Genomic DNA, 128,347 nt, shown 5'->3' with positions numbered 1-128,347 from the left:
GAAATCAATCCCACTATCTAGTAGCGTAATGGAGGGAACTAAGAAGTCTGTACTCGGATGACTCTAGGGATATAACTCAATATCGTTCCATCTATCCACACACACACATTTCCTGCTCGTCATCTGGACTTTCTCTTCTCCTTTTTTCTAGCGGCTCAAAAATATCATTTATTCTGGAATATGCGTCTCATTAAAACACTATTGTTGCAACGTTATTCTCCTGCCGTGATTAATGTCGACAAATAATAATTGTCCTGATTTCCCGATAAACCCACACTGTTGCGCCAGTTTATATGTCTATTATTTGGGCTTATGTTATTCTATTTTATCTGAAGTTGACAATTGATATTCGTATGCTCCGTTCTGCTTTTGGTTAGTCTGACTCACCGGATGTACGTATGTAGGCGGTATAAAACCTGCCACTGGGCGACTATTTCAGTCGGCATTCTCCTCCCCTTCCGCTATCTGCAAGTAATAAGGGTGCTTCGATACCGCAGAATTCGATTTTGATCCGATCCCAAGTAATACCAGGGCAGAATCACAGATATTGATATCGATACTGAGGGGTTTACGTTTCCATGCGGGACGCGGCACTCGTGAGTCGGATCATTTAGCTCAGCTCAGCAATAATTTCAGCAATAATATCATCAGCAATAATCAGCAATAATATCATCGCCCCCCGAAGTACCACTTCGGGGGGCGACCGCCGCAACATACACAAGTCACACCATGCTTGGTTCTCAACGTTTTTACCAAAGTGAGGCATTTCTGGGTTGTATTTAACAAATATGTCATCGGATCTTCCTGTTATTCTGTCTTGTATTCATTTACAAAAAAAAACTGACTCTCAGAAGTAAGCCGACTCACAGAGCCGACACGTCACACAGCGTGCGGGAAGGATCTCCCGTTCTGCAGGTGAACAGTGACGGGCACCAAGTAAGCGAAAGTGAGGGAAGTTATAGCTAGGATAAGAAAGAAAAAAAAAAAAGATTACTTATTTTGGAGGGAGAAACTGATCCCCCTTTTGGTATCAATCCTATTCACACGAGAATCGATCGTCAAAACGAGACGTAGTATCGGTAGTATCGGTAGTATCGGTAGTATCGGTGGATTGGTTGGTATCCATCCGCTCACCCCTAGTGTGTTACCGTTTTCAAAGTCCGGGTTGCTACGTGAAACAACAACTCCAGCGGTGGCACAGCGCTAAAACAAGGTGTGGATTTAGGTCTGGCTATACAAGACAAGGTCACCGATGATCAAGTTATGTTTGTGTTAAGTGGCGTCAGACCAGTTCAGGTGAAACAGTGGTGTAATTTTTGATGCGAGTGAATCAATCTCAACATCTTCCCTAAATGGGCAGCACATAAATGTAGCCTTGGGTTAGAGTAAAGCAAAGTCTTGAAACCGTTTGTCAAAGTGAAGTAGCCTTTTACAAATATAACCCGCTTCTTTCGTAATGGAAAAATATTCATGAAAAGGAACAAAATCTGTAGTTCTGCATGTGATGCTCAAAGTCAATGCTGGAACCAGGGACTACCAGTATTCATGATGCATTACAATAATAATAGAAACTGGCTCTTGTGTTGCAAGATCAAAATTGCAGCATGCAAAAACAATAGGGATGGGAATCTTTGGGAATCTCACAATTTCATTTTGATTCTTGGGGTCAGAATTCAATTAGAAATCGATTCTCAATTCGTCAGGATTTTCGATTCGACAATTTTCCCATTTGACTACAGTAGATTTTCGTTTTCTGGTATTTTAGCTACAATATTGTGGTAATTTGTATTTTGAACCTATATCAATATTTTTTAGAGAGAATTAAGTCATTATTAAAGGAAAAACAAAATTTTTTTTCCACTCAGTTACTAATAATGTTGTTATTCAATGTAGAAAGATTTTCAAAAAACAATTTTGTTAGTATTCATATGATCTAAGAAATATTACAGTTATGCATTTTACAACTGAGAACATTAAACGACTTTATCACAATTTTAAAAATCGATTGAGTCTTACAAGACAGAATCGCACTTCTTTAGTGAATAGATTTTTTCCTGCAGTTAACAGCGGCTAACGTGACATGTTTTCTCCTATGCTTCAAATTTGGGAAGCAGCAAAATTTGATGACCAACTTTACCAGATTGGCATTGAGAGGGCGGTCAGTATCAAAGGCCCTTGTCCAGAGGACACTATTGAAACTAGGGATTGCTCAATACAACTCATTCATGTCCGATACTGATACTGCAACCTTAAGTATCTGTGGATACTTATTCTGCAGTCTGCTTCAGTCGTAAGTAGTAGGTAAAACAGCAAAAAACTTGATAAACAACAAAGGTTGATGCAGCAACACAGATAAAAAGGATCTCATACAATCAATAGTCATAATGCACGGATGGTCAATTATACTTGTGTGTCTGCCCATGTATTAGTTGTCGTTCTAAAAAAGAATGGGGATCAATAGATACTAATAATATACTTCAAATTTGTATTTCCATAGAGTAGCAGTAATAAGTAATAATAACTTATAAGGTGCGCACACGGCACACTGTGGGACAAAAAAAACCCCCGCTACAATTCTCAGTCAGGTTTACCTCTCATACAATGAGTTGAAGACAACAAAGTGTTGAGGATAGCAATAATATATTCATGAATTTATTAATTTACAGTAAAGCAGCAGAAATGTACATTATGCTTAACTGGCATACTGTATACACATGCTGTGTAACAGGCATCAGTAGTTCATCCTTGGATTTCCCCCTAACCCTGATCTTAATCTGAGGGAGGGCTTAAGCCTTTATTTGTTTGTTTTGACCACACCCCCAGCATTTATTAGAGGCCCACTATTTAATTGAGTAACTGTTTATATTTGAATAAATATGATAACTCAAATATATAAATTACCTTATCTTCTAAACCTTACACTTCTATTATGTACATTAACACCTCAATGCTGACCCTGCAATTAGTTGTTGTTCTTATGTCATTCATTGTCTTAAGGTCATTCAATCGTCACAGAGAACACAGAGGAATGTTTGTTTTAATCGTTCTGTTTAGTATGGAAGTATGGAACCAGATGGGAATGGCACACTGTTATTTTATTTATATATATTTATTTAATATATACTGTTTATATATATATATATATATATATATATAAATATGTGACCCACTGCACCAAAACCCGCTGTCGCATTTCTAAAATTGCCAAACTGAGTTTGATTCATAAATAGTTGAAAAATGTTGAACCGTGGAGTTAAATATTCCCATTAGATGACATGGGGAAATGCAGATCACTTACCAAGACGCTGAACAACGCCGATCGATCGTTTACTTTAAAGCGGCCGTCCAGGTGAAGATCATTCATCCATATTCCATGTGATGTGAAGTCACAATGTGAAACCGCTTTAATAGAGTTCAACCTTTAAATCATACTACTTTTACACATACACGGAAACATCGTTGTGGAGGGGGCGTGTACCAATGTGTACCATCGAGGAAGAAATCCTGACGTCACTTCCGTAAACAAGACGAGGATCCAGTTTCACTTGTCTGTGAAAACTTTCATTTCCCTGTGTTGTTATGGATTACGAGAAGCAGGTGGAGGACGATCTAAATCATTTCGCGGACCTTAATCTGACAAGTGCAACACATCCAAGTGAGCAGCGCGTACTGGACTTCATTTTCCGCGATGATAGTCAGTTCTCCGACAGCAACGCTGAGTACGACAGCGCAGCTGAATTTGATATTATCCTGGACTTGGAGATCATTTCAAACAGCAGATTTCAACCTGAATGTGTCGATGAAATGGAATATTTTCAAGAACCATCGGAGGAGACATACGATACGGCCGTTGTTGTTACAACAGAAGAAGTTGATGATGTGATGAAGTCCGTTGAGGTTAGTAATTGGCAGATTTTCAGATTTTGGATTTCAGATTTTCAAAGACTCATATTATTGATAGACTCTACGTTTTGTTGTGTTGTCCGTACTTTTAAACTCTAAAATAATTCCACTTTCAGAAAACATGTATATTCTTACTGTTCAATAAAAGCTTTAAAAAAAATAGTTGTGTGTTGATGACGCTGTTTAACATTCCCTCAAAACACAAGAACAAAGCAGTGATTGGCCAATTCAGCATTATGTTACACAGCCATGTGGCTTTGTTTGTTTGTCAACCCCATTTGCATTCTGGGAGCTGGCTGAATGAACCAAGACTGGGGGAAACTTTGAAGGAGATTATTACATTTACATTTACATTAAGTCATTTGGCAGACGCTTTTATCCAAAGCGACTTACAAGGGAGAATAACATTCAGCTACATTGCGACAGAGATTAGTGTAACAACAACATTGGTGTAACAATAAATACTGCAAGGTGGTGCTAAGTAATTGTAGATTAGGACAGGAGGTACTCACTGAAGAGCTGGGTCTTCAGGTGCTTCTTAAAGACAGAGAGGGTGGTCCCCGCTCTGGTCATTTTTGGCAGCTTGTTCCACCAACGTGGAACTACAAATGAGAATAGCCTGGATTGCCGTGGCTGTATGGCCGGCAGAGCCAGGCGACGCTCATTTGACGAGCGCAGCATCCGGGGGGCAACATGTGCTCTTACAAGAGCATTTAAGTAGGCGGGAGCATTCCCAACAATCACTCTGTAGGCCAGCATAAGAGACTTGAACTTGATGCGGGCAGCTACAGGTCAACAGTGGAGCTCGACATGTGACCTCTTTGGCTGGTTGAACACCAGTTGCGCCGCCGCATTCTGTATCATCTGAAGTGGCTTCACCGCACAGGCCGGCAAGCCTGTTAAGAGGGCATTGCAGTAGTCGAGACGGGACATCACCAAGGTTTGTACCAGCAGTTGAGTGGCATATTGGGTCAGGTACGGCCTGACTTTTCGGATGTTGAGTTTTTATCTCATTATTATTTAGATTATCTCAGAAACATAGCTTTAGAAATATTTGGTTGATTGGTGGGTCACATATGTTTTTTATTGTTGCTAGCCATTACATTATGTCCAATATGGACAAGATTACAAATACATGTAATCAATCCAACCAAGCTCCAGGTGTTATGGTTGTTATTACAGTCCCTATTACATCCGTTTTACTCGACATCCAAATTACTGTTGAAACTTACAAGATATTCCTTGATCATGTCATCTGCATCTACTCCCAGGAAGATGCTGAGGGCTTCTGGACACACTCCCTCCAAAGATTAATGTCCTCAGTCTAGTTTCATGCCTGCCAGTAGTAATGACGATCACATGATGTGACCGGAACGTCCCAGCATTAAGTGCTGACAGGGAGACCAATGCAATTAGATCTGTCTCCCTCTGGCAAAGGCCACACATGAGTTACATCATGTAAACCAGTTATAATCAGAATGTCCAGTTAGGATTTTTCACTCTTAGATGTTACTCATTTCAACATAATTAATGGATTGTATGGACGGGATTATGTTTAGGCAACATGCGAGAAATGTGTTCTTGGAAAATTTGAAAAAACCTGCACGATTTACACACTGTTGGTTATTTTGTAGTCCAATTGATATTCTATGATCATTATCCCCTACATATTAGACATTGTGATAGTACTATTCTGTTCCACGAGGGTGCATGCATTTATATTTGGTGCTGAGACTGTAGTTGTCTATTCAACTTAACTGTTTGGGAATCACCAATTTATTCCACGTACCGCACTTTAACATCAGTGGACATAGACCAAACAATGTTGTCATAATGTATGTCTCTCACCCAAGTGTTTAAGTGCCCAGGTCAAAGTTGCCCTACCCACCCCACTCGAAGGACTACTGCATGACCCCCGAACAGGTAACTTGGTGGTGTTCAATGACTTCCAGAGAAAGAGCTGGAACTCTGCCAGATTCCTGGGAACATTCCAGATCATCCTCACCACTTCAGCAGCAAGAAAGTCTCGTCCTTCCAGAAGAGAAGACACTGTAATTCCCCCGGCGACTACAACCACAAGTGCAACTTTTAGGGTAGCTACTAGCTCTCTTTTTTTTTACTATCCATGTGTTTGCATGGCATGACACCCAGAAGGTGTCATGCCATGCAAAGGTTTCATTTAAAATTTATACTAAAATATGATCAAATATACTTATTAAAAATAATTTGATATAAAAGCCTGCCTCTGATATAAGCCTGCTTCTAATAAAGGTGTTGTACCTTCTTCGGTTGAGGTAAAATATATTTTTACATGTGTGAAGCATCCGTGACACCGATCGCAGAGAGCTGTGCCCCTTTCCTCCAAATAAAATAACTAAAAACAGTGTGGGGACGAGGCACGGAGGAACGGGGTACCAGTAGGGATGGGTATGATCACGATTTTAACGGTGCTGCTACTCTTACTGTGCTACTTATCAATCCAGTACTTAACTTTGCGGTCACCAACACTTTTGGACCAACACATTATGCATTCAATGCATTCAATTTATCATTGATGTCCTTTTATCTATAACAAATTTGCAAAAGATGCATAACAGTTATTAGGACCACAAATGTATTTTGCTTACATGCAGATTTAACAGTGCAAAGCAGTGCAACAAAGTATTATGCAAATATACATAATATGCATAACAGCGTAAACACGTAATGTTATCACATCGGTACAAAAAATTGCACAAGAGTTGGGCAAAATTCTTCCAATACATAAACCCCTTTAACCAGCTATAGCCAGTGACTATTATGAGATTGAACGGTGTAATTGAACACTGTTAACTGTACACATTCAGACATTACAAAATCAGTGTAAAAGCATTTCACATTGTGGTTTTAGGAATTAAGGAGTATTTGTTGTCCCTTTATTACCTCTTGAATCATACAAAGTCCCAACATCCAAAAGAGGCTCAGTTTTTACACATCTAAACCCCATTGTGCTTCCACAAAATGGCACTTTTGGCCTCCTCTGGGCATTTTTTTGGCCCAGAGGAGTACATCATGGAGGAATACATCATAGTGTGTCGTTACTGCAAGCTTTGAAATCTGTCATTTAGATTTTGGACTTTGGGGCTGTCTGCTGAAGCTGCATGATGACTTTCTGGAGGACTTCAAAAATGAAATGAAGAGGTTTTGGATAAGGTAATTTGAGAACATATATCACACCTAGAAGCAGGGCACAAGCCGAGGTGACTGAAATCAGTTCATGCAACACCTCCACGCCCTCAATGATAATGCCAATGTCCCTTCGAATGACAAACACTGCCATGGTGAGCTGCTCCAGGTAACTCTGAAAGTCATACAGAAGGGTACATGACACATAAACACAAAACATCACCGGCATCATTTTGTACTGTTATGCAGTAACTACTGCATGAACAAGGTATAGGACAAAAATATCACTGGCCTGACTCCTACTCTGTGATAACTTGCTGATTATTCTGGTGCCTCATCTTGATTAGAACACAAAAATAATATGCAATGACCCTTCGTTGTTCCTTCTCCTGATCTCTGTCAGACAGTGGGGAAAGCATCAGTAGTAGCTTTGGATTTCAGGGAGATTACGACAACTCTGGACACCCCTGCAATTTGAGCTGAGTCCTTCAGCTCCCTAGCCTGGCATCGCCAGATCAATCCGCAAATGCATAGTAGTCTGGAATCTCTCCGTTCATTTTTGATTTCCAAGGGGCCTGACCAATGGACGAAGACCAAAATGTCTCTGGATGCTATTGTATAGACCTGAAGACCTACAACCAATCAGAGCAACGAAACATGTGACGTAGCACTGAGCGAGTGAGTTGGTAAATTAAACTTTTACCAAATCCTGTCGGATGTATGGCAAACACATCTTTCTGACAGAGTTTACGTTAGAACAAATTGGTGCCGGTGGCGTACCAAAAAAGGATTGTCCGCCAAAAAGTGATTGCAGCATCTACCAAATTATTTGGTTTCATTCATTAGAGTTATATTTTAAAGATTATAGCCCACCCAGTAATTTTTACCTGTTGAAATGCCTTTAAAGGGCCAAAACCAGTAACATGTCGTTTTCCACTTGGCAAAAAGGGATTGCAGCTCCTCCCTTGTGACTTGAAGTTTGTTGCTGCCTCAAAATGACTTAATTTCACTCTTGATAGTTATATTTGACAGATTATGGACACCCGCTTTTAACCTAATCTAAAAATGCAGTTTTGCACTTTCAAACCATTAAATTCAGTTTTGCACTTGTCAAAAAGTAATTGTAAATCCTACCTTGTGACCGAAAGGTTGTTTATGAATCAAAATTACAATATTTCATTCATATGGGTTATCTGTGACAGATAATAGCCGATCCAGTGGACAGCAATCACTTTCACAACACCAAATGGGAGAGATTCCGGTCAAATATTATATGTGTTTATTGAGCTTGAAAACAATTGAAAGGCAGGCTATATAAAGAATGAATTCATGAAGGCATGTAGATTAATGATTATTAAATATTTAAAATAAAAGAAATCCGGTCAGTTAATGCCGTTTTAAAAATAAATTAAAAAAATATTAAGCATAGTACTACTTGAAATCAAATAATTTCTGTTCATGAACAATAAGTAACACATGCAGATGCTTTAAATTAACATTACAATCAGATACAATTAAAAACGAAATATATATGGAAAGTAGCTCTAATAATAAAGAGCTTTATGATAATCATTTATGTTATTTACTATAATAAATAATTAATAAACTTTGTGGTGCTCTATGACTCGTCGACATATTTTACAACACAATGGATATTTACCGTCTGCTTTGGGTCGGAACTTAAATATCCCAAAAGAAACCAAACTATGGATGTATGTGTCCCAACGACACATCATCTTTCTGCTTGTTCTCAGGGTTCTCGACTCTGCGGCTCTGTCTCCGCTCTGTGTGCACTGTGTTGACAAGTGCAAATTGATCATGAGGAAGGGGGCGGGGCTTATTTTATATTGACAAACGTGATTGGTTTGAGGTGAAAGGTCAGCTTTGAATCGTCCAAACTGATTGGCTTTCCGTTGCAACTTGCCAAACGTGGAAATGAGCAGATCTGCAGAATTTTTGATCGAAATGATCGAGCCTATTTTATTTTGACATCCAGTGAAAAAATATGGTGATAATTGTCGTACTTGTTTTATTGGCAAGCACGAATTCAAATCGTACTGCGTGGAAATTATTTTTTACCAGACATTATGACCAGAGAGATTTAAATATGTCAAACTTCACCAGATTTTCCTGCTCAAAAAACGGTAAGTGCCACGTCAGTGGCAGCCATCTTGGTAAGGTGCATCAACGGCTCTCCTCTGCATCATCATCGTATCAACCCCGCCCCATATTAGATAAACGATTTTGATTGGCCCGACCCTGGCAAAGTTGGGTGGAAAACTGTTTGAACGGGAGGGTGGCTAGACGTATTGTGCAGAGCAAATGAAGCATGACCTGCAGATTCGTCTGGTTCCCAGGGTAGTAGCTTCCCATCTTGTACTTCAGCCATAAATTAATCTGCATGAATGTCTTTTGTTCTCAAAGTAGAGACTCCATCTCTAACTTGTTTAGTCTGGAACTCTGATCTTTCCACAGTGCAAAATCCACATACGTATGACCCTGAGAAATTTTCAACAAATCCAGCAGCACTGTTTGCACCAAGGTTGTCAGCGACACATTTTCAGAAATATCCCACTCTGTTTCAAAGTTACAAGATCATAATTTACAGGTTCTACCCATAGCACTTCAGATCATTACTTTTGACTAAAGCAGTCAAACTGATGGAGGACAAAGCAGAGTTACAGCCTGGTGGAAAATTACCCAGAATCCAATACAAACCACAATATTTTATGCTTCCTCTTGGATGTACCAAGGGGATTACATATTTCACATTCATCAACGTATAATATCAATGAAATGCTTTCCTGCTTAGACAACCGTCCATTTTCGTTGAAGAAGGCACCATCAAAGATTTGTATATATGCATACAATTTCTCTGTGGTCGTTCGTCTGGCAGTCAAGAATTTGCTGCCAAGACTTTTTTGGAATTGAAATATATTGAAATGACTGACTATTATTTCGGTCAAGTATATAATCCACTGGTTCCACTACAGTAAAGTGGCTCTTATAGTAAGCCTTTCGCCTCCAAGCACTGCAAAGTGGACCTTTATCTCCATTTCTTTTTTAACTGGAGTTTTTATTAACAACTGACTGGTCAAACTAGCATCAATTATGTTGTAATACTTGGCTCATAGACTCTGGTGTAATCGTCAGAGTAAGAGAACCAATCAAATAGTTTAACTCCTGCAAAAGCTCTTCCAACAGCTGCGTTAGACACAAGAAATATGTTTTCTAACTTAAGGAGGACTGAATCAACTCCTTGGTGTCTAGTGCTCTGGTTTGTTAATGTTTTGGGTTTTTTCAGTTTTCTGCACGTCATACTCCTGTGACCTCATACTGCTCTGATGTCACACCCATGCCTGTGATTAATTGGATGTGTTTCTTGGTCACCTGACCCGAGGCAAGGCGACCAAGTACAGCGGTCGCTTCGCTAAAGTGAATGGATGTTTTTTGTTCCACCTGCAGTTCTTACGAGGGCCCCTGGGAGGGGCCCTTGTATTGTGGGAACCCTTGGTCGTAATTCGCTCATTCCCAGCAGAGCGTGCTGTTGAGGTCATTTGAGGGGGAGGAACCGGGTGGAAGAGCTCAGCGCGTCAGGCTCTGCAGCCAGGATTGTGCTCAGAACGACAGAAACCTCCTCTTGCTTCGGAGTGAACATAGAGGGTCTGAAGGACATCAGAAGCTGGATCTGCAGAACATCAGAAGCTGGATCTGCAGAACATCAGAAGCTGGATCTGCAGAACATCAGAAGCTGGATCTGCAGAACATCAGAACCTGGATCTGCAGAACATCCGAACCTGGATCTGCAGAACATCAGAACCTGGATCTGCAGAACATCAGAACCTGGATCTGCAGAACATCAGAACCTGGATCTGCAGAACATCAGAACCTGGATCTGCAGAACATCAGACCCAGTTTGAGGATCTGCTCAACATCTGGCACCTGCACTGGAATACATAGAAGTAAGTGGAGTAAGAGGAGGAAGTTGGACATCTAAATACTTTTGATTAAATTCTTTACATTTATATTCCAGACCTAGCACTACAACAGCAGAAATATAAGACAGCAAATATAAGACAAAGACTTAAAAACATTTGAATCAAGTTTTCAGAAGGTTAAATGTTTTTTGTTTGTTTGTTTTAAATCAAAGTTCAATGAAGAATATTTTTGCGGACTTGCAGGTTTTGGTTTGTTTCGGTTTCTTTTAACGGATCGATGATAAGTCATATTAGTTACTGGTTGTTTGTTGAAAGTTGAAACGAACAGTTTGAAAGGTTGGATGCAATTCGGATAAAAGTTGGAAATATGGTAAAAGTCTGGACAAAAGTTGGATATAACTTTTGAAAAGTTTAATACATTTTGGATAACATTAATAAAAAAGGATAAAAGTTTTGAAAAAAGTTGCGTATTTGGATAAAACTTGAATGGATTAATGAAACAGGGATCATAACATTAAGTAAAATGTGACCTTAAAAACAGTGTTAATGCTTTTCAAGTTGATAATAATAATTTGATATATATTTGATATATATAATATTTTTTTAATTCAAAGTTCAGGATTCAATGTGGGATTTGTGATTTACTGATCTAAAGTGATGCTCCCACTTCACCTGGATTCTCTGCTTTGTGTTTACCACCTGTAACCATGGTAACAGGACAGCCGCCACTTTACGTCCAGCGGCTGCTTCAAGGTGGCCCCCTGTTGGGTTTCACGTGGAAAGGCGGGCAGCACATGTTCGCTGTCGTAAAAGATCAAATGGAAAAACTCCCACAATGCTCTGGGGGTGAGACCTGCTGGTGGGCTCTGGTCCCAAAGCTTACAGCTACTGGTACTGGTACTGGTACTGGTACTGTTAAAAAAAGTGTGTCTGGGGGGGGGGGGGGGGGGGTCGTCGTTCGTAAATTAAAAAAGCAAATCTAAAATTTAAAAAAAACAACACAATTTTTATCTCTTTTGTTGGAAAAATGGGGAACGCACAGGGAGAAAATATGCTCTGGTAGGTGCTGAGGGGTGACAGATGCAATCAAATTGGTGCCGGCTCCAATTAAACCTAAAACTCACTGAGACTGACACTGGTACTGATACTTGTGCTGCTACCTCTACTGGTACTTCTGCTGCTACCTCTACTGGTACTTCAGCTGCTACCTCTACTGGTACTTCTGCTGCTACCTCTACTGGTACTTCAGCTGCTACCTCTACTGGTTCTTTTACTGCTACCTCTACTGGTACTTCAGCTGCTACCTCTATCGGTACTTCTGCTGCTACCACTACTGGTACTTCAGCTGCTACCTCTATCAGTACTTCTGCTGCTACCTCTACTGGTACTTCTGCTGCTACCTCTACTGGTACTTCTGCTGCTACCTCTATCAGTACTTCTGCTGCTACCTCTACTGGTACTTCTGCTGCTACCTCTACTGGTACTTCTGCTGCTACCACTACTGGTGCTTCTGCTGCTACCTCTATCGGTACTTCTGCTGCTACCTCTACCAGTACTTCTGCTGCTACCTTTACTGGTACTTCTCCTCCTACCACTACTGGTACTTTTGTTGCTACCTCTACCGGTACTTCAGCTGCTACCTCTACTGGTACTTCTGCTACTACCTCTATTGGTACTTCTGCTGCTACCTCTATCGGAACTTCTGCTGCTACCACTACTGGTACTTCTAATACTACCTCTACTGGTAATTCTGCTGCTACCACTACTGGTACTTCAGCTGCTACCTCTATCAGTACTTCTGCTGCTACCTCTACTGGTACTTCTGCTGCTACCTGTACGGTACTTCTCCTCCTACCACTACTGGTACTTTTGCTGCTACCTCTACCGGTACTTCAGCTGCTACCTCTACTGGTACTTCTGCTGCTACCTCTACTAGTGCTTCTGCTACTACCTCTATTGGTACTTCAGCTGCTACCTCTATCGGTACTTCTGCTGCCTGCTTCCGCAGCCTCAGGTATACACACACGCACACACGCACCCACCCACGCACATACACACACACACACACACACACACACACACACACACACACAGTACAATCCAATAATTGCAGCTTATGACACATGTGTTAACTGCAATTTCTGGGAGGTCTGATTTTGAGATCTTGTGGCTCATCTTGTCTAGACGTTGGATAATTAGAGCGTTTAGCCGGGCACGGCTCGACGTGCCGTGCCCGGCCAGGCACGCAGTGTACCTGTTGTTGTAGTTGTGGATTATGACATTGAGTGGATAAGTTACCATGGTGACCTATTTAAGGTAAATTAATAATAAGTGTGGCCCAAAATGTTTTTATAAATCGTTTGAGTACTTCATGTGGTCTGGATTGCTTTTTTGAAGAGTTCTGTGCGAGCTCTTTTGAGCCAAAACAACAGGGAAAATGTCACCGCAGCTGTCGTCTCATGTCTCGTTTATTTTTACATTTATTCTTGAATATCACCAATTTATTTTCTCTATTTTTTCTCTATTGCCATTTTTTTCTCTATTACTTTTTTTCATTATTAATATTAATGCTGATTTTTTTTTAATGTGAGCTGCTCTGGGCTGATCTATCGATATCGTTCTATTGTTATATTTCTTGTTCTATCTACATCTTTATCACTCTATTGTACTTGTCTTATATTCCAATCTATCGATCTTCTCAAATCCTCCTGTGGCCCAGGGCCGTATCTTGGACACCTCAGCTTTTCAAGCTTAGGTTTGAGGGTTTTTTTGCAATCATTGCCACAGTCTTGCGTTATTCAATTCGATATTTCACATTTCGATAGTTAGATATTTCCCCACACCATCTACAATAAGCCCTGCCCCTTCTGCGCTGCCTCTATGTGCGTTTGAGGATCTGGGATGTGATCACATTTCATTTTTCATTCGTTCAAGTTTTTTTTTTAATTGAAATTGGGCGAAGTAAAACGAAGTAAATAAGTCACATATTTCAAAATAACAACATTATTAACGTTATGTCGGATGTCACCATAGTCACTATCAATAAATCTCTTTCATGCAGGTGCAGTTCATTTGACTGCCACTAGGGGGAGGGGATCCGACTGTCGGATTCGGTGTGAATCGATCTTTATTCTGAGGGAGTCTCGGAGAGGTCAGCTGCTGCTGCTGCCATGTTCCACCATATTATGTCGCTTTGCATTGTGGGAATGATTCTCCCCATAACCCAAGGTACTGTTCACACACACACACACACACACACACACACACACACACACACACACACACACACACACACACACACACACGCACACACACGTAACCTGTGCAATTCTACATTTAAAAGTACATGGAATACTTTAAACAGCTTCAAGTTTATGACAATGTACATACAGGACTGGAAAGTACTAGAAAGATGGATGTCATGAAAAGCATTTTGACTTTGGAATATTTCCGTGCATTCAGTTTAAAGTTTAAACCTTTAATACTTGAGTAGAATTAATTTTTAGTGTATTTGAGTATTATCTTTGTGTACTATGTAAATGTACTAATAGGATATGAATGTCTTCCATCAGTATGTTCCTATTTGATTTTAATGAAATAAGAAAAGTACATTTGATGGAAAAAAAACAAACTAAAACTAAACGAATCATATTTGAACATCAATTTCTAACATAGTGACATCTGAATTACTATATATTTTTTTGTCATTAAAATGTTGTCAATTTTATTTTAATTCTTCTACCACTGCTGGTGATTCTTTGTATATTTTGGTGTATCTTAATTTTAGTTTACAAAACTGTTTCTTATAAATTTTGGTTAATGATAATCTGTGTGTGTTAACACATTAAAAAAACAGAGGAGATGGTGTTTGAGTGTTCAGGTAGAAAATGTCTGCAATAGCGTCCAACGGTGGCTACACTTCCTTTGTAGGCTGAGGGTCTTGCTGAGCGCATGCTGCAGTATGGCATCTTGTACGACGGGCAGTGTGCAATTTGTTGGTTGATGGCAGTCTGTGCAGTACTGTAGGTATTGTGTGTGTGCGTGTGATGGTGACAGTCTGAGTATGTAGTGTACTGTATGCATGGACTATGTTTTTTGTATTTATTTGGATTTTTGACAGCAGATACTACTGTACAGTATGTGTCCAAGACAAATTTCCTTCAGGACAATAAAGTCTATCTTACTGTAGTTTATCTTATCTGGTGTGTGTGTGTGTGTGTGTGTGTGCGTGTGTGTATGTGGCCGTTAGCTGAGGTCTCGGCCCCCGCCCACCTCAGCGCCGTCATCGGCCACGCGGTCACACTGAGCTGCACCGTCACAGTGGCGGCAGGCGCACGGATCCGCCAGGGGCGCTGGCTGGATGGGCGAGGCCTGGCGCTGATAGTGTACGAGCCCACCGTGGACGACCCCCGTGTGCCCGCCCGCATCATCAGTCGCCAGGGGCATGTGGAGCTTGCCAGAGACACGCACAGGGAAGCAATCACCCTTCCCCAGGTGGTGGGGGGCGACGAGGGATGCTACCGCTGCGTGTTCGATATCTTCCCCAGCGGGACACAAGAGAGCACCACCTGCCTGAGCGTCACGGGTCAGTATCAGGAGGGGGTCCTTCCAGGGGTTCCACAGGGTCCCTAGCAAAATGATTAGTATTTTAGTACTTCACCGTCATTGCATTTCCAAAACGTTAGCAGTGAGACGTTTTATTCCAAAGGTTCTCAACGTGGGGTGTGGGGACCCCTCGGGGTCCTTCATTGTGAACCAGGAAGTGAAAGGGTCTGACAACACAGAAAGAGCCCATCTAACATGCTTTGTTGCTTCCTGTTGTTAGCTGTAAACACACACACACACACACACGCACGCACACACACACACACACACACACACACACACACACACACACACACACACACACACACACACACACGCACACACATACACACACACACTCACACACACACACACTCTCTGATTGCTCCCAGATCCCTGCTTGTAAACCTGCAGGATCTCATAATAATTATTGTCTACTTAGCATCAAAGTCTAATGAAACTCCAGTAAACACAAGAGTTACAGTTTTCTACCGTTTGGGTTTTTCACTGTAGAACTTTGAATTTAAACTCAATATAAAAAAGCATTATTAAAAGTATGAATTCATATATCTTTTTTTTTTTCTTACGGAAATCCAAATGTATAATCATTATGGGTCCCGCCCCAAAGGCCCTATTGTTTTTCTTAATGAAAAACTGACGTCAGTAGTCTATGGATGTCATGGATCCGCTGCTCTCACAGACGAGATGAATAAAATCTGTATTCGCGACAGTCGCGACATGCCGTCCTCCAATTTTAATCCAGATCAGTGCATTATTGTGGAATAATTTAGTAAAAAAATATTTTTTGTCATCGGTGCAACGCATGCGCAAATGATGATGCGCTCAGTCACATGATAGCATTGCAGTTTACTGATTGGTCAGCAACCGGGTCCGCACCAAGCTGACGGCGCGTGTAGATGGGAGTGACGTCAGACTTTTCTGGATGTCATGGATTTGACAAACTCACAGACAATCTGCATAAGATGTGAATTTGGGGCAGTTCCAACATGGCGTTGTTCCAGTTTCATCCAGATCAGTTCAGTATTGGTGAAGAAGTTTGTGACGCCACCTCACCAAGATGGCGCCAAGCATGCTACAATGGAGAAATTGTTGCCCCCATGCGCGAGTTGACAGAGTACACAAATAACCTGAGTCAATAACTCAAACCGTAACAAAATATTCTCAAGCACAGATGTTATTGCGATGGGACTTTAACTAAAGGAATAAGATACAAACTCTTAACCAAACAAAGTTACAAAGTGACCGGTATTATTTTACCAGAAGAAAACTGGATTAAACAGAGCGCAGCGTATTTAACATCATAAATATCTACTTCTGAGGACAACTGACACACACCAGAGTAAGTTCTACAAAATAAAACCCAATAACATCGCTGTCAGAATTTACAGACGTTCCAGAGATATCAATGTATCAAAACTTCCTGATTTATAGTTATTTATTGAATAAATAATTATTAATTAATATAAATAATAATAAATAAAGTATTATTATTAAATTACCCCAAATTTTATTGTTTGGATTTTTATTATTTTCATTCTCCTTGGCATTTCTTGGGCTAAAAGTGTCGAACAGGACGACCGCTAAAGCTAGGAACACGGTTGAGGTGTTATTAGAACCGGGACGTCACGAGACATCTCGTGGTTCAAGTTTCATCCAAATCAATCCACATATGAAGCAGGAATAAATGAAAAACCAACAAAATTTGACCCGAAGTAGCCAAACGTCAGTACATCACCAACACAACAATGTTCGAAAACTTTGGGTGGTGGAGCGAGATGAGTTTGTGGAGTAAGATCTTTGTAGAGTAAGAGGCAAGAAAAACACAGGGTAAAGCCTCTGATGTGGGGCAGCACAGGAAGGTGCTTGTCGAGCCTTTTAAATTCACAGGAGAGGCAAAATAAGTGACATATATCAAAATCCAATTTAGTTGAAGTTGAAGATGTAAACTTTAATTCACCTCAACTTATGTTGCCGCCGCACAGTAGCAGACGGCCAAATGCTGGAATAATCCATCCTATGAGTAATTTCCCGAAGCCCCGTTTGTTTACACTCGCTTCCATGTGCGCGCAAGTAACATAAAGCACCGTGTCGTAAAACATTGGCGTAGAGCAGTTCTGCTGCTGCCGCTGAAAACGAGGATGGTGCAACGTGTCTGCTAAGTTGAGGGTGGATTAAAGTTTACATCTTCGATTTTGCCGCAGAAATCTATACCGAGGGCACCGTATTACAGGGAAAGGCTTAGTTTAGAACCGTGGTTGCTTGATACCGCGGTATAACTTAAAACGGTATACAGTTCCAACCCTAGTGCGTGGTGTAGACTCATCGCCGCTGATGTTTTATGCTTCTGCCCTTTTTGTAAATAAGCCCCAGATCGGATGAAAATCACAGCACGCTCCCGTGAACGAGGAGTGCATGGAGTGAACGGCCCACAACACGATCCGACTGCTCGCCGACACCGGCGAGATATCAAGCAGGTTTAATATCTGGTTGCGTCAGGGTCAAGTTGGGAGGGGACACAACGCGCTACAGCCAATGAGAGCAGACACGGAGTGACGGAGGAAGGGGAGGAGTCGAGAAGGGGAGATGGGAGTGCGCGGAGCAGCAGCCAGTAACACACATACATATACCTATTTTACTTTTCTTCTCTAGGTTTTAAATATATTTATTTTTTGAATTCTGTTCTTATTCAGTTTTTTACAGTGATCAAGAATCTTATAAAAAATAAATGATCCTGTCCTGCACATGGTATCATGTCATTTCCGGTGTTTCCAGCGTGTTTTTGTGACATAAGTAGTTTGGTGATCCGACATACTCGTTGGGGATTCCTCCTGGTGAAAGATCTTGTAATGTGTGACCCCCCCCCGTCACCGATCAGTCATGTAGAGTGAAATCACAAGACTGCAAGATTGCTGATCACAAAACAGAAAGTTGTGTAGTGTGAACAGTACAGCGATCTGAAAACTTTGAAAATCGTGTAGTGTGCCCATGGCATAACCAAGTGCTGTGTACCTCCTGCAGCATTCAAGCCAGTTCAAAACATATTCCATGTTTGTGTCCTCCCACATGGAGTTGCTAGCAGCTCCAGAAAAAATGATCTGAATCTTGTTTTATTTTAGTCCTGTGAAAGTTTCAAAAGTTGATGGAATGTCTGAGGGATATGCAGTGCTCAATCTGTTTGAATGGAACTGTGTTGTTGGGAACTTCTTAGTGATTTCCTTCCACAGAGACACTGTGAGGTAGGACTCCGTGGACAATAGGCAGTAGACAGCCACCTTCTAATTTTTAGGATAAAGTCAAAACACGCAACAAGTGTATCAGCTTGTGGTTGTAATTCTGCGTGTCACCAGGACCCATCGCGTAATTATGTTAGCAGATGCTGCATTCAATGGAAAATCTGAAAATAGAACACGCTTTAGACATAATGCTGATGTAAAGACGTGATGCTACGTTCCATGGGAACTCGAAAATTTGTAATTGGTGTATTTGTATTGCTGCCTGCAGCTACAGTATATGCCTGTGTATTGCTTACTGCAGCCCTGCGGGCTGGATCCCTTATTGATATTGTTTGGAGAAAATTCTCAGAATTTTGAAATCGAAATCTATTTGAAATAGAAGAATGGCAGAAGCTACGAACACGATTATGTCTTGTTTGACCCGGTATGTCACAAACATGTCATGGTTTAAGTTTTACCCAAATCGATCTTCATATGGAATAGAAATTAGTGAACTGACCAATTTTAAACAAACGGACGCAGTCCAATGCATTCAACCCCAAATATGTCCAACCTGGCTCAAAGTATCTGGAATTCAACAGTGACATAAGCTACGAACACGGTTAAGGTGTCATTTGAACCGTTTTAAGTTTCATCCAAATCGATCCACATACAGAGCAGAAATTTGTGAAAAACTGATTAATTTAACCCTAAATATTCAGCTGGTTGTGCTTCACTCACATGCCACTATTCGTAGGCAAAATGAATGAGATGAGATCACAGTAAGAGGCTTAATGACTTCATCATACTATTTACTGTAAATGTGCAGGTTCTGTTTCAGAATGTACATTCGGACCATGTCCAGTGCGCGATGTAGGCTCTGTCGCTCTGTAGTGGATAGAGGTTACAAACTATGCGTTTACGTGTATATTTATGTACTTTCTTACCTGGTAGATGACTGTGGATCTGTTCGACTGATATTTTATCGCTTTAGTCCCCATAACTTTGCCGGATTAATGAAAAATACGAAAAAACAGTATTCCACAAAAACTCTTGACCATGTCGAGTCGAATCCACTCGAATATACGACCAAGTGATGAGTTCAAGATGCAGCGGGCTGTCACAAATAAAGAAGCCATGCAATGCTAATTACGCACAGAAATACAACAACGTTTTTATTATATTTTGTATGTTATTATTTTACAATTCTTGATAATAACAATTGGTTGCTCAATATATTGCTATAGCTATTATTAATTATTATGATTGTGTGTTCTAGCGCACGCCAGCACCGATGGCAACAAGACGGCCGTCAGTGGCAAGATGGCCACCTTGTCGTGCTCGTTTGGCCTCCCTGAACAGGTGAGACAGGTCCTGTGGAGGAAGACGGCGGAGCAGGGCGACGCCACCAACGTGGCGTCCTACTCCAGGCACGGGCCCCCCCTGGTGCTTGGGCCTTTCAGGGGCCGCGTGGCCCTGAACAGCTCCCTGGGAGACTCCCATCTGACCATCCAGCCCATCCAGACCAAGGATGAGGGGTGCTACACCTGCGAGTTCCACACCTTCCCAGAAGGCACCAAGAGCACCGCAACCTGCCTCTTGGTCTATGGTGAGCATGGGGGATGGAGGGTCTGACCGATGGATGGTCTGGAGGGTTTAAATGATGTAGGGTTCGGATTACGGAGGCTCTAAGGCTGGAGGGTTTGGATGATGGAGGGTCAGACAGATGGAGGTGTAGAGGTTTCTTCCCACAGTTACGGGTTCAGGGAGGGAGACAAGAGTCTTTCTGGCCGTGGTTCGCCAACATGGCTTGAATTGTATTGTCCGTTTTGGGTGTTTGGCACGCAGGCCACAGTTATATATATATATATATATATACTGTGTGTGTGTGTGTGTGTGTGTGTGTGTGTGTGTGTGTGTGTGTGTGTGTGTGTGTGTGTGTGTGTGTGTGTGTGTGTGTCCACCGGTACACACACCGGACAAGTCCTGTCCACCGGTGAGTGGACGGGACTTGTCCCAGTTGGCTCTGGTGTATAAGGTCAGTATTATATTGTAGTGCCTCCAAGCAGCGGAAAAGGCCCTGTGAAGCCACCCCTGAGGCAGCAGGAAAGCCCGAGCACCCTGCCCTGCAGCCACAGAAGAGCCCCCAGCCCCCCACACCCCCCAACCGGAAGCAAGCCCACAGAGCAACACCCACAGCCGGCTCCGAGGAGTATAACCCAGTCCCTGAGTGCGGGAGGAGACCCTGCACCCCTTAAGCGCACAACCTACGCCCATTTGCAGGCACACTACACAGGCGCAGAACTCGAGCCAGGTCTTGTGCCGTCAGACTGACACCGCGCCAGAACGGCTCGGCCCCACGCAAGGGCAAGGCCCGCCCCACCACAACTGACCAGATGCCCCATCCAGCCGTGAGCCTTGAGCGGCCATCAACATAGCCGAGTGTGCTCAGCGCACGACGCCTGGATGTCAGCCCCCCCCATGCCGACAACTGCAGGCCTCCAGATATGTGGGCCCGCCACCACCTAGGGCACCCGCCGCAGAGAAGCCATGCAGCGGGAGCTAAGGCTGACAGCCGACCCCCGCACCCCAACCCACACCCACACCCCTCTTAGGGGCCCTGGAAGGCACCCGACTGTGCTCTCTGCAGCCCCATCAGGTGGCAGCATGCCAAAAACCACCAGGTGCAAGCTGCCAGGAATCGAACTCAGCCGGCAGGGGGCCCACCCGTCCGCCCCCTGGCCAACCACACCTCCACACCAACCCACCAGTGACCTGCCACCCCAGAAAACCCCAGTGCTCAATGTGTGCTAAGCTAATATGAGCGGTATTAAAACTAACAAACCTAATGGGTGTCATTGAGGTTAGTTAGGGGGTGATGGATGTAGATTTATAGTTTTTCCATGCAGCAGCACAGTGCATCCAAGGCAATAGCTACACTACAATGCCCATGTTTTTCCATGGACAAGTCTTGAGTTTTTCTCCTTTACATTCCTTTTTACTGTCCTAGTATTACAGGAGGTTTGTAGGGATACATCTACACAAACAAATGACAAACAGACAAAGATAAACATAGAACATTGCAGAGTCAGACATACATATAGTGAGAGAATGGATACTGGGTGAGAGTGATGAGAAAAGTAGGGAGGGAGGGATTAGGAAGGTGAGATGATTCGTGGTTTAAGTTTCATCAAAATCTATCCGCATACGAAGCAGAAATTAGTGAAAAACCGACCAAATTTGACCCAAAGTATCCAGATGGTTATGCTTCACCAACACACAACATTGCGTTGATGTTTGAAACATGTTTTCAAACGTAACTGATTGGAAATTTGATCCAAGGACAGAAGTCACCACTAAAACTATGTACATTTGATTACCTTTATAAACCTCCCTAAATATGTCACTTGAAACATCTGACATGAACAGCCAATCATACAGAGTAGAGAAACAACCATGCGACACAAACAGCCAATCGTACAGCAGGAGCGCCAGTGGTTCCTTCACTCTCTTTCCGGCAGCACGCAGTGGGGATGAGGCCCCCCGGAGCTGACGCGGTCGGTCCGATTGTAACTCGAACTCCCTCTCCTCCCAACCAGAGCCCAGCGCGGCCCCCATCCCTGCAAAAGATGAGTGATTAAAGAAAGAATCAACAGTAGGAGAGAGTCCCTTGGCCCGCTCCAAACATCCCCACATATAATCAGAGTGCAGAACCTCAGAAAAACCTGACATGACTAATATGGACCCTGTGTATTGCTGCCTGCAGCTGAAGTTTAGGCGTCCAGCCTGCAAGGCTATTTAAAACAGAAGAAAGGCAGACGCTACGCACACAGTTTACGTCTCATTTGAACCGGTATGTCACAAACATTTTGTGGTTAAAAAAAAAGGACCAAATTAGACTGAAATCACAGACACAGTCTCATGCATTCAACGCCAAAATATGTCCAACCTGAGTAAAAATATCTGGAACACAACAATGACATAAGCTACAAACAGTATTGAGCTGTCGTTTAAACCGGTATGTCACAAGCATCTCTTGGTTTAAGTTTCATCCAAATCGATCCACATACGGAGCAGAAATTACCAACCAAAACCAACCAAATTTGACCACAGGTATTTGACATTCCACTATTCGTAAACAAAATGAACGAGATGAGATTGAGAGTAATACACTTTATGACGTCATCATACTATTTACTATAAATGTGCAGGTACTGATTCAGAATGTACATTCGCACCGTGTCCAGTGTACAATGACTCCGTTGCTCTGTATTGGATAGAGATTACAAACTAGGTGTGGGCTTGTGTGTATTTATGTACCTTCTTATCTGGTCAGATGTCTGTGGATCTGTTCGACTGATATTTTATCTCCGTGGTCCCCATTGCTTTGCTGGATTAATGAAAAATACGAAAAACAGTAGTCCGAGTTGAGTCCACTCAGCAGTGCAAGTAAGTGATGCGTTCAAGATTCAGTGAGGCGTCTGAAAAATAGAAGCCTTGATATGCTAAATACTCACAGAAATACCAATGTTTTTCGTATTTCATGGAAACATAACTTAATGAGGATAATTCTTAAAACAGTGTTCTTCAGGAAAATTTTAACTTGAACGCCCGAAGAGAAACATGCAGACACAAGTCCATGTTGATTGGTCCAGACATTAGTCCACAATGTTTGTAACATTTGTAACTTGTGATACATTTCACAGAAACCAAAAAACTGTAATACATACCTAAAACTGGACCCTGCGTATTGCTCCCCGCAGCTATATTTATTATTATTCTCCTTGGCATTTTCTGGGGCTAGAAGTGTCTGGAACACAACCACCGGTGGAGCTACGGACACGGTTGATGTGTCGTTAGAACCAGGTTGTCTCAGACATCTCGTAGTTCAAGCTTCATCCATATTGATCCACATTCTGAGCAGGTGAAAAACTGATGAAAGTTTACCAAGAAGTAGCCGAACGTTCGTGCTTCGCCTGCACCACAAGGTTCTAAAACTTCCAGTCGGATGGTGGGTGGTGGAGTGAGATGAGTTTGTGGAGTGAGACGCTTTGTGACATCATCCAATTGGTGTCGATAAAGGACCCTGTGTATTGCCTGCAGCTATATTTTTTTTATTAATATTTTTACTGTTATTATCAGGGTCCACGTCAGACGTCTGACGTCAGTAGTCTATGGATCTCATGGATCTGCAGCACTCACCGACAAGATTAATAAAATGTGTATTCAGGGAAGTCCGACATGTCGTTCAAGTTTGATCCAGATCGGTCCATTATTTTGGAATAATTGCCCCGGAGACAGCAAGCATTGAGGCCTTTCAGAATGAAGCAGAAGTGGAGGCTGCAAAAGCAGCAGCAGAAGTGATGGAAGCTGCTAGACGCCACCGCGCTGGGGAACGGCTCGTAGTATCGCACCGGGGAGGATGTCGACACTCATTTTGGGGACCAACATGAAGACACTCGCAAAGCCGATCCATCCCTGTCCAAGCCTGACAACCTACTACCCTCTGCCAGCTCCCAGAGCCCAGCAGTACGGAGGCCCCCAGGACGTGGGCTTGGCCATACCTCTAGGAGCCTGTCAGTACGGAGGCCCCCAGGATGTGGGCTTGGCTGTACCACCTCCAGGAGCTCGGCAGTATGGAAGCCCCCCCAGACGTGGGCTGCTCCTTACCACCCCCCAGAGCCCTTCATCATGGAGGACCCCAAGTCGCAGGCCCCCCTTATGTTGTCAACGACCCCCGCATGGAGCGGCACCCGCACCCGTCGTCCACTGCACAGAGTGCAGCAGCAATCACCGCATAGCAGCTCTTCATGCTGGTCCCTCGGCCATTAGCTGACTTTTAATTTTTCAAGTTTTATTAAAAATTTGGTGGCGCTCAACTAAACTATGAATATTATAGGTCTTAATCTTGCTACAATCGTGATTATAATTTTAGCCATAATCATGCAGCCCGACTTCAGAATAACCGCCCTTAGTTACCCATACTTACCCATCGGTCGCTGTTACCCACAGCCACAAACCCAATCATAGAATTACACTGTAACCGGGCCAGTCCAAATGAACCTCTCATACACACCGGAACAACGAGCCAAAGCACACTCTTCCATTGAACTTTAACAAAGGGCCGACTACCCTGGATCCCGCATATTGCTGCCTTTCCGACTTAAATTGTCTGGAACAGGAAGGCCATGCAGCTACGAACACGGATGAGGTGTCATTAGAACCGGGACGTCGCAAACATCTAGAGGTTCAAGTCTCATCCGATCCACATACGAAGCGGAAATTACTGAAAAACCGACAACATTTGACCGGAAGTCGCCGAACTTTTGTGTATCGCCGACATGCCCATGTCGAAAACTTCCGGTCAGGTAGTGAAGCCAGATCAGTTTGTGGAGTACGGCGCTTTGTGACGTTGTCAACCAATTCCTTATAAAGACTCAAAATTGCAGCGAAATCTCATGAAACCCGGTGATTACGCACAATAAAGCTCTAAAAATACAAAAAATACTAAAATGTGCGTAAATGTGCAGGTTGTGGTTCCGAACGTCCATTCACGTTGTGCGAGGTTGGTGATGTAGAGTCCATCGTGCTCTAGTGGTCAGAGGTTACAAACTCGGCGTGTGTGTGTGTCTCTGTACCGTCTTACCTGGTTGACACCGGCGGAGCTTCTCGATTGATATTTTATCTCTTTGGTCTTTTTGTAAATGAAGACATTTTATTCAGATCTAACCCCGTGTTAAATTCGGCATTGTGTTCCTCCTTCCTTTGCGCAATTGGAGGAAGTAGTAAGATACAAAATCTGCGGGGCCAAGATGAGTCTCTGAACAAAATTGGAAAAAATAGTACCCTGAAAATTGTAAATAATCATGTAAAAACGTCCTGGAATCGCGACCCATCTGAAAACTTGAACGCAAAAAAACATTACTTCACAGAAAGACGCCAACGCTTTTCAGATTTCATGCAACTGTAACCCATCTACAGAAAGGCGTCACCAATAAAGTTATGTAACTTTGCTTCGCTTCATAAGCTTCTGTAACTAGGTCATTGTGAGACCAAACGTCAAATTTCCATCATTGTGACGGCAGCACTATTTCCACACACAACACAGTCATTTATAATAATGACAAGGTTTGGTTTAGAGGCAAAAAAAGACGGTTGTTTTAAAAACTTCATGTACTGTACCTGCATGGTCATACGTGCAGTGAAATGTCATGTTTGTGAAATAAGATGTATTTATTGTTTTTGTTTTCTCAGATAATTACAAAGTTTATGTTAATTCTTGTTCCAGATGCAGAAAAATAGCCAAAAGTCTAAGGCAATAAAAAGCAATTGTCCAAACAGCCGGCCTTAGAGGTCAGTCACACTGTTTTGAAAGAAAATACTAGGAAGGAAAGGAAAAAGGAAGGAAAAAGACTGTGAAAAAAAACCTTTATCCTTTTTTTTGGAATTACTTGATTGCCATTTTTGACAATACACAATTATTACATGTCATATGATCTTTATAAATACTGTGTTTGATTATTTTGTCCAGATGTTTTGGACAACTGTATTATAAAAATTATCTGACCCGTCTTGTCTTCTCTTCTGCACTCTATTTTACAAATAATAAACAGTTTGACTTACATATGTTCAACTGGTCCGACATTTAGAATTTAAGAATTTGAAATTTGGTAATTCATGTCAATATAAAAAGATGTGTTTTACAGAACCTTGAGAACATCGAGAACTTGTAATAGCTATAATGTAAAAATAATTGCCGTTTTGTCACAGAGTTCATCGATTATGCCACACTACACAGGATAAAGATGACTATTATCGTCGGACAATTCAAATATTGTCCTATTTGACAAATTTGGGTCAGAATCAGGCTGAATTTGTGTAGTTTGATGCCAGATTACGAAAAATCTGCAAAATATAATACATACCTAACACGACTAAAATGGACCCTCTGTATTGTTGCCTATAGCTATATTTATTATTATTATTATTATAACTTGATTTATTATGCAGCTCCATTGGTTGTGATGGGTAAATCAGTGGTCAGTTATTTCTCAATAATGTATTCTTGTCTCAATGTATTCTCTTATTTACAAAGCGTGTAATAAGCAGGATAACGTCCAGTCAGATGGTCATTATCACTTATTTTGGCTATAACGACCCACTGGCTGTACATTCATGCTTACGTGTTCTCTTCAAATAAAACTGTAATAACAAACACAAGCCCTTCCAGTTTAAACACAGTTGTTATCTGACCTCAGCATTGTTTCCAGTATGCCTAGTGGGACACCACACACACACGCACACACACACACACACACACACACACACACACACACACACACACACCCCCCCACACCCCCCCACACACACAGCTATTTACAGTTCATAGGTGTCAGGATCGTGTTCCCGACGACTTTGACACACACTTGAGATTTACTGTTGGTTGGAAGGGAAATATTGCGATTCTATGTCTGTGTGTGTGTGTGTGTGTGTGTGTGTGTGTGTGTGTGTGTGTGTGTGTGTGTGTGTGTGTGTGTGTGTTTGTGTGAAGGGGGAGGGGGGGGGCAGGAAGCAGGATGTCCAGAATATACACAGCAGTCAGTTTGATTCAGCTCCTGTAGTTGGAACCTTCCATATGTTGGAGCTCAACGTGCCAGGAAAACCGTGTCTGTTACGCACATTTTAGTATTTTTAGCATTTTTAGAGCTTATTGTGCATAATCACCAGGTGTCATGAGATTTCACTGCATATATGTTTGACCGTATGTATATGTATGTGACAAATAATCTCTTGAACTTGAACTTGGATCTCCCAGGAATCCTGATAATTCCTTCTATTATACTGTTGATTGTCTCTTTATTTATGATTTTTATAGTCTGGGGAGTTTCTGAGTTAGAGTAGGAGGTCTGAGCATGCTCAGTAGTAGGACTTTTTCCTAGCTCCTGCACCGGCCCAAGACTGTCTTCCAGCCCCTAGACTAGTCCCCTAGCTCCTAGACTGTCTCCTAGCTCCTAGACCAGTCTCCTAGCTCATTTTAATCTGTAGCTCAGGAAGTTACAAACTGATAAAGGAGTTTCCTTCTCACAGTATCTTGTATCCGTCCCACAGTCCTTCCAAAACCTGAGGTGTCCTACATTACGACCTCGTCGGGCGTCGTGGAGGCCAACTGCACGGCGGCGTCCCGTCCGGCGGCGAACATCACGTGGAACGTGGAGGGGGACGAGCGGACGCTGGGACCCGCCTTCGCCTCGTCCAACCAGCAAGGGGACGGCACCACACTGGTGACCAGCACCCTGCTCCTCCAGCCGGAGCTCCTCAGGGAGCTCACCGTCCAGTGCCTGGTCCACCACCCGGGGCTGGACCAGCCGCTCGAGATGTCCCTCAAGACCGGTGGTGAGGGATGGAACAAACACCTGAACCACATCCTGTTTGTGGGATTAGAGTAGATTAGATTAACGTAACGTTAGTTTTGAATAAAGTAATTTAGATCTCGCCGTAGAACAGATGACATGAGTTTAGATTACATTAGATTCATAGATCAGATCAGACAGAACTAGAATTAAATGTATCTAATCTGTTATAGGTTCAGATCTAAATTAATCCACTGTGTGTGTGTGTGTGTGTGTGTGTGTGTGTGTGTGTGTGTGTGTGTGTGTGTGTGTGTGTGTGTGTGTGTGTGTGTGTGTGTGTGTGTGTGTGTGTGTGTGTGTGTGTGTGTGTGTGTGTGTGTGTGTGCGCGTGCGCACAGTGTCTCACACCATGCTGGCCCTCATTCTGGTGGGCGTGGTGGCCACTGTCCTGCTGCTCATTCTGTGCTTCATGATCGGTGAGTTCCTCACCTCCTCTTCCTCATTCCTTCACCCATCCTCACCTCTTCCTCCTCCTCCTCCTCCCCACCCATCCTCCCCCCTCTCCCGAGTGCCGTATCTGCAGGGACAGCGAGCTCCTCACTTAGTCCTCCTCACTCCTTTGGAGTCGGAGCCTTTTAGTTCGGGTTTCCTCTTCCACGCTGATCCGTCCTCACCCGTGTTTTATCTTGTGATAAGGAAGTCCGGAGGAGATTTAGCCAATTCGCTTTTGTCCTAAGATGGATCACCTTGTCAAGTCGGGCCACGTTTATTGTATCTGTGAAGCTCACAGCAGAAGTTTTGCAGTAAAATGAAAAATAAAATAATGGTGCTTTCACCCATGCACTGCAACCCTAAACATATCTAGACATTACCCGGAGGAGCTCCATGTGAGAACGCAAATGTCCAAATCAGTTGGACCGGACATTAAACAGACTTTACCCCGCAAGCACCCTAGTACAAAGTCTGTGTAATGTCCGATTGAGTCCAGGTGTGAATAGAGCAGGTGATTGTCTGGAGCATCGGCAGCAAGCGAGTTGGTGTGTTGATGATGTTTCTATCCCGCTACTGGTGCATGATAGAGACATCAACACCCGCTCGAGCGTCAACAATAGCAAATATTGTACATTGAAGGAAATTTATAAAAAAAATCAGACAGCTTTTTTCAGATTTCTGCACTGTACTTTTTGTGTCATTTCCACCCGTCACCTCAATCACACGGAGTATTTCTAGTAATTGAGAACTGACACAGACAATCTCCATTTGTCTGTTACATGTGTGAAACAGTTACTCCGGACCTGATTCTCCGGACATTGTCCGGAGTTCATATGATAAAAACGGCTTAAAACTGCTTTTGCAGCACCAGAGTTAGCCACGGTGGTTTACTATGACGATTAGCAGGTTGTGTTGGACTTGTGCTCCCTCTAGTGGTTGTAAATCACACACTGGGGCTTTAATCTCCTCAGTGATCCACTGTGTAAAGCCTGAGCAGAATAACAAATAGCTGTGTTCATTGTGTGGTTGCAAAAACAGAGGCGTGTCTGTCTGGTTGGCATCTGAGGATGTTGGAGACAGACAGGACACAGAGAAACAGACAGGTTGCAGAGAGACACACTGGACAGTGAGAGACAGACTGTCTCTCTGTGCCCTAAAAGCCAAAAAGGCAAGCGGGCTTGATGCTATCCTGACTAAGATGCTGAAAAACACAAGGCAGAAATTTCAGTTGGCCATCCTGAAATTATTCTATTTGATTCTGATGGTAGGTTACTTCCCTAAGATCTGTAATCAGGGGTCTCACCGATGTTCAAAGAATGGAGATAGATTTGACCCAAATAACTACTGAGGCATCTGTGTGAACAGTAAGGGGGGGAAGGTTTTTACGTAGCACCATCAGTTTGAGACTTCTAGACGTCCTTGCCCAGCACGTCTTGAGAAAAAGTCAAATTGGATTCATGCCAAATCCCCACACTTCAGATTTACATCCCACACACCCTAATTGACACGTTCACCAAAACAATACTAAAGTATTTGCCAGCTTTGCAGTTTCAAAAAGGAATTTGATTCTATTTGGCACGTGGGTTTATTCTACAAAGTTAATTCAGGTGGGTGGGGGGTAAAACGTGATGTCATCAAATCAACGTACACAAATATTAAGTGCAGTGTGAAAATTGGAGTGGAGTGAAACAGGGTTGCTGTTTGAGCCCCACCCTGTTCAACATTTGTAGAAACCAATTGGCCTCCAGCCTATAGAGGAGTCACTCTGTACCACTTGGAGGTCAAACTGCTGCTCTGTGCAGACCAACCTGGTCCTGCTTATCCCCCCTAGCAGAGCGTACAGCAGAGCCTGGACCTGCTGGAGCAGCACTGCCACACCTGGGCTCTGGCGCGACATAGAAAAAAGATCCAGATCTCAGGGAAATATAGATTCCCACTAGCAACATACAAATGACAAAACTGTTCAGATTACAACTATTTAGGATTAACAATAACTTCTGGAAGTTTTAATCCAGCAGTAAATGAACAGAGGGGAAGCACACAGGGCATTATATACAATAAAACAGCAAATTTACATTAAAATTCCAATTCCAATCCAGTTCAAATTAATTCAATCTGACATAGAACCCGTTCTCCTCTGTAGCCGTGATGTGTGATGCCAGTAAAACCAGTGGAACCAGTTTCACCCCGACTGGGGGCGTTCAGATTACTGTTTTGGTCTGTGGTTCTATGTGTCTGTGGCGTTGCTCTGAAACTCCACTGGGAAGTCACACCCAGACTGGGAGCGTTTCCAGTAAAAGGTTTACCAGTCTATTTGTAGATGTGGAAAGTAAGAGAAAACCACAAAAATACAGATTTGTTTTTTTAGTTGATAGAATAAATCATTTTTTTCCTGTGCAAGTGGATTTTGACAATGGAAATGTACTCTTACTTGAGTTTTTTTGTAAAGCAAGTATGTACTTTTTACTCTATTACATTTTGTCATACTGTTCTGACAAAAGTTTTAAATTATCGCATTTCTCTTTTACAGTAGTAATCCATCATATTCCTTTTTTCTTATTTTGTTAAGAAATTACATCACTTTATTCATCAGGCACTTTTATAATAACAACTGAATAGCATGATGCCTGTGCTCCTTTATAGGCTGTTTAACATTGTTGGTGGCAGGGTCCACCGCAGTTTGTGAAACTAGCAGTGATGGATCTGTATTTTTCCAGTCATTTTATTAAGAAGTGTTTTTTTCACACTCTAGCCTGCTGGTGCACAAAATAACCTTTTTTTTTTCAAGGGTAAATTTTAATCTTTGGCACCAGAGGAAGTGCAGGGAGTGACCACTTCCTGTCCGGCAAAAAACACGTCAAGCTTGAAACGTTGACATCCTCAGAAAGGGAAAGGAACCTTTAGAATAATAAATACATTTATCTTAGTCCATTCTCACTTTAGTTACTATGTTTATTTGATCATTATCACTTCCTAACCTCTGCTTGAAAGCCCCGTTTTTTCCCTTTGAAGGGGACCCGTATAGGTCCCCAAAACATGTTTTTGAAGTTTTTTTGCTGACAATACCACTCAGATTATGCATTAGAGCCATTCAAACATGCATCTATAACCTCCTGTTCTCAACGGGCTGTTTCTGTGTTTGTCGCATTAAACGTAAATGAGCTGCCAGGCCCCAAGTTCTGTGAGCCAATGGGGTTTGAGCACACGTTGCAGGTTTCGTTGTATTTACTCCGTAACCTTTACTGATGTCACCTTATCAGTCCAAACCTGTTTCTGAACCAATTCGAGGCGAGAAATAAGCAATGATGAATGAACCCTTCATTCATATTAGATCTACAAGGCCTCATTAAAAGTTGGTTCTGACTTTCGTTTCCATGCTTCAAGCTCGTGCGGGACACGGAAATCGCACTGTGACGCACCGGGACACTGCACGCAGGGTTTTTGTTTTTTCATGTGAATGCTAGAAAATAAAATAAATCAATACATACACATACTACACATTTTGTGTGGAGAAGCGCACAGTGGATCGTGCGCAGCAACCTAAAGTCTATTTACTGCATACTTAAAAAAAAAAAGAAACACAGCAGAATTATTACAAAAAAAAAAACGATTCCATCGTCTGCAGTTTCTTCACAGACAACTGGTACATTATTGATTCCCCTTTCTTTTGAAAGATTTGTGCTGGTCTCCACAGCCTACAGAGCAGTTCCCATGCTTAGCTCTTAGCTTCGATGATAGCCGGTGGCGCTCCAGCCGTGGGTCGAGTTACTCCGACGGAGGATGGGTCTCATGCTACTGAAGCCCTAAATGATATAGATAACGGCTGCAAATCTGAACAGCTTGTTTCTTTTGCTTCACATGTTTTCCGAAATGGACAGTTCACAAAGAACTGACTGAGTTGTCTCATTTCACAGTTTGTGTGTTCGTAGGTCCATCAGAAACCAAATGTCTGTGCACTGCAAATGTATGAAAATGACGTGAATCATTTTCATACTCATCAAACCCTTCAGTGACCCCTTGTGCCATATGGATGGGGGCACCAAATCTCAACCCAGTTGAACACCTATGGGAGATTTTGGACAGACGTATTAATCAGCGCTTTCCACAACCATCATCAAAACACCAAATGCGGGAATATCTTTTGAAAGAATGCTGTTCCATCCCTCCAGTAGAGTTCCAGAGACTTTTGGAATCAATGCCAAGGCGCTTTGAAGCTGTTCTGGCGGCACAAGGTGGCCCAACACCTTACTAAGACACTTTGTTGGTGTTTCCTTTAATTTGTAAAATGTCGTCTTTTTTTACAAAAGGATTTCTGTATTATTGTCACACGGCAATTTGTCAGAATGAGATGAGCAACATCTGCTGGTAGCTGACGGTTTTCAACAAAACAGGAACCTTTATGTTTAATAACATAAGACAATATTTTCAAAATCCAAAGTTGGGATATTCGGGAAATAGATTTGGGAGACATCTCAGTCATTTAAGTTTGTAATCATGTATTTCAGTGTTTGTAATCAGAGAGCACTGTGTTCCTCTGTTCAGGAAGGTGTTCCAGGTGTTGCTCTGAAGGTGTCCACTGACGCAGAACATGGAGACTCCTCCACTTCCACAACAAGAGAGAAAACCCTGAAGATTAACCCGAATAACATAGCATAATAACATGACGTTCGTATAGAAATGTCTCCCTCTTCCTACCCCCTTCTCTAGGCAACCAGAGGTCAGTTATTTCTGAATAATGGCCACTGATCGGTTAGTAATAATGACTGTTGTCAACCATTTCTCTTCCCGATTTCACGTCCATCAAATGGAGGTACAGTAGAACACCTGGCCAGTGGGTGGCAGCAGCGCCACATGTCACATGTCTGCATTATTATTGCATACGTATTATATACATTTGGGATATTTCTGTACATGATGAATAATATAATAATATCACATAATAATAATATTACATTATTATTATTATTATTATTATCTAGTATACACTAGTATGGGAACGGATGGGTTAAGTCTAAATTATTAGTGTTATTACAATATGTTGCACAATATGTTTGTTCACAATATGTTTGCTCTGATGATGCTGCTGAAACACGTTTGGAAGTTGTGAGACAGTTTGCAGTGTTGTTACTGTTACTACTGTGTTTATTGTTATGACTGGTTATTATTATAACTTTTTTTTATATCGTCGCCGCGTCACTACATCAGCTGATGCTGCCTTAAATGAAAACTAAGAAAATTGTAACTCGTTTTAGTATTACTGCCGATGTAAAGACGAACGACAGCACAAACTGATGCTACGTTCCATGGGAACTCAAAAGATTGTAATCAGAGACGTGGACTCGAGTCATTGTGATTGGAGTTAGTCGACTCGAGTTACTGTTTTCATGACTTTGCAACTCGACTTGTCATCAAATAAATGACTTGAGACTCGACTTGGGCTTGGAAGTTAAAGGCTTGTGACTTGACTTGACTCGAGACATGATGACAGACAAAAAGGTACTTTGATTCGGCTCTTGGTTGTCCCTCTCACGTCATGTTGTCGCGGCTCGGTAGACGGACAAATGTTGTAGTTGTCCATGAATGGTGGCATCATGCGAGATTTCCTTATCAAACCCAAGTTGGTGTTTAGAGAGTTGTGGGTTTAAAACAAGGGCCGGTGTTTTTTTCCCCCCTCTTCCTTAAGCTCCGTGCGGCGCCACGCTCCTCCATGTTGCTCCTCCATGTTGCTCCTCCATGTTGCTCCTCCATGTTGCTCCTCCATGTTTGTTTATATTCGCTCCCACGTGCAGTTAGCGTAAAGCACGGTGACTCCAAATGACGTCACAAATTGCCGTAAAGTGGTTCTGCAGCTGATTTGCAAGATAGTGATCTAAACGGTATAAAAGCCCGACCGATATCGATCCTTATTTGTCTTTTCTGACCACATCGGAATCAGCAGTTATGCAGCCGACGTGTCCCGATTTTTAAATACGTATAACAAACAATAAAACACTGATTATTTATCCTGTACATCCTTGTTTTACACTACTTTTAAGTTACTCACTTAAATAAGCGCAGGTGTCCAGCTAGGCATTATAAATCTATCCATGTTTGTTTACACCCACGTTGAGTAAGTTAAGTAATTTAAGTAATTTCCCCCTGGGATTATTAAAGTATTTCTGATTCTGAGACACGGACACGGCTCTCCAATCAATAAAGGATGCTGCGTTCGGGGGAGACTCGGAAAACGAATTTGATGCGGAAGTGATGTGTTCACTGGAACTCGGAGAAAAATATAACGGAAATTGAACGTAATTTCATCGTTACCATTTTTTTTTATCTATCAAAAATGTTCTTTGTGTGTTTATTTTTATGTATTTGTTTGATTATAAGTTAAATGTTGTCAAATATATGAACTTCAATGAAACATGAGTTTTTCAAATTGATTTACCAATTCTTCACTTTTTGACAAAATATCGGTCAAAACATCGGTAATCGGTGAGCTTGAACTCTGAAAAATCGGCATTGGAGCCAAAATGTGGCATCGATTGGGCTCCAAAAATATATATAGACAAATCAATTTTTCTATCGTCTTACAATATATATCGTCATTTGCACAGCCCTAATACTAAATGTAAAATATTAAAATGTTCACATTACAAGTGGCAGTGTAACGTTACCCGGTATGCGAGGGCACGCTGGGCATTGTCATGATTGGACGACTACCCGGTCGCTCAAGCTCCTCGCTACCTGACGTTTTTTCAACGAGAAGCTCTCGTTACCCTCCCGCTGGTTTCACACACAGTACGATCAGATCAGATCATAAAGAAGCCACGACTGTGCCAAGAGTCATTATTTTCGGATTCAGAAATTCCCTTAAATCATTTTCATTCAATCAAATACATTTGTGCAAATCTGTCCATAACTTTTTGAGATATTCTTTAAACAGGCAGACAGACGGACAGGCGCGCAATGTAACAAAGTTTGATGATGTAGCTTGGCTCTAAGAATTTCACTGTTTAAAAGTGATGGTGAATGAATATTTTTTTTAAATGAGAAGAAATTAAGCTTTTATAAAGTAATTTGTTTATTGTTTGATTACATTTATTTTACTGAATATCAATAATTATAATTCAAATTCAATTCATTCAATTCAAGTCATACTTTTTGAGCAGGTTGGATAGATTGGCCAACAATATTAGACAGGTACTAATACCTTGTGTTTTCTCTGCATAAAGAGTGGATACTGCAAGGAAGACTGCAGTAAAAAATGTACTTGACATGGGACTTGACTTGCCTAAACTAAGGACTCTACCTGACTTGACTTGTCGTAACTTCTGTCTTGACTCGACTTGCTCAAGGAAAAATGACTTGGGACTTGCTTGAGACTTTGACCAAATGGCTTGAGACTTATACCCCTTTCTCACTACACCAAAAACCCGGTAACACTTGCTAACATCTGGCATTTGTCACCAGTGGGAAAGGAAAAACCAGGGTATCAGTCCCGGGTCAAAGGACCCTCCAATAGACAGGTTTTTGTCAGCTCCACCTCCGATTGGCTCTGATGTGAAAAGGACACCCGGGTTGCTTGCTAGTTTTGACCCCTTTACCTGTGCGATTCTTTTGAACGACTCAAAGTACTATTTTCCAAGTTTTACAGTTTTATGTCGTTTTTTGATTCAAGTTGCTGTTTCCTCTACTGTTTGGTTCCCAATCACACTGGCACCATGACAGGCCCTTTTTTTCAATGTGTTTGTAATCTTGAACATGACACATCAGACAAAAACGGCATTTCTCCTGGGAAAGGTGTCCATCGCCTATTTTTACTGGGTTGATCCAAGCCCAGGTCAAACCACCCATTTTGGTGTGAAAACAATATTACTTGTTACTTGGATTAAAAGGACTTGGTCACATGTCTGGTGTCGATTATAAGTGATTTTGTGTTTTACAGGAACTCGGAAAACTGTAAATTGTATCTAACATGACTAAGCTGGACTCTGTGTATTGCTGCCTGCAGCTCTATTTATCACTTTTATGACTGGACCGTTTAGAGTTAAAAAAAAAAATATATACTCTAGACATGGATTTAGCTATGTTAGGCTCCTGTATTAATTGCTGTCTAAATATATTTAGTATGTTTGTGTGTATGTGTGTGTGCGTGTGACCATTTACTTGTAATATCAGTGTTAAAATATTCAAAATTTCAAAATCTTGAACGACACAAACATTCACTTTTAAAACGCTGTTAAAAATGTTGTGAATAAAAATAAACTTTGTTCTCATCGTTAGGTGTAATTCCCATTTTAGTTTTAGTTCCAGTGTGGGATATGATTCATTTCCAGATCCTGTTGCAATATGTGAGTTTCCAAAATGCGGTTAAAACGCGCGTGCATGGTGTTTTTAAAGTGACTCAGGTGAGACCTGGTCAAGTTAAAAAAGATGTACATTCTTTGAAAAAAAAACGCCCCACAGATTATTATATCGACTATTATGATTATTTTGGAACAATCACTAAGTGTAGAAGGCCAAGTTAAACTCCACCCGACTCTGATTGTTCTTGTTGTCTTTATCGCTTTATAAAAGCAAACATGTGGAGTTAAATAAAGTTAAAACAGTCTTATCATGAAGACCAGATTTGGTGATTTATAGAGTCCCGTCCCACGACTTCCTTCCTTTTAAAGAAGACGAATCACGTTTATTTAACCTTTTGACTGTGGTGAAGGTGGAGCTGCATGCGTTGCTAATGGTTTCCATCATCTAATGGAGGAGGAAGTGGTTTTATAGAAACTGGTGGAATTGATCAAATCAGAGGCTGTAAATGAAGCTGTTTATGCGAGAATTCAGTCTGTCACTGAAGTTTGATCTTTTCAGCGCTAAGTGGCGACAATGGGCCCATTCATTGGTGAGACACACACAAGGGTGAGTAAGAGTGGTAAGTTTCTCAGTAAGAGTGGTAAGTTTCTCAGTCAGTGCGCTAAGTTTCCCAATAAGAGTGGTAAGTCTCCCAATAAGAATGGTAAGTTTCTCAGTAAGAGTGGTACGTTTCTCAGTAAGAGTGGTACGTTTCTCAGTAAGAGTGGTAAGTTTCTCAGTAAGAGTGGTATGTTTCTCAGTAAGACTGATATGTTTCTCAATAAGAGTGGTAAGGTTCCCAGTAAGAGTTGTATGTCTCTCAACAAGAGTGGTAAGTTTCCCAATAAAAGTGATACGTTTCCCAAAAAGAGTGGTAAGTTTCTCAGTAAGAGTGGAACATTTCTCAGTAAGAGTGGTAAGTTTCCCAATAAGAGTGGTAAGTCTCCCAAAAGGAGTGGTAAGTTTCCCAATAAGAGTGGTAAGTTTCTCAGTAAGAGTGATAAGTTTCCCAATAAAAGTGGTATGTTTCCAAATAAGAGTGATAAGTTTCTCAGTAAGAGTGTAACATTTCTCAGTAAGAGTGGTAAGTTTCCCAATAAGAGTGGTAAGTCTCCCAACAGGAGTGGTAAGTTTCCCAATAAGAGAGGTAAGTTTCTCAGTAAGAGTGATATGTTTCTCAGTAAGACTGATATGTTTCTCAATAAGAGAGGTAAGTTTCTCAGTAAGAGTGGTATGTTTCTCAGTAAGACTGATATGTTTCTCAATAAGAGTGGTAAGTTTCTCAGTAAGAGTGGTATGTCTCTCAACAAGAGTGGTACGTTTCTCAGTAACAGTGATAAGTTTCCCAATAAAAGTGGTAGGGTTCCCAATAAGCGTGGAACGTTTCCCAGTGAGAGTGGTGTGCTTCTCAATAAGCTTGCCAACTTTCTCAATAAAAGCGGTAAGTTCCTCTACTAGAAAGGCATTCATTGGAGTTATACTTATGAACATTAATAAAGGATGGAAACTCTGGGTGCAAGGGGTCACAAAACTCACGGTTTGTTATCATGATTTTGAGTCATGCACCGGATCATTTTTTCGGATTGGCAAAACAAAAAAAGGGAGACAAATATAACTTTGCTTACCATTTATTATGTAAAACACTTAAAGCAAGTACCTTTTGCCCAGGGGCTTAAATGAAAACAACATTCAAGATATCCAATGTTAAAATAAAATCTTGAAATATATAAAATATTCAATACTCAATTGTTAAATTAAACTGCAATATGAGACACCCATGATACCTTCTTCCTTTAAACATAGTAGTGAGTGAAAAAATATGATTAGATCCGTTCCCAGTAACTGAATTTAATTCCAGTAACAAACACAAGTATCGTGTTAAATTTCTTATGTTTATAACAAACTAAATTTCATGAAAATCAGTTCAGAATTAGGTGAGTTACAGTCGATTTGGTAGAGAAGTCTGCATCTCAATACACGATTGAATTTGATTTAAACATATGTATTTTCTTTCAGCACAAACCCTAACCCTATCCAGTTTTGATTCGTAAAGAAAACACTAGTCATATTAAATCATCATAAATAATTGTATTTTTTTGTAGAGAGATAAATATAAAAAAAAATTTCATACACTTTCATAGATAAAAGAAATGCTTGCAAGAGCCGGCTCTTACAGCCCGGCTCTTGCGTTGAAAAGAGACAAACTTTTCAACATAACTGCAAGTGCCTGTCTCTTCTCCTCTGTCCACCACGTTCGTGTCCGCTCTGAACGTTCTTCTCTCAGCTGACTTTTTTCCTAATTCTACTCATCATGTCAAAGCTACATGTTCCGTTTTACATTATTTTCTTATATTTGATATCAAAACCCAAGTCATATCCATGACGTTATCTACTCTTACGCAGCATGTACCGGTGTAGACCGACACTTCTCACATGATGCCGGTCTCTGTTCTGCCCTCTCAAGTGAACAAATCAAGTGGACATATTGTAAAAATATATCATATTTTATTGAATCGGAGCGCACTTTCTCTTCAAGTTATTAGAAGACACAAGCTGAGCTCCGACTCCTGAAGCTCGGGCTTTGGTTTTTCACTATGTTAGATTTTGCAACTGTAATGGAAACCAACACTTAAATAATAAAGCCCATGAAAAATATCCATACTATCCATTGGGAATTGGATTTAAAGTAATTTTGGATACATTTTATATTTCAGTAAAAGTATTTCAGTTAAAACAGTCAAATACACATAAAAATGTTGGGCAGGGTCACTGCTTAAAGCGGGTTGGTACTCACCGGTACACAGTACCGGCAATTCTACGTTTGACTCCTTGGTGTAACAGGACCTTTTCTTGAGCACCGGCACTTCTCACAACCTGCCGATTCTCTGTTCTGCCCTCTCAAGTGGACAAATAAAGTGGACATACTGTATTGTCAAATACATCATATTTTGTTGAGATGGACCGAACCATTTTATTTCATTATTAAAATAATGCTATGACGTAATTTACTTTATATGGACTCAAACATATGTGAGGATATGTTTAGATCACGGGCTTCCTTGTTTGCTCTTTCTATTTCACACCTTTTTGGTGGTAACAACTGGTTTCACACTATCTATTCCATCAGCTCTGGTGTCGTCGTTGGTAAAGGCGGCTGCCCGCACTTTCTGGTTCAGTTGGATTACAAACTCCAAGTTCGCTTCCCATAAGGCCGAGAGACTGCAGGGTGTGATGCTGCGTTCCATGGGAACTCAGAAATCTGTCATTCGAGTCAGTGGTATCGTGTTAACGTTAGCATAAAAACTACAGAGTAGTTCAAAACAACAATCTGTCCTTTAATCTCTGAATAACTTGTAGGTTGAGAAAGTAGAAAACGATTTTTTTTTTATAACATTTATAAAAAAATGTTCATAAGTTATCCAATCATTCATTTTTTCTACAATCTCTGGCTTCATGGTGTTTGGGGCTCTGGTTATTTGTTTCTGTGCATGTTTATATCCCCAAACCACACACACGCACGCACGCACGCACGCACGCACGCACACACACACACACACACACACACACACACACACACACACACACACACACACACACACACACACACACACACACACACATCCTGTTATAGAGTGTGTGGTTTTCAGCTGATACAGTGCAGGAAACAGTATGCAACACACACACACAGTGTTACATACAGCACCGTTGCAGATTCTAGAAAATTAAGGTTCTTTCCTTTGCGGTTCACAGGTCAATTGACAGGAAAACTGGTGAGAAGAATTCATAGGGATAACATCACAGTTATTTATGCTAAATATATCACTGTATATATGTATGTATATACATTCTTGATACTTCATACATAATGATGTTGAGAAACTCAAATAAATGCATAAATAACATTTTATTTTATTTTATTCAATGTAATCATCCTAAACCGTATCATTTACAGAATACCATATTTTTACATTATGTTTGTTGTAAAAACCTTAAATAATGTAAAACAAGTTTTTAACGTTTTTCATCATATTGATGGTTAAAGAACAACCATCACATTACCAATGAAATAGTATGGTAGGGTAATAATTACACAACTCTATACAGAAACATACATTTCAATTTAATTAGAATGATTTAATATGAAACAAAATATATTTCTGCTCTGTTCAAAAATGTTATTTGTTCATCGTCATGCATTCATTTTTCTGCAATTTTAATTTGTGCTCCAGTGGGTGGGGCAAAAGGCACAACATACAAAGTCTCACCGTGCTTGTCTCTTAATGTTATTACCAAAGTGAGACAGCATTTTTTTAAACTTGACCTGACTGTATAAATCGACCTATCGGGACATCTAGGATGATCACAGCCTCATTGAATGTGAGAGAATGAGAATGTATGGAATTTACATGTTCATTCAAGATAAGTGTTTTTTTATACCATTTTCAGAAAATAGTGCTTGTCGTCAACTGTCAAAATTGTCAAAACCGCACAAATCTCCAATTTTCAAAAGTTATTGATACTGAATCACATTAATTCTGTCAATTGTTTTTAAAGGTCATGAGAACTTCAGGTGGTCTTTTGGGGTGATTTTTGACACTTTTCCCCATTGTCGAGTGGTCAAAAATGGCTCGAAAGTGTACCAAAACTGTGATATTATGGTATGGACCGACAACTTGGTGCAGCAACTAATCCCACACAATTGAGCATGCAATGGCCATCATTAGGCATGAGTATAATGTTCAAAGGCCCTTTACACTCAAAATAGTCATCATTTTATCAGGTCCAATTACAAATAATGTTTATTACTTTTTAATTGATATAAAATATTGACATACAGTCTCAAGCTCTCAAATGATTCATTAAGGTTTCAGGTTTCTGATGGTGTAAGGCAGGGGTCACAAACTACAAGGCCCAGGGGGGCCACATCCAGCCTGCCTGACAATTTAGTGTGGCCTGCTACATGGTGATAATATATTGATCAATCTGGCCTGCAAATATTTTTTTTCAAATCACAATGTTTGATTTATTACCACTTATATCTTATCAACTCTCTTATTAATAATCATAATTAATAATCATAATTAATAAGAGCTATTTCCAACTGGATTGAGAAGCAATTCACAAATCTGCGGGAGAGAGGAAAAAAACAAAAACAAAAAAAACAGGTGGTTTTCCCTTGAAGTTTAACACAGCAGCCCTAGAAGGAGAAAACCTGGGTTTGAGACCACTGGTGTAAGGCACTTGTCACCAACTGCCACATACAAGTGGCCCCCCCACCAAACTCCAACCTCTCCACCTCGCTCAGAGCCCAAAGGGGCTTGTGGTTTCAGATGTTAATGGTTTTTTACGGATGTAGCCTCTTTTCCTCTTAAAGTGCACCAGATTGATGCATGTAAATGTTAAATGCATGTCCCCGGACCACCTTAGAGGGTTTGGAATCCCCACACCATAGTTTCACAAGCAACATTTTTCACAGCACTCATTTCAAGCTGCAGCTTAAAAATCACAGTTTATCAAAGTTTCAAACTTTCCACCATCCCCGCCCCACAGAAATCACGATATTTTGCGAGAATTAACACAAATTTGACCGATTGACACGACGTTTCACAATTTTTACAGAACTTCTGCGACTTTTCCCTATTAAATGGAAAAAACTGCTGCTTCAATTTGTCTTTCCTTTGACTTGCATATCTTGCAATTTTACTCCAAAACAATCATGTAAAAGTTCACAAATTGCATCACACGTTTTGGGAAAAGACGCCGCAAAACAATCATTTCTTATTGCAACAAATCATGATGAAATCATTAATTATTTTCCGTGAGAACAAGCCTTGTTTTCCCGTGCACACTTCAGTCAAACTGATTTAATTACCTACGATAAAAACGTATGCGTTATGGCAACGCTAAACGTTTAAACATTCATATCCTTAACACAAAATATAACAATACAGTTTCCCTCCCTCCACCACAGTCAGGATATCTGGGAAGGAAGTGACATAGACCCGAATAGAAAAAGAAAATACTAAAGGCAGTAAAGGATATTTGTGTCAGATTTGATGTCTAATTAGCTGCTTTCACCCATGCACTGCAACAATGAAAATATCCGCACATTACCCGGAGGAGCTGTATGTGAAACACAAATTTCCAAATCAGTTGGACTGGACAATAAACAGACTAGCCAGCCAGCACACTAGTACAAAGTCTGCATTATGTCCGATTGAGCTGTATGTGTAAACAGAGCAGGTGATTGTCCGGAGAATTCACAGCGAGCGAGTGAGCGTGTCATGTGTGATTGACGTCATCGTCACGCCCACTCGCCGAGGGTGAAGAAGGGTCATTTACTACCGTAACGTATGAGGAGGAAGAAGAAGAAGAAGAAGAAGAAGAAGAAGAAGAAGAAGATAATATACGTAGAAAATGTCTAACTGGAGGAACGACGAGATTCGGGAGTCTCTGTCACAATTACTGATAAGTCGGTAGCCTCATCCACCATCTGGGGTGTGTTGTACAACTCTGCAGTGTCATGCATCACTGCATCACGTCCTGCTTCCTACACACTCTACCCAGTCTCTGCCCCTCGCCGGTGTCGGTGTAAGCGTGTCAAACATGGACAATCTCCGGTTGTGTGCTACATGTGTGAAATGTCCATAACTGATTATTCAGACATTGTCCGGGATTCATGTGTGAAAGCAGTTATAGAAATTTAATTTGATTAAAATATCTCACAGTATCACTGAAATTACTTTTCAATGTAGTCTCTTTTCTCTCACTGCATCCGGAATGGCATTCTATGTACTACGACCACAATGCATTGTGGAATAAACTAGCTGGGGTAGTGTGCACTGGTTGCTAAAATTTGTCAGCACTATTTGTACTTATTTGTCCTGAATACTATGCTAGTACATCATTCCGTATGCAGTGACTTCTGCTGACAAAGCCGTCTGTCTTTTGGCTCCGTCTGTCACCTGTCTCCTGTTGATTTGGAGTTAGAAAGTACGCCATACACCGCTCAAGTCACTCTGATGGCGGCGTACTCTGTTGTCTCCTTCTGAGGCCTTGTGGGACGCTCAGGAAGCGTCCGGTGATTCAGAGAGGCGTAGAGGACGGGAAATTCATTCTCTCCTCCTTCTCGTCCTCCTCCTCCCTTCCCCCTCTTCCTCTCCTTCTTTCCTCTCCTGCTGTTGCCATGCATGCCATCGTTGGCCTCTGGAGATGCCCTCTGAATGGCCGTGGGCTCCAGGACGGCTGGGTTGTTGTAGAGACAGAGAGAGTAGGGATCGTGGGCTGGTTGTGGGTTGGGCTCCATTGGTATCGCTATGTTCTGCAAAAAGTTGTAGGAAAACATTGTAGGACAAAATGAACATTTCAAGACATGTAAGTTGCACTTGTACTTCTCCTCGTCAAACTCTTATACCTGGTTTTCCCTCTCTGCTGGTTTTCTGGGTTTCCCTGCAGGATGTACACACACACACACAGCTTTAAGGTTCTTTGTGTCCACGGCTTTTGTCTGATTCATTGAGATCGGTGAACAAACGGAAGAGCTCACCTTTACAGCCACATATCGACACAATGGATAAGCTGATCACCATGACGACGCATATGAAAATCCCCAGCGCAGAGTAGAGATAAAACTCCAGCTGAGACACCACCTTCACGTTGCTGTCTGAGGGAAGGAAATACGACTAAACGTGGATCAATCTACAACATCTTTACACTATATGGAGCTTCAGAACCAGGGCTGAATGTCTTCAGCATCTTACCCATTCCAGGTTCTTTGTTCTTTATCAATACCATAATTAATTTCTTGTGTAAGGACCTTCGGGGTTCAATAAGAGTGATGACAGGATGTTTTAACATGTAATTGGCTTGAAGTACTTTCTTGGCAAGAGTTGCATTTTGTCAAACTGCTGCTGATTGCCCTTGGTATTTTTTCAACCTAAGTTTTATTTTTGGATCATTGGGAGTCAATCTAAGGGATTGGCGCCAGAATTTGATATAGAAATTGCGCCAGAAATTGATATAGTATTGAGAGCATTGCAATAGGGTGCATCGCCAAAGAACATGGTCGCAATTGCCCCATTTATGCGGCAGAAGATTCCGAAAATAAACTGTGACTGCAAACCGCACTGTGTGTGTTGTTTGTGGGAGTCGTGAGGCTGAAGTAAATGGTCTAGTTGTGTTTCCTCATGTTTGCTTTGCTGTTTGTACTTGGCGGGCTAGTTGGCATGCTAACCAAATCAAATGGGAGGTGGTTGTGGACCCCCAACCCTATCCTATGTGGAGGATGGACATCACTGTGTGAATCTTTCTTACTGGTCGTTTGATTCTTGTATGCAACCGTGGTGACTTCATCACTTTCTGAAAAACAAGTTTGAAGATTGAAGGCATACCAGAAAGCCCAGTACAATTAAAAAAACAAAAAACAAAAGTAGTGCTCAAGATGAAAATGCTTTATCATTATTATTTTACATTTGTCTGGTTGTGTTCCTCACCAGAAACGGTCACGTTGATCCAATGACCTTTTTCAGCACCAGATTGGCATCGGTATAAGCCTGCGTCTGCCTCCACTAGGTTTAAGAAGGTCAGATAGGACATTGCCGTCTTGTTATTATAATTCTTCAATTTTATCGATACTCGACTCGTACTGTTGACTGGGGCGCTGTTGTTTGGGTTGAATTTGAACCAAGAGATCAGCGTTGGGAAGCTTTCACAGAACTCCACCAGACATTCAATCGTCAGGTTTGCCTCACGTCGAGCCATGTAAGCTGTGTGCTGTCGCACTTTAATCCTTAATTCGCAGTCCAGACCTTCACCTGGAAGAGAAACAATGAAGAAACTTGTGAAGCAAGACCACATTTGTTTTGCTCAGATTATGATGGACTAGAGCTCCCTCTAGTGGTCTGAATTCACAGACTGTTACTTTAAGACTTTCGCTACTATTTGATGTATACCATGGTTAAGACATAGTAAAAACGTCCAAATACTAACTTGGCATACTAAATAGTACGCTTGTAGGCCATATTGGATGCACAGGACCACAATCCTAACAGGATCAAAACAAACCAAGAACCAAGAGTCCTTTCCTTTTCTAAACTCTCCACCAAAAATCAGCGTTGACTCTGAATTGACTGCTTGGTTTGTTGAAATCACAGATTGTAACTTTAGATTGAGTTCTAGTCAATCATAATCTGATGAAAACAAACCAGTGTTAAGCATGATTTGGCTTCTTGCTTTGTTTTGATTAGGTTATGATGGACTGGCACTCGTCAGTAACTCCTCGGGTTTCCACCGTGTCAAGCCGCGAAAACAGTGCCCCAGCGCACCTCAATCCTTGAATCGCACTCTCTGAGAAAAGATTTCCATTCATGAAAATGCAGACATGCAAAAAAAGGCAGAAATCATGAAATGCAGACACGTGAGAGGAGCCAAGAGAGGAACCACCACAACAGATCTCTGTATCTCTGTGAGATGTCACTGAATGAGCTTCAGTTTGGATCCAACAGGGAAGTAGGAACGACTCGGAGAGAGAAGTGCAAGTGAAAAGTGATTATTAAAGTGAAGTGAAGATGAAGTATTTTGGACACACTAAACACACTGACATGCAACTTACTTACTGGTGTAGAAAAAGATAGTCATGTGATTTCAGGAGACCAGAGGGCCAGATCATTACAAACCAAAAAGCCAAATTAGAATCCAACTTGAGACTCAGACTAGTGAAAACTATTCAAACGTTGATTCTGATTTGGATTCTCGGTTTGTTTTGATCAGGTATGATGGACTAGGTGGCCTGAAATCAAAAAAATCAACTCAATATCAACCTGTTTGTCACCAAACAGATTGACACCATGGCTGACACCACAGTCTGTGATTTCACCAGAAGGAGCTCTATTCCATCATAAACTGATCAAAAACTAACAAAGAATCAGAAGGAGTACCAAATAGTGTGCAAGTTCAGTAATTGTAATCAGTAATCATTGTGATCAGTAATTGATCAGTTCTAGCAGAACAGCAACTCTGTGTTGATCAAAACAAGTTTCCCTCTGATAGTGACGATTATTCGTAATGATGAAAGCTTCAACTCTTTTTTTGAGATTCGGTTCTTGAAGTGTCACTCAGTAAAAAAAAGGTTGTTTGTTCTTTTCTTAGCTGGTTGGTCTGGTCTGAGTTGTAAATGGAAATCTCAAAGTAATCATAATTCATTAATAGTAAATTCAGTATGATTTGTGCCAAATGCCTTGGCCTTTTTTGCCTTGAACTTAAATTGAGTTCAGTAATTATTTTCAGTTTGTAAGTAGACTATTCACTCTTATATCGGAGCGACTCCAAATCGTTTTTGAATATTTGCATCACAAATATTCAGTATTCATAATAACAACAGCAAGCACAGTTCTACATGTTTCTGATGTTTTAGTGATTAACAGGGTAGTGGTATAGTGCCATGGGATCATTCAACTGGAAGACGTGCCCTGTGGAGGAAATAAGGTTCGAAACACTGATATAGGGAAACAAGATCTTTCATCAGTGACGGTTCTTGGTTCTTGGTGGAACGATGGAGCCTTTTAGAGAACCAGGATCCCCACAGCTTCAGATCAGAGATGACATTTTCTTACCGTTAGTGGTAAGGTAGAGCAGAAGCGTGCTGAGGAGGCAGGCGTGCACGGTGGTGGCCGTGCCCTGGATGGTCCTCATGGTGTCGGACTGGAGTTCATCTTAGCATCAGGACCCCGACCCAGAACTAGCACATGAGAAACACACACCAGCCTTCCTGTCTCTCACCAAAATGGAGAAGTGCTGCAGAGGGAGGAGGAGAAGCTTAAACCATACATGTCACATCCTGTCTGTACCTCAATTCAATTCAATTCAATTCAATTCAATTCAATTCAATTCAATTCAATTCAATTCAATTCAAACCATTCAATTCAATTGGTTTCTAGAACCTGCAAACATCTTGGAAATGGAAAACAAAAAAGTGTTTAATGTTGCAGTTTACAAATACGAATAAGAATGTTATATTGCTATATATTGCCAGAGAAAATGGTAAACAAAAAGGGAGCTAAAAAATAAAACCTAAAAGTTAAAGCTGAAAAAATGTATGGAGGGAAGAGGAGGAAATGAGAGGAGGAGATGAGAAGGGTATAGGAGGATAGGAGGCAAGAACATCTTTAATGTTCTAGATCTCGATCGAATTAAAAATGAAACAAACTGACACTGCATTTAAAAACAAGTTTATATAGTTAATTAAGGCATAATAATCAAGGTTGAGATCGTTTTTTCAGTGTAGCAATTTTTTTTGTCTATTATTCTTCTGTATTTTCTGGACTTTGCAGAGTAAATACTGTAAATATTGTTTTCTTTATTTTATATAATTTTGATACTTTAAGCACTGCTCAGTTATATCACTATGATACCTTTAATGGTTAATATTAATGCCATTTTTCTTGTAATATGATAATAATAATAATAATAATAATAATAATAATAATAATAATAATGATAATAATAATAATAATAATAATAATAATATAATAATAATAATAATAATAATAATAATAATAATAATAATAATTAGCAGCGTGTTAGCGTCCCTGTGTGGCGACACGCAACACCTGCATTTTGAATGAGTCACTAGCGTGCGACAGAAAACGTGCCGCGCACACTTATGACGTATTTTAAAACGTCCCCGCCCTCAGGAGCTGAACATGGCGGAGTACCTGGCGTCCATTTTCGGTACGGAGAAAGACAAGTAAGTTGGATTTACTGTTTTATTACAAAACGTATTTAATAAATGCAGCATTAATAAATTGAATGTATAAATATTCTTATTAAATGCGACACGGTGCTCTTTTAGCAGCTCTTTTGACCGAGCAGCGTTTAAAAGTTAGCGTGCTAGTTCGCTAATGGCTGACGCTTTGAATGAAACCCTGGAGGCGTGTTGTGTTGTTTTAACCAAAACTCAGCTAAATATCACTCGTTTTTTGGTCTCGGTTAAAACTAACAGCTTTTTTTTTTAAATAATGTAAAATAAGGTCTTATTGCAGCTGATCTGTTGGTTGGGAGTGGAGTGGATTGGAGTGGAGTGGAGGGGAGGCTTGTTTTGCTCTCAGCAGCCAGTGGAGTGCAGCAGAAAGTTATTCAAGATTCAGGAGGTTTATTCGTCACATACATATACATACTTTCATACATATATGAAGTGACATCTCTTTGCAGCACACCTGGAGATTATGCACAATAGTTACTAAACCGAACATAATAGCTAACCAAATTTCTATCTAGCTAACTGATTCCCAAAACGTAATGCAGTTAGTGAATAGAATAATATAAATAAAAATAAAATAAGACTCAAAAAGATAACAAATAACCAATCAATAATAATCAATATATATATATATAGACCATATATATATATGTATATATATATATATATATATATATATATAGTTTACGTATAGATATATAAACCAATATAATCATACATATCCAATGTATTATGCATTATATGTGACATAATGACCACATCAATTATCACATTTTTTAAAAATGTGATATCGATAATTAAATATTTTCAGGAGAACTTTTGGGGCTCTCATAAATATATTTGTACACAATGAATAGAGAGAGAAACAGTTATTAGTAATGTGGGTGTTATCACCATTGGAAATGCCATTACTTCACTGTCTAGATTCTGTAGGTTTTTTCAAAGTTTCGTTTTGTTGATAGAGAGAAGATATCTAGCCTCAGATCACAGCACAGCCCAATGTGTAACCATACAATATATACAGAGCGTGTAGAATAGTTGATGTATGCACTCCACGCTGAGAGTTCCGCTTTGGAACTGATTTTTCTGAGTGTCTGTTATGTACGCTCCAGATGTTTCTATCTACCCGTCAAATTATGTCTTGTTGGAAGTGGCATGAAACTTTTATTTTTTGTTGTGGCTAAACTTCTGCTAGGGTCAATTGTTCGTTTTACTTCAAAATCGGAGCGTGCCGACATGGAGACCGCTGCTCAAGACTGCACAACAAGCCCACCTTCAGCCAGGTGAGTAACACACAGTCTAGTTAAACTGGTTATTATGTGTGTTGTTATACCTGCTTTATTTTTATATATAAATATAAAATATCCTAGGTTTACCCCGGGGACAATAAAAAGTGATCAAAATAGACAAAATTTGACATTCATACACTTCTGAAATATATGTTTAATCATTTGTAATTCTTTGTCATTAATGGTTTTTTTGTGGGGGGGTTGATACATTTTAACCAAACACTTAATTGATTACCGTATTTTCTCAAATAGTGACCGGGACTTCTATTTACCTCAACTGCAGAGGGTATCCAGCCTTTATTGGAAGCAGGCTTATATAAGAGGCAGGCCTTTATATCCAATTCCCACTGTTTAATAAGTATATTTGATCATATTTTTGTATGAATTGTTAACCAGACTTCCATCTAGGTGCCATGCTAACACATGTATGGTGAAAAAAGAGAGCTAGTGTAGAGTAGTGAAAGCGGACGGAGGAATTTGTTTTCCAAGTTCACCTTGAACGCCCCACTTCCTGCTTGGAGCACTGGAGTCTGGACAGTGAGAGCAGGGCATTTGCCCCAACAAGTCATCTGCTACGCAGCAGTAGGAACAGTGCTGCAGCTCTGATCAGTTTCCCCCGGTCTTTATTTAAGGCAGGCTTGTATTTTTTCTTGTAGGCCACGCCCCGGGCATTTATTGGAGACCCGGTTTTCATTTGACTACTGGTTTATATTTGAGGAAATACGGTTATTATATCATGAAAGTGGAGGCTTCTGTGTTTTATTTTGTTTATTTTAGGTTTGAGATGGGCATTTGCATTGTTATTGTTATTTTTTTTTTTTGTGGGCGGCGACCAAGTTCAAGTTCAACAAGAATTTCAGTCTATTAGTCGACTAGCTGTGACATCATCACCCCGCCCCCCCGCCAACATAGAGACCCTTAACCACACGTAATTACTAGGGATGCAACAGTACACGGAATGTTATGGAACCGTTCGATAAGCCCCTTATGGTTCAACATGCACACGTGAACCGCCGATATTACGATAATAATCAATCGGCAACACCTCACCTTATGTTAACGCGGCTTGGTAGCAGACGGTCAATTGTTTATAATCCATCCACTGAATAATTTCCGCCACTTTCCACAATCGCTTCTGTTGTTCATCTACTCTGACTTTCAGTTTAGTACTTTTGTGCCAAAGTTGCAAATTACTCCGCATCACAGTAGTAGAACCGTGGTCAGACAGCTTCATCCCACACAATGAGCGGTCTACTTTGTTCTCAGCTTGGGTAAAATAACGCTACACTTTGCTCCGTCTCACATCCATCATTCTCTCATACAAGCACGTTCTTCGATAAGTTCTTTTTTTTTTTTTTTTTTTTTTTCTTTGACTCTGATAAGTGTGCTTCACTTATCAGAGTCTGGCTAGAGTTTCTAGAGTTTGTGGATGATCCGTAAATGATGAAGCGCCAAGAGAGTGAGCATTTTCCTTCCAATCAATCACCACGCCGTCTTGATTATTAATGATCCGCTCTCGCTTCAGCTCAAGGACAGCAGCTGATCGGATCATTGATAGTCTGGTGAAGTAATCGCTTTGACTGGAAACCCGCTCAGTCTCGGCCCTTGCTGTCGCATGGTCCTTGTCCCCCTGAATTCAAATGTAACTGTGATTTGATATTTGTGAATGTGAATTGATCTGTAGAATGTACATTTCACTCTCAACACCAAGTTTTTTATTTCAGGCTTTGCAGAATTTTCAGAGTTGAGACAAGCAATCGATAATAAGATCACTGATTCACCTTGAACACCTGAGTTATTTTCACATGTATTTGCTTCTTGGTTGGAGAAAGCTGATATAACACTGAGTTCCCCAAATAAACTGAAACAGGGACTTAATGTAACTCCATCACGCTATGCCTGTATTGGAGCATTTTTTTTTTTTGAGTACAACAGCAAATCTATTGGGCCTGATACTGTATCAGTATCAGTGCATCCCTTTTTTTTCGACCTGAACTGGACATAATCCAATGATCAGAGCGGGGGGGCTGCCATTTCGCTGGACAATCCCCTGATGCTGCTTTTTTTTTTTTTCTTCTTCTTCTTTTTTCCCCCCCTTTTATTTTGTTTTTCCCCTCTGCAGACCATCTTGATTCAAAACATCTACCGTAATCCCCAAAACAGTGCTCAGACAGCCGACGCCTCTCGCTGTAAGTCCAAACATCTGTTGGTGTCAGAGGTGCTGAGTTCTTGTTCCTAGAAAAACCATAATAGTATATATGATAATATAATAAATCCCAGCAGTTTGGCCTGTTAGTTGGGGAAAAACAGCATATTCTGATATTGTTCCCAAAATCCTGACAAAATAAAATAGGCTTGCTTAGTTCGATAGCTGGTTAGTGCCAATGGTCTCCAAGTCTGGATTCATTTTTCTCTGACCAGCGGCACTTAGTATTACGCTTGAGATTTCTGACCACTAGAGGGAGCCCTAGTCCATCATAACCGGATCAAAACAAGCCAGAATGGCACGTCAACTCAGGAGTCCAACTGTCCCACTGAGTCCTTTGTTTCCCTGGGGCTTGCCATCCTGTGAAAACTAGCGCGGTGTCGACTCTAGTTTTAGATCTCTCTATGACATTCTTTTATTCAAAGAACACAGCTTCTTTGTTCAAGAACTATCATTATCGGCAGTGTCATTCACAGTGTACATATACTGCGGTTTAAAAAAGAAAGTTCCTTGTAAACTTGGTACAGGAAAATAAGCACAAAGGTCATCTAGTGATACAATATTATGTTATAATTTAGAGTCATGTCAAATCTGGCTCAAATATCAGTTGCAGTACCTAATCGCTGGTCCTTAACAGTCACTAGTGGTACTTTAGTCCTGTAGTTCAGACCATTATCCCTGAGGCAGCATCGCCTGGTGCAGGTAGGTGTGTGGTGGTCTGACTCTGTGATTGTTCTCCTTCGATGACGTCTGGCTTATGTTTCCAAATGGGGATCTTTAAATCAGCCATTCTTTCTGCTTCCATTGTCTTCCAGATGTTGAACTCAATTGACTGGAATTGAAAGGATTATTTAATTGTTTTGTACAGCCTTCTGTCAAAAGGCCCTTCAGGGGACATGAGTGTTGGTCCATGGCTGATCAAACAGCTCCTAGGAATGTACCAATAAAAGTAAGAAATATCTCTATAGAGAATACAACCCTATATTTAAAAATCGGACATGCATGGTGGCATGCTTGATGTAGATGTAGAAAAAATATATTAATCATTCATTATGCTCTAATGCAATGGTTCTCAATCTTTTGCACATCAAGGATCCTCAGTTTGATCCTCACGAGGCCACAGACCCTTTAATTTGATCAGATCTCTGGCATCCAATCTGAGATCAATATGTCTATTGTTGGATCTGGTTTAGTGTCTCACTCTCTACTATAGTTAGGGATATAAAAGTGAGACTTGCCTCCAAACAGTGGGTACAACACTGGGCATTCTGTAACTGTGCTAACGTCTTGGAAATGAAATTACTTTAATAATAATTTTACCCCGGGCCCCACATTGAGAACCCCTGGTATTGAACAGCTCAATCTTTCAAAGCCCCTGAAATCAAATAATGGTGAAGTTGAACTATGAATCATTGCTGGGTACCCCCTGGAACCTCTCGGTGGACCCCTGGGGAGGGGGTCTCCATAGCTCATGTTGATCTAATCTCTACTGAACCCAAAAATGTAATATTGGTGCATTCCTATTGGCTTAATAAAGTCAGTTCCTAAAAATAATTCAATTTCCCGCCCCAAACGTTACCAAAGACGTTTCAAAATGGCCGCTTCTGAGATCCCTGTGATTGCAGATTCTATCGTTGCCAGGCCGACCTTCTCCTTCAGTGCTCATGTACTGTATTTCTTCATTCTGTTTTGATTTATTTATTTTCTTTCCCCACGTCTTCCCCAAGCGCCCGACAACCTGGTGCAGGACTCTAACTGTTACTCATTTCTACCCCCATTACACACTCTGCCTGACTCCATATTCTGCCTGATTTGTGTCACAAAAGTGTACGTTTTGTATTTCAGACCATTGCCCTCTTGAACATTTACCGTAACCCTCAAAACTCTGCCCAATCTGCTGACGGTATGCACTGTAAGTTCCCCTCCGTACGCAGGACCTGGACCAGGTTACTTCTTAACAACAAAGCTTTTTTACCTTTTTATTACCTCACATGAAAACAAAACATCTATAAAATATTATATTTGAGCCAGGTTTTTACCTTGTGCCGTTTATTTAATCATTGCTCATAAAAAAAACAGGTGCTTATAGGTTTGGAAACATGAATTCATGCTCACTGTATTTACTGTAAAACATTACACCACTAGAAAATTGTATTAAAATCGAAGAAAAAAAATAAAAATACACTTCTACCACCTGTTCAGGAAAGCAATGTTTTAAATAGTGGGCTCTTCAAAGCCGTCTAGTCTAGATTTTTAAGCTAACTTGAAAAAAGTATCTGTTGTTTTGTTACTATCCCCTCCAAATACTTTACACTAACACATTGAATCTGATGTTTAGAGCTAATATCAATGTATATATACTGTGTGTATGTATTTGTCAGTGTCTATCGTATCGAATTACCGGGCCGTAGAACTTGGAGATGTTAGTTGAGTTGATGGCCCACTAAGAGGTTTTGGTGTTAAGTTGCTTTTACACTGAATCAGATGATGGATCAGACTGTCGGAAGTACTCCCCCAGAACCCTTCACCCCTAGTGGCCGCCGTAGTGCATGGGTCTGGATTTCACACCTTAAAATATATTGACTAAAATGGGAGAATTTAGTCGTCGTCGTCGTCCCCCCCCCAGCTTATTCTTGTGATAGCCAGAAGTTTGCTTGGCTGAACGTTGACCATTTTTACTGAATGAAAGAAAGCTGAAAACTTAATTTATAGAGTTTGCCAACCGAGCACAAATCAACAAATACATCCAATTAATTCATATAGAAATAGATATTCATCGGGAATATGGTGACTCCGAGCGTTAACCTTAATAACATGAGTCATTATTTTTTTATGCATAACTTAGTTTTGGCAAAGTTCTAAGCACGCTAGCTTGCTAGTTGCTTAGCAACAGTGGCTTCTGGTCGTAGTCTCAGACCCAGAAATTTGTCTTAAGAGTTTGAATTTATTCCCCGCATCTGGGCCCTCGGTCAATGCAGAATCCTCCTTCTTGCAGAGAGGCGGGGCATATCGCAGCGAGCTGATTCAGTGTAAACGTGACTGCGGAATGTCAAAGTGTTAAACTGCAAACATGCTTTATAATGAAATATCTTCTTTCTCTGTGCATTATTTATCATTTATGCGATGCCGCGTGTTAAAGATAGCACAGGCTTATCATATATTATATACAGCAAAGCACCAGTCGATACTGCAGCAGTTATTTGTAGGTGTGATATGGAAGTTTAGAGGCGTTTCGCTGCACTCTTATTGGCTCTGTTGGAATCCTCAGGTGCCGTCAGCGACGTGGAGATGCAGGAACATTACGACGAATTCTTCGAGGTGAGTGGAGACGTGTGGGATGTGATGCTCATCACCAGACGAGGCTCAGGGTTCAATGTTTCATATAGGTGGGATAATAATATTAATAGTCTATTGCAGTTTAATCACGTTGAGATTTATTGGGGGTGGGAACACTCATTATGGATGTAGATTTAACCCAACAAATACAAGCCATCGGCACTTTTTTTGACACTGTTAAACAGTACAAAACAGTCTTTAAATGCTATTTAGACCATTCAAACAGTCCTCCCTTATCGACCAATTTGCTTAACGATCTGGTCTCGGGGGGGGGGGGGGGGGTTGAGCGAGAGAGTGAGAGTGATGAGTCTAGATATTATCTGGGATTGAAGTTACAGTACTGTATAGTAGGGGTGGGTGCAGGGCAGTTTCTATCTTAGTGGGGGCCCTATGCAAAATGTTGTTTGGGCGCTGTTATTTTGGGAAAATATGGTGTGGAGATTCCAAACCCCCTAAGGTGGTCCGGGGACATGCATTTGACATTTACATGCATCAATCTGGTTTGCGGCACGGTGTGTCAATATTGACATTAGCCTGGCGATGTAGCTGTCTACTGTTGGTTTAGTGGCAGGTGTTTACTTTATGTACACGCTGTCTGCTTTCTGCACTCTGTCACGTGGATGGGATGGTGGCTTTTTGAGGGGGGGAAACAGCCAACCAACCAACCAGAGTTCTGTCGTCCCAAGTTTGATATGTCGCAATGAAAAACTGTTTCCACATTGGCTCTAGTGCAGGTTCTGTATCGTCTCAGATATTATTCCTGATGAGGCTGTCACTATTGGGAGATTTTATGTTGACGATTAATTGTTGTACAAGTAATTATGTTTGTCAAATGAAGTGGGGCTTTTTTTTTTTTTTTTTTCCTTAACAGTATAATAATACATATCCACCTTCTTCCACATTGGAACATAAACATTTGGGTAGGCAGTTAATTTAGCCTAAAACCAGCTGGTGAAAACACAGCTAATTCACGTTGTATTTATTGTGACATTTCTGACATTGGTTTTAAAATTCCTCTTGAATTTTGATGGAATCATATTATTTTTGGAATCAAACGGTAAGCTGAAGTGGTCAGCTCAAATAATGACATCAGTCCATTGTATAATAACCGTGACTGCTCCAATTCCTGAATGTTTGTTAGAAGTGGGGAAGGTGTTGAGTTTTCCAGGCAAACTTGACATTTGACCAAAACAGAATCAGATCCAAGGTTCAATTAAAATCTGTTTACGAGTGGGTTTTCATGAATTTGTGCTGAATTCAATCCATGCACTGGGTTTTAAAGAGACTGTACAGTCCACAATGTGTTGACATTTTGGCAAGAGTGAGATATGGACGGGGCTTGACAATAACAGTTGCCCTGGGCAATCAGATCTGCTGCACTGTCTACGACTTTTCACATGTTAAGGATAAGCGGGCTATACCTCTGCATAGCTGCTTTCACAAATGCACTACGGACAATGTCCGGATAATCAGGTCCAGACATTGTCCAACCGGAGATTGTCCGTGTCACACATCGTTTGGTTTAGACGAGGCACAGAGGTAAGGTAGAGCGTGCAGGAGGCAGGACGTGATGCAATGACGTATGACCCTGCAGAGTTTTAGCACACCCAAGATGGCGGACGTGGCTACTGACTTATCATTTTGGCGTTGATACTCCATGTATTTGGACATAATGTAAATTAAAGAGTGGAAAGGAATATAAAGGAAAGCAGAAATGAGTATGAAGCAGCTACGCTTCATGTACGAAGATTCGCACAAAGGTAAATAACCAAACCCGGTGCATGACAGATGTCATCAACATGCGACACACCCGCTCGCTCGCTGTGAATTCTTTGGAGAATCACCTGCTCTGTTCACTCATACCACTCATATTGGCCATTAAGCAGACTTTGTACTTGGGTGCTGGCTGGGTAAAGTCTGGGTAATGTCCGCTCCAAATTATTTGGACGTTTGCGTTCATGCATACAGCTCCTCCGGGTAATGTCTGTATAATTGCAAGGTTGCAGTGCATGTATCAAAGGAGCTTATGTTTGGAAACTTAATATAAAAGAGAAGGATTTGCTCAGTGAAAAATGGAGAAATCAAATGAGTTTGCTTGTCTTTAAAATGTAACCTGAAAATGTAGAACTTCTGGTGCTAACCTCAGTTATTTCAAGTTAGAAATGTTGTCCAAAATGTACCACTCTTACTCTGGAAGTGATGTTTTGGAGGTAAAAAAAACAAACATGAAATTGCTCAAATATGTGTGACTGGATTATTATTATTATATTTTTAATCAAACGTCTTTATTCAAGGCTTTCACAAGGCCCGGAGGAGACCTTTTTTTTTGTACGACCCTGTTCCCAGTCTGTACCATCTCAACCTCGAAACCCCCATTTCCAGGAGGTGTTCACGGAGATGGAGGAGAAGTACGGAGAGGTGGAGGAGATGAACGTGTGTGACAACCTGGGCGACCACTTGGTGGGAAACGTCTACGTCAAGGTATGTGTCGGAGAGATGTCCATGTTTTATGTTCATGTTTTTTAGTTTGATATTGTCTTGTTTTGAAATGAAATGAAAGGATAGCTCCAATTTGCCCAAAGCTGAACCAAGTTTTGAGTCTCAAGCCCCTTTCCCACATGGAATCAGTAACCTTGCTGGATAAGAAGTGTACGGAAAAGGCAGTAGGTAGTCATTCCCACATTGGCCTCCTTTACGGAAAACTTTCATATGAAGTCCTTTCCCACATGACTGTTACGGATACGACATAATGCTCGCGCAACACTAGGCAGCAAAATAGAATTCCCTGCACCTCACCCCCTGACTGCAAAATACACGTCTAGGGTCTCAGTGGCATTTTTAATTTGAAAAATGATACATTTTAAGAATATAAAGACCTGTCTCCGTAGAGACTGGACGTGTTACAGTTTCTCGTCTTTACAGCCGAGCTCCACGGTTTGAATCAAATTTTTTATTTTATTATATTCTATATATTCTAAATATTTGTTTGAAATAAATATTCATAAAACCCCACTATTTGTGTTTTATTTGGATTCAGCTCCACCCCAATTTTGCAGCGATGTTACCTCTTCCATTCCCACACATTTCCATTCACAGCCGTATCGGCATTTTCCGCGTAATGATACTGTACTTATCGAGAGTGAGGAATAACTTTCATGGAACATCCTTTCCCACATGCCGCCAATACAGAACATTGTCAATACATGTACAGATCACAGCACAAATAGGAAAAGGGGCTTTATCTGTTTTTCACACTTTTTACAGTACAATTCCAGGGTATCCTGTTAACTAGTAAAACGTACGTAGAAACATGTAGAACTGTGCTTATTGTTATGGCCGTACTAATATTGATGCAAGACTCAAATGATTTGCTCGTAGCAACGTAACAACTCTGTTAAATGACTCGGGAGCCATTCTGAAAAGAGTGGGATGAGGCAGTAAATCCTCATTTCACAAACTGATCGCAATTTAACGCTCGTTTATCGCTCAGGAAGTCCTCCCTTGCTCACTGTGCATTAAACAAACTGAACCAATTGAACAAAGAGTAAAACCGGACTATTTATTTATTTATTTATTTATTTATTTATTTATTTGCTGGGTGACTCGTCTCAAAAAACAGTTGAACCTTTTGTCATTACGAATAGTTGTCACCTTCAGAGTTAAACTTGTTCCGAGCTGCCGTCCTGACTGGAACTTATGAATTAGTACAGCCTTGAAGTTTTGATTTTGCAGCACAAAAGCTAATTTCCATTATTTTATTTTTTTTCAAGTGGAATTTGAAAAATGTTCACGGCTGCCTTTCATTACTTGTGCGTGGCGGACCCTGCCAGCAACAATGGAAACGGCATATAGAGGAGCACCGGCATCATGCAAATACAACAAAGCTTCTCATCAAGTACCATCTTAAAAAAATATCAGAATGGGATTTTTGTAGCTAAATAATCTTGCGCATTACCACTTTAATGAACACAGAATGCTTTAACATAAAGGTATGGTCCTTTTCAAATGTTTAGGATACTGATGGGTGGTGTTACTACTCTTTTTGTGTAGTTCCGACGAGAGGAGGATGCGGAGAAGGCGGTGATGGACCTGAACAATCGCTGGTTCAATGCCCAACCCATCCAGGCCGAGCTCTCCCCCGTCACCGACTTCAGGGAAGCCTGCTGCCGCCAGTACGAGATGGGGTGAGTCGCCGCAGTGTCACCAGTTCCATTCCTTCCGGACACACCTGAACTAGCACAGCTGATGCAGCGTTTGAAGTAGTTCTGGAAAAAGTTGTATACAACAGAGAATGCTTTACAACTAGAGACGATATAGTGTGATACCACTTTTTCTTCATTGATACTGAAATCTCGAATTATACGATACGCTGATTTCTGTATCACAGCAAGTTTGTTCTGTGATTGTGTTAATCACAGAACAAACTCACTCTGATACAGAAATTATTTCAATTAATTTGTTACTAAAATGCCATTTAATTTCGGGTGGTAAATGGCCGATAATTTTATTTTTATTAATTTTTTCTTAAATTGAGAATGGGAAATTGAAATAATAGAATGGTTTCATACGTTGGTTCAGGAAGTCCTTCCTCCCTAACGTGCCTTACACCAACTGAACCAAATCTACCAAGAAGAGTCGTCCGCTAAATTTAAACGACTATTTTTACTGAGTAAAAACTAGTTTAAAGAACCGAATCTTAAAAATGAGTCTGACCTCACGAACTCTGAATAGTCGTCACTTTCAGAATGAAACTTATTCTGATGAACACAGAGCTGCTGATCTGCTGGAACTGTTGACTTGGTGCAGACCTTGCAATTTCCATCTTGCAACACAAGACTTTATTTCTGTTACTTGTATATTAAGTGGAATTTGAAACATTTTCACAGCACCAGAAAAACCCAAGCCCAAACACAAGGCCTTTTAACTCACAACCGTGTTCAAAAATCCTTGAATTAAAACTTGGTGTTCTGTGGCTCCCTGCAGAGAGTGCACCAGAGGAGGATTCTGTAACTTCATGCACCTGAAGCCCATTTCCAGGGAGTTGCGTAGGGAGCTGTACGGCCGCCGGAGGAAAAGGTATTTGAGGATTTCTAACCCCTCAACAAAAAAGTTCTAAAATGTCTTAAATTAAATTTTGACAAATATCAGGCTGTTTTATGTCATGAAATAGTCCGAAATTTGAGGTCGTAATTTTAACATTCCAACATTATACACTTAAGCTGTTATTTTAACTATATATTTGTTATACTAATATGTGTAATAAAATATATAGTATATTATACAAATCCTAGGGTTTAAGTCATGAAATACTAATTAGATAATGAGGATTTCATTTCAGCATTTTATAATCTTATATATTTACCTTACCATTTTACCTTTTATTTACATTTATGCTAAGTATATAGTACTTATCAGAAGTACTTGATTTCATGAGAGGCATGATTTGTCTAAAATTCCTATATTTTGTTATTAATGATGTTAAAATTAGTCTTAAAGGTGCAGTGTGTAGAATTTAGTGGCATCTACTGGTGAGGTTGCAGATCGCAACCAACTGAATACCCCTCCACATGGCGGTGTAACATGGCGGGATCCCGTGTCTGCTTTTTATTTTAGCTTGATTTATTTATTTTTTGTTTCCTACATGTATGAAACAAATTTTAAACACAACTGAGTTAAGGGGCTGTTCCGTCCCATTCAAAACAAACACCCATGCGTCCCCACTGTCACGACTGCAGGGACGCACGTCTCCCTGTTGCTTTCTGTTGCTATGGGACTTAATTAAGTCAAAACTGGATGTTTTGTATAAATACTTTACATGTAAGTTATAAATCCTACACTTCTGTAATGGGGAGATTGTATTTCCCGACCAGACTTTATTATGATGCACTTTATTATTATATATTTTTCATTCATAATTCTTTTTTTACAAAGTTTAGTTTTTTGATAACCTGTGAAAATATGTCATTGAGACAGTTTTTTTTTTTAAAACAAAAAACATTAGTGGTAAATAAATATTCATAACTTCAGCAATTTTGTCTCATTTGTTATATATTTATACATATATATTAATTGCTGTATTTTATCAGATGTAGACAAAAACAACATATCGGCATTATATTGGCCATTGGCCACCACGCTCTCTAAATGTTGGCATCGCCATTGGAAAAACCCATATCGATCGACCACTAATTATAATCAAAACATACTTATGAATATAATATTCCATTTCTGCCAAGTACGTTCCGTAAATTCTACACACTGCTTTAAAAGGCATCACATTTAACCCTGACACAGCAAGATCTAGCATCTGCTTCCACATTTACAGTAATTGTCTTGTATGTGTTTTGATTTTGTGAGTATTGCTGGGTTCCCGCGAAATGCATTCTGGGATACTTGGCTGTCCCAAGTCCACACAAGTCACCACCGATGCATCCTTGATAAAATGGGCGGAGCAAGTCCACATCCAGGCATTTGGACTGGACTTGGCTTGATGCGTACTTTGAATTGGAACAGTACTTGGGCTGCGACTGATGACGTTTCACAAGTCCACAAGAACACAAGTACAGACAAGAACGCAGATTGAGAAAGGGCCCTTTTCACCGATTTTAAGTTCTCACAGGATGTTTAAAGCAATGCGAATTGACCTAAATGTTTCTGGAAATCTCAAGCCTTTTCTCATGTAAAAGGAGTTTCGGTTACTTTCTAGTTCTTATATTATTTTGAAAAAATAAACAGGGGGGCAAAAAAGTATTTAGTCAGCCACCAATTGTGCAAGTTCTCCCACTTAAAAAGATGAGAGAGGCCTGTAATTTTCATCATAGGTACACTTCTACTATGAGAGACAGAATGGGGGGAAAGAATCCAGGAAATCACATAGTAGGATTTTTAATGAATTCATTGGTAAATTCCTCGGTAAAATAAGTATTTGGTCACCTACAAACAAGCAAGATTTCTGGCTTTCACAGACCTGTAACTTTTTCTTTAAGAGGCTCCTCTGTCCTCTACTCCTTACCTGTATTAATGGCACCTGTTTGAACTCGTTATCAGCATAACAGACACCTGTCCACAACCTCAAACAGTCACACTCCAAACTCCACTATGGCCAAGACCAAAGAGCTGTCAAAGACACCAGAAACAAAATTGTAGACCTGCACCAGGCTGGGAAGACTGAATCTGCAATAGGTTAGCAGCTTGTTGTGAAGAAATCAACTGTGGGAGCAATTATTAGAAAATGGAAGACATACAAGACCACTGATAATCTCCCTCGATCTGGGGCTCCACGCAAGATCTCACCCCGTGGGTTCAAAATGATCACAAGAACGGTGAGCAAACATCCCAGAACCACACGGGGGGACCTGGTGAATGACCTGCAGAGAGCTGGGACCAAAGTAACAAAGGCTACCATCAGTAACACACTACGCCGCCAGGGACTCAAATCCTGCAGTGCCAGACGTGACCCCCTGCTTAAGCCAGTACATGTCCAGGCCCGTCTGAAGTTTGCTAGAGCATTTGGATGATCCAGAAGAGGATTGGGAGAATGTCATATGGTCAGATGAAACCAAAATAGAACTTCTTGGTTAAAAACAACCCCATAGAAAATCCTTGGAGGTAGTTGAAAGTCCGTGTTGCCCAGCGACAGCCCCAAAACATCACTGCTCTAGAGGAGATCTGCATGGAGGAATGGACCAAAATACCAGCAACAGTGTGTGAAAACCTTGTGAAGACTTACAGAAAACGTTTGACCTCTGTCATTGCGAACAAAGGGTATACAACAAAGTATTGAGGTGAACTTTTGTTATTGACTAAATACTTGTTTTCCACCATCATTTGCAAATAAATTCTTTAAAAATCAGACAATGTGATTTCCTGATTTTTTATTTTATTTTTTTTCTCATTTTGTCTCTCAGTTGAGGTGAACCTATGATGAAAATAACAGGCCTCTCTCATCTTTTTAAGTGGGAGAACTTGCACAATTGGTGGCTGACTAAATACTTTTTTGCCCCACTGTATATATAAATTCCTATGAGTATTTAGTCTTTGGCTGATATCTTTTGGTTGGTTTTACTATATTTACGGGGTAGAAAATTTGGGAGAGAAAATTGTCCTTTTCTAGAACTGCTCATGGTGCTTTACAAAGAACTACTTTAAAATTTTGATTTCCAAAGTATTTTCTTCATAAGGTGTTTTTCGTTAGATGATAGGCTTTCCCTTAAAACTCGCATTGAAATTCTGTCCTTTCTCTAGGCACCGCTCTCGCTCTCGCTCCAGGGAGCGTCGCTCCCGCTCCAGGGAACGGGAACGAGGCCGTGGCGGTGGCGGCGGTGGCGGCGGTGGCGGTGGCGGCGGCGGCGGCGGCGGCGGCAGGGACCGTGAGCGCCGGCGCTCCAGGGACAGAGAGCGCTCCGGAAGGTTCTAGAAGGTTCAATCTGGAAGGTTCTGGACAGTTCTGGAAGGTCCCATCAGAAGGTTCTGGAATGTCCCATCAGAAGTTCCCGGAAGGTTTCTCGAAGACTTTTACCAGAAGGTTCCAGAAAGGTTCTAGATGGTTCTGGAAGAGTTCCCAAAGGTCCTGGAAGCTTTCACAAGTTTCTAAACCCTGGCCTGATACCCACCCAGTCCCCTCTTCAGTGACCATCAAGTCCGTTTTCACTGAGTGTTTCAAAATGTTTGCTTTTATTCACGTTTTTTTTTTTTTTTTAGACCAGTCTCGTCATTTTTCGCAATAAAAACAATTTGTTACTCTGCATCAAGTCGATTTTTCCTACAAAACATGACCAGTCGATCATCTGAGAGTTGAAGAAGTGGGGTGATATAAATAAATAATATATAATAACATTTTAGTATTCCGTTATTAAATGAAATAAAATGAATCACTATTATTAGGCTTCATCCACATCTACTTACACAGACACACGGTAAGTTATAACAATGACGTGGTTTTGTTTAGAGACAAACATGGACATAAACATTTATTGTGTTTGTGAAATCACACGTATTTATTATTATGACAGACAATTAGAGTTTAATTATTGTTCCAAATGTTGAAAAACAGGTGAAAGTCTCAGAAAATTAAGAAGCAATTGTCCAAAAATCCGGCCCTTGAGGTCAGTCACGCTGTTCTAAAAGAGAACACTAAAGAAAAATACTGTCAAAAAACCCTATGAAACAATTTTTTTTAAAGTTGGGAAGAAAACTAAAATAACCGATATTGTTATTGTAAATTTTATATATACACTACTCACAAAAAGATAGGGATATTCAGCTGTCGGATGAAATTTCAGGATGAACCTAAAATGCACTATAACCTTTACAAGTGAACTTAATTTGACCTCTAAACTTTTGAATGTCCAACTGTTCAATGTTTCAGTACTTTTTGCACAACTTGCTGTTCTCTAACAAGGAGCTGAACGGCAAAATTCACAACAGGTGTTTGATCCATGAATCGACCAATACATTTCCTGGTTCAATTAGAATTGGTATTTAAACAGTCCTCTTCATCATGCTGTTCACATTTTTACATCATGAGCCCAAGACGACACCTAACAACTGATCAACAGTACCTCACCATTGTGAGGCTTCAAACAGGATGTTCTCAGAGGGAAGTGGCCACTGAGGTTAGAGTGTCACAGAGTGTCATCAGCAGCTTGCAACAGAGATGCAGAGACACTGGAAGAGTCACAGAAAGGCATAGAAGTGGACGTCCTTTGGCCACATCCCACACTGATGAGCGCTTCATTGTGAACAGTGCCCTGTGGAACCGGATGATGAATGCCACTCAACTCCAGGCACATTTAAGGGAGGTGAGAGGCACCCAAGTGTCACGTCAGACCATTCAAAACCGTTTCCATCAGCGTGGTCTGCGTGCTAGACGACCTGCAAGGGTACCTGACCACACCACCAGGCACAGGCATCATTGTCTTGCACGGGCCAGGGAGCATTTACGCTGGACGAGGGACCAGTGGCCTCAGTGCTGTTCTCTGATGAAAGTCATTTCACGTTGAGTAAAAATGATGGCCGCCAACGATGTTGGAGACGTCAAGGAGAGCACTACGCATCAGCCACTGTTGTCACCAGACGAGCCTTTGGTGGTGGTGGTGTTACAGTGTGGGCAGGTGTGTCTAGTCAATACAGAACTGTCCTACACTTTGTGAATGGTACAGTGACAAGCCCATACTACCTGAGTAACATCATTAATACAGTCATTGTGCCCCTGCATGAACAACACAGGCCTCATTTCATCTTCATGGACGACAATGCTCCAGCTCATGGAGGTGGCATCATTAGGGAACGGCTGCTGGAGACTGGGGCACCTCAATTGGAGTGGCCTGCACTTTCTCCAGACCTGAATCCCATAGAAAACCTATGGGATCAGCTGAGTCGCCGTGTAGAGGCTCATAACTCTGTGCCCCAGAACCTCAATGACCTGAGGGCCGCCCTTCAAGAAGAGTGGGGGGCCAGGCCTCAGCAGACAATAAGTCGACTTGTGAACAGCATGAGACGTGGTTGTCAAGCTGTAATTGATGCTCAAGGGCACATGACAAGTTATTGAGACATTGACATTTTTTGTTGTGGTAAACCCACCACTGTTGTTGGCTTTTGTTTCAGTCAATTGTTTGAGATGAGGAAATCACCATTGCATGCTTCTACTTAAATGCCCTACTTTCATGATATATCACTGTAGCGTGAACTTTTTACATTTTCCCTAAATTTCACCCGAAAGCCAAATATCCCAAACTTTTTGTGAGTAGTGTGTATATATATTGTTAATTATATCTGGAAAAGAGTGTAGATAAGAAGCCTTTAAAGATAGCTCTCCCCATATGTATCTGTTACAGAAATAAAAGGGTCGCTTTAATCTGCAGTTTGTCAATCGGTGGTTTTAAAGAGGCAGACAGACGCTGGTTTTTATTTGTTCAAGGTTCGTGTCAGAGACGTCCTCGAGCAGCTTTCTGAGTCGAACAGTTTATTTCCCAGGAGTCAAAATATATGTTCAGTTTGACCCGACAAACGGTATGTGCTCAAGATGAGGCAAACTTCACAGCAGGAATCAAATGAAGAAAACAACCATAAAAAGAAAAGTGAAAGAATTAACCCTGGGTGCTGAAATAAAGGTATGTGACTGAGGCTATGAGGTTGTGTTCTTCATTATGTGTGCATATATCTTTATGTGATTACATAGATTTAGATGTATTGTTACATATCAGTGTTAAAAGGCTCATTTCATTAGGGTGCGTCACAGTTTGAAGACTCGAACAAGCAGTGTGCTGCAATCAGTTAAACAGCAGTTCTTTAAAACAAGATCCAGAATGTTTCCACATGGACAAAAAATGACCTAGATGATGTTTTGGTTAAAGGAACTGATCTTTATTGGGATAGGAGAAAATCTTGTAGAATAAAATATGTTGCAGGAAGAGATTATGCAATAAAAGAATTGCCAAGAAGATGAACTATGTTTAATACAATGTTCCAAACATTCCAACATTCCAAATAATAAACAGTTTGACTTTATATATATATATATATATATATATATATATATATATATATATATATATATATATATATATATATATACGTAAATTCACAATATGTTCAACATGTCTAACATTTACAATTGAAGATGCAAATTAATGTTGAAGTTACATATATGTTATCACATTGTCATTGTCCAAAAATCAAGTCGTCAAGGTCAGTCACAATAATAATATAAAAGTACTGAAGAAACGTGGAGGCCATGCTGCGTTCAAGTAAACTAGGAAAATCCTGTTTTAGGGAATTGTAAAACACACCCAACACAACTAAAGTTGAACCCATCGATTGCTGCCTGAAGCTCTATTTATATTTAAAATTACTGTCATGGCATCCTATAGCGTTGCCTTGAATGTGCAGCAGTCTGTGGTTTTCGAAACGTACTCCAAAAGCAACTTGTTGAAACTTTGAATAATTTAAAATACAAAAAAGGTTCAATAATTCTTACAAACTCAAAAGATGTTGAAAACAACTAAAAGTTATAGGGAATAGCGATAAAGTGGTCAAAATTGGCATTGAACCACAAATGGCATCAAACCTCTTAGGACCATGGACAGCTCGTGATCAGATACCTGTCGTTGGGATTTGAAAATAATGGAAATTGTCTGGACTGGACCACCCTCACATACTCTGCATCGTCATTGCCCGACACTGCCCCAAATGGTTACTTGTCCATCACTGAGAGCGCAACTTTATTACCACAGACAACACGGTGAGTTATAACAATGCAAAGTTCTGGTTTACAGGGAAACATGGACAGTTGTTTTAAAGAAATTTTATGTACATGCAGCTTCCTGCAGCTAAACGTAGCGGGGTTAAAATGAAAAGGGAGAAGACATTAAATTGTGACGAGTCCTTCCATAATAAGTCAAATTCCAAATTAATGTTAATATCCAATAAATGTTGTCTGTATTACATTACAGGCAAATGATCTATTTACTGTGTTCTTCAAATGTAGATAGTTAGCAGAAGAAGTGTAAGAAAATGCTAATTAAAAATCGCATGTATTTATTATTTTTGTGAAATCACATGTATTTATTGTGTTTGTTATATAAGATATTTACAAAGTTAATGTTTATTCTTGTTCCAGATGCCGAAAAGTACCCCAAATGTCTATAAATAAGCAATATAGGCAATAAAGAAGCAATTGTCCAAACATCCAGCCTTAGAGGTCAGTCACACTGTGTGAGAAGACATTACTAAAGAAAAAGACTTGGGGGGGAAAAAGCAACGAAACACAAATTGATAAAAGGCGGAAAACATTAACAAGAAGAATAAAAATCAATTTTGAAACGATATATCTATGAAAGAAGTTAATGTAGATGCCCTCACATATAACTTGTTGCCCCATACGTATTAAGAGGCTCATTTCATCAGGACGATTCAGTTTGGAGATTCCAGGAACAAGCAGTGTGCTGCGATCAGTTTAACAGCAGTACTTACAATTCTGTCTTCACTGTATGAAATTCTAAAAAAAAGTGACCAGTGGAAGTTGTAATTGTACTGCATAATGTTGTATGTTGTCAAGCTGTTCCAATTGTATAACCACCTATAAGTGTTGTGGTTTGTAGACATACTGTATAGTTGTATGAAGTTGTCTTAACACCATTTGCTGTTTTTGTCTCGTCTTTTTCATGTGTAGGTTGGTGGCTTTAATGTCAAAATAAATATAAATAACCATCAATTTCAGTTCCTTTCAGTAATGTGAATTAATTTGTGAAAGGAACTCAAATTGATGTGGATATGTGATATGATGTATGACTGTGTGTGTTGTTTTTTTATTCTGTAATATTTGGCTTAGAGATTTAGTGTTATCATGTAATGTATTATTAACTCCATGGATGTCTTCTGTACTTTTTTTCATTTGTGAACTTTGTTCCACCTCTATTTTTTGTTATTAAGGTTGTTCTTTTCTTCATCGTCAGTGTAGATCTCTTCGACTTCGAGACTTGCATCATTATATTTACGTTCTTATTGAAGTGTTGACATAGATTGAAATGTTAACAGTAGTTGTCTGAAGTATCCAGTTGTAGTTTTTGTTTTTGTTCATTAGTTATCTGTTTCTGTCTACCAACATATGCTTCGGCTTATGTTGTAGTATTTTCCTCTTGCAACCTTTTCATGGTACTTTTTCCACTGAAAATGTCCTAATAGATAGAAGTGTGGCAAGGCGGTCACATACTATCGTTTTAGTCCTTAGATATTGAGCCCAATTCCAAATGAATGGTAGTCTACAATAAACATTATCTATCTATCTATCTATCTATCTATCTATCTATCTATCTATCTATCTATCTATCTATTTATTTATTAATTTATTTATTTATTTTTGGTGTTTTTTTCTCGAGTATTTGTATGTCATTGCATCTAGGACAGAGTTAGTCTGCGAGTGGAGTTCAACTTCTCAACCTGCAATGTCACTCTTTATTCTTTCTTTAATCATCAAGAACTGCTGCAATAACACTGTCCTGTGGACGACCTGTGGGATGACCTGAGCACAGTTTTTGTGGCCTGTCATAGTAATGGCAGTAAATGTGGGAGGAAAGGAGACGGACGTAACCAGCAGGGGGGGTTGGGGGTGTGTTCAAAGTAGGTGCTGGTGGTGTGTTTGTGCCTGTGATGAGTCCACCTGTGTGTGTGTGTGTGTGTGTGTGTGTGTGGACTTGAGCTGAGGTGTCAGCCCCCACCCACCTCAGTGCTGTAACCGGCCACCCTGTCACACTGAGCTGCACTGTCAGCTTGGTGTCGGGCGAGCAGCTCAGCCAGGTAAGCTGGCTGGACAGGCGTGGCCAGGTGTTGACTGTGTCCTCCTGGTCGTGTGCTGAAGTGTCCTTGAGCAAGACACTTAACCCCCTTACTGCTCTCGTTGAGCTGGTGTGTGCCTTGCACGGCTGCCGCCACCATCGATGTATGTATGTGTGTGTGAATGAGTGAATGTGAGGTATGCACTGTAAAGTACTTTGAGTCGTATGACTAGAAAAGCGCTATATACATTCACGCCTTTTACAATTGAAAAGTAATGTCTTACAGAAGTCCATGGATGACACTTATTGACATTATTTTATGTGTTGTGGGTGTACGGGACTTGTCCCAATTGGTTCTGGTGTATAAGGTCGGTACTATATCGTATCGCCTCCAAGCAGCGGAAAAGGCCCCGAAGCCCCGAGCACCCCACCCTGCGGCCACAGAAGACCCATTGGGATGTGATGAGATTATCTGTTTTTCCAATTGAGTAATATTAATTCATTCTCTAGCTCTGTAGTCGTTCTCTAGTTTCTAGTCTGTACCTCGTCCTCAGGACCATCATCATCATCAGTGCAACCCCTCCTCTCCCTAACAAGCACTACCTGACCCACCTGCCCACTGGAATAGTCTAATAAATCCTGTCCCTTCTACCGGGTCTCTCGGTCTCACTCAGCGGAATGTGTGGCGCAGTGGTGCGGCACATCAAGCCAGCAGGCACTCCGGGGAACGTCGGCTGGCCGTCAGCCCTCACCCCGGCCTCGCTTGGAAGGGAATGGCCATGGCAGGCTGTGGACCCTGGACTATGTGGTCTGACGCCGTAAAAAAAAACGTGAATCCAACAAGTTTGCCGACTTGGCCAACGACGCAGCACCAGGTCGATGCTGCGCCTTATGGCCGTGTCAGCGGAGGCTGCTGAACTGAGAGGTGAGCTGCTATCCATTGGACAGTTCATCGAGGATCTCTTCCACTGTCAGACGGAGCCGTGTTCCCTGGTGGCGTTCCTGGAGCCTGCGGGTAGCCAGTGGCTATTGGCCTAGGGTGCAGCGGCTGCTACTGCTGAAGTCCCTGGCCTGACTTCACCTTGTCCATCCTCCTGGGCATCTATAGTTAAGGACCGCAAAAGGCTCTCTCTTCTCCTCTACGACCCCTCTAATAACACGCCTCTCGCCAACTTCTCTCCTTGGCTGATTTTTTTCCCTTGGCTGATTTTTTCCCACAACCCTGAAACTGAGTGACCTGAGATTTATAATTGTGGGAGATTCCCTCATCAAATTTGTAAAACTTCCTGGTGTTATCACATACTGTCACTCAGTAGGGAAGAAGCTAATTTCATTTAACTAATTCCAGCTCTCCTCCACCTTCATTCCACTGTCCACACTGTAATACTGCACTCCGGCACTAATGACGTCATGTCCAGACAATCTGTCAAGCTACAATTTGAACTTGAGTCTCTGGCCTCCGCAGTTGAAAGCCTGAGGAGGAGGTGTGTCCTGTTGGGTCCCACTCCCACCCCCCGCTATGACCAGGAGCTCTGAACCTTTTTGCCATCTTTTTAGTCTGCACCTGTGGATGCAAAATTTTACTATGGCCACTGGACTTGTTTTTATTTGTGGCTTTGACACCTTCTGGACCAAGCAGGACCTTTTTAGTGGGCTGAACACTAACTGGAAAGGAACAGGGAAACAGATTTTTAATTGCATTAACTTTATTGATGGTTTCCCCAGCAAGACCCTGCCCGACATCCTGGCTCTGTGATTCATAGCCCTGTCCCGAGCAGTGCGGGTTCTGCTGGTGCTCGTTTTGGCTTTGTTTCCCTCTTTTATCAGGTCATTTATTCCTGTTAGGCTCACTGAAGTGCGCAAGACCATATCCTACTCACGGTCCCCACAGAAACAATTTCATCACAGATAAAAAAAACACTTTTTCAACCCCTGCTATTGAATCAGCTTCTGTTTACTCAATGTAAGATCAGCAATAAGTCTTTTATCTACCAGGATTTTATCATGACCAACAATATTTACTTTTTTTTTTATCACCACAGAGTCCTGGATTAATCCTGATGAATGTGCCCCTCTCATTGAGTCATCACCCCCAGAATATTTTTTTTTCCACCAGCCAAGAATGCCGAGGGAATTGCCTTGCAGTAATACACAGAAATTATTTTTGCTGCTCTCCAGTCTTGCTCGGCTGCTTCTCCACATTTGAGAGTCTTCAGTTTTATTTTGAAGAATAAACTGCCCATTTTGTGTGTTTTAATCTTCCGACCGCCTAAACCTATTTCTGGTTTTATTCAGGAATTTTCAGACCTTTTGTCGGTCATTACGTTCTTCTTCTTGGTGATTTTAATATCCATGTTTGCTGCCCTTCGTTCTCTTCGTTGACTTCTGATTTTTATCAAACCTTTAGAGTCTTTTAATTTCACCCAAAACTATGTGAAGTAGCCCAGCCATGACAAAGGGCACACACTTGACCTTGTGCTCTCCCACGGTTCCTGTGTAGATGATGTGAACTTGGTCGATTTTGCCGTCTCCGATCATAATGCAGTGCACAGAGGAAATGGAAAAATAATAAACTCCCTTGTGTCCCTTGCTTCTCTTAAAGAGCTTATGTTCACTTCTCAGTGTACAGTCAAGGAAGCATGGAAGACCTACTTTTCGGATCTGATCGCTAAACAGGGTCTTAATCCCAGAATCCTTTTTAAAACTGTAAATTCTGTGATCGGTCCCCCTCCGAGCCAGACAGTTGAATCATCCCCATAGAGAATTTCTTAGTTACTTCTTTAAGAAAATAGTGGAGATTTGGCAGCATTTTAACACTGAGGTCAGAGAGCTTGTGGTTGACTCCTGCCCACCTTCAACATTAACCAACCTGAAATCTCTCTGTCAACCCTAGATGCACTGTTGCACTTTCAAAATCATCCACCTGCCCTTCAATGCGCCCCAGCTGCACAGGGCGGCTCGCTGTTCGCTTGTTTATTCAAAGTTTATTAATATTACACGTGTCCCGTGTACAAATTGCATCAAATTCGACACTGCACGTCCTTGGGTCCCCAGCGATACACCCACCAAGCGTGAAGTTAGTCGGATAAACAGTTGTCGAGATATTCGAAGGACATACATACAACATACATACATACAGGCAGACGGACAGACAGAGATTCCGAGAATTATAGATAGATTTTAGACCCATCTTCACGATGCCATTTTTATATCGAAGATTTGAGAAAAAATTGTCTCCACTTAACTGATTTATTTTATGAACAACATTCACATTTTTGAGAAATTTCAATCTGGTTTCTCCTCCATACACACAGCACAGGTCACCAATGACTTACTGCTTGCAGCCTGCACAGGCCAATACTCCATTTTAATTCTCATTGGCCTTTAGCTCAGCCTCTGGACACAGTGGACCATAATGTCTCAATCAGCCGTCTGAAGATCTATGTTGGAATCAATGATGTGGCTCTGAATTGCTTTATCTCCTATCTGTCGAACAGGTCCTTCTCTGTCATGCATAGAGATGGCGCCTCCTCTCGTGCTCCTATCTTTTGTGGGGTTCCACAGGGGTCTATCTATATGTGGTGATTCTCCCCCCTTGGAGTAGTGATTAGTTGTTTAAAGACCAAAACAAGGTAAGATGGTTCTCCAAAGAGGGGGTTTGGTGGTGGTTCTGTGTAAAAAAACCTGCTCTTTTCATCCTACAGGTCGTCGACAGGACAGAGTTATTGCAGCAGTTCTTGATGACTAAAGAATGAATAAAGAGTTGCATTGCAGGTTGAGAAGTTGAACTCCACTTGCAGATTAACTCTGTGCTAGATGCAATGACATACAAATACTCTGTGTTGTATGCCAAGCATGCTGACAGCACAGGTTAAAATAAATAAATAAATAAATAAATTCATGTCATTGCAGGTCAACCTGCATATGAGATGACAAGTCCTTCTGTTATGCATTTTATAACTGCATTTCACCCTGTCTTGCATCTACAACAAAGTATGTAAAGTATTTACATTTTTAATAAATGTGTTGTCCTTGACTGTTTCCTTGTCATCAACACTTTGATAATTCGAATAAAATATGGAAATGCAAATGTGATGTGCACAGGTTACGATTTAATAGTTCATTTATCTGCATTCTGCACACTAAAACCTATCGGGTCATTCACCTTTCTAACACACATGGACAAAAGTCTGAACAGTTATGTGCGCTTCTGTCTCTCAGTCTATGTGGGCACATAAGGACACGAGGCTTTTTTGTGTCAGAAAAAGGACATTAGTGGTTTTCTGAGGAGGTATGCATATGTAGTGCTGTGTATTTAGAAAGACAATGGTTTAGTGTGAAGGGGTGCTATGCATACATAAACTAGAAACAACTAACATGAGCAGCATCAAAATCAGATACACTTTATCAATCACACATCGGAGAAATTCACTTGTAACAGTAGCTCTAGAGTCAAAGGTAAAGGAAAAGAGTGATCGAGTGATAAATAACAATGACAATTAAAATAAAATTATAATTAAATTAAAACACTGTATACATTGTATACATCGGCTTTCACTAATAGAGATATGACCTTTATGGATAATCTCACAGGGTAATTGCACACATGATTGAACATGGTGTGTAGGATAATACGACAAACACAAAATGTTGCGCTGTAATGTCAATAATTGTTCAGAGATTCGATTGCACAGGATACAAGCAGGAATTGCACAGGATGGTTGCACAGTATAAAGTCTAGCCCGTCTGGTCTGATCTCACAGAAGAGCTACTGTAGCACAAATTGCTGAAAAAATGTAAGCTGGCTGTGATAGAAAGGTGTCAGAACACACAGTGCATCGCAGCTTGCTGCGTATGGGGCTTCATAGCCGCAGACCGGTCAGAGTGCCCATGCTGACCCCTGTCCACCGCCGAAACCATCTACAATGGGCAGGTGAGCATCAGAACTGGACCATGAAGCAATGGAAGAAGGTGGCCTGGACTGATGAATCATGTTTTCTTTTACATCATGTGGATGGACGGGTGTGTGGGCGTCATTGACCTGGAAAATAGGGGCCACCAAGATGCACTATGAGAAGAAGACAAGCTGGCGGAGGCAGTGTGATGCTCTGGGCAATGATCTGCTGGGAAACCTTGGATCCTGGCATTCATGTGGATGTTACTTTCACACGTACTAACTACCTAAATATTGTTGCAGACAAAGTTAAACTCTTCATGGAAACTGTATTCCCTGATGGCAGTGACCTCTTTCAGCAGGATAATGTGCCCTGCCACACTGCAAAAAAAAAAATGGTTTGAGGCACATGGCAAAGAGTTCAAGGTGTTGACTTGTCCTCCAAATTCCCCAGATCTCAATCCGATCCACCATCTGTGGGATGTGCTGGAACAACAAGCCTGATCCATGGAGGATCCAACTTACAGGACTTAAAGGATGCTGCTAGGTGGTTTTAATGTTGTAGCTGATTGGTGTGTATATATAAAGATATCATATATATATATATATATATATATATATAAAATATATATATAAAAGGATAATTGCAAAGTATAATATGTACAATGTTAATGTGTATATAGTGTATCTATCATATTATATTTCATTATATCAACAAGAAACACACCAGTTACAACTAGAAACTACATTGCTCGGCAGTTGCTTGGGAGTGGGTGGAACATGGAGAACAGATCTGTCTTCTTCGGCAGGTGCATGCTGTAGCCCCACACAACTTAGATGGAACCACAAACTCTGCAGTTTTGGTCGTCACAGGCCGTGACGTCGTCCTCGCTCTCTGGTCCACGACAAAGGCACCACACCTTCTCAGCGGTCTTTCTCTTCCCCCACTTCTTGGGAACTGTGTTAGAGGTTTGTTGCGAGAGCAGTGGCCAGTTTTTGAATGTGACGAGAGCCTGGCGGGTTGTCTCCTGAACAACGGAGATGACGTCGTCCCGCGGCATCATCATGAAACTCAATCAACCAACTCTTGGTGCCCAATTTGAATGCTGAGTCCAGTTTGACAATTAAAATTGACGATTCAATGGGTTGGATATTGGGCTTACTTAAAATCTTGTGTTGTTTATTGTACCGCTCACTGCAGCAATACATTCAAAATGGTGCCTCGCTCGACATGGCCGATTGTAGATTTTGGTGGACTTACTCAATCAAAAAAGTGGAAACATTTGGCAAAAGAGAAACATTTGGCAAAAAAAACAAATAAATCTAGAAAGGAATATACAGGAAATACAATATACTGTGTGTATATATATATATATATATATATATATATATATATATATATATATATATATATATATATATATATATATATAAAATATAAATATAATACTAAATATCTAGTTACATTGTGTGTGTGTTTACAAATACAATATATATATATATATATATATATATATATATATAAGGATACGTCATCACTTATATAGTAATTACATTTCACTGCATATATGTATGAAAGTATGTATATGTATGTGACAAATAAAAAATCTTGAATCTTGAATATTTATATGAGTTGAATATAGTTTTATAAAGGTTATTTAGTGGAATTGACTATATATCTACTAATAATCTAACTATAAATATCTATAAATCGACATGTTATTATATATAGCTAGATATCTAGTTGTCTAGTATAAAGTGTACAAGTGTACAGTATATATACGTGTGTGTACAGATCTTCAATCCTCGTTGTTTATTTCGAGGTCGCTCCAACTCTTTTGGAAACGCCCCCTTCTTTTGATTGGTCCAAAAGTCGGGAGGCTGTCAGCCAATCAACGGGCAGCCTGGGAATTCATCAGCCAATCAGAGGGCGGGGATCTGACCCGCACGCTTCTTCCCTCCCGTCCCAGCGAGAAACTCTCTTCTCTTCTTTCTTTCACCTCGGCGAAGGTGACTCGGATCTCTCCACAAAAACGTCCAGAAGACTTGTTGTTTTTGGGGAAACGTTTTAAAAAAAACCTGGTGAGTACGAAGTGACGAATGACAGACAGAACCACGGATAACCACGTGCTGTCCACACCGCGCACCGTGCGCGGAGTCGCGCAGTGAAAAAAACAAAAGAGTGGTGGGATTCTCACAGGAGTGTGTGGAAGCCCGGGGACTTGGAAGACAAAATCGAATTTTAAAATGTATGACTTAGTCATTCAAAATGATGAGATGCTCAGTCATGACTTCCTATTCATTAACAAACTACAACTACAAGGACAAAACGAAAACTAGGCTGGACTTGTTTATGTAGACTGCTATGATTGAGATGTCTGTTGGTCTTTCATATACATATTACATGATGTCATTTATCGGTATTCAGCGACAGTGTTTATCTGTCTGTCTAGAACCCACTGACATCTGTCTGCCTGTGTACTTATGTCTGTCTAGAGCCCACTCACATATATCTATCTGATTCTGTTTATCGGTCTATCATATAGTTACAGTATCGTTCTATCTGTTTGTCTATCATACAGCTACAGTATGTGTCTGTCTGTGGCAAATATAAAGGCTATAAAAAATATAAAACTAGGCTTCTAGCGAACTGCTATTATATGCTGGTCATTCAGTAAATTGGGAAAATGGAACACATAGAACACTTCCAAATGTGGTAAATTCTTAACCTACTTGCTGAATTGCAAGTCAGTCAGTTCATATCTTTGACTTAAGCTGCTTTCACACATGCACCGCATACCCTGAAATTTTCCAGACATTAGCCGGAGGAGCTGTATGTGTGAATGCAGATGTCCGAATCAGTTGGACCGGACATTAACCGGACTCTACCCAGCCAGCACCCTCGTACAAAGTCTGCGTAATGTCCAATTGACCGGTATGTGTGAACAGAGCAGGTGCAATTGGTGACGTCATCATCAGGCCCCACTCGCCGAGGGTGAAGAAGGGTCATTCACCTTCGTGGGGATCTTGCATGGAGCGCACGCAAAAGCAAGCAAAGTAGTATTGCTACCAAAATAGGGATGCCACTGTGAGGAACCGGACTTTGGGGGGGGGCGTTATGGTCCCTGTTATGCACGGAGCTGCTTTATTGTTTCGGAGTAAAATAAAGAATAAAAAACATCTAAAATAAAAATCACATGTTCTCAATGTGTTATTGAGGGGAACGGGGAACAATAGCGGACAGAGATCAAAGGTCTTCTATAGCCTTCTTTCTCTCCTCTCCTCCTGTGATAAGTGAAATGTGACCCCGCAGACTGTGCTGTGACTGCTGTGTGCTGTGCATGAAGTAGACACTTTCACTTTTGCAGCGTCTAAGTATTGATAGCACGCTTTAGTATTTCACAAAGTTAAAAACATTTTTATTTGATGAACGTGGGCGCTGACTTGAAAATAAACAAAATGGGTTTTATTTATATAAAAATAACAAAAAACGACAGTGGGGGCGGTGGGGAAGTAATGTAATCGGTGTATGCCCAAACACCGTACAACCTCGGCAACCCTACTAGCAAATTAAACTATCCTGTCTCTTTTCAGATCAGTGCTCATGAAGGAGAGGACATAAGCTAATAAAATAGGGCCCTTACTTTTGGCGGCACAGACTGCATGTCGGATCACTGCACGGCATCCTCCTGGAGCGTTCAAAGCTCTCTGGCAGTCTCAGCCACAGGGGGTCCATTTATTTGGATCCGCGTACAGGCTGTGAGGCTTTTTCCCTCCATCCTGTTTCTGAGGTCTGTCTTGATCTCAGAATAATCACATAAGTACCGCCATTGCCGATTACAATTGACCAACTAAAATGTGACTTTGTAGAGTGCATACATAAACTATTAACAGACTAACAGACATGTGAAAACATAATAATGACAGCATGGTTTGCCCTGTTCATGGCGGAGAGGTCTCTTTTGTTCAATTTTTTAAAATAAATTATAATAATAATACAGGTTATTTGTATGGCACTTTTACCACTCTCAAGACGCCTAACAGTACAAAATAATCACAATGTTCAAAGCAGTTACGGTAACAGCTCATTTTCTTAGGTCATATTTTTCAAGTTTGTAACTTGAAACACTGAGTATTTCAATACCTGAGTGCGAAAACGGGTCCAAATATGTGCCTGGTCAACATTTCCCAACTTGCAATTTAGACAAATTTGGTGTTTAGCTAGTCATTAAAAGTCAACTTACGTTAGTAGCCAGTCAACAAATTACAGTATGTTCCTTAATCGCCAAAAAATGTTTATCTTACAAATCATCCACCTAGCGGTGGATGGCAGCCACAAACCTATATGTGGCAGGGTATATATAAAGGCCCCTTGCCACAGGGTCCTCTTTGCCTCCTCAGCAAGAGCTGCCTGGACAGCTGCCAAATTCCTCTGAAGCGTTGAAATGGCTGTGTCCACGGACAGCCTTCTTGTGTCACTTCTCCTAATGACCAAGGGACACATGGGGATATTATAAGACTAAGAAAGTAGAGTGTAAGATTATCTCTAAAATATTTTTGAAAAATTATTCGATTTGTTCCAGTCACATTCAGGTTGAAAGAAATTTTTCCATGACGGGCAGGTTGGCTGCAGCATCCTTGGACGCTCGAGCAATGCGATGTGCAGCACAGATACTGGCTGGGGCCAGGACTCTGATAGCTGTTTGGCAACGCTGTTCTGGTGTCCTTAAAGATGGAGATGACATTAAACTCGGTATTTGGTTAAAAAACATTACCCCCTAGACTTAAAAGCAAACATAATTCTTCTTACTAGCCATCACAGTGGCACCGCCTGTCCCCCAAACCAAATATACAATCTGTTGGTATCGCATGGGTTGCAATGACCACACGTATGGCCTCTGTGATATGGCCAGCCCTCCCATCGCTTACTGGCACCATGTCAAGGAACTAACAGAAGAAGATGACAACAGAAGTTGGCCTTCTCTCTCCAGGAACCTAAAACATCCAGCACAAAGTCAGATTCTCATTATTCAAGGAAAAATTAAAGTACCTGATGTGTTTATCCAGCTACTTGGACGGTGACGCACACTGTAGGTAGACTTATCCAGCTCAAAGCCAATGGCCTGAGATAGGCGGATGGCTTTTATAATTGGTTGCTCAACAACCCTGGCCAGGGTCTCCAACATCTCAGCTATGATCCTATGGGGCCTATAATTGGCCCTCTTGCCAATCTAAAAAAGTAAAATATAACATCTTTGATAGGATTATCAACACTTGTTATCTTCTCCTTTTCATTTTGGCTGCTCCCATTAGGTGTCACCACAGTGGATCATCTGCCTCCGATACCTTCTGCTCTGCGCATCTTACTCCCTTACACCATAAACCTTTTCTTTGGCCTTCCTCTTTTCCTCTTGCCTGGCAACTCCATCCTCAGCCTCCTTCTCTCAATGTAACTCTCATCTCTCCTACACACGTGTCCAAACCATCTCAATCTGGCCTCTCTCACTTTTCCACCAAACTGTCCAAGCTGAGCTGTCTCTCTAATGTACTCCTTCTTAATCCTGTCCATCCTTGTCACTCCCAAAAAATCTCAACATCCTCAACTCTGCCACCTCCAGTTCAGCCACCTGCCTTTTTGTCAGTGCCACCACCTCTAAACCGTACAACATAGCTGGTCTCACTACCGTCCTGTAGACCTTCCCCTTCACTCTTGCTGGAACCCTTCTGTCACAGATCCCTTCTATCACAGATCTCACACTTGATATGACTGTCAACACTTGATATCAACACCACAAAAGAAAAATGTACCTTAAGTTTTGAGTGGAATAGTCACAGCCAAGGAGCTTGGCTGGATCCAGTAGATCTCCATAATATGGGTGGTGGGCAATTTCATGTTTCAGAAGTCAGTAAAAGAACCACCTATAATAAAAAAACACCTGTAAAGGCTTCATGTTCATTTTTCATCACTGGCTCCAATGCATCAGCGATTGACAGCCCTAGAATATGAAAACAAAGCAAGCTCATTTTTTATTCGATTCTTTTCATATTCACCAATGAATACTTACTTGTTGTTCTGCGTGCAGCCATGCCAATGCTGGTGCAAGAAGCCAATGGGATAATTAAGCACATCTTGCCTCTTTATATTAAAATAGGTCAAATCCGGTTTTTACTTGCACTATTCTGTCTTACATATCCATCCGCTATATTTCGGGTCGATCATCTATTCAGGATTTCACCAAGTGACTGTGATTAGCGTTACTTCTGCTTAAAATGACGTAAACGTGATTGATGCCCAGTTGTTACGGTACCGAGGACGAGGTGAACGCTGGCTGAGCTTTGTGTGCCCGAGGCTGGGCTTACGTTGACTCGGTCTCTTCCTCATCGCCGTTGCCTCCAGTATTTGGCTGTCTGAAAAAACAGTCCAGGGTTTTTAGGCTTTTACCTTTCCGCATTGACATCATGTTACTGAGTTTGGCTGCGGATTCGGCACCCTGTGTTTTGCGCAGCAGACATACGCAGTCGATTCTACAGATATTAAGGGTGCATATATGTATGACCGTATGTATATGTTTGTGACAAATAACCTCTTGAACTTGAACTTGAACTTAACTGATGGGAAAATTCCTCACCGTGGAATCCCTAACCATTATATCTATGTTTCCAACCAAGCCGCCCACTGCAACTGTAGTTTCAAAAAACAATAAAAATAACACCAGTTCTTAGGCTTTAAACTATGTGTTATTCTTCATTTCTGACCTATTTTTGATCCAGATTGTATATTATATCTTGTCATTAAGTTGTGATTAAAGGTTTGGGTGGGCCACAGAAGATTTCCAGATTTCAAATTGGGTCGCGACATTCTTAAGTTTGGGAATTGTTGCTATAGATTATCATTTTTCCCTGGCGGAAATAGTCTTCCATAGAAGTCATTTAATTTTGTCAAGATTATTGATTTAGTTGAAAGAATGCTGTGGATCCCAGTAAATCTTTCAGCCTTAATTCTCTCAAAATGTCTATTTTGGAGGAGAAGTGTAAATCACGAACAGTTCATATGCAAACATGAATATAACATATTCATATTTTGTGAAATGTGAAAGTGTAAATGAGTTAAGAAAAAAAGAAAGAGGCCTTTCCCCCCATGAACTTTAAATTAGTCCTCAGTAACCATTTTCAGTTTGAATCGAAGATTCACTCTTGCCAGAGTGACCCCATACTCCCGAGTCATTTAAAAGAACCGTTCGCTATGGACGACCTGTTTACGAGTTGGGCATCACTAGTTTATCCTCTGGATCTCCGTCTCTATTTCTGTGGTTTTTTTTGTTGTTTTTTTTTATTAATTTTGCTATTTTTAGATCTGCAGCTGATTTTTGGTTTGTGTGCAAAAAATTTTACCACTTGAAGATATATTTTAGTACAATTTAATTTTATTTTATTCAAGAAGGTATTCTCTTGTTTTAAACATGTCTGCTTGAATGTAAAAGCTGCGTTTGCTCTGCATTCCTTTTTTTGATATTTGTCTGGCGCTTGATTATGGATGAGTGATTACATTACTTTTGTGTGACAGAACTGATGCGTGCTGAGTCCGCCCAAGGGGGTGGGGCTTGGTCACAAATGGTTGTGGCTTAACTCCGGGAAGTTTAAGTTTCTCATTGGGGATCAATACAGTATCAATAAATCAATACCATATTCTTAAACCAAACTGTCAACATCTTATTCTTAAACGTGTTCATATCAGCAAAAGTTGTGAAGATATTACCTTAACCCTGGGATACAGTATAAGGGTGTGTCATACCTCCAAGTAGGAGGGGCTTAACTCTGAAAAGCCTCACACCATTTGGTAATTAGGAAATTCAATTAATCTTGTTTATAATAATACATTATCTGTCATTATAGGCTAATATAGCACTTTTCGAAGTACTCAACAAACAAAAGAATACTATTACTTAATGTTATATTGTAATAGAATTAGATAGTTATTTATTTTATGTTTTTATTTTATTTCTGATTTTTTTTTTTAATTAATATTAGCTAGCCTTGGTAATTTCTTTGTTTTAATTTAAATGTTTCATTCATGCAAGCTATGTGGGTGGGGATGCAGCAGGAAGCTGCCAACTTGACTGTCGCGCTCCTGCCCCAGCGTGCTTCTCGTCTGTCCCGAAATTTTAATCCAATTCATATTAGCTTAGAACACATACACTCGCACACCAATCCTACTCTAAACAACACTGCACCAGACCAGGGTCTGCGGGGCAGGAGGGGTGCAAGTGATTCGGGTTTAACTTGCCTGAAGGACTTGCACCCCCAACGCCGCAATTTTAACTGCAATTGCCAACAGCACACATTGAGCACTGGGGTTTTCTGGGGTGGCCGGTCGATGGCGGGTCGGTGTGGGGGCGTGGTTGTCCGGGGGGCGGCCGGGTGGGCCCCCCTGCCGGCTGGGCTGGAGTCCTGGCATTGCGCCTGGTGGCTTAAGGTGTGCTGCGACCTGGCGGGGCTGCGGAGAGCACCGCCAGGTGCTTGCTGCTGTGGTTGTGGGTTGGGGTGTGGGGGGTGGCTGTCGACCTCCACCCCGGGTGCTGGGGGTGGAGGAGGGCCCGTATACCTGGCGGCCTGCTGGCTTCGGCGGGGGCGGGGGGCTAACATCCAGGTGCCCCGTGCTGAGCACACTCTGCTACGTGTATGGGCACTTGGCGCTCACGCCGGGTGGGGCGTCTGGTCGGCTGTGGTGGGGCGGGACTCGCCTTTACGCGGGCCGTGGGTTGGCATGGGAGTCCCACCTGCTCGCCTGTGGGGCGGGTGGTTCGGGCGGGGTGTCGGTCTGGTGGCGCGGGGCGGGGATCCGGGCATGAGGTCCGCGCCTGGCGCCCGCGGCCTGGGTTCTCTGCGCACAGCTGCATCTTGTGCCTGCATCTGGAAGTTGTTTGTATGTGTGCGCCCCTGGGGTGCGGGCCCTGGGACTGGGTAATGCTCCTCGGGGCTGGGCGTGGGGGTTGCTCCATGGCCCTCTGGCTTCTCTGGGGGCACGGGTGTCTTCTGTGGCCGCAGGGTGCTTGGGGCTTCCTGCAGCCGTAGAGTGTCTACAAGGCTGTGGAGTTTGGGGGGCTTCGGGGCCCTTTCCGCTGCTTGGATGCACCACGAAATAATACCGACCTTTTTCACTAGTACAAATGGAGAAAAGTCATGTGAACATCTTACACACACACACACACACACACACACACACACACACACACACACACACACACACACACACACACACACACACACACACACACACACACACACACACACACACACACACACACACACACACACACACACACACACCTGCTTTGAGTGCTCCCCAGCACCGTCCTGGTTGCATTCCTCTTTTCCTCCCTCATTTACTGCCATAACTATGACAGGAAGAGGCCACGTGACCAGTTGCAGTTCTAGTTTTCCTGGACCGAATTAACTGTTTTTAAATACATGTTGTCGTCCAATGTTTATGTTTTTGTGTAAATGTTGTTTGGTTCTATGTTTATTTGTCTCACCCGTGGTGATTCTTCCCCTTTGGAAAAGGATCAGTTGTTTATAGACCCAAACATTGGTTGGTGGTGGTTCTCTTTAACCAAAAAGTCTGTTCTTGTCATTCTACAGGTTGTCCACAGCACAAAGTTATTGCAGCAGTTCTTGATGATTTAGGAATTAATAAAGAGTTGCGTTGCAGGTTGAGAACTTGAACTCCACTTGCAGACTAACTGTGTCCTGAATGCAATGGCATACAAATACTCTTTGTTGTATGCCCAGCATGCTGACAGCACAGGTTAAATAAAAAAAGATTTCAAAAAATAAAGTAGTATGTTGTTACTAGGCTTGTTTCAATTTCCGATCGGATAGTAAATCGGCGATTGAAGGGATGACAGCGATTGGTTTTTCCCACGCCAATATTAAGGAGATTTTAAGTAACTTACCATCAGAACAAAGATGTTAAATAATCTCTAGAATCTGCACCCTACTGTGCATTTAGAGATGTTTCTGGTGGAGGGGCATGTCTGCCCGCTGAATCCCGTTAATCATCTAACCCTTGATTGAATTGAGGAGACATTGTTATTAAACAGATTGATTTAATTTTTAAATATTTAAAATAAAATGTTCACACTAGGAATGTTATATTATTAATAATAATATGGTAATACATTTAAAGGATTATTTCTCGCAATCTTTCCAGTCTGAAAATGGGGATGTGGTTAGTAATTGTAATTGGACGTTGTGTATTTGCAACATCATGGGAACTGCTGATAAACAAAGCAGATTCCCACTAGCTAGCCTCAATAATTTAATTTAAATTTGAATTTTATATTTTTGTAATAATTACTCGCTGGTCTTGGTAATTACATTTTTAAATTTATTTGAACGTTTTTATTTTTTTAATTAATATTAGCTAGCCTTGGTAATTTCTTTGTTTTAATTTAAATGTTTAATTCAGGGTGAAAGTGAATGTAGACTAAAGGCAAAAAGAGGCAGAATGAGTGAAGAAATGGTTTTATTTCAACTGTACCCTCTTGGATAATGATACGTCACTTTTTTTGTACCATTTTAACAAGAGCTAGGGCTAATCAGTTACCTATTGATCAGTTGAACTGAGTGGACAGCAGGGAGAGCACAGATCCCTGGACAAACACAGCAGCTGTGTCAATAACTAAAAAAAACAAAACGTTACTGTAGTTAATCGCAATTTCAATACAGAAAGACATCCATATGATAATAGTGTAGAATTGTCATGATTATATTCAACTGTAATAGATAATATATTATTTAATGTTAATTTATTTACTAAATAGCCATGTAATAAGCAGGATTACGTGCAGCCAGACGGTCATTATCGCTGAATAACCCTGACATGGTGATCAGGATCTGGTATCTCTCTGAAGGAGTTATTAAGTGATCCAATACTGACCATCTGGCTGCACATGATCATATCTGGCTATCACATAATATTGAGAATGGGGATGTAACGGTATGAAATTTCACAGTATGATACAGTATCTACCAAAATACCGCAGTATAAGGTATTTCACGGTATTTACCCCCCCCCATTTTTTCCTGTCTATTCAATTAATAAATAGTTGATATTAAAAAAGGAAAAACACATGGTAAAAGTATTTTGTCAGTCGGAAATATATGTTGCGTAAAACAAGTGACAAATATATCAATATCCGACTTATTTGCGAAGTTGAAGATGTAAACTTTAATTCACCTCACCTTATGTTGTAGCAGAAGGCCAAATGTTGTAATAATCAATCCGATGAGTAATTTCGCCAAGCGCCGCGTTCCACCATAAGAACTCCGCCAGGCAGAACTGCTTTACACCAATATTTTACGACACGGTGCCTTACGCCCCATGCGCGCGCAAGTGTAAACAGACATGGCGGAACACGGCACTTGGGGAAAAACAACATTTAACCCACTTGTTACCACGCAACCACGCTACCTGTGGCAACATAAGGGTGGATTAGAGTTTACATTTTAAATTTTGCAACATAAATCTATACCGTGGGCATGGTATTACAGGGAAAAGCTTACGGTTCAGAACCGTGGTGGCTTGATACTGTGGTATAACTTAAAACGGTATACAGTTTCATCCCTAGTTCAGTATTGATTTGAAATTATTTTATTACTAGTATGTCTAGTTTCATCACGAGTATGTCTAGTTTTAGAGCTTCCGCTGAGAAAAATAGTCACAACAATATGGTGAACTATTCTCCTACATATGAATAAACTATTTACTGTTATTAATGTTAAATTGGACATTCTCATTAATATGAGATGTCATGCTTAATGGGACATTGGGGATTTTGATATTGATGTTCTTATTCATCTCTTAAACATCTTCCATTAAAGTTTCTAGAGACAGGAAACCAGGCGGAGAAGAAGTGGTTTCCCTGTGTGTTAATAATGACCATTGGGTCATTATTAACAGATCAGTGGTCATTATTACAAAATGACTGATCTGTATTCCTCAGTGCTGTGTGATAAAATCAGTAACCTTTTATCTGTGGTTGTCCTCAGGTGAACCATGCCCGCCGTTCCCTCCTCCAAAGATGCCGCCGTCAAGCCCTTGTTGTGCCCCCACACCACCAAGTTGCTCCCCGAGCCCAACTTTGACGTGGACCCGGCCGCCTCCCCCCTGAATGGCCTGGACAAGCTTTCCGACGGGGAGGATGATGTGGACAGCCCCATGCAGCTCGATGGCGCCCCCTCCGCCGAGGAGGGGAAGTGGATCCGCCCCGACCTGCCCAGCCGCTGCACCTGGAGGCTGGGGGCCTCCAACGCCAACTCCCCCCACACACACCTCCAGAGGTACAAGTGGGTTTTTCTATGAACCAAATTCGGTCGATCTCAATGGAATGGTCGCTTCTTGTAGCAAAGCAAAGTCTATAATTCAACCAAGGGGAACCTTTGGGGGAATTGACCAATATCCCAAGCCGTTTTGGTTGTGTTGATCTTTGAAGGGGGACAAATGGTACGTTTTTGTGAATTGTCATATCTTTATGACAGTTCCAGTCTCAAATGGCTTTACACTCCCCCATTTCCAGGGTCACTTGATGTGATCTTGGCTGTCGGGGGTCAAGATGACAAGACTCAATGGTTTAAGTGATGACTCTTTTTCTGAAGCAAACTAACTCGTTTTTACTGTACAACAAAGGATGTCCACACCCAATATCCTTCCCAACATCCTGGACAGGATTGGGGATACGCCCCTCGTTCGCATCAACAAGATCCCAAAGATCTTTGGTCTCAAATGCGAAATACGTGAGTTGGCAGAACTTCAACCTGCACAGCAAACCGCTCTGTAGAAAATATAATCTGGGAGAAGAACTGAACTGTTTTCCTGTTCCCTGGGTCTTTGCAGTGGCCAAGTGTGAATACTTTAATGCTGGAGGCAGCGTGAAGGACAGGATCAGCTTGAGGATGGTGGAGGACGCTGAGAGAGCTGGACTGCTCAAACCTGGAGACACCATCATAGAGCCCACCTCAGGAAACACAGGTAGAGTCCACCTCAAACACTGGTAGAGCCCGCCTCTGGAAGCACAGCTCGGTCATATAGTTCACCTGAGGAAACACTGGTAGACCATGACTCAGGAAACACAGGTAGAGCCCACCAGTGGAAAGACCTAGGTCCTTAAAATTGACCCACGCCTCATTTGTAAGGGGAATCTTAAACATTTTAATGAGCTGTTTAATTTAATTGGATTAGATTAGAGTAGATCCCTGATGTGGATAAATCAAGGATATGTAGAAATAAACAAGTAGAATCCACTTAACAATAGTAGATAAATGCTGCACTCTGTAACTCAGAAAGCTTTGATTTGCATGTTATCCACGTGTTTGTGTGGGTTTCCCGTTTCCTCCCACCATCAAAAGACATCTATGTTAGGGTTAATGCTCCTGTCTGTGCCCGTGACCGAGGCACTGTCAAAAGGGCTGGAGTTGGTCCCTGGGCGCTGCATTGCCGCTGCCCACTGCTCTTAGGTAGAGGGTGGGTCAGATGCAGAGGACAAATTCTGTTGTATCCTGCTTGTATCTTGACAATAAGGAGATGTTGTCTTCTATTCTGATTCACGTCTAAGATAACACGACTAAGGCGACCGTCCTCATTCAGTTATTCTGTTGGAAGCTGAACTAGTAACTTACAATTAGTAGTATGTTGTGTACTAGGTTTGTTTCAATTTCCATTCGGCGATTGAAGGGATGAACTTTTATTGGTTATTCACACGGCGATATTTAAGCGATTTTAAGTAAGTTACCATTAGAACTATGATGTTATAAAAAATAATCTGCACCCTCTTTTCCATGGATCTGACACCCTGCATCTCCGTTCTCCATATGCCTGTGCACCAAAACTTTGCTGCTTATGGATAATCATTTGGATTGTGATATTAAGGACGAGATAATAATGTGAAATGGAACATGATGCTGTGAGATTGTCGCACCAAGCACAGACACACAGACTTAGCCTAACCCCAACCCCCCTCTTGAATTGAGGAGACATGTTGTTGTTAAACAGATTTATAGAAAATTTTAATATTTTAAATAAAATGTTCACACTAGGAATGTTAACAATTAATCGACTATCGATTAATTGCTAATAAGAATTTAATCGCTTTAAGATTTTGTCCTATCTATGGTCCTTATCGATCGAACGACTGAACAATCTGCGGTCTTATTGTTATTGTATCAACGGGAGTCTTCGTAGAGCACAGGGCGTTCCAACAATAAAAATACCCAGCCAGGAAGTAGTAGTATTCACTGGAATGACAGGGGGCAGTGGACAATCGAGAAACATGGCTGCGGGCATCGATGCCGAGGAGGAAACGATGTATGGTTATTGTTGCTCAACAACTAATACTGCGTTCAGATGGAACACGGTAGACGGGAACGAGACAACAACACTTTCACAACATCTATCTAAAAAGACAAAAAAATTGTTTTATATATTTGATTGGAGTCATCACCAGAGCAACATATTGCTGGTTTTGTTTTGCCGTCTTACCTCTCCCTCGCTCTGGAAATTAAGTAGACTGGTCGTAAATACCAAGTCACAAGATCTCAGAGGTGCGCGACGTTGTGTAGGTCCCCTCGCCCCATGGCGCCGCCCCCTGGTGAGGTCATTAGCTTTTATGATATCAATTAATTGATGATTGTTTGTTCAGGTAAACAACTATTGATAGGAAATTCCTTTAAATTTGCATATCTCATTAACACTCTTTTATAAATGTTTATACACGTAAATTTGACTGTATTGCTTTCAGAAAGCTTAAAGGTTTGTTTATTTCACAGCTCCATCAGACACTGAGCCGTGCTCAACATGATTATTCAAAATCTTAAATCCAAAAATAAATTCTATCATCAATAATAATTAAAAATAATTATAAAAAGAGAATAAATTATTAAATAAAAACAAATACATCTTCTGCTACTGTGAGCCTTTCAACCCTCCAGCGGTCCTGTCCCCTCCCTCTGCTCTGGGGCTTCGCTGCTCTGGGTGGAGGTCTAGTCAGTGGATGGCCACACTAAAACTGACATTTCTCCCCTTTCTCTTTCTCTCTCCCTCTTTCTCCGCCTCTGTGCCCTCTCGGAACTGGTGTTGATTGGAGTTGACGGGACAAAATCAATAGCAAGTGCTGAGCATCTATCCACCCTCCGCTAATACTCCCGCCACCCCTGGTGATCGGATCGCATATCAGCGATCTCAAGTAGCCACAATTGGACGATATTAAAATAGAAACGATCGCCCAAACCTATTATATACTATATTGCTGTCTGTGTATCTTTATGTGTATCTGTGTAGGTATTGGCCTGGCTCTGGCTGCAGCGGTGAAGGGTTATCGCTGCATTATTGTCATGCCTGAGAAGATGAGCATGGAGAAGGTGAGTGTAGGGAAAATACAGTAAAGTATTGACACCACGTCTGAGTGATGCTGAACAGAAACTACTTTAGTGAGACAGTCTTGGAAACCGTGTAGGACAAAGCAGACTGTCTAGGAGACATTCAACTAGCTAGGAGTCCGTCTATGAGCTAGGAAACCATCTAGGAGCTAGTTGACAGTCTAGCAGCTAGGGGCCAGTGTAGGAGACGGTCTACGATACAGTTAAGGAGCTTGGAGACAGTGTAGGAGCTAAGAGACAGTCAAGGAGCTTGGAGATGGTTTAGTAGACACTCTAGGAGCTCAGACCTTCTCTACAGAGGTTGTGATGTTTATTTGGATGGCGTTCTCCTACCTCCAGGTGGACGTGTTGCGTGCGCTAGGCGCTGAGATCGTGCGCACGCCCACCAGCGCTCGCTTCGACTCCCCCGAGTCGCACGTGGGCGTGGCCTGGCGCCTCAAGAACGAGATCCCCAACTCGCACATCCTGGACCAGTACCGTAACCCTAGCAACCCCCTGGCCCACTACGACACAACGGCCGAGGAGATCCTGCAACAGTGCGACGGTACCGAGTGCACGTTAGTTATAAGTATGAAAATAAATACATTTAAATATTAGAAATAAACGTACTTATTTCCACTCCTCCAGGTAAGGTTGACATGCTGGTGGCTGGAGCAGGAACCGGAGGAACCATCACCGGTATTGCTCGAAAATTGAAGGAGCACTGCCCTAACATCAAGGTAAACAATCATATCTATTTATATGTCCATCTACGATTATGTTGGAAATTTATTGTGATTCACTTTTTGGCAGCAGCATTTTTTTTTGTTTTGTTTTGTTTGGCTAGGAGACGGCCTAGGGTTGAGTAGACAGTCTAGGAGCTAGAAGACAGTCTAGAAGCTCTTTGCTTATTTTAGTGTTGGTTTTTTGAACAATTTAAACCTCTAAAGTAGCCAGCTACTTTAGACATGACAGAGACACATTGCTGGACATAAGGGATTCGACGATCACTGACACCAATCCAGAGTTTTTCCACTGGGATCCCCTGCTCACTCCAAACGCCAAGGACCAACACACCACAGTGGCGCTACCCTGTAGGTGTCGGAGGCGTAGACGGAGGCGAGAGAGAAGAGCAGGGGTGCTGGTGAGGCTGAGGCGGCCTGCCAATTAGAAGCTCTATTCCAGCACTGTTTTGATCAAGTGGACTGGGAGATGTTCCATGATGCATCAGATGGTGACATCAAAGAGTACATGGAAGCAGTCATAGGATTAATCTGGAAGTGTATAGAGGACGAGGACACAAAAACAGTCCGGGTGTATCCATACCAGAAACCATGGATCAACAGTACTGTACGAACTGCCCTCACTGCACGGGACACTGCCTCTGGAGACAGAGCGGAAGAAAAAAAAGACAAGGTGACGTTCACACTGCAAGCAAAAGCGGCCCAAATCAGATTTTTTTTGCTCATATGTGACTCTGATCTGTTTTTTCGTAACAGTATGAACAGCACAAATCACATGGAATCTGATCTTTTCAATTCTGATTTGGGCCACTTTCATATGTGCTTCTAAATCAGATAAGGGTCTGATTTTCTTTGCAATGTGACCTCAGTATCAACAGTCATATCGGAATTCACGCGACATTGAGTCACTCGGTGAAAACAAAGGTGGAAGACGGCTGCAATGGAGGTAGTCAGTGAAGGGACAGTGAGGTGTTAGACCTCCTAAGTAATTGGGGAGATACTTCTGTCCAAGCAAAACTTGAGGGGCCGTATCCATATTCGTAAGATGGTGTGTGATGTCTTTGTCTTTCTGCACATGCGGGTCAGTTCAGGACAGTGACCAGTTCACACTGGAATATGATATTTGCCACATTTAAAAAAATTATGTGAACAGACAAACAAAAAAATCGGATTTGAGCAATAAATCCGAATTGAACTCTTAAGGCTTGCAGTTTGAACGTAGACTAAGTGGAAATGACTCATGTAGTATGTGGCAAGTACTACACTCAATATTGAACTTTAAAGGGAGACCAAGGTAAAGGTTGCTGCCTCCCCCACAGACGAGCTGAATAGTTTTTACCCCCGTTTTGAGGTTGTCAGCACCAAACTCCTGGAGCGTGCCCCGCCACTGCCGACACCACCAAGACTCTGGACATCGCAAAGGCCGACCTGTGCAAGTTATTCATACACGTTAACATCTGCAAATCGGCCGGGCTAGATGGCATCCCAGGCCGGGTGATCAGAGTGCGCACGGTGCAGCTGGCTGGGGTGTTCGGACATATTCAACCTCTCCCTTTCCATGTGAGTGGTCCCCTCCTGCTCCAGGTCAGCCACCATTGTTCTGGTGCAAAAAAAACCAAAACGCAAGATAACATGCTTAAATGACTGCCGCCCCGTTGCCCTCACTCCCATAGTGAGCAAATGCTTTGAGAAGTAGGGGTGGGAATCACCAGGGCTCTCACGATACGATACTATCCTGATACTTTGGTCCCGATACAATAATATTGCGATTCTTTGTTTTGCAATACACCTACAATACACAAGTATTGCGATATATTATTGATTTCTTTCTAACCTGACTGCAGTAAAATGTTTAAAACGCATATTGTTTCTCCGTTTTTAGGTTTCTTGAAAATACTGACGTCATGACGTAAACTTGCGCATGCATAGGTGTGGTCAATACACAGACGTCATATCCGATAAAGGGTACGTTCACATCCAACGGTGCCATTGTTCAAATACTCATTTCGTATTAGACAAGCTCGACAGCGTTTTCCCTTCTTCCTCCCTTTTTCACCAGTCGAGACCTTATAGCCAACCTTATATAGCAAGTTGTTATATCTACTAAAATGATAACTGTTGCATTTGCATGACCTAGAAGAACATCGTCACTGACGCATCGCGTAATTTGTTGTCATCACTAGTTTTTATTCAGGACTTCCTGTTGATTCCGCAATGTTTCCGTTGGAAACACAAACTGCAACCACAAACAAGCTGTTTATTCGATTGAATCGAATTAATTTTATTATTCTAGTCCTCAAAAAAAACCTGTAATTTGTTATTTATATTGTAAAATATCGATACTTGACGTCCATGTATTGATACCATTTCGCCACGCGAAATATTGCGATATTATGCTGTATTGATTTTATTTAAAAACTTTTTTTTTTCCCCAACCCTTATTGAGAAGCATGTTAAAGACCTCATCTGTAGCATGTTACCGCCCATAATGGACCCTCACCACTTTGGTAACCGACAAAACAGATCCACGGACGGGGCCATAGCTACAACACACCACAGCGCCCACGGATGCTGTTGGTAGACTATAATCCAGCATTCAACACCATAGTCGCCACCAGACACCGGGCTCAGTGACCTAGGACTCAATCCCAGCCTGTGCAGATGGATCCTGGACTTCCTGTCGGCTCGACGCCTGGTGGTGAGAACTGAGGATGGGCTCCACCACCTTTGCCCCTCTTACCCTTAACACAGGAGCCCCCGAGGGCTGCATCCGGAGCTCCCTCCTCTACTCCCTGTAGACCCAGCACTGTGTGGCCACGCACAGCTCCAACTTGGTAATTAAGTTCACTACCGACTCGACAGTAACTCGCCTGATTTCCGACAAAGACGAGACAGCCTACAGGAGTGAGGTCAACAACCTGACACAGTGGTGCCAGGAGAACAGCCTCTTGCCCATGTCAATAAGACCAAGGAGCAGCTTGTGGACTACAGGAGGAGAGGAGAGATGCTGGACTTTGTCATCAAATCAGTCTCAAAACCCGCGAGCGCACAGAACGGCATCGGCGAGCGGGAAAACCCCAAGCGGAAAACATCCTCCGCGAGCGCATTTCTGTTATGTGTGCACAAATTGAGTGCAAGCTCGACCCTCCCTATGCACTCGAAACTGCTCAACGTGCTCGCAATTGCTCAACACTCGCTTGCTTGTCAAGTTGACTTTGTCTCTGGAGGCGTGGACAGAATAGACAGTGGATGATGTCTCCACTCCCTTAATTGGTCACTTTCTGACACTGACGTAGCAGAAGAAGTAGTTCAAATGCACAATGATTGCATATGTGCACAGAGGAACACAGGGGACAGGGGTGCACTGGGGAAAGAGGAATTTGGTTAGATTAGTTAATTGAGTTTATTTTTTTGTCTGTTGAAAAAAAAAAATGGACAAGTCAAGAAAAAATGTATTAAAAGAAACAAAGAGAAAATAAAAGCATGAAACTATTGGAAAGCTCTCAAAAGGGGGAAAGGGATTTCCCCCCCTAACCCTCTTAAATGCATCTAGACATTGACTGTGATTTCAGTTTATATATGAATAGTATTTTATACTCCATTGCTTCCCAGATACAACATTGTGATATTTGGAGGACTGGATGGTTTCTCCAGAAAGGTAACTGACTGCTACTATATTTTAGTAATTCCACATGCTGTGCATTATTAGGGGTCCATTCCTATTTATTACGACTGTTGCTGCAAAGTCGAGGAGCCGTCTGGTGTCCCAATGCTCCATCTGTCGCGCCACTCTGTCCCTGTACGTCTGTTAAGTGTCCTTCACCACCTTCCGCAGATTGTACAACGCCGTTTTTTCCATATATCCGGATATATGACCGTCGTTGTAAGCGGCCGTGCGAGCATTCAGAGCGCCGCAGATGGATTTATCGACCCACTGTTTCTGGTTCGGAAATATCCGAACTTTCACCGTGGGAACGATGCCATCCACTAACATAGCTATGAAGCACGTAGCTACTTTTGTAAACTCGCTGACGTCGCTGGTACTTTATGGGACATATCCCAGTCTACGTCAATAAGAGCGTCCTGAAGCGCGGCCTCTGATTGGTCTGACGACCACTTAAGGTCCCTCATCACTACCGTTCCACGCATGATGCACGGCTTGCAAACAGGGATCAGAGCGACGGCCACGTGGTCCGATTTCCCGAAAGCAGGGAGCGAGATGGTCTTGCATCCGTTCTTGTACGGTGTGTAGCAGTGGTCTAGAGTTCTATCTCCCCTGGTAGCACACCTGATGTGTTGATGCAAAAATCAGGCAGAACTTTTTGAAGGTTCGCCTTGTTATTTGTCCCCACCATAGCCGCATCGGGATGTTTGTCCGCACAATACATCATATAGGTTCGATAGAGCTGTGTTGGTGTCTGCTCGCGGTGGAATATAAACCACTGCGATGATGACCGTACTGAATTCCCGGGGGAGGTAGATGTTGTTGGAGTTACACCAGTGGCTGTTTATCATGAGGCAGACGCCTCCACCCTTGGATTTCCCCGGCTCTTCCGACCTGTCGGCACGGAACACGGAGAAGGACTCGGCTGGACGTACGGCTTCATCCGGCACCAGTGGGTTCAGCCATGTCTCCGTCAGGCAGAGGATGCAACTGTTTCTCGTATCCCGTTGGAATGTAATCCTCGCTGGCAGGTCATCCATCTTATTCCCCAGCGACTGGACATTAGCAAGGAGGATGCTTGGCAGAGGTGGACGGTACGGTTGCGTCCTCATTCTGACCCGAATGCCGCTCAGTTTACCGCGGTGCCGTGGAACAGCGGCCCCATTGTTGTTGTTGCTGTTATTGATGTTGTTTTTGAGCGTGTTAGTGCGTAAAATCTCCGGGGGCCACTCTGGATCCGCAGATAAAAAGTCCCAAAGTTGATCTTTCAGGGAAATGTTTAAATCCATTATTTAAAAAAAATAAGAGTTTAACATTATCATATAGTAGGTAACGTATAATATGTTTAATACTGTATTGAACCTCAGCTGGATTCTCTCAGGTTGGATTTAAAATTCAGAAGCAGATATGACGTACTGTATGTATATTGTAAAATTCCTTTGATCATTATCATGAGATTCTGGAATGTGTGTCCAGATTGTGGGCGTGGACCCGGAAGGTTCCATCCTGGCTGAACCCGAGGAGCTAAACCAGACGGACAAGACCCAGTACGAGGTGGAGGGCATCGGATACGACTTCGTCCCCACCGTGCTGGACCGAACCGTGAGCAGGAACACTCCTCTAATCCACTCTATCCTTCTATCTGCTTCTTTCTATTCTTCTTTCTTTATAAATCCCTTGTTCTTGTGTCTCCAGGTCGTGGACACTTGGTACAAGTCCAACGATGAAGACTCCTTCAACCTGTCCCGCATGCTGATCAAAGAGGAAGGCCTGCTGTGTGGTAAATCCAACGCGCCCCGAAAGGCCTCCAGTGGCGCCCATGGAAAGAAATTAGTGAAGGAGATGGTCTAGGAGACAAACTAGGACGTAGGAGGGGAAAAAATCAAAAAGCCTAATTCTGACATAGCATTTTGTTTTAGAAGTGAAATATGTTTTTCAAACTGTTTAGCGATTCACTCGTTCTTGTTAAAGATGAATGGAGCTCAGCGACAAATTAAGGTTTTGTGAGGTTGCCTCCATGTGTGAACGGTGTTTACTCCAGTTTATATTTATCCGTGTTTATTCCCAGGTGGGAGTTCAGGAACTGCCATGGCGGCGGCGATGAAGCTTGCCAAGGAGCTGAAGGAGGGCCAGCGCTGTGTGGTCATCCTGCCTGACTCCATCCGAAACTACATGTGAGAACCACCTCCACACCTGACCTCCACAGCTGACCTCAACGAGGACTCCGCCTGACCTCCGCCTGACCTCCGCATGACCCCCTCCTTATGTCTGTAATATAGATGCATTAAAATGGAATAAACGCCCAAGGTCAACAGTGGTTGACACAGAGGAGGTTCTTTATGAAACGTTTCCGGAATTTGTCTTCACGTTTCTGTCTGTCTTGTTGAAGGTCCAAGTTCCTGAGCGACAAGTGGATGTTCCAGAAAGGCTTCCTGCGAGAGGAGGACGTCATGGTCACCAAGCCCTGGTACTTAGGACTATTTGTCAGGCTGGCTGGCTGGCTGTCTCTCTGTCTGCTTTGCTGATTGATTTTCTGGTTTGCTGTCGGTCTTTCTGGTTGACTGGCTGGCAGATATGTTTCCCTCTCTGTGTGGGCAGACTTATAAATCCAGTGTCTCCAGTCAGCTCCCAACCTTCAATTCCAGCGGTTGAAGCCAGTGTGTTAGTTCACCTTTTGACTCTCTCTCCTTCCCTCCCTCCCACCCAGGTGGTGGAACCTGAAGCTGCAGGGTCTGAACCTTTCTGCTCCTCTCACCGTTCTTCCCACCGTAACGTGTCAGAAAACCATCAAGATCCTGAAGGAGAAAGGCTTCGACCAGGCGCCCGTGGTGGACAGCTCCGGGTGGGTCCATAATTAACCAGGCGAAACTGTACTAGTTAGTTGTTTCGTTAGAAAGGCGTCAACCAGGTAGACAGCTCTGGGCTGGTCCATAACTAAACAGAATATACTGTACAAGTTAGTTAGTTAGTGCGGCTGGCCCATGGTGGACATCTCCGGGTGGTTCCATAAATAACCAGGATATACTGTACTAGTTAGTCAGTTTGGTCGGTAGAGAGGTGCAGTAGATAGGTAGTTAGGCAGGTAACTTGGTAGGTAGGTTAGTTTGTTAGGTCTGTAGGTAGTTAACTAGATTGTTAGGTAGGTAGTTATGTAGGTAGGTTAGCTAGGTTTGTAGGTGGTTAGCTGGGTCGTTAGGTAGGTAGTTATGTAGGTAGGTTGGAAGGTTAGCTTGGTATGTAGGTGGTTAGTGTTGGGATCTGTTAAACGGATCCCTCCCAGGTTGGTTGATGTGTGGAGCTTCCTCAATTAGACGGAGACGGGTGTGATGCAAAATAAGCCTCTTTAATTGGTTCTACTGCAGTAGGGTCAGTTCGTAACGTCTCGACGATGACACGACTAACGAAACAAGACGAAAAGACAATGACGACAAAGACGACAACCCTTATAAAGTTTCTCCTAAAAGAGAAGGATATATTGATCACAAAGAAATGTGTACGTGCAATAAAGCATGCGCAACATGCACGCAACAGGAAAAGTACAGGAGCAATATGTGTGTGACTGGTCACAAAGAACTGTTTTCCAACCAGAGGTGCCATTTTAAGCAAGCGCCATATTATTTCTAACAGGCGCCATTTTAAGCGCCATACTACATCCAACATTAGCTGGGTCGTTAGGTAGGTACTTATGTAGGTAGGTTGGTAGGTTAGCTTGGTATGTAGGTGGTTAGCTGGGTCGTTAGGTAGTTATGTAGGTAGGTTGGTAGGTTAGCTTGGTATGTAGGTGGTTAGCTGGGTAGGTAGGTAGGTTATGCCATGGACACACTACCTGACTTTCAAAGTGGTCAGATTGCTGTACTGTTCACACCACACAACTTTCTGTCTTGCGATCGGGAATCTTGAAGTCGTTGTTTACCACAACGACAGACCGACGACAGGGGGTCACACGTTACAAGATCTTTCACCAGGAAGAATCCCCGACGAGTCTGTCGGGTCTCTAAACTACGATGAGAATTGACACCAGAAATGACGCGATACCATGTGCAGGGCGGGATTATTTTTTTTTTTTATATTCTTGATCACTGTAAAAAAATTAAAATGGAAAAACCTAGGGAAGAAAAGTTTTTGTTGTGTTTCTGGCTGCTGCTCTGTGCACTCCTGTCTCTCCTTTGTTAGGTAGTTAGGTTGATAGTAAGCTGGTTAACCAAACATGAATTATGATACATGAAGGTCTTTCCAGCCCAAAATTTTAAGTGTGTGTGTGTGTGTGTGTGTGTGTGTGTGTGTGTGTGTGTGTGTGTGTGTGTGTGTGTGTGTGTGTGTGTGTGTGTGTGTGTGTGTGTGTGTGTGTGTGTGTGTGTGTGTGTGTGTGTGTGTGTGTGTGTGTAGGCTGATCCTGGGCATGGTGACCCTGGGGAACATGCTGGCCTCGGTGCTTGCTGGGAAGGTGAAGCCGTCTGACCCTGTCAGCAAGGTCCTGTACAAGCAGTTCAAACAGGTACAAATACACTCCCGTCAGGATTTATTCCCCAGGGGGCAGTTTGTTTTGAAGATTTTCAATCCAGTAGAAGTTCTGTTTAAGTTAAACATAAGTGACTTTTATCATTAGAAATATATTATAATACCCCTTTCCCACTGCGCCAAAACACCCGCTAACAACCGGCATTCGTCATTAGTGGGAAACGTAAAACCCGAGTTTCAGTCCCAGGTCTCATGACGCTGCAATAGACACAGGTTTTCATCGGCTAGGGCGCCAATCGGCTCTGATTAAGACAGGACATCTGGGCCGACCCGCTACATTTGGCCCGTTTTATGGCGCGATGACGTTCCGGACGCTGGCGCATAAATAGACAGAGATATCCATGTCTCAATCAATCATTTCATATCCCATTTAGAATCCATAATCAGAAGTTATAGACTTTTTCCCCACACGGGGGACCAGTAATTGTTTTGAGTGTGGGGACCGCTCCGTGGGGACCACAGCAGAGAACCCCCACGCTCAATGCTGGGCTCCTACTTTAGCAGGTTTACCCACATTTTAAAATCCTGGGTATACCCACAAATTTTATGATTACCGTATTTTCCGGACTACAAGGCACACTTAAAAGCCTTTAATTTTCTCAAAAAAACGCCTTATATATGGATTAATTCTGTTTGTGCTGACTGACCTCGAAGCGATTTTGTGTGGTACACGGCGCTCTGTCAACATGTTTTAGTATGATTTTGGTAAACTACAAAGCCGCACCGCTTGCAGCATTACGGCTACCGTAGTCAGGAGCGTCACGGAGTAATACATACTGTGCTTCACCATAATATTACAGTGTGTGTGTGAATAAGGACCCCAAAATGGCACATGGCAAGAGACACGCTTACGACGCGGACTTCAAACTCGAGGCTATCAGTCACGCAGTAGAACATGGGAATAGAGCAGCTGCAAGAGAATTCAACATTAATGAATCAATGGTACGGAAGTGGAGGAAGCAGGAAGACGACCTGCGCCAAGTAAAGAAGACAACACAGAGTTTCCGAGGGAACAAAGCGAGATGGCCACAGTTAGAGGACAAAATTGAACAGTGGGTTATTGAACAGAGAGCAGCAGGTAGAAGCGTCTCTACAGTCTCTATTCGACTGAAGGAAACAGCGTTAGCACGGGACGTTAATATCAATGACTTTCGAGGCGTTCCTTCTTGGTGCTTTCGTTTTATGAAAAGACGTAATCTCCATCCGCACACAAACTACAGTCGCGCAGCAACTGCCAAAAGATTACGAAGAAAAGCTGGCCACTTTCCGCGCATACTGCAAAAACAAGATCACTGAGATCCGGCCAGAGCACATCACCAACATGGATGAGGTTCCCCTCACCTTTGATATCCCCGTGAACCGCACTGTGGAGAAAACAGGGTCCAGGAATCATCACTGAACTGCCAGGTTACAGCAACGACACTGACTCGGATAATGACGAGAGGGATCCGGGCATGCTGGATGCCGTAATCGCCCAACTGTTAAACTCGGACACTGAAGATGAAGAATTTGAGGGATTTGTGGACGAGGAATGAACTGAAAAAGTAAGTATTGTGTTGTATTTTACGTGTTATTAATGAACAATTTTGCGAGTTATTGTGAATACGCTAACGTTTGATTTAGTGGTATCAGACGGTTTTTTTAACGTGTTACAACTGAACAAGGTTGAAAGTTATTGTGAATACGCTCATTAACGTTTGAACAATGTTGAGAGTTATTGTGAACACGTTCAATAAAGTTTGACTGACTGACTTATCTGACTGTTTTGTTTCGCTTTATGCGCCTTTATAGTCCGGTGCGCTTTATATATGAAAAAAGATCAAAAATAGACCATTCATTGACAGTGCGCCTTATAATCCACTGCGCCCTATAGAGCGGAAAATACGGTAAAGTAGAAGTAACTAAGTTAGTTAGTTCCTCCCATTCCTTCTGGAACATTGGGCGACGAGCCCCCACCATTTGCTCCTTACCAGAATAGCTTCTTCTCGTCGTTTTCGTAACATGCTTTTTACGGGGTGAGGTTGTTAACCCCACGCCCAACCCCCAACCTGGAGGACTGGGTGCTGACTTACCCGTGTCACAACGGCATTATTATTATTGTTATTATTGTTATCATTATTATATATTTACAATAATAATAATAATAATAATAATAAGTTTGAGCCGTTCCGTCAGTAATCCGTCTATAGAGAAGGGGGCCGCGGCAGACAGCAGCTGGCGGCCGCCGACGAGCTCGTAGACGTGGTGGTGGTGGTGGTGGTGTTGGTGCGGACCGCCAAACGTCATGCCCAAGGTCATGTAGTTTTTCATAAAAGTATTCCCAAAGATAGTAGATAAGTAGAAGTAAAATTAAAGTAATTATAAGTAAAAACAAAGTACTGATGAAATTAATCTAAAACTAAATTGTGATATAAAGACCAATAGCAATATTTTATTTATTGGAGTATTGGTTACATAACCAGAAAGGACACAGACTCTAAATCATCTCTCCAATGAGTCCACTTATTCAAATGGATGTGTTGAATTATTGCCTGGCGGCTGTTGCCATGGGGACTCAGTCTTTATCCGTATATTGACTTTATCGAACATAATGATATTTTATATATCATGAGAATTTCGTCCAACTTCTCAGTTGGGGAAAGTATGGGAAAAATATTTCACGGAACAAAGTCTGATCAGAAATTATATTTTTTGGTTTATCATAGATTTTTATATAAACAAAACGGAAATTGTATGGAACTCCAGTTATTTATTACATATTGAAAAAATAAAGGAGTACAACACAAAAGTCTAGTAAAAAGGAAATGGTTCCTTAACTTCATAATAATAATAATAATAATTCATATTGTATTGAGCTTCCAAACATAGTATGGCTGGATACCAAAATGGAAACAATAGAACGGAATCGTTTTGGAGAATCAATTTCTAACAATAGTGATTCTGCCCCCCCGCCCCCCTCTCCTCTTCTCTCAGATTCGTCTCACTGATAATTTGGGGGAACTCTCTCACATCCTGGAAACAGATCACTTCGCTCTGGTCGTTCACGAGCAGATTCAGTGTAAGGAGACACACACACACACACACACACACACACACACACACACACACACACACACACACACACACACACACACACACACACACACACACACACACACACACACACACACACACACACCCCCTCCATGATGTGGACGGGACCCACCCGACGCAGCGCCTACACCCCAAACTACCCCTCCTAAGAGGGTTCTATCTCTCGGAGAGCGTGTGTGAAGACAGTGTATATTGATAAATGAATATAATGTAACGTAATATATTTTAATAAAATGTTATATGAATAATAATTATTATACCTCCGTGGTGCAATGACATTTCACTACATATAAGTATGAACATATGTATGTGACAAATAAATCTCTTGAATCCTGAATAATGTTTTCAGTCTGAGTAATCTACATCCATTCCCTCCTTCCCATCGTGCACCGGGACAGACCTGACGGACGGCTCGCCGAGCCTCAAGCAGATGGTGTTCGGGGTCGTCACGGCGATCGACTTGCTCAACTTCGTCACAGCACGAGAGAAGAGAGAGAGGTCCCTGTCCGAGTGTACCGAGGACTCCTGAACACACGCACACACACAGATCAGCCTTTTGACCCTTGTGGCTTGCTGTTGGTTTTAACTAAATATGGAATTGATTGATTGATTGATTGATTGATTGATCGGTCACTGGGTGAATCATGTATGAAAAAGGCTGAACATAAGCGATCTGACCAAACTGTTCAACTGAAGGAGAATAAATACATATTAAAAAATGTTCTTTACTGTCAGGGCTCGTCAAGTCAATAACGGTTTCACAGTTGCTCAGTTGGCCGGCCAACCAGGTTCGAGCAATTGTCAGCCGTCTTGTGTTATCCTCACTCCTCTGTGAATATCCCTCAACAAGAACATGATTAAAATTCGGCAACCAACAACTAATGCACGGTTGGTAGCTTGGCAACCACTTTCTAAAACTCAGTATCGGGTCCTTGGAGTATTTTTGAAAAAGCTGCGTTATGCAAAATTCATGGAAATACATTTTGATTTAAAATTATTTTTGAGAAATGTGAGGGCTTTTTTTTTTTTGTTATTTTTTTTTTTACATCGACCCATGTACGGTGGCAGAGAAGGGACAAAAGAGGAAACACTCATTTTTAACTCACTGTTTCAAGTTTTGAAACTCAGTTTCATGTTATCTGGTTTCATTATTTCATCCTTGACATTCAACATCTTACTGTAATTAAGAATTCTTTAATTAAGATATGACACTATCATAAACCTAGAAAAAAAAATGGTTAAAATAATTTATTATCATGTTTTTGTGCTGCTATTAGAGCCAGATTTTTAATTTATTTTTCTTTAAAACTGTAGAAGCTTCTGTTTGGACTTGACTAGTTTTCCTGTTTCTTATTCTGCTCTAAATGTTACATCATGTTAAGCATGTTGACAAACTAACCTACCTACCAAGCGTGTTGGAGTAGAAATATGTATAAATATATTATCTGCTCACTGTAAGCTGCTTTACTTGTAAACCTGTACGGAAAACAATACAATTAAATGTAAACATGATGGGTTTAAGTTATTTCCAGAAATCGCTGGAAATAGTTTTGCTTGATTTAATAAAAAAAAAAATGTAAGCAAACATATCACCAGTAAATGATTGTTTTTTTATTATTACCGTCAATAATTTGTTGACGCTGTGTCTTTAACGAACGACAATCAGTGGTTAATGTTGACGGTTTGTTTTCGTCTAGACCACGTGTTCTGCTGGTGGCGCACGGTCACGTCATACCGGTGAGCAGCGCTTGAGCGGCTTGTCCGTCAGTAACCATTTTCTAATCAGGTGAAAGCTCCGCCCCTCCCGGCGCTCACGGGGTGCCGTTAAACAAGCGCTTCTCGTGCTGCTTTCCCGTGGCTCTAAGGAAATCGGTCATTGATCGCCGGCAGCGGCTGCTTTGGAAAACATGGACGTCCGCAGTAAATGCGTGTTTGTTTGGGGAAAACCTGTGAATTCTACCAAGCATCTGCACTGGTGCTGAAACCCGAGGCTGAGCTAAAACGGCATGGATGTGTCAAATCATGGTCAACTAAAATTCCATGATCGGGACAGCACTATTAAATGACCGTTCCTTCGCATTTCATCCCCCAAGTTGAAGTTTGCATTCTTCGAGTTGCAAATTCAATGGAATGCAGCATCATCGCCGTTCGCCTCGTCCAATCAGTGCTGACGTTGTGGTACGTAAACCTGACGTCCTGACGTCACGCTGCGTGCGGCGCAGTACGCGCAGAGCCGGACGGGCAGTATGTCGGAAGAGGGCGGTCTGCTCGAGTTGGAAGGCTTCGAAGCCCGTTTGGAGAGTCTGTCGAGCCGATATGCCAGCGACGACCTGCGGGTCGACAGCAAATCGTTCTGCTCGGACTTCTGCGAGGTAAGAAGGCGCCTCCGAGGCGTAGTTCTGGGGCGTACGAGCCGCGTCGTCCCGCTTCCCCTCCCCCCGAAGCAGCGCTCTGCACAGCCGCTGCTAGTGCTGCATTTAAGGCCCGCTGGAGAGCTGGGAAATCCCGGCGGCAGAATCTGTTTATTTGTTTAGAAGGAATTTGTCTCGGGAATTCGAGAGTCCAGAGGTTATTTGTCACACACGGGGCGTTGCAGTACGTGAAGTCGACCAGCATCAAACAAGAATCATTCAGTCTCGAAAAAGCGAAAAGGTATCAGCATATACGGACTGAAATGGGTTGTACTGTATGCAAAGGATAATTCAAATAGAAGGCTCTGGCGGGAGTTAAGTGGCTGTACGGTTTGTAGTATTAACCCATTGAACCACGGAGATTTATAAAGTACACGAAACACCCCAAAAATATTGGCCCTGGGTATAAATATTTTTTTTTTTTGAACGGGGTGAATAAACATGTAAACAATTACACCGACATGGATGAGTAGGACTAAATAGGTAAGATTTTATTACTGATTCATGACAATGGCGGCAGTGCCTTAAGTAAAACCTTTCAAAAGCCTAAATAAAGCCAGAATGTTGTACTTTGTACCCCAAGTCCGCTCAATTGAAGCGAAACGCTGTGGCGCCTATGTTGGGTAAATAAAGTAGATTAAGTAAGCACCTAATAGCACGCAGTCTGTTTGTATAAATAGCTGAATAGCACACAGCAGCATCCATGCACATATTTTTTTATTTATTTGTGTGTGTGCGTGTAATAAATATATTGTGTGTGTGTGTGTGTGATTAATATTTATTACACACACACACACACAGTATATTTATCACACACACACACACACACACACACACACAGTATATGGGTGTGTGTATATTGGTGGTATGAGTGATTTAATGGGTATTTCACGCATAAGACGCAGGCAATTTGAATTAAGTAATCTATAAGTGTTCTGCATATGCTGTAATATTAATGTCTGCTTAGCCCACAAACTATATCAAGGCAGTAAATCAATAAACCTGTATTAAACCAAACAGGAGTTATTAATGTATATGGCTCGTATCCACTATTGTCTTTAGTAGAATACAAAAAGTTGCAACAGGTAGAAATCTTTTTTTGCCTTTTTTTTTATTTTAGCAAATTTTAATTTAAAAACAAATTTGCTTTTCTTTTTTCTCCTGTTTACTATTTGCCTCTTACAATGTGTAATTAAGTCCGATCAAATAGAGAAAGGACGGAGGAAAACATACGAATAACATTCATAAATCATAATACAATTCAAATCATGATATATGTATTATGGTGGTTGGTTATTTATTTTTACTTTTTAAAAGCTTCGTAACCTCCGTCTCTCAGTTTGATGTGCGACCCGCAAATTGCAAACTCTAAGCTCCTATTTCCAACATGACTTGAACGCAGCATTAGCTACCTGGCTAATGACTGTTAAATTGCTCTGAACCGTTTGGTATAAAAAAAACAACCCATTTTTTTTTGTAACATTTCAATAGCGGTTTATTTCTTTCCTTGGTGTATTTTCACGGAACAGCAATGGAAAAAACGATCCTTGGTCGTTACTTGGACAGCCAAACGGAGCTAACGCAGCTAGCCATCTCGGCTAATCGCGTTAGCAAGTGGTTGTCATGGAAACATGAGCCATAACAGTTAGTTCACTGCGATTAATTCCGCAATAGGCAATTAACATTTTTATCTTTCTACCTGGAACATGTATGGCACTTTAAAAAAATAATCTGACAGACATACTGTGAACTTGTAAACAAGGCTGCACTAAATTCACTACTACAGGTACCCCTCACTTAACGACCGAGTTCCATTCCTAGAACCAGGTCGTTACGCGAATTGGTCGATAAGCGAGGACCTGTGTTATTTCACGGTAAGGGGGCGTAGCGATTGCGATCGCTAGTGTAGTGAATACTGACAGACTGCGGAAGGACACTGTGTGTGTGTGTGTGTGTGTGTGTGTGTGTGTGTGTGTGTCACAAGGGTAGACTGGGTAGATGGACCAAAAGCTATGATATATTTTTAAATTATTTTTAATCTGACTCTCTCTGTCATTCCCTCTCTCTCTCTCCAGCTGGTGGAGGAGTACACATGTCGCTGGCAGCTTCCTCTGCCACAGATCCGCATCCTGGAGGTGGCGCTGTGCTACTTCTTCAGAGCCTCATCCTTTCTGCCGGCAAACTGCGACCACGTGCACTACACGCTCAGCAGCCTGGCCCTGTGAGTCCACCGTCTTGGATGCTACAATGACCCCAGGCTGCAACTGGTGGACACTGGGAGCTTCCCAGTACTACCACATTCTATTACCTTCGGACACTAGGAGCTGCCCAGTATGACCAGTGTGCTACCAGTGGACACTGGGAGCCGCCCAGTACTACCACAGGGGACCTGTGGACACTGGGAGCTGCCCAGTGCAACCACAGTCCGCTACTGGTGGAGCACCACTGGGAGCTGGCAGTACAACCAGTAGGCTTGGGCCAATATTCGTTTATATTTAATATCGCAATTTGCCACTATATGCAATATTTTAACAGTGTCGAAATATCCCGTCCGTCCGTGGGACCACGGGGAGAAAGAGACGGAGCTCATTCACTTGCGCGCAGAGTGGATGTACTTTATGTGGATGTATCAGCGAGGAAGCAGATGGCGGATTTGGAGATGGTGGCGCGGATGGTGATTAAGTTGCAGCTCCAATGGTACAGACGACGTGCGCTAGTGCTGCACGAACCAGTGATGGGTTGCCCACGATCAGCGTGTTTTTATTTTAGATGTAGGTTATTTCATTTAACGTGTCCTTATGGAACAAAACAAGTGCATATGAATGGTGTGGAACTACACCGTGCGCAATGGGGACACTTTCTCCATGAATCTCCCGTCTCACCCCCTCTCCATGCATTATGCGCAGAAAATAATGTTAAAGAGTCTGAGTCGTGCCCTGTACCTCCGTGTGGGGACGGTGCATGGAGGACAATTCACACACACAAAAATATATACCATCATTTCTGGACTATTAAACGCACCTGAATATAAGCCGCACCCACTGAATTTTTTAAAAATAATTATTTTGAACATAAATAAGCCGCACACGTCTAAGCCGCAGGTGCATTGAAACAAATGAACTTTACACAGGCTTTAACGAAACACGGCTTGTAACAAAAATAAAAAAAATTGCGGTAGACAGTAGCCTACCAAGAAAGTCATTGGTCACTATCCTTCTCCTCCTGCGCACTGACACCACTGAAGTCATCTCCTTCGGTGTCTGAGTTGAAAAGCCTCAGAATTGCTTCATCCGATGTTGGATCGTTTTCATTGTCGCTCTCGTCACTTTCATCCGGAGGCAAATTCCCCGCTGAGCTCATGCTGCCCTCTTCAACACGCAGCAGTCCAGCCTTTCCAAACCCGTTGATGATAGTGGATTTTTTGTCAATGCTCCACGCTGTCAGGACCCACTGGCAGACACCACGATGGTCCACCTCTAAAATCCTCAAACTTCATGTGGTGGCGATTGTTTTGGCTTTCAGTCGGATCTGCACAGTTGAAACACCTCGGCCGTCTGCTCTCTGTGTGTTGACCTAGTCTTGGAGCTCATTTTCTAGTTCGGGCCATCTGCTTTTCTTCCCTCCGAAAGCTTTTGTTGTCTTTTTGCACTGAGTCAGTTCCTCACACTGCTGTTTCCAACGTAGTAGTAACGTCCTTTTCCCTCAGCCAGATCGATCGCCTTCAACTTGAAAGCTGCATCATATGCATTTCTTTGTGTCTTTGCCATGATGAGAGTGACAAAATGACTACCATGAATGATGGGAAGTTTGAGCGTGCTCTATTTAATCTAAACAGTAAACTAAACAGCTACATTGTTTCACCTTAACCCGTTCGGCAATTTAATTGGTCTAATGAAAGCTTCATGCCGTCAAAAAACTGAGCACCGTCACATGTGTTTTTTGCTCAGTTTTTGGCGGCATGAAGCTTGTGAACGCGGGAAAAATCCATAAATTAGCCGTGTCATTGTTTAAGCCGCGAGGTTCAAAGCGTGGGAAAAGTAGCGGCTTATAGTACGGAAATTACGGTGTGTGTGGGTGTGGGTGGGTGGGTAGATAGATATGTGATTTCCCTTACTTATAATTCCTCATTGAAATGTTATCCCGGAGCACTTTGTAAGCTTCTATCTGTTTTACCCTGTTATTGTAATGCACATTACATAATGCATACAGTCTGACCGAGTCCCGTTCCTCCAAATATAACAACTAAAAACAGTGTGGGGACGAGGAAAGGGACACGACTCGCGAAGATTATTTTCTGCGCGTGGAGAGGGGGTGATCGGGAGAGAATAACGGAGAAAGTGTCCCCATCGCGCGCAGTTTTGTTCTATACGTGTTTTTCATTCCATAAGGAGAAAAATACACTGCTCTAGCGCACCGATCAGTGGCATTCGCCGAGTAGTCGAATATTTACTTTGAACAGCCGAATCGCTACAGCCCTATTTTTTTTTCATATTCTACGCATATATTTCCTTACTTCGCGCTTGCTTGGTGCCCGTCACGCGTGGTGAACGAGAGATCCTTTCTGCATGAACTTGAATCCCCATGCGCAACTTGTGATCCGGCATAAATGGTCACTGTTTCTCCAAAGAAAACAAAGTTTTTATTGTCATTGAAACCAAAAATATGCTGTGTGCAACCGTGTGTAATAGGAACACTTAAACCGCTTTTGTCAACAACGACAATAATTGTGTGTCCCAATATTTGGGCGGGATTGCATCATGATATAACATTTTGCTCAAGCTAAATGACCAGTCTGCTACTGTTGGACACTGGTAGCTGCCCAGTACAAGCACAATCTGCTACTGGTGGACACTGGATGCTGGCCACTACAACCACAGTTTGCTACTGGTTTGTGGAACACTGGGAGCTGCCCAGTACAACCACAGTCTGCTACTGGTGGACACTGGGAGCTGCCCAGTACAACCACAGTCTGCTACTGGTGGACACTGGGAGCTGCCCAGTACAACCACAGTCTGCTACCGGTGGACACTGGGAGCTGCCCAGTACAACCACAGTCTGCTACCGGTGGACACTGGGAGCTGCCCACTACAACCACAGTCTGCTACCGGTGGACACTGGGAGCTGCCCACTACAACCACAGTCTGCTACTGGTTTGTGGAACACTGGGAGCTTCCCATTACAACCACAGTCTGCTACTGGTGGACACTGGGAGCTGCCCGGTACAACCACAATCTGCTACTGGTGGACACTGGGAGCTGCCCAGTACAACCACAGTCTGCTACCGGTGGACACTGGGAGCTGCCCGGTACAACCACAGTCTGCTACCGGTGGACACTGGGAGCTGCCCGGTACAACCACAGTCTGCTACTGGTGGACACTGGGAGCTGCCCGGTACAACCACAGTCTGCTACTGGTGGACACTGGGAGCTGCCCGGTACAACCACAGTCTGCTACTGGTGGACACTGGGAGCTGCCCGGTACAACCACAGTCTGCTACTGGTAGACACTGGGAGCTGCCCTGTAGGACCACAGTGGATCTGTTCACATTGTTGAATTTGGAAATGTCCACCTTATGTTGCTGCTGCGCGTCAGCAGATGGAACAAATGTTGTAATAATCCATCCGATGAGTAATTGCGTTATGCAAATATTTGAAGACACGGTGCTTTACGTTTCATTTGCGTTTTTAATATAAACTATTTAATATACAGAAAACAAATGGGGAAAATTTATACCGTGGAATACCTATACCGCAGTATTTTGGTAGATACCGTACTGTGAAACTGCATACCATTACATCCCTACTCCGCCTACTTGCTAATGCTAGCTAGTGGCGGCATCTGGTGATGTTACATAGAAACTACAATGGAAGACTTGACACTAACCCTAATTCAATTCAGATTACATAGTAGAATTCAAATATAATTCTACTCTGTAATCTCAATGTCAAAGGACAAAGAGATGGAGGAAAATGCAAGAAACCTGCAGAGCAACTTAGAAGTGAACCTGGGCAACTGCATTTGGTATGTTGGTTGCCCAGAGGATGAGCAACATACTGTTGTGATTTGTAAAGTGATGATAATGAGCCTGACCCTTCCTCTGTCCCACAGGAGTGTGTTTGAGCTGCTGCTGTTCTTTGACAAGGAGCCACTGGAACACCTGATTTTCACATTCCAGGTGAGGTTCAGGCTCAACAATCTACTCCAAAATAACACATAAAAAATGTTTTTAAATAATTTGGATATTTATACATGTAAAATATGTTAAATCGCAATCATCAGGTGAGTCGGCATCGATTTCACTTTTAAGGCCTGTGACATCATAAACACTTGAGCCGATGCTGCAGTTAAAGAAACTCACAAAACTCTTAACACAAAACCCTGAAAACTATAATCGGCCACAGAAGGCGTTTTCACACAGCAGAAAGGCCTTAGAATCTTTTTGGAGGAACTAGGGCTGGGTGATAATACGGTCTTGATTATTTTCACGATAAAATCTTCCACGCTGACAAATTTATGAGATTATTTTTAGATACAGAGGCTGTTTTCCTCTACCTACAAAAATGCGTCACAAACAGCCAATCCTACAGCAGGAGCACCGGGGCTTCCTCCCCTCTCCCTCCGGCCGCGGCGCCCTCTGGCCAGGGCAGTGAGCAGCATAGATGAGTTCCCCCAGAGCTGACCTGGTGGGTCATCCTCAAACAGCAATTTGAACTCGAACTCGCCCTCCTCCCTTTGACATGGTTGGAGAGAGTGCCTCGGTCCGCTCCAAACGTCCCTACATATAATCACAGAGCGCAGATTCAGTAACCTCGGAATCCTGTAATATGTACCTAACATAACTAAACTGGACCCCATGTATTGCTGCCTGCAGCTATATTTGACGTTAGCATTTCAATTCCGACAAGTTTTTCCAAGTGTGGATCCTGTATATTTTTGTATATTTGGTGATTTTTTTTTTCTTTTTTTTTTGCCTTTATTGTTCAGACTTTATGCAAATTTTCTGTGCAGGAACGCACCAATCCTGAGCCGAATGTTGTTTTTGTTTTTTCCCCACCTGGAAATACGTCTGGAAAAAGGTCTTATATTCGGGGTCTAGAATTTTAAATGTCATCATGCGGTAGAATAATAAAAAGTAAAACGTGTGCATTAGGCGTGTTTCAATCTGTTTTCGCACACATACCCTACGACTGTGGAACAACGCCGACACACCGTCCTCATCCGATCTACCACTCGCCCTTCATTGCTCTCGTAGTTTACTGGGAACCCAATACTTCCCCATGCGGCTGATTTTCAAAGAAGCGGGCGGGTCTTCTAGCTCCTGTTTTTCAGACTTATTTCCACTTGCAATAGTGTGACTGACTCAGACGTCAATCAGCTTGAGCTAAGCTTAACATGCTGCTAACTTGCTAATGGCTTCAGGCCATTTGGTTCTGCAGCTTAAGGTTTCAGAGTCCCAACTCGCGCTTTTGAAATTTGGTTCTGCATTACGTTCGCAAATAGCCTGCTGCGTATTCTCCGTACAACTGCATGCTGCGTTATCATTATTTTCAAATAAAATTATTTTCTTTATAAAAAGATTTGGTCTTCAAAAAGTATTTTTCCAAAAATGGGTTTACAAGGTGGAAGATCGTCTTATAATCAGGGTAGACCTACATTCGGGTCAATATGTAAATGTACTCGGCTTAATGAACATTCTGATGTTAAATAACTGTGACTGGACAAAATCACTCTGAGCTCGACTTATCGACATAGCACACAATTCAGGTTTTACCAGTGTTCTACCGCTGCCTCTCAGGAATGCCACTTGGCGCTGGCCCGACACCAGAACGTTCACCTACTGCAGCTGAAGAACCTGGTCCAAGATGGCGGCCCGTGGGCCAGCACGATCCTGCAGGGCATCCTGGCCCAGGCTGACCTTCCTCAGGACGAAGGTCAGTGGAGTCCGGAGAACCTTTATCGACACCGCCCCCAGTCACATTAGTTAATTGTTTTAACAGCGTTTGTCCAATCTGAAAAGTACTTTGCTGATGAGGCTGAAATCTGCAGCGGCACAACTGTCTTTTAAGCCTCTGAAGTCCAAGCTGAATTCAGAGAAACGTTGTGATTTTGGTGTGGTCTGATATTGATCTAAATACAATGAACTTAACACACTCCTACTCCAAAGTGGTTGATATATCCATATTAAGGAAGTCACTGCTTCATTGATAGGCCATCAATAGTTTGGTAAGTATCATTATGCAGCTTTTAGATGGATCTAAAACACAAGATATAAAGAGTATGTTTTTGTGTTGCCGCCAGAAATGTTGTCATAGCACAAACTAGAATATATTGACAAACTGTTTTGTCAATACAACAGTTGTTCATCAAGGTCTTGGGTATATAGTGAAGTCAAAATAGTTAATGAAATCTGGCGTCTAAATAGGTAACAAAGTTTTATCACAACTTTATTTCAGTTAACCCAAGGTGTGAAATGAGCCATTAGCTAATTACCTGAAAATTCATGACCCTTGGTGGGGGCCGTTAGAGGTGTGGATCTGCAGCAGGCGGGGCCCTCTCTCTGTCAGACTCTCAGACAAAGGAATGAGGCTGCAGGCTAGTGGAAGTGGGGCAATGCAAGAAATGTTTTAGTTTTGAAAGATTTAGTGTGTGTGTGTGTGTGTGTGTGTGTGTGTGTGTGTGTGTGTGTGTGTGTGTGTGTGTGTGTGTGTGTGTGTGTGTGTGTGTGTGTGTGTGTGTGTGTGTGTGTGTGTGTGTGTGTGTGTGTGTGTGTGTGGTCTGCTAGCTGGTGTAGGTGCAAGATTATTTTCTGTGGCAGATTGTAGAGATGCTCTCATACTGTAAAAAAAAAAAAAGTGTAAGGAAATGTGATATTTACATCGGACATATATCTACATACTGTACATCACACCAGGCAGGGGAATGCCACATATTACATACAGCCTATGGACTGCATGCAAACACACACACACACACACACACACACACACACACAATGTAAATTCATTGGAATTCTTCATCTCGGAAGACTGCATGGCTGTTGTGTGGCAACTTGGAGCGGGGGTGTGTTTGTCACTGTAACCATAATTTAAACAAAAAGGTTGTGAGACGAAGGCTAGGGCTAAGAAGAGAGCTGAGCTGCATAAAGGCTGCGTGCTACTGTTTTGAACTATCGCTTGGACGTACTGTACAATGCTAAGCTGGCTTTGCAAAAGAAAAATCCCATCTCTTAACCCTGTAGCTACCGCCAGTAACGTTGGCCAACTTGACACTGTTATCATTGCGGTAAACAGGATTCCTTGAACGGTTTTGTAGCTAACTACTCATCCACCTAGTACGGTGGCTAGCTAATGTAAGCGTTAGTGAACTGGTGTATAAGAGGCAGAAATCATGTCAACGTTAGCGTGATGAGCTACTTACTCATCGTCAGGTATTTGGTCCTGGGCTGGGTCAATTCTCCATTCAAAATGCTGTCTTCCTCGGTATCAGGACATGATGATTTATCGAATCCGTCCACACGCCACACTGGCGTGGGGCCACGACTGTGTCACAGAGGGGCACGCGTCATTATGCAAAGCAGCTTCAGGTCTGAATAGAAGGATGTGGATTCGGGAGCCGAGAATCCATTGACATGATAAATAGGTGTTGGTTTGGAAAGACAGATAGTGAAAACAAATGCAAGGTCTAACTTAATGCCAAATCTAACCTAATTGAATAATAAGCATTTTTAAGAAGCATAAGCATAAGAAGCATTTTTTTTTCCGCGCGTATATGACAATCACACGGCAGAAGAGACAGATTTATGAGTCAAAATCACTTTTTTTACCTGTGGGCGCGATTATTCACCTCAGGGGGTAAATCTGTTCCTCCAGGGCTTTTAGAAAATTATGATTTTTTTTTTTTCTATTGGAGAAAATTTTTCCCCAGCTTTTTATCATCTCCAGATGAACAGAGCCTAGGTCATTGCTTGATCATTTATTTGGTGTTCAGTGTGTTGAATTGAAAGTTTGTTTTATAATATATACTATATAATACTACTGGAACCTGGGCAAAAGCCAAATTTTATTTAAGGTTTTTATTTTAACTTTAAGCTTTTAGTTCTTTATGTTCATGAAGGTACTTAAATATTTCCAGTTGTCGCCATGATTTGCAGGATCTTTATTATTATTATCTGGGCTGAAAAGGTGCGCTGCAAAGCGCATCCAAAACCAGCTTCAAATCTCACTGAGGAGCGACCGCACACGTCACAGGACGCGCACGTCACAGCCCCATTTATAAAAAAAAAAAAAAAAACCCCTTCACGAGCAAGTGACTGAACACCACACCATTAGCGGAACCCTCGTGACAGGCCAAAATCGCTGCCACATCATCTCTAATGCTGGACGCTGCACGTTGCTCATCCATGTGAGACGGCAGGAATTCCAAAACAGGAACGACACTGCAGCACAAGGGGTTGACATCACTGTGGGCGCACCACCATTGGAAGATGTTCCACTCGTAGGCGTAGAGACGAGAAGTGGACAGTGCACGAGTGCCCACAATTGAGGAGATCACAGCCTGTGATAGTCCACGCTGTTCAGGCCTGCACCATTCAGGAACCAGATGGCAGAGGACTGTTAACAAGGATACTGAGCCCCTGGAATGCGACAGCATGTCGCAGCGTATGGGATCTGCAACGGCCCCGTCACTATCAGTGTCTAGAGCTCCGGTGACCCGGGGCCATTGGGGGCTACCGGTATCACCGACAGCCCCTCCAAACACACCTGTTCTATCAGTCTGGGCAACAAACTTGACTGTGGTAACACATGAGGAAGACCCTTCAGCCATGGGTGGTGCGCAAACGCGGGGAACACCCCCAGGGAACACTGCAACCACCACAGAGGACACTGAGCCCTCTCCCTCGACGCAAACGGGTCCACCTGTGCCGTCCCGAATAGTCCCCACAACTTTTGCACTATATCCGGGTGGAGGCACCCATCTGTTTCCCGGGGTCCTCTCCGCTACATGAAGTCACCCTCACGTTCAGGTGGCCTGGTGACCTTAATGTAGGCCACCGTAGCCCGGTTATCTGACCTGATCTGCACATCCTTGCCCCGAAGCAGTGGTTCAAAGTGCTTCAGGGCCAGTAATAGTCTCTAGGAGGTTGATTTGCCGTATGGACCGATGCCATACGCCCCCTACCGCCTAACCACGACAGGTCCCGCCCAGTCCCGTTGTGGGTAGCCCGCCGTGAAAACCTGTGCGTAAAAGTAGACTCGACCCAGACCCCCGACCAAGACGGAGTGGCAGGCCAGGCCGTGCTCCACTACCAGACAGATGAAGCCTCTGTCCATCGCCGGCTGCCGTCAGCCCCCCGCAGATTTTATGACAGCAAAAGAAACCCTATTGGGGTGAGCACAAACTTCTGTTTACATCCTGGACCATAGCTGACCGTAGCAAACATTCAAAGCTACGGCTTAGCTTCACTAAATTTGTAAACATTTTTACTTATATTTTTTTATAATATTATTTATTTCAATAGTTTTGGTTTTTAATTGTTTTTATTGATCATTCCTTATGAGAGAGTGATATTTATTCTTATAAATGAGAGGGAAAAAGAAACCTTCCTGTCACAGTTGACATTTTACTGATTTATAGCCTAAATGTGCCAAGAATAAAGATTTTTATTTTCTATGCATATGCACTACCCTGCAAAATCACCCACCCAATCATTCTAGGATGATTAACACTTTCCAAATAGAGCTATTCAAGTCGTCTGGCAAAAAATTCCGTATGTTTTTCATACTGCAATATACATCGCAGAAAGATATTTTTCCAAAATCGTGCAGCCCTAATGTATATCAACAGCAGGGTAGGGGGCGGAGCCTCCTGACAACTTGTTAAATGGTCTTACAAATGTTCCAAAAATATTTTAAACAATCTGTGATATTGACATATTGAAAATTCTCTCATTACTGGATCAGTTAAAAGGGGACGTATTAGGCTTTTCCTTATTTTCTGTCAATGGCAGTGATGGCTGTGACAAAACACTCCCTCGCTCTGAACACTCTGTTTCCAGAGGGTTTTTTTTTTTTCTACTCTTGGCACAAGCTGACGTCAGCTTGTCACGGATTTCTTTATGGTCTACAGTGTCATCGTATCCACTGTGCGTTTCTCCAAAGAAAACCAGTAAAAGTGTTTTTATTGAAGATGTATTTATTTTTATTTTCTGACGTTTACATGAAATAAAAAATCCCTTCGTCGGTCCTGGTGTGTCGCGGTGTCGGTGTCTTCCACACGCCTGGAGCACGGCAACGGAAGTCGGAACAGCGGAACTTGTAAATCGAATGAGTGAAGATTCAGCAACTGGTTTTCCTATTTCTTGCCTCACATTGTTCAGAAACAGATTTGGGTCGACTGATAAGGTGAAATCAGTGAAAGTTGCGGAGTAAATAGAACAAAACCTGGAAGCCATGCTCAAACACCATTGGCTCACAGAACTCGTGGCATCAAGAGGGTGACTTCTCCCATTTAAACAGAGCGTCAGGAACACAATGAATCTTAGGTATATTAGAATGGCTCTTATGCATATTGACTGGTATTTTCAGCAACAAACTTCAAAAACAGGTTTTGGGGACATCAGAGATCTATATTAACTTGTGTAAAAAGGAGCATAAAATGTCTACTTTCTGATACTTGGGTTGAAATCATGGAAAAATAAGGCTCCGGGTAAAAACATACGGGACCTTCCCTCCAATGTCCCTTTCTGACCGCTGGATCTTGTGGCTCTGACTCTTTACCTGTAACCCCCCCACCCCAGCGGACAGCTACCTCAGCTCGGAGCTGCCGGTCTTCCTGGAGCTGCGCGTGCGCTTCTTGTTCGTGCGCGGTGAGGCGCAGGCAGCAGCGGCGTTGGCTCGGTGCTGCGCTCGCCATCCGACCGTCGGCCTTAACCTGGTGTTCCTGCAGCTCTACCTTACCTGGCTGCATAAGAGCACACAGCGCCCCCTGCTGCTGCAGGAGGTGAGGACAAGTAAATGTGGGTGTGACTTGCTAAATGTGCGGGTGAATGAGGGTGGGATTGGATGAATGTGGTGGTAAATGTATTAATGTTAGAGTGTGTGTGTGTGTGTGTGTGTGTGTGTGTAAAAGACGGTTAATTTAGGATGTGTGTGACGTGTGTGGGAATATTTGAATGTGGGAGTGACTGGGTGAACATGGGGATGAATGTATAAATGTGGGATGACTTGGTGAATGTGGGTGTGCATGGGTAAATTGATGATCGTTTCATACTCTAAGTACATTCTGTTCTTGGGACGACCTCCAGGTGGCGGAGCTGAGCGGTGACGCGGCTGTGCAGATCATCTTCAGCCTGGAAGAAGAGGAAGAGGACGAGCTGCTGCTTGACCTGAGCCGAGCCTTCCTCACACAGCAGCTCTGCAGGGGAGATCTCTACTGCCTCTGGTAGGCACACATAATTTGTCTAAATAAATCACATTTTTGAGTATTCAGAGTTAAATAATTGTTGCCCAGTTGCCCCATGCAACCAGACTTGGGATTTGTCGACCATCTTGTGCGGTCCAGTTGCCTCATGGTCAACTAGCACGGTATACCTCGCCGTCTGTTTATAACTTTATATATATAATTGATATCCCAATCAATTATAAAATAATTACATTTTGGCAACCATTTTGTCAGTCCGGCCAACCAAAAGATTAGTGTCTACTGGTGAGCGTTAGATTTTAAACGTGGAAATCGCAAGCAGTTTCACGGTATCTGGTTATCAGGGTCTCCCTGTATTTTTGTGGGTTATGTTGTCTGACATGGCTGCCATATTGGGGTGGTCAAGATCTGCTGGTAAACAAATGCAGTGTGCGCTGGGGGGTGCGGGGCCTTCTGCGGATTGGACGGCGGTTCGCCCGACTCTGAACCGACTTTGCTGAAATTGAGTGGGGAGTTGGGCGAGCTACCGTTGACTCCTTGGAAGGGTCCACCGCACCGCATCCCTCAAGGTGCACTGCACCGGAGCACTGGAGGTCTCACTAAAACCCCCGAGGCACAATCAAAGTGATTGAAGATCCCATGAATCGCGATTAAAGACCTCCCCCGCCTCAGCTGACGCATGTGAGGGCTTGGGCGCACCACCACCGCCTCAGCTCGGACCGTCGGGAGTATATTTACATTTATTTATATATTTATTTCCTTGTTTATTTATTTCATAGGCATATTTATTTTTATTTGCATGCTACATCCACATACATCCTATTTGTGTATATGAGTGAGTGAGCTTTGTCCAAGTGAGTGAGCTTTGTCCTTGTGTCACTCCGTGTGCTGCTGCTCCATCTCTTGCTTTCCGGCATGGGGGGTGTGGACCGGGACCGCACTGGGTGACTTGTGCTGGACTGTCCCATGCGCCATCTAAGGTGCAAGACAGAAATGTTCCTGAATGTGTGAATAGTGAAACTCACATTCGGTGCCGGAAAGGTTATCTCAGTAAGGCAGACAGATAGATGGATAGAAATATAGATATTTGTCAGCCACAACATCAAAACCACTGACAGGGTGGGATATATGAGGCAGCAAGTGAACAGTCAGTTCTTGAAGTTGATGTGTTAGAAGCAAGAAAAAAGGCAAGTGTGAGGATCTGAGCCACTTGGACAAGGACCAAATTGTGATGGCTAGACCACTGGGACAGAGCATCTCCACAACAGCAGGTCTTGTGTGGTGTTCCCAGTATGCAGTGGTTAGTACCTACAAAACGTGGTCCAAGGAAGGAGAACTGGTGAACCGGCAACAGAGTCATGGGCACCCAAGGATCATTGATGCACGTGGGGAGCGAAGTCTAGAGTGTCTCGTCCGATCCCACAGAAGAGCTACTGTAGCACAAATTCCTGAAAAAGTTAATGCTGCGATGATAGAAAGGTGTCAGAAAAAACAGTGCATCACAGCTTGCTGCATAGACTTGCATAGACTGGTCAGAGCGCCCATTCTGACCCTGTCCGCCACCGAAAGTGCATACAATGGGCACCTGAGCGTCAGAACCGGACCATGGAGCAATGGAAGAAGGTGGCCTGGTCTGATTAACCACGTTTTCTTCTACATCATGTGGATGGCCGGGGTTAGGGTCTGATCAAGCATCTGTGGGATGTACTGGAACCACAAGCCCAATCCATGGGGGTCCCACCTCACAACTTACAGGACTTAAAGGATCTGCTGCTAACGTCTTGGTGCCAGATACCACAGCACACCTTCAGAGGTCTTGTGGAGTCCATGCCTCGACGGTTCAGAGCTGATTTGGCTGCATGAGGGGGAGCTGCACAATATTAGTGGTGGTTTTAATAAGGACTGTACCCGACTCAGAATTTTGTCAGTGGAATTTTGGAGTTGGCTGTTTAATGTGAATATTCGGTGGAGGGATGCGGCTCGGCTTGGCCCCTCCTATAGGCGAGATAGGCTGCCGCCTCGGCAGCTTCCCAAGGGGGGGGGCACAGAGAGGGAGCGATTGGAGCACATTTTGCGCACCTGTCTCCCTCTCCGACAGTATCGACGATGTGCGCGCCAGTGATGGGGTGCCCAGGATTGGCACGCCAAAACAGTGTTTTATTTTAGATGTAGGTTATTTTTATGATGAATTAATTAATTTTATGATTCCCCTTATTTATGATGCCCCATTGAAATATTATCCCTGTGCATTTTGGAAGCTTCTGTTTTATCCTATTATTGTAATGCATACTGACTGGGGGGAAAAAACTAAAACCACTGCTCAACTTGAATCTCAGTCGACTGGTTTGTGACTGATTGTCGGTACAATGCGTACAATACCACGGTGTGCGCGCTGCTTGCACGGTATCTCAGCGTCAAGCATCTAATTGCGCATCACCGTTGTCAGTATAGTTCCCGCAGTCTGTCAGTATTCACTACACTAGCTTTTGCAATAGCCACGCCCCCTTACCTGAAATAACACGGCTCCTCACTTATTGACCAATTTACTTAACAACCTGGTTGTAGGAACGGAACTCTGTCGTTAAGGGGTGTGTGGGTGTGTGGGGGTGTGGGTGGGTGGGTGGGGGAGGCTTCCGTTTTTAATAAATCCCTGGAAAATGCAGATTTTTTTTATTTTTATTTTTTTAAGATGAATGTCAGTTAAATCTCCACTTGTTGGAAATCTATAACGTATGGAATTAGCCAATCATTCCACATTTCTAAGGAATACAAGTAGATGATTTACAATAAACCACATGTTAAACATCTCTTTAGGGATCTGATCTTCATCTGGAGTAAACTCCACGGCAGGATGAATACGTCCAAAGCGGTGTTGATGGAGGAGAGTCGCCAGCTGCTGCGCTCCGCCTCCAATGTCTGCTCCATCTTTCCCTTCATCAGAGTCATTCTGGAAGAGGTGGGGGTGGAACCTACTCAATTCCATCTTTCCTCCTTTTATCATTGTTGGATTTTGGGAAACTTTCCTGGGGGACATTATGTAGCTTTATAATTATACAGGCTGGCTGTACGTTATCCCTTACTTAGACAACACTCTCCCAGGGGTCATGTTCTAGATAGTCCTCCATCTTGTTTCCTCTCCAGCTGGGCAATGGAGGTCTGCAGTTCTGTGTGGAGCTCTGCGCCGACGCCCTCCAGTCGGCTCCACCCGGGGATGGAGCCACAAAGGCCCTCATATACAAAACAGTGGCCGGGCTGTTACCTGATGACCTGGAGGTGTGCCGGGCGTGCGCGCTCCTGGTCTTCTTTCAGGAGCGCACGGTGGAGGCCTACAAGGCGGTGTTCCTGCTGTACACGCTGCCAGACCAGGAGTACCACGCTGACAGCAGCGCTGTCGGAAACCATGTGCACTTCGACATCCTACAGGTACGACAAGTACAATTATCTAACTATAAAGGGAAGGAATCTCTGTCCGTCCTTCGATTATCTCAACAACCGTTCATCCAATCTACTTCACAATCGTCGGGTGTATTGTTGGGGAATGGTGCGAATGTGAATTTCGTGCAATTTGGACAGGTGTAATTTTAATTAACTTTTAATAAACACTGAGTCAACAGCGGGCGGCTCTACGAATGAGTCACAAAGAAAGTCTTTCCCTTATTTTCAGCCTTTAACCAGCAGTTTCATCCATTGTGAAACACAGGACTGACTCATTGACATTTTGTTAAACTGCTATTAAAACATCTTGAAGTCTTACTTTTTGAACAAGCATACATTAGTATCTCAAATTAACGTAACTGTCAAACAAAATTTCTATATTATAATTTGCTATATCAATTGAGAAATTGAATGTATGATTTACCTAGTCCTATTTCTCTTCTGTCTTCAGGTTCTGAAGAAGGGCCTTTATTTTGACCCAGAGTTCTGGAACCTGGTTGCCCTGCGGACTAACTGTCTCAAGCTTATGAGCGAGAAGGTCCTAAGCGCCGCCCTTGAGGACTTCATGGAGGAGACCTGGCTCTCCACTTACCGAGCCAAAGAGCCGGCACTTCGCTCCAGCGGCCGCCCGAGCGACTCTCAGAAAGTTACGGGGCCATCGCAGCAGGCGGAGACAAAGAAACGCCACCACAAATTGGACAGATCGGACATGGCGTCCAAAAGGAGTAAGCTCTGCCACAGCAAGGCCGAGAATGTGGCGAAGAAGAAGGGCGACCTAGGGACTCAAGCTGCAAGGGAACCGACTTCCAAGTCTTTCAGGCGCTCATTTTGGCAACCGGAGAAAACAAAGGCTGGCTTCCCTCAGCAGTTTAGTCATGGGGAACAAAGGAGAACCACGCGGCTCTCAGAGAAGAACCTTCCCAAGCGGAGGATCAAGAGACCCCGGTGGCTCCTGGAGGATTCGGGAGTTCTGGAGAAGAACGACAACTCACACAGGAAGGCGATAAAGCACCGTATGAAACCTCCGCACCGGAATCAGAGCCAAGCTGAACTGGATAAGAGGCCCAGTGCCACTGCCAAGAGCAACGGAAAACCCTCAGTCAACTCCGATGGAACTACTAAGGAGAACAAGCCGAGGAACCATGGGGGGACACCTGCGGACGGCCTCCAGGTTGCCTCTCTGACACACATGCTGGAGTTGTCACTGCCGGACAATGAACTGACGGGAGATTTTATGGATGACTGCTGTGGTCAGCAGAAAGGCCTCCCCCAGATGTTGCTGTACAAACCCACCATCAAGGTTTCCGCCCCATCACAGGCAGCAAAAACTCCACATCGCAAACAGGTCGTCCTTCGAGCACGTGACGCGAGCGCCTTCATGCAGCAGCTGCACTGTTATGCCCGCCGCCCGAAAGGGAAGGGCCTTACCCCGACCGTTCAGGCCTCAGTCTCCACCATCACTCGTTCCTCTGCGCAGGGCAGCCCACCAAAAACGGTGTCCTCGCCTCCCGGCAACAAGCCCCACATAGAAATGAAAGCCGTGGTCGTATCGAATGTACCCCAACCCTGCGTTTTAGTAGCACTTCAGCAAAACCAAACCGGAGACAAGATCGTAGAAGCTGCAGGGTCTTCTGAGGGCGCAACTACAAACAGTTATATTGATAAGGCTGAGGACTCTAAACCGTCTGAAACAGGCTCTGAACCCGTGACAAACAGCACAACTGAGACTCTGAAGGAAATTGCTGCCAATGTCAATGCAACAGAGCCTGTAGAATTTGGAGCTTCCAGCGCTGTTAAAGACTGTGATAAGACGCAGATTCACCGTGCTTTGTCCTCGGTAGGCTCAGAGGTATTGGCCGAAGATTCAGACGTACACACACATCACATGGACAAAGATGGTAGAGACCCGGCAGATGCAGAAGCCACTACTGGTAGAAATAACCTTATATCTGTTGAGGACAGAGTTGCCACAGAAGGGACCACAGAAGAGGAAGTTGGTTATTCCCCAGAGAAGCTGCGTCGCAAAGAAGATGGTCTGACGTTAATGACGGAGATGGTTGCTGAACTGACGCCAACAGCTTTTATTCCAGAAACATCTACCAGGGATCCAGTTAAAGATCAGCCGAGCCCAGCTCTTGAGGCTTCACCAAGTACTCCTTATAAAACCCTGACTACCTCTGGGTCTGCCTCCACTGCTGAGCTGGAAGGGAAGCCGGCGAAGGAGATCAAACAGGACGTGGATGCGGAACTGTCCGGGAACGAGGACTTGGCCATTGGCCTACAGGAATCTCAGGAGTCTCTGCTGGAGTATTGCTGCACCCTCTGCAACAAGGTATTCAAGGGTCAACGTGTGGTCATGCACGCCATGTTCCACTACCGAAGAGATAAGTGCATGTTCTGTGGCATGTTGTTCAAAGATGACCTCCTGGCCATGATGCACCTCTCATCTCATCTAGAAAATCTAAAGAAATGCAAGGAGTCGGCTGACTGCAGAGTCAGAAAAAATCACACTGAGGTTGGCCCGCACAACCGGCCAGCCGCGCATGAGGCCGCAAGTCCTGCTGTGCGTCGCAGAGGAAGGCTAAGGAAATCCACCACCAGCCCCAAACCTCCCAACACTCCAGACTGTACTTCATCGGACTCCAGGAGTTTACGATCCAGCAGCAAGGAGTCAACAGACCTCACAAGTCAAACACACAAACAGAAGGTGAACAGACACATCAGCCGAAGCCAAGGTAAGCTGATGGAAGCCAAGCAGGAAGCATCGGCTCGTGAAGGACTGCAGACTCTTGAGCTTGCATTGGAGGGCACTTCCTGTCCAGAAAGGAACATTTCTGATGAGCATTTACAACCAGACAGTCAAGCGATGGAGGAGGTATTGATGACAAAGCCAGTTCAGGAATTCAAAAAGATGTCGCCCAGTCCCTCAAAGGCCGACAAAACAGCAACCACAGAACAGGAGGAATATGCGTCGATGGGAAACTCCACAGAGACGTCTGAGAAGGTTTTGTGTCCCGTGGATGGGTGTTCGTGGCACACAGTCCCATCCAGAAACCGCGTGGCTCTCCTCTACCACGCCCTGGACAATCACCACGACGACAGCAGAGCTCTGGAGCTGACATTCCGCCTGTCGAAGGGCCATTGTGGTGTGTGCATGAGGGTGCTGTGGAGCTTCCAGCACTATGTGCATCATATGGAGCGACACCGGCTCACACCCAGGCACCCCTGCCTGCACCAGGGCTGCGACGCTAGGTTCAAGACGGGGATCGAGATGCGACGCCATACTAGGAGGCATGACCCTTTGCAGGCAGTCTGCTGCCTCCCGGGATGTTCCCGGATCTTCATCTGCCTCTGGGCACTCAACCTCCACGAACGGGAGCACTACACCTCCAAAGACACCAAGCCGGCTAAGAAAGTGCTCCTCAAACCTCAGAGTAAAGTCCAACATGAACAGGTCGGGGAGATGCGAATGGTCCCGCAGTGTGTCGAAGCGCTTCTTCTTAAGGCCAATGAGGAGTCCGTTGTGGAGGCCACAGCAGAAATGGAGCAGTCACAAATTGAGGAGTCCAGAAGGTCAAAGAGCTCGAATGCCACAAGTAATCTTACTTACGAAGACTCCTCAGTTTGTGAAGAGAGACAAAAGCTTCCGAAAAGGGATGCCGGTTTGAAAAATCTTTCTGTTCACAAAACACACAAAGCCTCAACGTCTTTGCTGGTGACAGCCAATGGTAATATGAAGCAAAGGTTTAAGAAAAAACTGCCGATTGAAGTCGAAGGTCGGAGAAAGAGAGGTCGTCCTTTAGGATCGACAAAGCGCAGAAAAACTGTTGCTGATGAGAAGGTGGCTTCTGTTCGGACCCCCGACGCTTTCTCTGAACAGAGTACCTCTCAGTCCAAGGATCTGAGCGGCACATCCTCCCCTTCACCCTCTGCTGCTCCCTCTATATACACACAAAAAGAGGGAAACAGGTTGGAAAACAATGACGAAGAGGGTGAAAAACCGCTTGGCAAAGTTGTTGATGTTGCAACTGATTGTAGAGAGGAATTCACTGATCCGACAAACTCCGTCAACCAGCAGCAGCAGCAGAAGAAACAAAATGTCATACAAAAGGATTCGGCCAACGAAACATCAGTGCCACCTGGTGCAGGTGACAGTTCAAACCAGACAACTTCCTCAGCAGTTGACAGAAAAGCTGAGAAATTTCCTGTCATGCACAAAAACGCCTCGACAGCTCTGTCAGATTCTTCCAAGGGAGAGAAGAAGCAAATGGTAAATTGCATGGAAGCGGGGCCAAAAGGTGTCAAGAAACTACACCCTAGCCAAGACTCAGGAACCCCATCAGCCTCCAGAAAGTCCAAACCCCCCAACAAGACCAAACAAGGTACCAAGGTCACAAAGAAGGCCAAAGTCCCTGACCTTAAAGCCAAGGACACCACCACATCAGTCCCTGACCTTAAAGCCAAGGACACCACCACATCAGTCCCTGACCCTAAAGCCAAGGACACCACCACATTAGTCCCTGACCCTAAAGCCAAGGACACCACCACATTAGTCCCTGACCCTAAAGCCAAGGACACCACCACATTAGTCCCTGACCTTAAAGCCAAGGACACCACCACATTAGTCCCTGACCTTAAAGCCAAGGACACCACCACATCAGTCCCTGACCTTAAAGCCAAGGACACCACCACATCAGTCCCTGACCTTAAAGCCAAGGACACCACTTCAGGCCCTGAGTTAGAAACCATCCAAATGGCCGCAGTCAGAGAGTCAGAAAAAAGTGAAACTGTGGAGGTTCCCGAGGTTAAACAAAAGACAGATGGGTCGGTCCGTCATCCGACATACAGCCCTATAATTAACGGACAAGTCGTGGACCCCCTGAAACTCCCCAAGGGGCTGGAGAAGAAGGTGGAAGATGGCCTGTCTGCCTACAAGAAGACGCCGTTCATCCGCCCCCCACCCACGTCTTACCTGGACGAGCGGTTCACCAACATGCCCAAGAGGCGAAAGGAGATGTCCATGTTCTCCGCCACCACCACCTCCCTCGCCGCCCCAAAACGCCCAGTTGTGGCCACGCCTCCTGCCCGGCAACGCTGCATCAACTGCTTCGTGTCCTTTGGCAGTGCCCAAGAGCTGGAGCTCCATCTGCTGCAGGAGAAATGCTCCAACATGTTCGGCTTTGACTCAGACGAGGGTGAGTGGTCGCACCTCATCCGCTCTGGATGTTTCACAGTTTGTGCTGAAGAGAATAGGGGTCATGTAGTAAATGGGTCATTTTGCTTTAGTTAAAAGTTTACTTTAACCATAGATTGCATGGACAACTTGACCCCCTTAGAATGCATGTGTCCGGTCAAAAATTACCCAATTCACACAAGTCACTCAAATTGATGTGGGGGGGAAAGCGACATTGATGTCACAACGTTGTTTGCATCCCTGACTGTAATAACCTCGCTCTAGTGCCGTCCACTGGTGCCGGTGCGCACTTGCATGTGCAGCGTTCTGGTTCCGACTGAAACTTAAAGTGGTTGCCATACAACCAGAGGCCACGAAATGGTTGTCAGTTGACTCAATCTGGTGGACAAGGGCAACCATTACTGTCTGAGCCCTCATATGTGAAAATTGTGTGCACAATTTTTTTTCGCACATGCAGAAAACATTTCCAAAGCTAGAAACAGTTTTACATGTGAAAATTATGTGTGCACGAAACATTTTCACATATGCACAAAAGACAGCTGCAAAACTTTATTACACACTCACAAACCATTTAACAAGCTCAAAATATTAATGACCATTATTTGATTCCATACTAGTGTTGGTGACCAGGTGGTTGCCCGTGACAACGGTCATTAATACCAATTCAGTGGTTATTATTTAGAAATAACTGACCACTGATTGCCACTATTGACCAATCAGAATGAATTTTTCCACAGAGGCGTGTATTCATATATAGTACATCCACCTTATGATGCCATTTATTGGCATCCAAACAGAAAGATTCACATTAGACAGTTAATCGATGATATTCCCCATTTTTAGCATTCTATGCGTTTCTCACATTGGCTTAAAATTCCCCTTAAATTTTGATTGAAAGGTCGGAGTCAGGGAACCGTCTAATTGGTGCTGGATAGTTAAACGTTAAGGAAAAGGTAAATCACAGAGTCCACATGAATTGAGCAACAAATTAAGGCCATTCATTGTATCAAATGTATCCATTGATTTTGAATGAAATTGTTTTCTTCTCATATAAAAAAACCTCAACTTTGCAGCCCTGTATGGATTCAGAAAATGGACAACTTGGGTTAACTAAGTACAACCTAACTAGGACAACCTAGTTAACGTTTTATTTTTTGCAACATTTTTTTTGACATTGGCTTAAGTTTGTCCTTAAATTTGGACAGAAACATATGATTGTTGAATCTTCAATTTCCAATGTGAAAAAATAAACAATTGGCATTAAAAACAAAACCTGTATTTTGCTTCGTCCTCTCAGACAACTGCTGAGGGAGGCTTTTACCCACGATGCAGTGCGAGTGGACCACTGGGAAGGTGGGAGCGTCAACGAGGGACGTGGCTCCTACGTTTCGTGTCGCTCAGAGTCTGAAGAATTTGGGACGTGTGATGTGTGGAAAGTGCCTGGACGAGGACAGACATGGAGTGACTTACAAAGCTGCGAAACATGAATTTGACAGAGCGGCAGGAACGTTTTTTTTGTTTCTATTTTTTTTTTTTTTTTTTTTTTCCATTTAGCCATAAGAAATAAAGATAATTTCAAAAGGTTTTTCTTTTTGCACTATATCATCTTTTGGTTTTTAAGATCTTTCTTTTCTACTTTTTTTTTTTCTGTTCCATACTTGAAATATTTAAGATTTAAAAACCATTTTGTAATGTATAAGCGGGCATAGA

General features: G+C 42.5%; 4 protein-coding genes across 4 annotated transcripts; 3 read left to right on the top strand and 1 right to left on the bottom strand.

Annotated features, from left to right (window-relative positions):
- Positions 1-15,479: 15,479 nt before the first annotated feature.
- Positions 15,480-28,269, top strand: LOC307247692 (nectin-3-like; the record flags this gene model as incomplete). Its single annotated transcript, XM_080023815.1, has 3 exons — positions 15,480-15,591; positions 20,103-20,432; positions 27,932-28,269. Exons 2-3 carry the CDS (start codon positions 20,147-20,149, stop codon positions 28,267-28,269), a joined length of 624 nt encoding a protein of 207 aa, XP_079879941.1. The 5' UTR covers positions 15,480-15,591; positions 20,103-20,146.
- Positions 28,270-43,952: 15,683 nt separating this feature from the next.
- btla (B and T lymphocyte associated) lies at positions 43,953-45,605 on the bottom strand. The gene is made up of 5 exons (XM_080023985.1): positions 45,489-45,605; positions 45,310-45,354; positions 44,543-44,659; positions 44,411-44,445; positions 43,953-44,317 (listed from the first exon to the last, which is right to left on the bottom strand). Exons 1-5 carry the CDS (start codon positions 45,589-45,591, stop codon positions 44,006-44,008), a joined length of 612 nt encoding a protein of 203 aa, XP_079880111.1. The 5' UTR covers positions 45,592-45,605; the 3' UTR covers positions 43,953-44,005.
- A 3,084-nt stretch (positions 45,606-48,689) lies between these two features.
- On the top strand, positions 48,690-64,297 carry LOC307247896 (splicing factor U2AF 35 kDa subunit-like). Its single transcript, XM_080024032.1, has 8 exons — positions 48,690-48,739; positions 49,947-50,034; positions 54,092-54,158; positions 55,515-55,564; positions 57,965-58,063; positions 59,633-59,766; positions 60,566-60,658; positions 63,827-64,297. Exons 1-8 carry the CDS (start codon positions 48,696-48,698, stop codon positions 63,996-63,998), a joined length of 747 nt encoding a protein of 248 aa, XP_079880158.1. The 5' UTR covers positions 48,690-48,695; the 3' UTR covers positions 63,999-64,297.
- A 22,510-nt stretch (positions 64,298-86,807) lies between these two features.
- cbsa (cystathionine beta-synthase a) lies at positions 86,808-103,075 on the top strand (the record flags this gene model as incomplete). Its single annotated transcript, XM_079996665.1, has 14 exons — positions 86,808-87,091; positions 87,438-87,544; positions 87,645-87,779; positions 90,084-90,163; positions 90,521-90,725; positions 90,809-90,900; positions 96,044-96,169; positions 96,263-96,347; positions 96,636-96,741; positions 96,957-97,034; positions 97,275-97,409; positions 98,954-99,062; positions 102,059-102,143; positions 102,577-103,075. The coding sequence occupies 14 exons, from the start codon at positions 86,808-86,810 to the stop codon at positions 102,705-102,707; spliced, it is 1,758 nt and encodes a 585-aa protein (XP_079852791.1). The 3' UTR covers positions 102,708-103,075.
- Positions 103,076-128,347: the final 25,272 nt, after the last annotated feature.

The sequence above is a fragment of the Zeus faber genome, assembly GCF_960531495.2.
Source record: "Zeus faber genome assembly, chromosome: 2".
Classification (NCBI taxonomy): domain Eukaryota; kingdom Metazoa; phylum Chordata; class Actinopteri; order Zeiformes; family Zeidae; genus Zeus; species Zeus faber.
Note: the sequence above shows the minus strand (reverse complement) of the source record. Positions and strands in the feature narration are given on the sequence as shown.

Bases quoted from the DNA above. Each gene is read 5' to 3' on its own strand.
- LOC307247896 (XM_080024032.1), top strand. From the start codon at position 48,696: ATGGCGGAGTACCTGGCGTCCATTTTCGGTACGGAGAAAGACAA. The intron at 50,035-54,091 runs GTGAGTAACACA...TTTGTATTTCAG, and splicing joins ACAAGCCCACCTTCAGCCAG to ACCATTGCCCTCTTGAACAT. The intron at 59,767-60,565 runs GTGAGTCGCCGC...GGCTCCCTGCAG, and splicing joins TGCCGCCAGTACGAGATGGG to AGAGTGCACCAGAGGAGGAT.
- btla (XM_080023985.1), bottom strand. From the start codon at position 45,591: ATGTCCTATCTGACCTTCTTAAACCTAGTGGAGGCAGACGCAGGCTTA. The intron at 44,660-45,309 runs GTAAGAAAGATT...TCCTTCCCTCAG, and splicing joins ATACAAGAATCAAACGACCA to ACAGCAACGTGAAGGTGGTG. The intron at 44,446-44,542 runs GTGAGCTCTTCC...TACATCCTGCAG, and splicing joins GTCGATATGTGGCTGTAAAG to GGAAACCCAGAAAACCAGCA.